At 48.1% G+C, this 144,179-nt stretch overlaps 1 protein-coding gene across 1 annotated transcript; it reads right to left on the bottom strand.

Moving 5' to 3' along the window:
• Nucleotides 1–14,742: 14,742 nt before the first annotated feature.
• Nucleotides 14,743–85,734, bottom strand: LOC137538234 (pancreatic secretory granule membrane major glycoprotein GP2-like). Its single transcript, XM_068260283.1, has 6 exons — nt 85,698–85,734; nt 72,714–72,959; nt 60,462–60,624; nt 28,825–28,882; nt 17,265–17,300; nt 14,743–15,614 (listed from the first exon to the last, which is right to left on the bottom strand). Exons 2-6 carry the CDS (start codon nt 72,908–72,910, stop codon nt 15,553–15,555), a joined length of 516 nt encoding a protein of 171 aa, XP_068116384.1. The 5' UTR covers nt 72,911–72,959; nt 85,698–85,734; the 3' UTR covers nt 14,743–15,552.
• Between the last annotated feature and the right edge of the window lie 58,445 nt (nt 85,735–144,179).

The raw sequence follows: 144,179 nt of genomic DNA on the forward strand, positions 1-144,179 counted from the left end.
CCGCTTTGTGTTGGATCGTAAAGTCGTACCTTTGCAATGACAGGCTCCACCGTAGGAGCTTGCCATTGGTCCCAGCAGTACGGTTTAGCCAACTGAGGGGGTTATGGTCGGTAATGATCGTGAAAGAGCGGCCGTACAGATACGATTGTAGTTTCTGTAGGGCCCACACGATCGCTAGGCACTCCTTTTCAGTGGTGGAGTAGGCTACCTCTCGGGGCAGGAGCTTCCGGCTCAGGTAGAGGATAGGGTGTTCATCTCCCTTTCCATCCACCTGGCTGAGGACTGCGCCGAGACCGTAGTCAGAGGCATCGGTTTGCACAACAAACCGACGACTGAAATCCGGGGCTTGCAGCACAGGGGCACTCGCGAGTGCCTGCTTCAACGCTTGGAAGGCGTTCTCGCAAGCGGGGGTCCAGCTAACAACCTTGGGGTGTTTCTTACTAGTGGCATCGGTCAGGGGCTTCGCCAGGGTACTATAGGCTGGAACAAATTTCCTATAGTAGCTGGCGGTCCCCAGGAACGCCTGGACCTGCTTTTTCGTGATAGGCCGAGGCCATGCCAGGATGGCGTCAACCTTTCCCGTGTCAGGTTTCAGGGTGTTACCCCCCACCCGGTGACCTAAGTACTGCACCTCGGTCATACCAATCTGACACTTACTCGGCTTAACTGTCAGATTGGCTGCGGCCAGCCTCTCTAGTACCTGGGACAGGTGTTTGGGGTGTTCCTCCCAGGTGGGGCTGAACACCGCAATGTCATCCAAGTACGCTACAGCGAACCCTTGCAGTCCCTCCAGCAGGTCGTTTACGGCCCGCTGAAACGTGGCAGGAGCGTTCTTCATCCCAAAGGGCATCATCGTGAACTCGAAGAGGCCAAAAGGGGTGATGAAGGCCGACTTCTGCCTCGCGTCAGGTGCAAGTGGTATCTGCCAGTACCCCCGGCTCAGATCCATGATTGATAGGTACCTGGCGGACGCCAGCGTATCCAACAACTCATCGATGCGAGGCATGGGGTAGGCGTCTGTAGTGGTGATGGCGTTCAACTTCCTGTAGTCCACGCAGAACCGAGTTGTCTGGTCCTTCTTGGGGACCAGGACAACAGGGGCTGCCCAGGCACTACAGGACTTTTGAACCGCCCCTAGCTCCAGCATCTCCCTCACCTCTTTCTGCATGTCCGCTTGCACCTCAGGGGAGATGCGGTAAGCGGATTGCCTGATGGGGGGATGGGTGCCCGTATCTACCCTATGCACTGCCAGACTGGTCCGCCCCGGGACACCGGAGAGGGTGTGCTGGTACGGACCCAGCACCTCCTGCAACTGCTCTTGCTGGGACGAGGAGAGTTGTGAGTTGACGCTTAGGTCGCTGTCCACATCTCGTATGTCAGCCAGCAGGTCTAACAGGGGGTCTGCCTCTCCCTGCTCTAACCGGCTGCACACTGGCAGCACATACTTGGTCCTGTCATGGTGGGCCTTCAGCATGTTGACATGAAAGCTTTTCTGTTTCCTGCCTCCCATGTTCACCAGGTATGTCAGAGGGTTTAACCGTTGCACTATAGTGTAGGGTCCCTCCCAGGCCGCTTGCAGCTTGTTCTGCCTCACTGGAAGAAGGGCATACACTTTGTCACCTACTTCAAATGACCTCTCTCCAGCAGTGCAGTCATACCAGAGTTTTTGTTTGGCCTGAGCCTGGGCCATGTTTTCCGTTACCATTTCTGTGAGGGACTCCATCTTGTCCCTGAACCTGAGAACGTAATCAACTACAGAGACATCTGTGGGGTCCCCCTTGCCCTCCCACGTCTCCCGCATCAATTGTAGGGGTCCTCGGACATTCCTACCATACAGGAGCTCGAACGGGGAGAACCCGGTAGATTCCTGCGGCACCTCCCTGTATGCAAACAACAGATGAGGCAGGTATTGTTCCCAGTCCCCACCTTGCGACTCAACAAACGTGGTCAGCATTTGCTTTAGCGACCCGTTGAACCTTTCACACAGTCCATTGGTCTGCGGGTGGTAGGGACTGGAGACAATGTGCGTCATCTGTATCTTTTTGCACAGGGCCTCCATGAGTCCGGACATAAACTGGGTTCCCTGATCAGAGAGCATCTCCGCAGGGAACCCGACTCGGGAGAAAATGTTAAGTAGCGCGTCGGCTACCTTGTCCGCCCTCAGGGAGGACAGTGCCATGGCCTCAGGATAGCGGGTGGCGTAATCCACCACCGTCAGGATGTACCTTTTGCCACTGCTGCTGGGAGTGGGCAACGGTCCAATTATGTCGACTGCCACTCTGTGAAAGGGCTCACCTATGATTGGCAGTGGACACAAGGGAGCTTTGCGGGGATTCCCAGCCCTTTTTACCTTTTGGCAAATGGTACATGAGCGGCAGTAGTTCGTCACATCTATCCGCATTTGAGGCCAGTAGAAATGTCCCCGGATACGATCAAGTGTCCTGTGGATCCCCAAGTGCCCGGCCAGGGGAATGTCATGTGCGGACTTCAGCACATGCCCCCGGAAGGCACTAGGTACCACAAGCAACTTGGTACCCATCCCCATTTCACCTTCGGTGGGGTGTACAGGCTCACTGTACAACTTCCCACCTTCCCAGTATACCTTGAACGTAGCCTCGTCTGTGAGGGGCTCAGAAGCCTGTTTTCTGAGGGCCTCGAGGTTAGGGTCAGTCTGGAGTGCTTGCACAAATGCAGCACTCTCACTCTCAGCCAGCTGGCCCGTGGCGTATGAGGTTAGGGGCTGAAGGGTACCATCCCTGTGGTCAGAGGAGGGGGAGGAGGCCGGAACCTCCTCTACCTGTTCTGAGCTCAGGTTCTGAGCAGTATGGCTGCGTGTTACCGCTAGCACAGGTATCCCTTCAGAATGGCACATATTGGCATTACCTACATCATTGTCACAAGCATTAATAACAGTAACAGGAACATTTTCATCACAGACAGTTTGTACATCAAACACAGGTACCCGTGAACTGGGCACGTTCAACCCACCTCCCCCCTGTTCTTGCCCCTGGGTGCAAAGTACCTGGGTGTGGGCAGAGAGTCCGTCTCTGTCCTGGCATTCCACAGGGCTTGGTGCAGGTTCATAGTATGACACCAGCGTGCCCAAGTCGGTCCCCAGCAAAACAGGGACCGGCAGTTGGTCCAGGATCCCAACAACCTTCTCGTGGACCCCCACCCCCCAGTCGATGGACACCCGAGCTTGGGGAATGTGAGAAAGAGTGCCCCCCACTCCAGTGAGGGTGAGGTACTGGTCAGGAATGATGGCCTCTGCGGGGACAAGGTGTGCACGCACCAGAGTGACATCTGCTCCGGTGTCACGGAAACCCGTGACAAGCTGGTCATTCACAGTAACCAGCTGGTGATTGCTTGTGATGGGGGAGTTCCCTGCCCCCTTGGCAAACATCAGGTTGGATGCGGCTCCTGGTTGGGGTACACTGGCGGTTGGTGTCTGCCGCGGGCGAGGTGCGGGTGGTCCAGGTGCTGGGGTGGTCTGCCTCCGCTCCGGACAGGTGAACTTCATGTGTCCCGTCTTGTGGCAGTAGTGACAGGTGACCTCTCCAGAGGCTGCAGACCTGGGTGCAGAAGCTGTGCTGGGTGGCCTCTGTGGCTGACGGCTCACAGGGGCAGGGGAGTCTGCCGAGGTATTGGGCTGACCTCCTCTCCAGCTGGATGGGACAGTTCTGCGTGTATCAGCCACCCGGGTAGTTGCAAAAGTCTCAGCAAGGTCTGCAGCGACAGTTGCTGAAGCCGGCCTGCGTTCTAGCACAAACTGGCGTACATCAGCAGGGCAAATGTTCAGAAATTGTTCCAGGACTATCAAGTCCTCCAGGACATGATAAGACCCTTTGGTGAGGCCTAGAGTCCACTGGCGGAGTGTGGTGAGCAAGCTGCTGACCACATCTCGGTACGAATCAGAAGACTTTTTCTGCCAGGCCCTGAACTTTTTCCGATAGGCTTCTGGTGTCAGCTGGTACTTAGTAATGATAGCGTCTTTTATAGCAGCATAATCATTATCCTTCTCCGCAGGCAATTCTGAGAAGGCATCAAGCGCTTTGTAGCGCAGCAAAGGTGTCAGATGTCTGGCCCACTGGTCTTGGGACAGACGATACTGAAGGCACGCTTTTTCAAAAGACCGCAAAAACAAGTCAATGTCTGTGTCTTTATCAATATTAGCAAATTTAAATTTTGCACTTACGGGTGCTGCAGCTCCTTCAGCAGGGAGGCTGGGCGGTGAACTCCGGCTGGCCTGTTGAACCTTTGCCATGTCGAGCTCATGCTGTCGTCTCTCCCGCGCCTCTGCAGATTGGCGCTCCCGTTCTCGCTCAGCGGCATCCCTCTCCGCGTGGCGTTCTGCAGCAGCAGCAGCAGATTGGCGCTCCTCACGCATGTACTGCAGGTACTTGTCCAGGTCCGTCTCCATCAGCTGTCGTAATGCCTGCTGCATTATTGGATCAGTACAAACGGACAGTCCAGTACTGGCCAGTTCCGGGCGAGTACTTTCAGAAACTCTGGGATTGGGGTCCACACTGACATTCTCCTGCGTAACTGTTGATGCAGGGCCCTCAGGATGCACAACCTCTGTACGGTCAGGAGTCTCAGTCTCTGGTTCCCCTTGCCTTGAGTCAGATGGGTCAGCGTCTACCTCAGCAGACACATCCAGCTCCTGCAGTTGCTGGGTATCCCATTGAAACAATTCCGTTACCAGGTCCCCTTGTTTCTTGCGGCCGACATCAATGCCTCTCTCTTGGCAAAGATTTTGCAGGTCCGCCAGGCACATTTTCTTGTAGTTCCCGGACATTTCCACGCCAAATATAATAAAACTTTTGGGGAGGGGTACTGGCTACACAGTCTCTCTGTATATATAAAAAATATATTGCCTTCCAGCTACACCAACGAATTAGTTCGTTTCTTGATAGAGCTAGCGCTATCTTAGATACTTTCAGCACAACACAGGTCCCAACCGCTGCCTAACACTGTCACAGGAGCCCTAGGCACTTAGCCTTCTAAACGGTGCCAGCGCACGGATCGTGCGAACTCTGGTCGCAGTCAATGCGCAGGAACCGTTAAGAATTAGCCGCAGACAACTCAGAAGTGAGCCTGTGAGACATGGGTAATTACAACGTACACACGATTCCACGGTATCTGCCACCACCACTGATATGGGCCAGTGGACCCGATTTACTGACTGACTAGTCCTGCGAATAAAACGGTTAAACACACGGTATTCTGTCTAGCCAACAACAAACAAACAGTAGCGTATCTTCAGAGACCCGGGATCAGTTCTGTGTGTGCTGATAAGCAGGGTAGCGGAACAGTGAATGACTTGGAGGAAGTCTTTTATTCACAGCAATATAAATAATTAATATATACAGACAATTATTAAAATCAACAATTATTAAAACAGTAATAGCCAGTATAAAAAATAAAAGAAGGGAGAAAAATACTTAGTTCCTGGAAAGATGTCCTTTTTGTGGGAAAAATCAGAGTTCTGGGTTTCAATCAAAGTTCAGAGTTCAGACCAGGTGGATGCCAGCATATCCTCAAGCTGGCACCGATGAGTTCAAGATGTTTTCAGGGTGGAGGACTCAAGCCCGCCTGCTGGCTCTGTGCTTTTGATGAAGCTGGTTTGGGGGTGTGGCAATGCCGGCCCCCTCTGAGCTACCAGCAAATGACAGTTCATTCCCTCTGAGAGATTTTAGAGCTAAACTTATGAATTGCTGTAACTCCTGAACCATACACGTTACATTTAGGGGGGTAACAGCTTCATACTTGGAGGAAAATACAGATTAATATGATATCCGACATGGCTAGTGCAGCAGATCAGGGTCCTGGGTAGATTCATACCTGGGTTGTAGGGGCCCCGGGCCCCTCTCGACTGGTATCAAGAGATCCAGCATGACCCTACGGATCCAATGATACCGCTCTCATAACCACCCTATTTATTGTATTCTGTAAATGGGCAAAAGATTATATAGTACATTCATTTTTTCCTGCTAAGGCTGGAGTCAGCCTGACTAGAGTCCAGCTGTGTCTGCTTCTTGAGATCTCCGTCTATGAAAGGCCCTGTTGGCTCCTTCAATTAACATCTGAATGTGAGATCAGCTTAGACAAACTTTGAGTTTACACCTCTGGCTTAATCAGCAGTCACAGGGCCAGTCTTCCTGCCAGCTGCTAACAGGGGAAAAAAAACTTCCTATTTAAAAAAACCCGGAATGTCAATCTCTAAATCGCTGGCCTGACTACCATCCAGGGCGATCGGCGCAATAAACCGATTGCGTTCTAGTTTCTCACGGCTGTTCCGTGACATTGACCAACTCCTTATGGACACAGTAAGAGCCCAAGGGGCATAGACTTTGTCTCTCATAGAGCCACATCAATCTGGCCGCACAGTGATCCTTATATACCGCTTGCATGAACTGTATGCTTGATGTGACTACATGCCATGTCCTCTTGATACAAGCTATACTGCTGATTCATGTGCTGCTTTCTAAGTGCTTGCCTGCTGAGCTATAAAAGTGCTTGTCTGCTGAGCTATATATTGTGCCTTCTGCAACCAAGATAACATGGCTGTCAACCGTACTGAAATTTGACTGCACTCAATTCTGAGCTGCTGCTTCAGCTTTCCTGCTATTATACACTGGCTGTTCACACACATCTTGCTTGCTATGATAAGCTGTGGTGAGTTGCAAGCATAAGGAGACATGAAGACCTTGCTTTGCCTTGTTGGGCTGTTATACTCACATGGACTCCTTTGCATTTCCAAGTTCCTGTTATGTGGAGAACCTACTTGTCTTGCCTAGCCACAAACAGCAAATCTAGTTGAATGTCAGTGGAATTGTTTTAGGCTGACTCTGCTGATTTTAGTAAATTGCGCAAATGCACAACTGCCTTCATCAGAAACAAGAAACAAGATTTTTGAGCTCAGTCAAAGTAACTGCGCAGTTATAGAACCAGTTCATGTGCACATGATACAATCTGAGTAGCTCAACTGGGAATTCTGGGGGTATCCAGGGGGATCCGGGGAAGCGGGTGGGTGTATGTGGACGGGGGCCTTTGGGCGGAAGCTATTTCATGTTGTATGTTTTTATAGATTTTGATAAATAAATAATAAAGTTTTGTATTTTTTGAATTAGATTTGTTTGTACTCAGTCAGGTCACACCCCTTCTTTATTCTATCTCACAGCTAACGAAAATAACAAACGCTAGCTAAACGCGAACACCGCACTCATTCGCAACAGCGAACGCGTTTACGGCACGGTCTCCGCACAATAAGCGCAACAGAGACGTGCACGCCACCCTGACTAACCAATGACAGACAAACACGAAATAGAGAACGTGAACGCTTGCTAAACAGTTACCTCACCAAGCCTACAGCAAGCGTTCGTACAAGACAGACAGACGAACGGGAAACAGGAATAGGGTAGATAGGATCCACCGCTCTTCCGCCAGAGCGAGTGTGAACCAAGTACTGAAACAGAGCTAGCAAGATCCACTGCTCTTTTCCACCAGAGCAAGTGTGATCCAAGTACAGAAACAGAACTAGCAGGATCCACTGCTCTTTCCCACCAGAGCAAGTGTGATCCAAGTGCAGAAACAGAGCTAGCAGGATCCTCTGCTCTTTTCCACCAGAGCAAGTGTGATCCAAGTACAGAAACAGAACTAGCAGGATCCACTGCTCTTTTCCACCAGAGCAAGTGTGATCCGAGTACAAGCAGGAACACAGATCAGAAGGATCCACAGCCGCTACCACTAGAGGCTAGTGCGATCCAAACAAGACAGACAGATGAGGTAGCCAGTAGCAAACGCTACTCTAGCTTACACTCCAAGAATACAGATCAGAAGGATCCACAGCCGCTACCGCTAGAGGCTAGTGCGATCCAAACAAGACAGAGCGATGCGCTATCAACCGCCGCTGGCGATAGCGCAATCACGACAGAAAAACAAGACAGGACTAGGCAATACAGATAAACACAAAACCTGACTGCACTAGTGAGAGTGCAAAATGCACTCTCCAAGAATTAACTACACTAAGATAGCAAAGGCTGACACTCCAGGAGTGTTCTAACAGTAACAAACCATCATGACCAGCAAAGGATTCTGGGAGAACATGGTATTTATACTGTCAGCCTTCAAAGGAGGCAGGTAGGCGATTTGCATAACGAATGTATGCAAATTCCTCAGCAGCAGAACAGGTCTGAAACCTGCAAAGCAAAGACAGGTCTCTTTTCCAGAGACCTGCAGCCCTCAGACTTAAGGAATGATCAAACAGCTGTCTGTCTGTGCAGACAGCTGAGCGGGTCATTACAGTACCCCCCCCCCCCCCCTCTAGGGACGGATTCCAGACGTCTCTCAAAACTGGCGTTTCCAAAAAACTCTAACTGAAGACTCATGAAGGTCAGGACAGCCCGACAAGGCCCAATTCCAGAGTCAGTCCACCCGAAACCGACCTCATCGGAAGCAGAAGCCACCGAAACATGCCCATCAGTACTACAAGTCTCAGCGTAACACCCATCAGGACTGTGAATGCCAGAGAAGAAGCCATTGACACCATCCAGGCAATACCCACCACCTTCCAGGGAGCGTCCAAAAATACCAAACCTGCCACAATACCTGTTCGAAGTGTTCCTTTCAACACAAAAGCCACAGTTGATCCTATCCAGGGTACCAAGCAAAATTTCTCCCAGAATCTCCCAGAACCCTTTGAAGCTCCGCAGAGATCCCAAGAGGCCAGAACGCTCACCAGGCTCACATGGAGAACTACCAAGAACCCCTATGGAACCTATGATTATTCTGGATTCAGAATTACCAGGACACACATTAAGATCAGGACTTTCAGGGACCACTTCTGGGCATGCAAGCAGGCAGGCAATATCAGAACATGTCTCCACTGAGGAAGCATCTGAGCATGCTGGTAACCGAGGCACACTTGGGCTTTCTGGGTCACAGAGCACATCGGGGTACACCAGCACAGGAGAAACCTCAGGACATGTCGGGGAACTGCCAACCTCAGAATCAGACATGACAAGACCAAAACCAGGACCGGGCAGAAAATCATCACGAGTAGAGGTCACAGGTACTGGTCTTTCAAAAGAAGACTCGGACTCAGACTCAGAAGTTTCTGTGACTGTAATATCATCTAACCAAAACTCATCAATTAACTACACATGAGTGGAGCTCCACAAGAGCTGCAAAGGTAGTCAGCACAAGAGCAATGCCCACTGAAGTGGGCAAAACCTCAGACAGATCTGGGGGGCAGAAGGCATCTCCTAGAAGTTCTGCACCCTTTAGAAGGGACTTGGAAACCTCCAAAACATCAAACAAGACCTCAGAAGTGTCATTTTCCAAGTTTTCTGAGAAGGATTCTGAACTATCCATGTTACAGGGCCGAACATCAAATACCTTCTGCGGACAGGGCAGATGTCCCAGGAATGGTTCTACCATATGCAGAGACTGAATTTCATCATCAAGACAAGGATACACAGGAATATCTAGTGAAACTAACTCTGACTCTCTGAGTTTCGTTTCACTGCAGGCAGAATCCTCCATAGCAGTCTAACTAGACTGCAATTCTAAAATAGCAGAGAAACAGGTGAGAATAGTAGCAATACCTAGACGAGCCTCTAGGTTCACTGCAGGAGATTTTATACAAGGCAATATTGACTCATCCAGAGTACAGGGTGGAAAATCATTACTCTCCTCAGTAGAGATGTAGCGAACGGTTCGCCGGCGAACGGTTCCAGGCGAACTTTGGGGGTTCGCGTTCGCCGAACTTTTGCTGAAGTTCGATTCGCCCCATAATGAACTATGAAGGTCAACTTTGACCCTCTGCATCACAGTCAGCAGGCACATTGTAGCTATTCAGGCTACACTAAGCCCTGGAGCCCCACCCCCCTTATAAAGGCAGGCTCCGGCGACCATTAGCCTCACTCGTGTGCCTGCTAGAGACAGAGTAGGGACAGCTGCTGCAGACTTGTTCTTCTAGGGACAGATTAGTTAGGCTCTTGGCTGCTTATCTTGCTCCTGGCTGATTGTTATTGCTTTTATAGCACCCCTCAATAGCTCTTTTCAGAGCTCATCCTGTACTTTTTTTTTTTCTATGTGTCAAACTGACACTTTTGTTGCATGCACAGCCTTGCTAATTGATAGTGTGTGCCACTGCCAGCAGCCCAGCACATTCAGTGACTACCTGTGTGTGTGACAGGGAGCTGCACATTGTACTACCCAGTACTGCATATACTGCAGTACCTGTTGTGTTTACTTAACCCACCTCATCACTGCATATACCTAGCTTGGTGTTGAATGAACTCACCTCACTGCATCTAAGTACCTTTACTGTTCAGTGAGCCCAGTTCACTGCAACCTACTACCTGTCGTGTTGAGTGAACTCACCTCACTGCATCTAAGTACCTTTACTGTTCAGTGAGTCCAGCTCACTGCATCCTACTACCTGTTGTGTTGAGTGAACCCACCTCACTGCATCTAAGTACCTTTACTGTTCAGTGAGCCCAGCTCACTGCATCCTACTACCTGTTGTGTTGAGTGAGAACCCACCTCACTGCAACTAAGTACCTTTACTGTTCAGTGAGCCCAGCTCACTGCATCCTACTACCTGTTGTGTTGAGTGAACCCACCTCACTGCATCCAAGTACCTTTACTGTTCAGTGAACCCAGCTCACTGCATCCTACTACCTGTTGTGTTGAGTGAACCCACCTCACTGCAACTAAGTACCTTTACTGTTCAGTGAGCCCAGCTTACTGCATCCTACTACCTGTTGTGTTGAGTGAACCCACCTCACTGCTTCTAAGTACCTTAGAGCGCTTTTCAAATTTACAGCGATTTGAAAAGCGCTGGGCTAATGTTACCCTATGAGGGTGTTCCCACAGCAGCTTTGTGATTTTTTAAAATTGCAAACATGCTGCAGGTAGCATTTATTGGAGTGATTCTTTCAAAAATCGCTTCACAAAGTTGCATTCGCAAATTGCTAGCGATTGCTATTGTGATTTTGTTGTGCACTAGCCCAGAGAGAGGAGGAGTGGAGTGAGACTGAGAATAGCCGGAGATGGAGCAGAGAGCTGATCTGTATCTGTCAGTCCCACATTACACAGAGGCTAGTTGCTGGTAATAGGACTGCTGTCCCTGCCAGTCTCTCACACAAGTCAGAAAGCAGCCCTCCTGGAGTCTAGGGACTGTCAAAACTTTTCAACCTGTTTAACACCTTATCTACACATGCAGTCAATTTAACAATGGGCAGAGACCAGACAGATTTTCTTCAACCTCTACAGCCACGCAGTTACCAGTAGCAGAGAGAGAGGAACTGAATGAATCAGTGAATCAGTTAAGAGTGAAGAGTCAGGACTCAGGAACTAATGCTGTACTCGGAGCCTTCTCTCACTGACTCATTACTGTGGTTCTTTGAATCATTGAGCTGAAGGAACTGAATGAATCAGTCAGTGAATCAGTTATGAGTCTAGTCAGTAGTCAGGTGCTGCTGTTAGCTGCTGCTGCTGCTGTAAACTGATACCTGAGTGAGCTGAGAAGCATTTCCTCTCTCACTACTCCTGCCTCCTCTTGCCGCTCTAGGCAAGAATTTTTACCTGCCTGGTGGTTGAGACGCCTGTGCGACAGGGGTGCCTCTAGCCATTTTGTCACTCCAGATGAGAAAACCTGTGGCACCCTCCACAAAAAAAAAATCGTAATGCGGCAGCATTTCACTAAAAAAATAATCGTATTGCAGCAGTGTTTCACCCAAAAATAATCGTATTGCAGCAGCGGTTCACCCGAAAATAATCGTAATGCGGCAGTGTTTCACCAGAAAATACACATAGACAGGGCTCCACTTTCATGAGGCACAAAGGGGGACTGAAGGAGGCACAGGGGGACTGAATATGGCACATAGGGTGACATAGGGAGGCACAGGGGGACAGATAGAGGCGTGGGGGTCAGAAGAAGTAACAAAGGAGGACATAAGGAGGCACACGGGGACACAAGGAGGCACATGGGCAACAAAAGGAGGCACAATGGGGGACAAAATGAGACACAAAGAAGGACAGAAGGAGGCACAGGAGGACAGAAGGAGGTACATAGAGGGGCAGCGGGTGGTACAGTGGGACAGAAGAAGGCATGAGGGCCAGAAGGAGGCACAAAAAAAGGACAGAAGGAGGCACAGTGGTAGTGAAGGCGGCACAAAGGGGGACAGATAGAGGCACAATGGGGGACAGATTGAGGCACAATGTGGAGACACAGGAGGAAATAAGGAGGCACAAAAAAGTGTCAGAAGGAGGCACGATAGGGGACAGAAAAAAAACACAAAGGGAGGCACAGGGAGACAGTAGGAGGCACAAAGGGGAACAGAAGGATGCGCAAAGGGGGACAGAAAGAGGCACAAAAGGGTGACAGGAAAAGGCAGAGGGGGATGTATGGGGGCACAGGGAGGCAGAAGAAGGGAAAAGGGGGACAGACAAAGCCACAGGGAGACAGAAGAAGGCACAAATGGGCACAGAAGGAGGCACAAGTGAACAGAGGAAGGTGCAGGAGGCAGAGGTAGCACATGGGGACTAAAGAGGCACATGGAGACAGAATGAGGCACAAAGGGACAAAGGGAGACAGCAGGAGGCAAATGAGGACAGAAGGAAGCAGAGTAGGACTGAAGGAGGAACAGGGGGGCAGAGGTAGCACAGGGGGATAAAGAAAGGTACACGGGGACATAAGGAGGCACAGGGGGACAGAAAGAGGCAGAGGTGGCACAGGGGGGGACTGAAGGAGGCACATGAAGACAGAAGGAGGCACAAAGGGAGACAAAAGGCATAAAGGGAGACAGAAGGACAAACAGGAGGTCAGACATGGCACAAGGGACTGAAGTAGGCACAAGGAGACAGAAGGAGACACAAAAGGGAGGGGGGGGGGTGTACACGGCACAGAAGGACACAGTGGCAGCTGCCTGCAACTTACGCTAAGCAGAACACCCATGGGGCGGGGCTTAGTCAGGGGCGTACCTTCTGTCAGGGGGCATGGCTTATTCCAGCAACATGGCTCCCCCAGGACCAATGGCACTCCAGGCAATGGCCTGTACTACCTATGCTAGAGGCTCCCCTGGTAGACATAGAATAAAGCCACGGAGAGAGAGACACCATATTTGGTGTGGGCAGTATCTGCAGACATAGACTCAAGCCATGGAAAGAGAGAAGTCTTACATGATTTGGCATCGGTAGAGAGAAAATGAAATGGTAGAGGCAGAGAAAATGCGATATTGTTTACAAAAAGTGAAACAAATGAGTGCAGCATGTGTCTGCGATGCATAAAATAGTTTATTGAGGCAAAAAACAGCGACAGAAAACTGAAACAATGACATTGTAGTTTTTTCCCATTTCCCTATTTTTAACAAATTATGATATTGGAATAAAGTTGCATGGAGAAAGAGCGAGACAGGAAAAAAGAAAATGAGGTGGTGGAAAGAGACAGATGCATATGTGACTGACATGGTGTAGATGGAGATGGAGAGAATGAGGTGGAGGAGAAGAGAAACATGATATGTGACTAATGCTGCATAGACAGAAAAGATAAGAGAAAGAGAGAGAGAGAGAGAGAGAGAGAGAGAGAGAGAGAGAGAATGGCAGAGAAAGAATGAGGTGGTGGAGGAGAGAAATATGCATGATATGTGAGAGATGCAGCATAAACAGAAAAAGCCAATGGGAGAGAGAGAATGACGTGCTAGAGAGATAGAAGCCTGATATGCGACAGATGCAGCATAGACAGAGACAGACAATGGAAAATAGAGAATGGGGTGGTGAAGGAAAAATAAGTGATAGAGAGCATGTGGTGGTGGAGAGAGAAAACGAGAATGAGTTGGTAGAGTAGAGAGACATGCATGATATGTAAGAGATGCACCAGAGACAGAAATAGAGACAATGCAGGATAAATAATTAGGTGGTGGAGGAGAGAGACATCCAAGGTATGTAAGAGATGCAACATAGACAGAAATAGAGACAATGTGGGAGAAATAATGAGGTTGCAGAGTAGAGAGACATACATGGTGTATGAGAGATGCAGCAGAGATAGAGACAATGTGGGAGAAATAATGAGGTGGTGGAGGAGAGAGACATGCATGGTTTATGAGAGATGCAGCAGAGGCAGAGATAATGCAGGAGGAATAATGAGGTGGCAGAGGAGAGAGACATGCATGGTGTATGAGAGATGCAGCAGAGATAGAGACAATGTGGGAGGAATAATGAGGTGGTGGAGGAGAGAGACATGCATGGTTTATGAGAGATGCAGCAGAGGCAGAGATAATGCAGGAGGAATAATGAGGTGGTGGAGGAGAGAGACATGCATTGTATGTGAGATATGCAGCCCAGATAGCGATATGGACAATGCAGGACAAACATTATGAGGTGGCGGAGGAGAAAGACAAGCATGATATATGAGAGATGCAGCCCAGACAGAGACAGAGACAGAGACAATGTGGGAGAAATAATGAGGTGGTGGAAGAGAGAGACAAGCATGTTATGTGAGAGATGCAACACAGACAGAAATAGAAACAATGCTGGAAAAATAATGATATGGTACAGGAGAGAGACCAGCATGATAAGTGAAAGATGCTGCACAGACAGAAAAAGAGACAGTGAGTGAGAGAGAGAGAGAGAGAGAGAGAGAGAGAGAGAGAGAGAGAGAGAGAGAGAGAGAGATTGTGTGTGTGTGTGTGTGTGTGTGTGTGTGTGTGTGTGTGTGTGTGTGTGTGTGTGTGTGTGTGTGTGTGTGTGTGTGTGTGTGAGAGAGAGAAAGAGAGAGGGAGAGAGAGAGGCAGTGGAGAGAGAGAGATAATGGTAGAGTGAAGCAGTGGAGAGAGACAATGGGGACAGAGGTGGTGGAGAAAGGCAACAGTAGAGAAAGGCAGCAGAGAGAGATAATGGAGAGAGAAGCAGAGGAGAGAGAACAGGGAAAAGAGGTAGTGGAGAGAGACAATGGGGAGAGAGGAAGTGAAGAGAGAGACAGTGGTAGAGAGAGGAACGAGAGAGAGAGAGAGAGAGAGAGAGAGAGAGAGAGAGAGAGAGAGAATGGAGGAGAGATGATGGGGAGAGAGGCAGTGGAAAGAGACAATGATAGAGAGAAGCAGTGGAGAGAGATAATAGTAGAGAGAGGCGGTGGAGAGAGACAATGGTAGAGAGAAGCAGTGGCGAGAGATACTAGTAGAGAGAGGCAGTGGAGAGAGAATATGGGTGGGAGAGAGAGGCAGTGGAGGGAGACAATGGTAGAGAGAGACAGTGGAAAGATGACAGACACATTGGAGATGTGAAATACAACTATTTGCAGGTAATAAATGCAACAATAGGTACAGTAATCACATAATAATGTGATGAGAGCCTGGACGTCGGCGGTGTTGATGCGGATGTATCATCCAGTGTCTCTCAGGCACTTCCTCATTGGTTGCCACTCACTGAGTTCTTGGGAAAAAAAATACATGTATCAGAGTCCTTTAAAATAATGTCAGAAAAAAAGAGAAATCCTTATCCATCCCAGAATCCTTCACATCGGCAGGTCGGTATGCAGAGCTCTCCTTACAAGACTTTGGCAGAGAGGTAAGCCAATAGCGAACCAGCCAGAACAATCCAACCAGCAGCTGCAAAGAGTAAAACACAAAGTGAAAATGAGTTTTATAACCTGTGAAATGAATAGGAGAGGGCAGACTATCCCAAATAAAAAGCAAGTGTTTGATTAGGGTGCCACCTGCTGGTCAGACTGGTAAACTTTGTAAGGCCCATACAGGACTTGTTCTACAGCTGTGCAGAAAAGGTAAGCAGGCTTCCCTGACTGCAACATTTCTATCATCAGTGATCTGCACAGGAGACTGTTTCCCTGTGAATACTTAATTTCTGCAACAGTGACTCAAGGTGATATCTGTGCACAAAATTTCCCAGTCACACCAGCAGGCAAAGCAAAACAAACACAGGAATGTTTATCTGTAAAATGTTATTAGTGGTTGGTCTGGTGTTGCAACCTCTGCACCCCCCACTGCTATACCACTGGGTGAAACCTTTAATTAGTAACTGTACAAGATTTCCTTGCAAGCTTTTCACATACGTTTCTTCTTCAGGCATGTTTCAGAACTGGATTAGAGCGAGGGACGTAGCAATAGCCATAGCAACCATAGCAACTGCTAGGGGGCCCTGATGGTACTTGATGTGTTTACTGTTCATTTTGCTTTGTTGCTCGAACCTCTGACTGTGTCTCAGGGCTCATGGACTACACACAGTAGTATGTAAATTGACCAATCAACACATATCCATAGGGTAGGGACAGGTAGTATTGCTCAAGAGTGCCTAGATATGATGGCACCACAAAAATGCTGCTATGGGGCCGGATTTACCATAAGGCAGTGTAGGCACATGCCTATGGGCGCCTGATGAAGGAAAGGCAGATCACTCCCGAGTGTAAATGAGAGGTTACTCACCCAGCTCTCGGCGTGCCACTGACGAGATCTCCCTACAGTCAAGGGCACCTCTAGCTAATTAATATTGAGGGTACTTCTGGCTTCCTAATACTAAGGGACACCTGTAGCTACCTATGACGGGCAAGGAAAAAAAGGGAGAAGAGACAGCTGCGTCAGCCAGCACACTTGCGGTGGTTTGTAGGTTTATGGAGGGTGAAGTCTAAGTTGCCAGAACATCTGTCCCTATAGGCTCCTGTGAGGTAAATCCGGGCATAGGAAACGGGGACTATGGGGTCCAGCCCCCTGTACCATACAAACTCATATAGTTTTTGACATTGGAGGCTACTCTTATACAGAGTGGGAGTATTCTCTACTGCTATCACCCTTGTCTAGTGTTAAAGGACCTGACGTGAGAGGGATACGGAGGCTGCCATATTTATTTCCTTTTAAACAATGCAAATTGCCTGGCTGTCCTGCTGATCGTTTGCCTCTAATATATTTAGTCCTAGACATTGAAAACAAGCATGCTGATCAGATGTTTCTGACTGAAGTGTGGCTGGATTCACTGCTCAGACACTTCTGATGCCAGAGAGATAAGCAGGACTGCCATGCAATCTGCATTGCTAAATGGAGATAAATATGGCAGCTTCCATATCCCTCTCACTTCAAATGTCCTTTAATGATGAGAAGCTTCTAGGCAGAGCAGTATGTTTCTATGGAGATGGTTAGAGAGACATCAGAGACAATCACATTGGGTGATAATAATCTAATGTCTGCATGCAGGGTTTGCATGAGATAAAATTGTATTGATCAGACTGGTTCTATCGGATTATTTCTTACCTGTGTGATGTCCGGCGCTGCTGATATCAATGATGTCTGAAAGAGAAAAGCAAAATATTACTGAAATTCTCATTACAAATTTTATATTACAAGCATTACCCGGATGCAGGCGAGACATTGGGTAATAGTACCTGAAGTGACCCGATGAGATAAGCGTGCATGTACAGTCCCAATCCTAAATAGAACTAGTCTGCCTTCATTTGCTCTCATTGTAAGCATTAATAAACCAGTGCTATACATCACAGTTCCACTGGGGAGGGGGAATGCAGCATTGATCTTACTGATAACTAATCTGAGGTCATAAATCTCCTGCATGACCGAGGAGCACACAGCTGAGTACAGGAATCTCATCACAAGGTCAAGATGTGTCTGTAGGGGGGCTGAATTACAATAATGTTTTTATTGTCTCAGGTAGAAGGCTTTGGTATCATTTATATAAATATTCGGCAGGTCCCAGAAGAGAGGTATAATGCTCTGGAATAATTTATATAAATATTCAGCAGGTCACAGAGGGGAGGTACGAGGCTAGGGAACAAGGTGTATAAATATTCAGCCGGTTACAGGGGGGAGGTACGAGGCTCGGGAATAATGTGTATAAATATTCAGCAGGTCACAGAGGGGAGGTACGAGGCTCGGGAATAATTTGTATAAATATTCAGCAGGTCACAGAGGGGAGGTACGAGGCTCAGGAATAATGTGTATAAATATTTAGCAGGACATTGTCATACTCACGCTCGTAGCTCCCGGCAGCGGCGTCCTTCCTGTTTCGCGCGCGCGCGCGTCTCTGACTGCAGTTTGAATACTGTGGCTGGGGGCGTGCGTACGCGTGCGCGTGACCGAACGCGGCTTTACGTACGCATGCGCGGAGCCTTGTGTTCGCGTCTGCGCACGCGTGGCGTGCGTACGTTGGCGCCAATCTGCTGTGGCCACAGTATAAAAGGCCAGCCTTCCCCTGTAACAGGTGCTGTTCGTTCTGACAGCTAGTGTGGTTCCTGGTGACGCTCGGCCTGCTGACCAGCTCTGCCTCTATTTCCGATACTCCTGATCTCGACCCGGCCTGCCTGACTACTCCTGTTCTGCTCCCCTTGATACTTACCTCTTGCCTGATACTGGACTCTGCTTTTGCCTGCCGCCTGCCCTGACTCGGATTGTACACTGGACTCTGCTTTTGCCTGCCGCCTGCCCTGACTCGGATTGTACACTGGACTCTGCTATTGCCTGCCGCCTGCCCTGACTCGGACTGTACACTGGACTCTGCTATTGCCTGCCGCCTGCCCTGACTAGGATTGTACACTGGACTCTGCTATTGCCTGCCGCCTGCCCTGACTCGGATTGTACACTGGACTCTGCTTGTGCCTGCCGCCTGCCCTGACTCGGATTGTACACTGGACCCTGCTATTGCCTGCCACCTGCCCTGACTCGGGTAGTTCGGATTCTGTCTTCTAACAACTCCACAGTGAGGTGTCACCGTTCTCTCAACCACCAGCTGAGATTATCCCAGCAGTGACCTGGTGAACACTAAGCAGCGCAGTCTAGCATTCCCTTCGGGGGGTGTTAGTGAAGACCCGTGGGCGCTTAGACTCCACTGCTGGGCAACATCTCTTCCTTCGGTGGAAGGGTCAACGGTGTCTGAAGATCTAACAGATACGAACAGCCCAAAAGTATGGATACCTCCGGAGTTACCGCTTCGCTACCTGAACCATCTCCTATTGAACAGCTTTGTCAGCAAATTGCTGAACTACGAATTTCAGTGAGGGAAGTGCAACAAGGCTATCACCAGTTACATGGTCAGATCCAGACGGTGGCTAATGCTCCTGTAACTCCTGCTCCTGCTCTTCCTGAAAGTGCAGCTCCTCAACCGAAGATTCCACTTCCTAACCGTTTCTCGGGTGATCGTGGTCAGTTTAGGGTCTTCAAAGGAGCTTGTGAACTCTATTTTTCATTACAGCCACGTACCTACACTTCAGAGGCCATTAAAGTGGGTACGGTCATTTCTCTTCTCCAGGGGGATCCTTTGGCCTGGGCCTTACAGTTGAGGGAACAAAATGATGCAGCCTTATTGTCAGTGGAGACTTTTTTTCAGGCCTTGGCGGAGGTCTACGATGATCCAGGCCGCATTGCTTCAGCGGAAGCGGCACTTTGTTCTCTGCAGCAAGGGAAGCGTCCTGTGGAAGATTATATATCCGAATTCCGAAGGTGGTGCAATGATACTCAGTGGAATGAAGCGGCCCTGAAATACCAATTTAGGCTTGGCTTGAGTGAACAACTCAAAGATGAGTTGGCTCGTGTTGGGGTTCCTGGAACTCTCAAGGACTTAATTAGCACCGCTATTTCCATTGACCGACGTCTTAGGGAAAGGCGTAGAGAACGAGCTGGGGGCCCACGGTCGTATTGGAGTCCACCTCCTCAGGCCTCTATACCAGCTCCCAGTAATCCTGGTACCCCTACTGAGGACACGTCAGAACCCATGCAAATTGGATTAGCCAGATCTTCTCTTTCTTCTGAGGAACGTCAACGTCGCATATCAGCAAATCTCTGCCTTTACTGCGGGGCCTCCGGACACTTCAGACAATCCTGTCCAGTAAGACCTACAAGTAAGGATTCAGAAACTTGTGATCATCTAACTAGTGTTGCATCTGGCTCTTCAGCTCATATTCCTCTGTTTCTTTCCTTACAGGGTCCAGGAGGAGTGACCGAAGTTAAGGCCATTATTGATTCCGGGGCTTGCTCGTGTTTTATTGACTGTCATCTGGCTCAGCAGCTTGGGTTACCCATCCGCAACAAGTCCCGAGTACTCCCTATCCAACTAGCGGATGGATCTAATATCAGCTCAGGCCCAATTACTCAAGAAACATACCCTTTATTGGTAACTACATCATCAGGCCATCAGGAATACTTAAGTTTGGATCTTCTCCCTTCTCCTTTGTTCCCCGTGATCCTTGGTATCCCATGGCTACAGGCACATAATCCACAGATAGATTGGGCAGCTGGCAAAGTATCCTTCTCTTCAAAATATTGCTCTCGCTTCTGTCTTCCTGAAATTGGCAGGATCTTGTGCCTTAGTACATCATCCAAACAGTTTGTACCTCCTCAATATCATGATTTCCTGGATATCTTTGATGAAAGGGCTGCTGACACTTTGCCTCCTCATCGAATATATGACTGCCCAATTGAATTACTTCCGGGAGCAGAGATTCCTTTCGGACGGACTTTCCCTTTGTCTGAACCCGAAACGCAAGCTTTAAAGGAATACATAGATGAAAATCTTCGTAAGGGGTTCATCAAGCCTTCTACTTCACCAGCAGGTGCAGGCATATTTTTCGTAGAAAAGAAAGATGGCTCACTTCGTCCATGTGTAGATTATAGGGCTTTGAATAAGATCACTATCAAGAATCGATATCCCTTACCATTGATTCCTGACCTGTTCCAAAAATTCAGATCGGCCAAGATCTTTACTAAATTGGATCTTCGAGGAGCCTATAACCTGGTTCGCATAAGGAAGGGGGACGAATGGAAGACAGCATTCAGGTCTCGGTTCGGCCATTTCGAATATCTAGTGATGCCCTTTGGCCTCTGTAATGCACCTGCTACTTTCCAGCACCTGGTGAATGATATTTTCAGAGATTTCATGGACTCCTTTCTAATTGTCTATTTAGATGATATTTTGATTTACTCTGAAACCTTGGAGGAACATAGAGTACATGTACAAAAAGTCTTGGGTAGATTAAGGGTTCATGGCCTCTTTGCTAAACCAGAAAAATGTGAATTTGAGAGGACACAGATTCAATTCCTTGGTCTTCGCATCTCTCCAGAAGGGGTCTCCATGGATCCTCAAAAAGTGTCAGCCATTCTGGATTGGCCAGCACCAATGGATAAAAAAGGTGTTCAGCGATTTATTGGTTTCGCCAATTATTACCGCAAATTTATCAAGGGATTCTCCGCTGTGGTGGCTCCCATAACTCAATTGACAAAAGCTCATCAACCATTCCAATGGACTAGTCAGGCACAGGCGGCCTTCGATTCTCTTAAACGGTCCTTTACATCAGCCCCTATCCTGCATCATGCTAACCCTGCACAACCCTTTATTCTGGAAGTTGATGCATCTGCTACGGCTGTGAGGGCAGGATTTTTGTTCCTCAGGAGGTCCGGACAAGAGTGTTTCAGTCCTGTCATGATCATAAAACGGCGGGCCATGGGGGAGTGGTTAAGACTCTAGAACTGGTGCAGAGACATTTTTTCTGGCCTGAAGTCAAGAAGGACTGCACTGCCTATGTGAATGCTTGTCCGGTCTGTGCTCGGATGAAGAGTTCCAGGTTGAAACCTTGGGGTCTACTGTCCCCTACTCCCATTCCCTCCCGCCCCTGGGACATGATTGCGATGGACTTTGTGGTTGAGTTACCGGTTTCATCGGGGTTTACAACTATTTTCGTGGTCGTGGATCGCTTCACTAAAATGGCTCACTTTGTGCCCATGCGAGGTCTGCCGTCTGCAGTTACTACAGCTGAGGTCTTCATTAAGGAAATCGTGAGATTACATGGATTACCTTCTGACATTATATCTGATCGAGGCAGTCAATTCACCTCTAGATTCTGGCAGGAGCTTTGTAAAAAGTGGAATATATCTTCCTCTCTTTCTTCAGGATACCACCCACAGTCCAATGGACAGACAGAGAGGACGAACCAGACATTAGAGCAGTACCTCAGGTGCTTTACATCAGCATCTCAAGATGATTGGTCTTCACTGTTACCTTTTGCGGAGTTTGCATATAATAATGCTGTACACTGTTCCAGTGGTCAGTCTCCATTTTTTGCTAATTTTGGCTTTAATCCAACAGTGTTTCCTGATATTATCCCAGAAAGTTCTCTTCCTGCAGTGCAGGATAGACTTACCTATCTTAGCAATAACTTTTCTCAGCTCCAGGAAAATCTTCGGCAAGCTCAGGCAAGGGCAAAATCTCAGGCGGATAAGAAGAGGAGAGAGAGTCCTATCTTCAGTCCAGGTGACAAGGTCTGGCTATCTACAGTGAACCTAAAACTCAAGTGTCCGTCTAAAAAATTAGGACCTAAATTTATTGGTCCTTTTTCAGTACAGAAGAGAATTAATGACGTGGCATTCAAGCTTGTATTACCTGATTCCCTTCGTATTCACCCAGTATTTCATGTCTCTTGCTTAAAACCATATGTTCCTGATACCTTTCAAGAACGAATAGTGGAAGTCCCTCAGCCAGTGTTGGTAGATGGTAAGGAGGAGTTTGAGGTGGAAAGGATTCTGGATAGCAGGAGGCGGGGCAGAACGGTACAGTATTTGGTTAAGTGGCTTGGGTTCGGTCCAGAGGAGAATTCCTGGGAGCCCGCTAGGAATGTTCATGCACCTAGACTGGTAAAAAATTTTCATAAAAATTTCCCTGAAAAGCCCAAGCCAATAGGCATCCTGAGTCTGCCCTTAAGGGGGGGGCAATGTCATACTCACGCTCGTAGCTCCCGGCAGCGGCGTCCTTCCTGTTTCAGTTTGAATACTGTGGCTGGGGGCGTGCGTACGCGTGCGCGTGACCGAACGCGGCTTTACGTACGCATGCGCGGAGCCTTGTGTTCGCGTCTGCGCACGCGTGGCGTGCGTACGTTGGCGCCAATCTGCTGTGGCCACAGTATAAAAGGCCAGCCTTCCCCTGTAACAGGTGCTGTTCGTTCTGACAGCTAGTGTGGTTCCTGGTGACGCTCGGCCTGCTGACCAGCTCTGCCTCTATTTCCGATACTCCTGATCTCGACCCGGCCTGCCTGACTACTCCTGTTCTGCTCCCCTTGATACTTACCTCTTGCCTGATACTGGACTCTGCTTTTGCCTGCCGCCTTCCCTGACTCGGATTGTACAATGGACTCTGCTTTTGCCTGCCGCCTGCCCTGACTCGGATTGTACACTGGACTCTGCTATTGCCTGCCGCCTGCCCTGACTCGGATTGTACACTGGACTCTGCTATTGCCTGCCGCCTGCCCTGACTAGGATTGTACACTGGACTCTGCTATTGCCTGCCGCCTGCCCTGACTCGGATTGTACACTGGACTCTGCTATTGCCTGCCGCCTGCCCTGACTCGGATTGTACACTGGACCCTGCTATTGCCTGCCACCTGCCCTGACTCGGGTAGTTCCGGATTCTGTCTTCTAACAACTCCACAGTGAGGTGTCACCGTTCTCTCAACCACCAGCTGAGATTATCCCAGCAGTGACCTGGTGAACACTAAGCAGCGCAGTCTAGCATTCCCTTCGGGGGGTGTTAGTGAAGACCCGTGGGCGCTTAGACTCCACTGCTGGGCAACATCTCTTCCTTCGGTGGAAGGGTCAACGGTGTCTGAAGATCTAACAGACATAGAGGGGAGATGCGAGGCTCGGGAATAATGTGTATAAATATTCAGCAGGTCACAGAGGGGAGGTACGAGGCTCAGGAATAATGTGTATAAATATTTAGCAGGACATAGAGGGGAGGTGCGAGGCTCGGGAATAATGTGTATAAATATTCAGCAGGTCACAGAGGGGAGGTACGAGGCTCAGGAATAATGTGTATAAATATTTAGCAGGACATAGAGGGGAGGTGCGAGGCTCGGGAATAATGTGTATAAATATTCAGCAGGTCACAGAGGGGAGGTGCGAGGCTCGGGAATAATGTGTATAAATATTCAGCAGGTCACAGAGGGGAGGTGCGAGGCTCGGGAATAATGTGTATAAATATTCAGCAGGTCACAGAGGGGAGGTACGAGGCTCAGGAATAATGTGTATAAATATTCAGCAGGTTACAGAGAGGAGGTACGAGGCTCGGAAATAATGTGTATAAATATTCAGCAGGTTACAGAGAGGAGGTACGAGGCTCAGGAATAATGTGTATAAATATTCAGCAGGTCACAGAGGGGAGGTACAAGGCTCAGGAATAATGTGTATAAATATTCGGCAGGTCACAGAGAGGAGGTACGAGGATCAGGAATAATGTGTATAAATATTCAGCGGGTCACAGAGGGGAGGTACGAGGATCGGGAATATTGTGTATAAATATTCAGCAGGACACAGAGGGGAGGTACGAGGCTCGGGAATAATGTGTATAAATATTTCTCAGGTTCCAGAGGGGAGGTGCGAGGCTCGGGAATAATGTGTATAAATATTCTGCAGGTCACAGAGGGGAGGTGCGAGGCTCGGGAATAATGTGTATAAATATTCTGCAGGTCACAGAGGGGAGGTGCGAGGCTCGGGAATAATGTGTATAAATATTCAGCAGGTCACAGAGGGGAGGTGCGAGGCTCGGGAATAATGTGTATAAATATTCAGCAGGACACAGAGGGGAGGTGCGAGGCTCGGGAATAATGTGCATAAATATTCAGCAGGACACAGAGGGGAGGTACGAGGCTCGGGAATAATGTGTATAAATATTCAGCAGGACATAGAGGGGAGGTGCGAGGCTCGGGAATAATGTGTATAAATATTCAGCAGGACACAGAGGGGAGGTACGAGGCTCGGGAATAATGTGTATAAATATTCAGCAGGTCACAGAGTGGAGGTACGAGGCTCGGGAATATTGTGTATAAATATTCAGCAGGACACAGAGGGGAGGTGCGAGGCTCGGGAATAATGTGTATAAATATTCAGCAGGACACAGAGGGGAGGTACGAGGCTCGGGAATAATGTGTATAAATATTCAGCAGGTCACAGAGTGGAGGTACGAGGCTCGGGAATAATGTGTATAAATATTCAGCAGGTCACAGAGTGGAGGTACGAGGCTCGGGAATAATGTGTATAAATATTCAGCGGGTCACAGAGGGGAGGTACAAGGCTCGGGAATAATGTGTATAAATATTCGGCAGGTCACAGAGAGGAGGTACGAGGCTCGGGAATAATGTGTATAAATATTCAGCGGGTCACAGAGGGGAGGTACGAGGCTCGGGAATATTGTGTATAAATATTTAGCAGGACACAGAGGGGAGGTACGAGGCTCGGGAATAATGTGTATAAATATTTCTCAGGTCACAGAGGGTAGGTACGAGGCTCGGCAATAATGTGTATAAATATTAAGCGGGTCACAGAGGGGAGGTACGAGGCTCGGGAATAATGTGTATAAATAATTCTCAGGTTCCAGAGGGGAGGTACGAGGCTCGGGAATAATGTGTGTAAATATTTCTCAGGTTCCAGAGGGGAAGTACAAAATCCTCAGAGATCCAAACCTGGTTCAGTTTATTAAGATTCATCCGATCCCAATTGTCAGCAGAAATTGCGTGTGTTGGTCTCAAGCCCCAAAACCTGTGTTGAATGACACACTGTCCCCCAATACTACACGGCACATGTTCATGTAAATAAATATAATAATTACATACTTACCCGTAGTATTATTTTTTATAAAGCATATAAAGCACCGACATCTTCCACAGCGCTGTATAGAGTACATAGTTATATCTCTAACTTTCCTCAGAGGAGCTCACACTCTAATTCCTACCAAAGTCATAGTCTAATGTCCTACCATATTATTATTATGTATTTATACAGCACTGGCATCTTCCACAGCGCTTTACAGAGTACATAGTCATGTCACTGGCCTTCCTTAGAGGAGCTCACAATCTGATCCTATCATAGTCATAGTCTAATGTCCAACTATATCATTATCATTGCTATGCATTTATGTAACACTGACATCTTATGCAGCACATTACAGAGTACATAGTCATGTCACTGACCTTCCTCAGAGGAGCTCACACTCTAATCCCACCATAGTCATAGTCTTATGTCCTACCATATTATTATATATTTATATAGCAATGGCATTTTCTGCAGCACTTTACAGAGTACATAGTCATGTCACTGACCTTCCTCAGAGGAGCTCACACTCTAATCCTGCCATAGTCATAGTCTTATGTCCTACCATATTATTATATATTTATATAGCAATGGCATTTTCTGCAGCACTTTACAGAGTACATAGTCATGTCACTGACCTTCCTTAGAGGAGCTCACAATCTAATCCTGCCATAGTCATAGTCTAATGTCCTACCAAATTGATACTATGGGCTTAATTCACTAAGCTGTGCTGCTAAAGCAGAGCAGCTTAGTTTGAGCAGCGCAAGTTAAAATCCGCAGCGCATGCTACAGCTAACTGACGCATGCTCCCTTGTATGTAGTGGCCGCTCCTGTACTCCCACCCTGAGCCCTGTCTCGTCCTGTAGCTGTTTAGGATGCGATCCCCGCACTTTGATTGGCCCAATAGGCTGTCAGTCACTTGTGAGGCAGCGCAGCTTAGTGAATCAAGCCCTTTGAATTTGTATAGCACTGATCATTTCTGCAGCATCTTACAGAGAACATAAAATGCATCTGGAAAGTATTCACAGCGCATCACTACGTGCACATTTTTTTTATGTTACAGCCTTATTCCAAATTGGATTAACTTCATTTTTTTTCCTCAGAATTCTGAACACAACAACCCATAATGACATGGAAACAAGTTTACTTGAGGTTTAAACAAATGTGTTAAAAGTAAAAAATAAAAATACGATCAGAAAGCACAAGTACATAAGTATTTACAGCCTTTGCCATGAAGCTCAAAATTGAGCTCAGGTGCATTCTGTTTCCCCTGATCATCCTTGATGTTTATGCAGCTTAATTAGAGTCCACCTTTGGTAAATTCAGTTGATTGGGCATGATTTAGAAAGGCACACACCTGTCTACATAAGGTCCCACAGTTGACAGTTCATGTCAGAGCACAAACTAAGCATAAATAAATTGTCTATAGACCTCCAAGACAGTCACAAATCTGAAGTTTACTGAAAAATGTCTGCTGCTTTAAAGGTCCTAATGAGCACAGTGGCCTCCATCATTCGTAAGTGGAAGAAGTATGAAGCCATCAGGATTCTTCACAGAGCTGGCCAGACGTCTAAACTGAGCAATCGGGGAGTAGAGTCTTTGGGAGGTGACCAAGAACCCAAAATGGAGTTCCAGAAGTCCTCCTTGGAGAGAGGAGAACTTTTCAGAAGGACAACCATCTCTGCAGCTGTAATTGTTGCCAAAGGTGCATGGGCAAAGTATTGAGCAAAAGCTGTGGATACTTATGTACATGTGATTTCTCGGTTGTTGTTTTTTTTTTTTTATCTTTAGTATCAAAAGGTTTTATTTGACAAGAAAGTGGTTTACATTGGCTTAAATTCTGTGAGCAGTTTAGACTAGTCTACTGATGGTTTTTAGTCTACTGATGGTTTTTAGTCTACTGATGGTTTGGTCAGTTGCATCAAAGGGAAATTCACTATTACCAAATGCTTTAGACCTGTTTTTAGACCTGGTCTAAACCATTTGGTAATTAGGTGGGTAAAGCAGGGTAAATGATCAAAAGATGCAATTCACAAACAAGAATATATGACTGACATCCTTCTCCTCTGATGAGCTCTCCTCTGCAGACATTTAAACTCCTGCATAATTAATTCAAAAGGTTCCATCCTCGCACCTAAAATACCTCACAGAATTACTTTACCAACAAGAAATCAGCTTTATTTAATCTCTGTCAGAAAAAGTGGGCGTGGTTACTCCTTGTTTGCCTTTGTGAACTGTGTAATTACTGAATGTTAGACCAGGTCTAAAAACAGGTCTAAAACATTACGCCAAACCATCAGTAGACTAAAATTAATCTGTAGACTAGTCTAAAGTGCTTAGTGAATTGAGGCCATTGTAAGCAAAAAAGCATATAACTGCCGCATTGGGACAAGCATGTAAGATAAAAATCAGTCATGTCTTTGATTGTCCTCAGAGGAGCTCACAATCTAATCCCTACCATGGTCTGGTGTCCATCGTAGTCAAAGATCAATTTTAAGGGTAATCCATTTAACCTATCTGTGTTTTTAGCGATATGAAAGGAAACCGAGTGCCCGGAGGAAAGCCACGCAGACACGGGGAGAACAGACAAAACAGACAAACTCCATGCAGATAGTGCCTTGTCTGGGGTTCAAACAATGACGTATTTTACAATAGCACATAGAAGAAGGCACCCCACCGCCACCAGCTTCAAACTTCCCTTTCTTTTATTGAGCAATCACGACACACTCAGCAAGTTTGAAACCTGTGAAGTGCTTACTTCTATTCATTGTCCCAAACATAAAAGCTGTGAAAAATCAGCTGAATAGAAGTTCTGTGCAGTTTCTGGGGTTCTTTTTTGTCCAATAGCAAGGCTTGGGAGGTGGAAGGGGCGGGGCTAGCCCTATGATTGCGGGAATAAATAGCTGGCGCTCAAATTAGTGAAAAGACGAGGTAATTTGGCCGCCGGCAACAGCCAGAGCTCGAACTACATGTCCACCCCCAATCCAGAGTTGCTACAATGCAGTGAGGGATTAATACTTAGCGCGGGCAGGAGTTTGGATAGAGCAGGTTGAGCCATCTTACGACCTCACCCGGCGCCCAAATTTGACGGCGCCATTTTTGAATAAACACACTGATCATTTTACATGAAGCTTTCACTGATAATAATCAACCTGTGAGAATTATATAGAAACAGGAAGAATAAACATGAGTAGATGACTTGAAACCATATTTTCATCATGTGAATTATACTCACTATTGAGTTGGACTGGTATAGACAGTGTTGCTCCCCCATCAGTAGATGCTGCCCTAGCCTGAGGGTGAGAAAATAAACAGCTTTATGAAGCATTTATATGTATAATCATCATAATTCTTACTACTAATAATCCCCTCCTCACAATCCTTCTGTGTGGGTGACAGTTCCCTATAGCACCACTCTGCTGAGAGTAAGAAGTGCTGACTGCACTACCTCTGACAAACTTCTGACATGCTGACCTGAGCATCCAATGGAAGCTGAGTGGGAGGAAGGGACAGGACTTTCAATACAGAAAGCAGGAGCTGATTGTTAAAGGGAACCTAAACTGAGAGGGAAATGTATGTTTCTTTTTAAACAATACCAGTTGCCTGGCAGCCCTGCTGATCTCTGTGGTTGCAGTAGTGGGTGAATCACACACCTGAAACAAGCATGCAGCTAATCCAGTCTGACATCAGTCAGAGCACCTGATCTGCATGCTTGTTCAGGGACTTTGGCTGAAAGTATTAGAGACACAGGATCAGCAGGAGAGTCAGGCAACTGGTATTATTTTAATAGGAAAATCCACATCCTTCTCATTTTAGGTTCCCTTTAAGTAAAACTACAGAAACTGATATTTCCTCATATCTGCTGATGTTAAAGAAAATCTGAGAGGAAATAGGCATAGGTATTTATATGTACCTGGGCTTCCTACAGCCCCCTGTAAGCTATGGGCTCCCTTGAGGTCCTCCTGGGCTGCTCCATTCCCCCCCATCTGCCCTGGCTTCCTCCAGCCCCCCGAAGGCCGAGTGTTCCCTTGCTGTCCTCCTGGGCCGCTCTGTACCTCCGCCGTCTGCCCCAGTAGTCAGGATCATTGTGTAAGAGTGGGTCTGGCAGCACCTGTCCTTGGTCACGCTTTCATAGTCGTGAGAGTTGTGCCTGCGCAGCTAGGGACCAAAATGGAGCACGGACAGGGCTGTGGATGTGCAGTGGACAGACGCGTATCTGGAGGGATGCAGATATGACACGTGCCCCAGGCGACCTCCCTCTTCAATCATCAGGGGGGGCGCAGAGCTGCTGACAGCATTCCTGAGTCTAAGGGAATAACAATCATCCAGCAGCCTGCCCTTCTCAGCCTTTGTCATATATCTACACTACAAGCTATTGAGAGGTAAACACCAAAGTTTTCCCTCACTCCCTAATAAGAGATCATGTCTCAGTCCCCGGAGATAGCAGCAGAAGCTTCTGGTCTGGAGGTTACAAGATCTCACATCCATTCAGCTCTTTTTACTTTTATTTATGACACGCTCTGCACTTTAATCATTACGCTGCTGGCAATCACTGTGGCCAGATTTAACACCCTCTCTCTTGTACAGTGTACCTCAGTTGTTAGAATGCATTATATTTCTAGCTCAGTACCTATCTACTGATATTTAATAGGTTGTCAGACTTTTATTATGTTATAATTGTCACTGCAAATGTTCCATTGCTTTCATTCATATGAGAGTGGTGGCTGCCAAATGTATTTCCTTTTAAACAATACCAGTTGCATGGAAATCCTGCTGATCCTTCTGGTCACTAGGGTCTAAATCACACACCTGAAACATGCATGCAGCTAATCTTTTCAGATGTGTCATAGACATTTGATCTGCATACTAGGGTCTATGGCAGGGATCACACTTGTTTTTCAGTTTTCAACTCATTTTCTGCACACCAAGTGTGTTTCTATGCAGAAAAACTTGTGCTTTTTTTCACAACCGCTAATGTAATTGATACAGAAAACTGACAAAATGTGCAGAATTATCATGCAGAATGTCAGTTTTTTTCTGTGCAAGAAAAACACATTAAGTGTGAACTAGCCCCTTGATTAACATGAATTTTCAGTTTTTCTGTGCAGAAAACGCGTATGAAAACAGTCAAGTATGTTCCCTGCCTTAAAGTATTAGAGGCAGTGGATCAGAAGGATAGCCTCATTTATTTCATGATGGGGTTACCCTGTCCAAAAAGGTTAGACAGGATGCTGTTGATTGTAGGTGTGTGTGTGTGTGTGTGTGTGTGTGGGGGGGGGGGGGGGCCTGGGGGGCGCAATTTTAGTATTTGCCATGGGCGCTGTCTTGCCTAGATACGCCACTGGCAGTGGAGCACAACTGGAGCAGTTGGGGGCTTTACCGGATTGGATAGCAAAGGAATGGAGCGGCATCAGAGGACACCCAGGGAGCCCAGAGCTTATAGGAGGCTGGAGGAACCCAGGGCAGGAAGGAATAAAACTTACATACGGGACCCAGACCATGGAAACCATGATAAAAGTTTGTGCGTGTGTGCTGATCAGCAGCCAATCGAACGTATAAAAGAAGGCGGCACCTTCTTTTATATGTTCAATTGGCCGATGATCAGCACACACGCGCAAACTTTTATCGGAGTTCCTATGGTCTGGGCCCCGTATGTAAGTTGTATTCCTTTTATTCTCCAACGTATGGTTGTTTTTTAAATAAACAGTTACACTTAGAGCTACGATTCTTTTTAAACTGCATACTTTGGTTTGGAACCTTCTGAATGAAGAACTAGACAGCCTCTGGACCTTTACACATGCTGAACTGGGTTTTAGATTGATGAATATGATATATACAACCTTATAATGTGGGTTGTTGGCAGCTGGTAAGCCCCTTTCCGTTTTTTGGTAGCGGTGACCACAAGAATGTAGAACAGCCTAACTACCACCATGGTGAAGCTTTAAAGCGGTATCGTCACCATAAAAATCAAATTTCAACAGCAACTGGTCTGAGTGTATTAAGCGATAAAGATGCTAAGCCTGCATTCAAAACTTTCAAAACTTTTTCTGCTGTTATGATTTGGAGTTATCACATACTTAAGGAACAATGGCCCTTTAGTAGTCCGTGCCAAAGAATTGCCTGCTGGGGGTTCTTTTTTATCTATAATCTATTCCTCCTCTTCCCTTTATTTCCCTGCCAGCTTCTTATCTGAAACCTAATCCCCTACTCACTTGTGTTTACAAGCAAGGCTGAGGCGACTCAGCAATTAGAGGAGACAAGAAAAAAAGTAAAGGGCAGAAATGACATCACGAGTTAGCCTTAACTGTGGGCACAAGACATGGCCCCCACCAGGAACAGAATTCTCATCATTTACTATATAACATTCACTGAAATCAAAACGTGGACAGTATAATACATGTGTTATGTAAGTAGGTCAAGTATTTATCTACTTATATATGTGTTTTTTTTCCCTGGCTTAGTATGGCTGATCCTACTGCTTTAATAGACTGTATTTTGCATGTTCTGGTTTATTGTGATCTGCAATGATGTTTAAATTCATCAAAGCTGTTACTACATGGCAAGCTAAAATTACAGAGCAGTGAGGTAAATTACCGACTTGTGCGGTAAACACCTCAAAAAATGTCAGTAAATGTCCATTCATCAAGGTTGCAGCATGTGGTAAAGTCAAGTTTCATGTTCGATCTTTACTGGCTGCTCTGTGGTGGCGAAAACCAGCTTTGAATGCCTTCAGGGGATATCCCAATGATTGACAGGAGCAGGGAGCCAATCCAAACAACCCTTGTATATTGCAAATCTGAATGATCGCATCTGATAGGTCCCAGCCGCAGGCTTCTCCGGCGGGTCTAGCTTTCCTACCCACCAGGCAGAGCAGAGAGATCATGGAACAAAAGAGCCCCCCCCCCCCTTGCGGCTATTTGGCAGATTAACCTCTTAGGTTCCTGTTTGAAGATGCGGAGGAGCTAGAGGGGAAATCACCTAAGTATGGCATGTGTAATGTCCCCTGGAAGTTCATCTAAGCTGTGACAAATAAAATGTGAAGAAAGACTAATAGACCAATTCAAAGTGAGCAGAGGTAGTATAACAAACATGCACATCTAAAGGGATATGGGGATGCCTCTTACTATTGTAATGTTGTCTCTGCACAAACACCTTGTAACAAGAGAGACAACTCACACTGCTCTGCTGTTACATTGTGAATGGGCTTCGGTAAATTACAGAATTTCTACCACACCTGTGAAAATATTGATGAATTAGCAAAAAAAGGTCTAAAATACTGAATGCAGTATTTTAACAACTACCCGCGCCCCCACCCCACCCAAACAGCCTTTGATGAATTGAGGCCATTCTCTGATATGGACTTCACAAGAATACTGATAAGGAAACCAGAAACAAGATTCCTGTCATAAACCACTGTCAAAGCAACATTCCCCTGTCTTGTCCACAGGAAGATCAACCTGAAGTGTCCTTTAAATCATCTAGACATAAATAATATTCATTTATACTACATTTCCATCCTTTTATAAATAGAATTATAAGGAAGAAGAAAGACTACAGAGGAGAAGGGAGATAAAAGTATAAAGAAGAAGAAAGACTACAGAGGAGAAGGGAGATAAAAGTATAAGGAAGAAGAAAGACTACAGAGGAGAAGGGAGATACAAGTATAAAGAAGAAGAAAGACTACAGAGAAGAATGGAGATAAAAGTATAAGGAAGAAGAAAGACTACAGAGGAGAAGGGAGATACAAGTATAAAGAAGAAGAAAGACTACAGAGGAGAAGGGAGATAAAAGTATAAAGAAGAAGACTACAGAAGAGAGGTGGACATATAAGGAAGAAGAAAGAAGAGTACAGAAGAGATGGGAGATAGAGGTATAAGGAAGAAGGAAGACTATAGAAGAGAAGGTAGATAGAAGTATAAAGAACAGTGCTGCTCAACAGGATACCGGATATCCGAATAGACTCGGATATCCGAACTTTTTAGGCCTATCCGATCGGATCCGGATTCCGGATAGCTGGATGGGAATCCGGATAGCTCTATGCGGATAGTTGGTCTCATAACCCGGATACCCGCGGATACCGGTCGGATATCCGAATCCGGGTGCTGTAACCATGGACATTATGTCCATGACGTCATTCAGCCAATCAGAGCGCTCCCAGCCTAAGCCCAAGCACCCAATCACAGAGGAGAACCTTGGCCAGTCCCTCCTGTATATAAGGAGGGGGCCATGTTAAGAATCTCGTCCTTGCTTTGTGACTGCCACTGTGATAGGTTGTCCAGTGTGTTTGGCTGAAGCAAGTACATTATCCAAGTGATAACCCAGCGTTTTAACACTAAAACACCTTCTGGTTTTACTGTTGTACTGTGTTGTAGTTTGCTTAGCTAGTCTGTGTAATTTGTTAGTGTCAGTCAGTCTTGTCAGTCAGTCTTTCAGCTGCAGCAGCTGCGCTGCCTGTGCCTGCTACTAGGTCCTGTGTCTTTGTGTGTGCTGTGTCTGTGTGCACACACTCCAGGCTCCTTGCTGCTGGCTGGGCTGCTATTACTACTGCTACTGTGGTTTTGTATTGTGTAGTTGCAGACAGTGCTAGTACTACAGATTATTGCTGCTGTGCTGCTGCTGACTGAGTGAGCAGTGTCAGTGTGTTTAGTTGTTGTACTCCTGTCTGTCAATCTGCTGATCATTTCCAAGCCCGCCGCCAATAATAAAAGTGCACCAAGTACCCCACACACATCATCTGTGACGTCGACTCATCAGTGACAGTGAGTCTTGTACAGTACTATGTCTGGCACTGGCAGTGTGAGACGGGGGAGGGGAAAGGCCGGAAGGAGAGTGAGCAACATTACGGCCTCTGGCAGCAGTTCTGCCGCATCAGGCATTCCGCCGCTACCCACTGGCAGTCACGCTGCAGAGACGCAGCACCGTGTTGCGTCCATTTTCAAGCAGGGTCAGCGGCGCAGATTGGAGGAGAAGGACGCCGCGTCTGTGATGCAGCAGATGGCGCATGACGAGGAGCAAGCCAGTGACAGTGAGGCCACCACCACCACCAGCCCTAGCCCTAGAGAAAATATTCTCTGCAAAATTGGCTTTTCAGAAGAGTCTGAGATGCTGACAGTAATTGTTGGGGGGGAGCCCGTCCATGATGTGTCAGCAGAAGAGGAATTTGATGCGGGCTCATCATCCCAGCAGTTTGATGAAGGGGAGTTTGATGATGAGGTGAAGGACCCGGACTACCAGCGACCGGAGGGGCATGTCAGCTCTGACTCTGAGGAGGAGGAGTCAGTGGGTCTGGCACGCAGGTTGAGCATTTCAGGGATTGGCAGGAGCAGCAGTGGGCATGGAATACGTGACCCGCAGGCTGCTGCTCCATCTGTCAGTGGCACGACTACCACCAGCCGCACCACTCAACCCCAGGCCCTAACCACCACCGGCAGAAAATCCACAGCAGCATCCCGTTCTGAGCCACGTAAGGGAAAACACCAATCCCCAATATGGCAGTTTTTCCATCTGCCCTCACTGGATAGCAAGTATGTTACGTGCAAATTATGCCATGTGAAGCTGAGCAGAGGGTCTCACCCCTCCACTTATGGCACCTCCAGCTTCATAAATCATCTGGGCAATAAGCACAAACCTGAGCATCAGGAATTCAAGAGGCTGAAGGAAGCTGGCGCTGGCCCTTGCAGAGGTCAGAGCACTATAACAACCTTTGCCACTCCTGCTGACACTGAGGCCTCTTCAGGCAGCCAGTCCTCCTCAGTGGTCTCCTCTGTTCCCTCCTCAGCTTCCCGTGCAAGCCTAAAACGCCCCCACCACCAGACCCTGCTGAGTGACTCTTTTGTGGTCAGGGCTCAGCCTCCCGGCAGCCGTCGCATACGCCAGCTGAACGGCTTGCTGACACAGGCCATGTCCTCCCAGCTCCTCCCGTACTCGTTTGTGCAGGAGGGGAGCCGGATGCGTGCGCTCCTGCAGTGCGCAGCGCCGGATTGGCCAATCCCCAGCCGGCACTACTTTGCACGCAAGGCCATCCCAGCACTGCACCGCTTTGTAAAGGCCAACGTGGAGCGTGGGCTGGATCATGCGCTTGGTGCGCGCGTCCATGTGACAATGGACTCATGGAGCAGCCGCTTCGGGACAGGCCGCTATTTGTCCTTCACCGCGCACTGGGTCAGTTTGGTGGAAGGGGGTGAAGAGGAGACAGCAGCATCATCACCCCGGTGGGTGGTGCCACCCCGCAGCAGGGTCAGGGGAAGTGCAGCAGCTTCCAGCTCTGATCCGGTTCCATCCGCCGCCAAACAACCCCGCCTCAGCAGCAGCGTGAAGGCCCACCACTGCCAAGCGCTGCTGCAGATGGTCACGGTGGGCAAGAACAAGCTGACGGCAGACCACGTCTTGGCCAAGCTCCGAGAGCAAGAGAGCAGTTGGCTGACCCCCAGAGGCCTCAGAGTCGGAGAGGTGGTGGCCGACAATGGGGCAAACTTGGTTGCCGCCATCCAGCGGGGAAACCTCACCCACATCCCCTGTCTGGCCCACGTCCTGAACCTAGTGGTGCAGAAATTCCTGCACACCTACCAGGGGATGAACACTCTTTTGGGAGCGGCAAGGAAAACGGTGGGTCATTTTCGCCGCTCGGGTGGTGCCACAGCGACCCTTACAGCCGTGCAGCTGGAGCTGAACCTCCCACAGCACCGCCTCATTATAGACGTTCCAACACGCTGGAATTCCACCCTGGCGATGTTGGAACGTCTGGTTGAACAGAGGCGGGCTGTCAACCTGTACCTGGCCAGAGCCACCATGGATGCCAACTTGTTGGGGACCGGCACCACCCACCTCCCAGACATCATCCGCCCTGCTGAGTGGGGAAAAATGCAGCTGGTGTGCTTTGTGCTGGCACCCTTCCTGGAGGCCACCAACATGGTCAGCCGGGACCATGCGTCGCTGTGTGAGTGGGTGACCATTGTGTGCATGCTGGACAAGGCCCTCGATGCTCTGCTGGAAGTGGGAGAGGAAGCCTTGATCCAGCAGGAGCAGCAGCAGCACACTTCACAGTCCACCTCTGTGCAGCAGGAGGAGGATTCGGAGGAGTTGGAGGAGGACTTGGAGGAGTTGGAGGTCCCTGACCTTGAAGAGGAGGGGGCACAGCGGAGTGCAGCTGCAGTAGTGCGGGGGTGGAGAGAGCAAGATGAGGCTCCGGAATCAGAGGAGGACGACAGCACTGTCAGCGGTGCAGAATATCATAGGTCAGCAGAGATGGCAGCCCTCTTCCCTATGGCAGCGCACATGCTGCAGTGCCTGCGCAAAGACCCAAGGGTGAAGGAGATGAGTGCTCGGGAGGACATCTTGATCACCCTGATGCTGGACCCACGGCTGAAGGGGAAGCTGGCTCAGTTCCTGCCTGTAGGAGGAGACCCTGTGCGCCGAATCAGGGACTTGCAGCGGATTCTGGTTCGGCGCTTGGAGGAAGCCTTCCCCCGGACTCCCACCCCCCCTGCTGTCTCAGTCCAGCCAGCACAGCAGCAGGTGCCTGCATCCAGCATCAGCAGGCGCCCAACAAACCTGCTGTCTCTGACAAAGGCGCTCTATGCCACACCAGTACCGCTGCCTACAGAGGAGGTGCCTGCAGCAGCATCCGGCTCTCAAAGCCAGAACCAGCACCTGACCCGGATGGTGGCCGATTATATGGGGTCCTATAGCGGGCTTGACACCGACACCCCTGTGGACCCCTTGGAGTACTGGGTGAAGCACCTGGATATCTGGGGCGAGCTGGCGCAATACGCCCTGGAAGTGCTGTCCTGCCCGCCTTCCAGCGTTATGTCGGAAAGGTGCTTCAGTGCGGCCGGTGGCGTGGTCACTGAGAAGCGCTCTTGTCTGTCAGGCCAGTCTGTGGACAGACTGACTTTTTTAAAGATGAACGAGGCTTGGGCAGTTGGTGAGTTCCTGGCCCCTGTTGTTGGCAAGAGGGGGAAATGAAGTGGCTGAGTGGTAATCACTATGCCTGGCCTGCTTAACCACCCTTTACCACCACAACCTCCTGACTCCATCTTCATGAAGCCAGGTTCTTATTTTTTGAACTGTGCCGTGGTACCTGCCATGGTCAGCTGTGTAATTTTTTTGGAGGTGTCTGTGCTGTGCGAGTTGTGGGGCCCCAACTGCGGCAGTACGACCGACCGCTTCCTGGAACCTCTCCTAATTTTTTACTGTGCCGTGGTACCTACAACAGTGCCATGGTCAACTATGTAAACACAATAGCTGTGTAATTTTTTTTGGAGGTGTCTGCTGTCCGAGTTGTGGGGAGGCCCCAACTGCGTCAGTACGACCGCTTCCTGGAACCTCTCCTAATTTTTTACTGTGCCGTGGTACCTACAACAGTGCCATGGTCAACTATGTAAACACAATAGCTGTGTAATTTTTTTTGGAGGTGTCTGCTGTCCGAGTTGTGGGGAGGCCCCAACTGCGTCAGTACGACCGCTTCCTGGAACCTCTCCTAATTTTTTACTGTGCCGTGGTACCTACAACAGTGCCATGGTCAACTATGTAAACACAATAGCTGTGTAATTTTTTTTGGAGGTGTCTGCTGTCCGAGTTGTGGGGAGGCCCCAACTGCGTCAGTACGACCGCTTCCTGGAACCTCTCCTAATTTTTTACTGTGCCGTGGTACCTACAACAGTGCCGTGGTCAACTATGTAAACACAATAGCTGTGTAATTTTTTTTGGAGGTGTCTGCTGTCCGAGTTGTGGGGAGGCCCCAACTGCGTCAGTACGACTGCTTCCTGATACCACTCTGATGTTGATTGACAGCCATTTTTTTTTGGGGGGGGGGGGATTTTAAGTCCACTCCCCACATCACCAGTGTTTCCCTTTTCACAATTATGATGCTACATGCCTCATATACCCTAAAAAACCTTTTTAAAGCAATTTAAAGGCCACTTCCGGGATTAAACACGGATATCCGAATCCGATCGGATACTAGGGTCGGATATCCGAATCGGATTCGGATCGGAAAATTTTGAATTCGGATATCCGATCCGGATCGGATAGCGGGGTATCCGGATCCGAATCGGATCCGGATTTTGAAAAGGGGTATCCGAGCAGCACTGATAAAGAACAAGAAATAAATTATACAGAAGAAAAGGGAGACAGAAGTATAAGGAAGAAGAAAGAAGACTATAGAAGAGAAGGGATATTGAAGTACATGGAAGAAGAAAGAAGACTACAGAAGAAAAGGGGGATAGAAGTATAAGAAGAAAGAATGCTACAAAAGAGAAAGATGACAGAAATATAATAGTGATGTAGCGGACATCAAATTTTCGGTTCACGAATAGGCGAATCTGGCAAATCTTCAACTGGCAGGTGAATGCTAAAACCTATAGGGACTGTTTCTGGCCACAAAAGTGATTGAACAGTTGTTTAAAGGGGCCTAACACCTGGACCGTGGCATGCTGGAGGGGAATCCATGGCAAGCAACCACAAAGACATTTTAAGATTACGTCAGACGTGCATATCTTTGCTTTTACTAGTTGACACCTCCTGGACATAAATGTTAGTCCTCTCGGCCGCAATCTTTGTGTAGTGGTGTGTAGTGGCCGTCATGCTTGTGAGCACAATCATGGTAGTGCAGGCGATTGCAGTTTTCCAGCCTCTATGGTCAGGCTGAGGTAGTTCAAGGACAGTCAAGTGACCAAAAAAACACTGATTCTGCACTGAGGCCTTATACAGGGGGCAGTAGTGGATACTAGATGCCAGTAGTGGTGGTGAAGGATTATTGGGTTATGGTCAGTGAACTGTTAGGACCAGCAGACCTATCTACAACAGCTAACTTGTGCACTGGCTACAGAAGATCAATACAATAGCAAGAAAAACAATGTACCAGCCCTAAGAAGGACTTAGCTGTTCAGAACAATGTGGTATCAGCAAAAATCTGCACTGAGGACACAGAACATAGGCCTACTGCTCTCCCTGTCAGCAGGACACTCTCCCTAATCTGCCTTGCACAGAAGCCAAACACAGATTGCAAATTGGCTTCTGTGCTGGCGTTCTGGTAGGTCTAAGGGGGGGAGGAGACCAGGTGGGAGGGATAGCTTATTGGCTGCAACATTAGAGATGTCGCAAACATAGGGCCTGATTCACAAAGCGGTGCTAACAGTTAGCACGCTAGTGAAAAGCCCTTTATCACGCCTAAACTCTGTTTAGGCATGATAAGTTTAGGGGCTCGATTCACAAAGCGGTGATAACCCAGTTATCACGCCTAAAAGACTTTAGGCGTGATAACCTTTTCACCACTGAGTTATCACCGCTTTTTCCTGCTCTTCGCGCGAAGTTACCGCGCGTTCGCGCGTACGCGCGTGAGAGCGCGCGCAAAGTCCCATAGGGCTTAATGGGAGCTTCGCGCGAAGCGTCGGGTGCTGCGCGCGCACGTACGCGCGTACGCGCGTACGCGCGGTAACTTCGCGCGAGTTTCTTCTTATCACGCCTAAACTGAGTTTAGGCGTGATAAGGGCCTTTTCACCAGCGTGCAAACACTTTGCACCGCTTTGTGAATCAAGCCCTAGGTGTGATAAGTTTAGGCATGATAAGTTTAGGTGTGATAAGTTTTTAGGCGTGATAAGTTTAAGCATCAACTGGGTTAGCACCGCAGTGCACAGCTGATCTGGTGCACTGTGCATAGAGTTTAATGGCGCTGCTTTGCGTGCGGGACTTTGCGCGCGATATAAACTTATTTAAACTTATCATGCCTAAACTTATCATGCCTAAACTTATCGTGCCTACACTTATCATGCCTAAACTGAGTTTAGGCATGATAAAAATGGTTATCACGCCTAAAGGCCTCGATTCACAAAGCGGTGATAACCCAGTTATCACGCCTAAAAGACTTTAGGCGTGATGACCTTTTCACCACTGAGTTATCACCGATTTTTCCTGCTCTTCGCGCGAAGTTACCGCGCGTACGCGCGTGAGAGCGCGCGCAAAGTCCCATAGGGCTTAATGGGAGCTTCGCGCGAAGCGTCGGGTGTTGCGCGCGCACTTACGCGCGTACGCGCGTACGCGCGTACGCGCGGCAACTTCGCGCGAGTTTCTTCTTATCATGCCTAAAGTGACTTTAGGCGTGATAAGGGCCTTTTCACCATGGTGCTAACACTTTGCACCGCTTTGTGAATCGAGCCCAAAGTCTTTAACTGGGTTATCACCGCTTTGTGAATCGAGCCCATAGAGTTTTCCAGTTGTGAACGGTGAACGCGAACTTCCGAAAAATGCTCACGAACAGGCAAATATGGCGAACAGCCATAGACTTAAATGGGCAGGTGAATTTTAAAACCTACAAAGACTGTTTCTGGCCACAAAAGTGATGCAAAACTTGTTTCAAAGGGTCTAACACCTGGAGGGGGGCATGCCGGAGGGGAATCCATGCCAAAAGTCCCACCAAAAATTACGTAGTTGATGCAGAGTACGGTTTTAATCCCTAAAGGGCAGAAATCACATTATGCACAGCTCTGGGTGTCAGTGGGCTGTGGAGTGTCACACACGAAAAAACCACAGGAGAACAATGTGCTAGCCCACAAAAGGCTGTTTGCTTTTGCAGCTAGTGAGGAACAAGGACACAGGCCTAGCTAATGCTTTCCATACAAATCTGCAGCAAATCTGACCCTGCTCTCAATAACAGTCAGCACAGCTGGCAGCAGAGAATTAATTCTATATAGTCAGCGCAACTGCTTTTTGATAGGGTAGGGGGGGGGGGGCGCGAGGGTCCAGAAAGGGGTGCTAGCTGATTGGCTGCCATGTGTCTGCTCACTGTGAGGTAAGGGGGTCAATCTTTAGCTCAATGATGATGTATAGGGGGTGAATCGAACACGCCAAATGTTCGCTGTTTGCTGCGAATGTGAACAGCCGATGTTCGCAGAATACTGCTCGCCAGCGAACTGTTCGGGCCATCTCTATGCCACATGTCTGCTGGCTCTGGGGTGAGGGGCAAAGTATGGCTCCATTATAATGTATAGGGGGTGGGTCGAACACGCCAAGAGTTTGCATGCTAATGCGAACACCCCTTGTTCGCCGCAAACTATTCGCCGGCAGAACAGTTTGGGCCATCTCTAAAATATAATACCACACAACATTGGTTTTCTTTGCATGAGCACACACTACCTGCTATCGCCGACAGCTCACTCCCAGTTCAAGCTAGATAGGCGCTTCTTGTAAGGCAAGGTCTCTATATGCTGAAGATCAGGTATGAGTCTGAATCAGGATTTAATGTTGGACGTATGAGCCACAAAAAGGCTAGCACATTTGTGACCTGCAAAGCAGCATATACAGCAGGAACGGAATATAATGGCAATGTCCTACCTTGCAGGAAATACCAGTGGAAAGGGGTAAGGAAGAAGAAAGAAATAAGTAGAAAGAAAGCATCAAATGAAAGAAAAAAATGTTTTTATTTTGAATAAAGTTTTTACTGGTGATCCTTTGTTCTAAAGAGGACGTATAAGGGAAGAGAAAGAAAGCGTGAGAATCCACGGAGACGCCGCCACGCGGGGCAGCATGGCGGCGGTCTCCGCTTCCCAGCCACCGAGTTCCGCCTCACATGCGGAACCGCTGGCACGTTTTGGTGGGCACACCGCCGCCGGGGCTAGCAACATGACGGCGGGGCCGGTGATGCAGCCGGCGGATGTTAGTACGCGCTCGCTCGCAGACCCTGGGCCTGGCCTCTCTGGTACACAGAGGCAGAGGGTCTCGCGCGCGCGCACCAGGAGGCAGGATTTGTACCTCCGACGGAGGAGGGTCAGCTGACTCTCCAGTCAGCTGACCTCAGCAGCCCTTTTGATTGGCTGGGCAGCTGGGTGGTGCTGCAGATGCGCTCCCAGCATATAAGGAGCTGATATTCAGTTGCTCCTTGTCTGCTGTCGTGAATACATTTCTGTGTTAGCGCTCAGACCTTAGCTCAGTGCCCTGGTGTTGATACTAAGGATTTCACACCTTAGTTAGGATTGTATTTGATATTGTATCTGTGTTTTGACTCCGGCTATCCTTGACTACTCTCTCTCTACGCTATTGTACCTCTGCCTATCTGATTCTTGTTGCCGACCTCGGGGTCCGTTAAAAATGGCGCCAGTTATTGTAGTTAAAAAACGGCGCCCCATAGAGAACCACTATCGCTAGTTATTTTTCGTTTTTGACAGCTAAAAAATGGCGCCGGCTTTAACCTCTTGCCGACCGCGTCACGCCAGTAGGCGTGGCCGCGGCGGCAGCCCCAGGACCGCCTAACGCCAATTGGCGTAAAGTCCTGGGGCTCTGTTTTGCAGGAGATCGCGCGCAGGCTGTTCATGGTTCATGGTGGCATCTGGGAGTCCCCTTTAAGAAGGGGACCCTCAGATGCCCACCCCCCTCCCAGGAGAAATGAGTATAGGGCTACTTTGTACCCCTTACCCATTTCCACAAACGGTTAAATGAAATAAAAACACAACAACGAGAAAAGTCCTTTAATGTTCTAAATTAACCAGAAATACTTACCTGTACCTTTAAGAAAAAAATCTCACGTCAATTAGGTCCCACGACAGTATCCTCTATCTTGCGACCTTCTGTTACATCTTGATTGAAGATCTCCGCCGCCCCGACGCCACACACGCCGCCTCCGCCGCACTGCTCTCAGCTATACTAAGTATAGCTGAGAGTTGCGTCTATGCGTCTATATAGACGCATTAGCGCTAGCTGCCGCTGCCCTCCCTGCCTCCCCCCACCTGTCACCCTCACCCATGCTGGCACCCAATGCACCCATGGGTGCCAGCATGGGTGAGGGTGACAGGTGGGGGGAGGCAGGGAGGGCAGCGGCAGCTAGCGCTAATGCGTCTATATAGATGCATAGACGCAACTCTCAGCTATACTAAGTATAGCTGAGAACAAAAAGCATCTTTAAATTTTGGCTCCAAGGCTCCCCATTGGTTCCTTATCGACCAATGGGGATCCTTCTGATCCCCATTGGTCTGTTAAGGAACCAATGGGGACCATTAGAGCTAAAATTTAAAGATGCTTTTTGCTCTTAGCTATACTAAGTATAGCTAAGAGCAGTGCGGCGGAGGCGGCGTGTGTGGCGTCGGGGCGGCGGAGATCTTCAATCAAGATGTATCAGAAGATCGCAAGATGGAGGATACTGTCGTGGGACCTGATTGGCGTGGGATTTTTTTCTTAAAGGTACAGGTAAGTATTTGTGGTTAATTTAGAACATTAAAGGACTTTTCTTGTGGTTGTGTTTTTATTTCATTTAACCCTTTGTGGAAATGGGTAAGGGGTACAAAGTAGCCTTATACTCATTTCTCCTGGGAGGGGGGTGGGCATCTGGGGGTCCCCTTCTTAAAGGGGACTCCCAGATGCCACCATGACCCCCCCCCAGGGAGTTGTCACCCCCACCTCCTCCTGGGGCACCGGAGGTGGGAAAGAGCCCCTTGTCCATGGATTGGACAAGGGCTCCGGGGGGGGGGGGGGGTAGGGGAAGGCTTGGCCGCCCCTCCCCCCGAAGCCCCCCCATACCATGGACCATGCGGGCTGGTATAGCTCAGGGTGTGAAGCCCCAGTCGGCCGGGGCTCCGCATTCTGGCTATCCCAGCCTGCATGGGGGACAAGGGGTTACAGAGGCTCGGGAGGGGGGACCCCACGTCGTCTTTTTTTAATTTGGTATCAATTTTTATCTTTTTAATGTTCTGAGTGTGGGAAATAAATTAAAAAAAAAACGACGTGGGGTCCCCCCTCCCGAGCCTCTGTAACCCCTTGTCCCCCATGCAGGCTGGGATAGCCAGAATGCGGAGCCCCGGCCGACTGGGGCTTCGCACCCTGAGCTATACCAGCCCGCATGGTCCATGGTATGGGGGGGCTCTGGGGGGAGGGGCGGCCAAGCCTCCCCCTCCCCCCCAGAGCCCTTGTCCAATCCATGGACAAGGGGCTCTTCCCCACCTCCGGTGCCCCAGGAGGAGGTGGGGGCGACGACTCCCTGGGGGGGGGGGTTCATGGTGGCATCTGGGAGTCCCCTTTAAGAAGGGGACCCCCAGATGCCCACCCCCCTCCCAGGAGAAATGAGTAAAAGTCCTTTAATGTTCTAAATTAACCACAAATACTTACCTGTACCTTTAAAAAAATGTTCCCACGCCAATATATCCTCGGAAATGATCCAATGAATAACAATATCCTCTTATCTTGCGATCTTCAATTAACTTGATTGAAGATCTCCCACGCCAATTAGAATACTATACCTTACAATGCGTCCTGCGTAGGGACGCATAGCACGGCTCCCGCTGTCCTCCCCGCCTCCTCACCTGTCATCCTCACCTAGCCTGGCACCTGGTGCACCCATGGGTGCCACCCTAGGTGAGGGTGACAGGTGCAGGCAGATGGGGAGAGACAGCGGAGCTGGCAGCTATACGCAGGGCCGGATTTCTGCCTAGGCCAACTAGGCCATGGCCTAGGGCGCCAGAATTTTGCACTGTCTTGGGGCGCCTAAGGGGCAGTAAGTGTATGCAGCAATACTGCAGAAAGTGACAACTGACCAGCGTCTATAATGTTACTCAATCATGCCGCCAATGGGCTGTGCAGCCGCCTGCTTCAGTTACACTTCCTCCTGTCATCCCCTCTGCTCTCCTCTGTGGCCTTCTTCCTAAACATATCTTACATGCGCTGAGACCCGCTCCATCTGCGGCCGCCCGCCCTGCATTACGAGCTTGCTGATAGGCATTGCATTGGCTAGCAGGCATTGGGCGGCAGGCTGGACGGGTAGGAGTCTCGCACGCACCTGATAATAGATGCAGGGATCAGTTTCTCCGCTCTCCCCCTCTCCTGGGCTGTTAGCATGAGAGCTGGCAAGGCTGGATTGTGTACATCGCTCAGCAGCCAATCGCGTGGCTCGGGGGGCGTGGCCACGCCCCCGAGCCGCGCGATTGGCTGCTGATCGTAGTATACAATCCATCTTTACCAGCTCATTGGCCGGTGGTCGCATGTGACACATGTGGACAAATTCAACATGTTTCCCGGCTGCTGGGCACTGTGCAAGAGCGGCAAGGCAGCGATCTTGATGGGGCAGGCAGCGAGAAGCAGCAGCCACAGCCAGGCAACTCACATGACATCATGTTGAATGGCTGCAATTCTGCTGCAATGCCCTCCGCCCCAGGCTACCTGTGCTGTGATGAAGATTCAAAAGCACGTGGCTCTGCATTGGAAAAAAAACATCCCCAGTGCGCAGGCACACTGAGAGACAAATGTGGTCCTCAGAGAGAGACATGAAAGTGATGCTGATGCCTGGTGATGGACGGTGAGGGGCTTGGTATTGCAGGACAAGGGACAAAGGGAATTTAATACATAAGGTATGAATAATGCACTGTATGCTGAAATGATAAGGGGATTTTTCACATTGCCACCCCACTATGTCACTAGCTGTTCTTGCAGGAGAATACAATCTAATCCCTGCTACTGCCTGCCACCATGTTGCTAGCTGCAAATAGGGAAGTTTACAATCTAATCCCTGCCACCTGATGTCAATAACTACTCAGAGGCGCTTACAATCGAATCCCTGCTGACGCCATGTTGTTAGCTGTATTCAGAGGAGTTTACAATCTAATCCCTACCGCCATGATATCACTAACTATTCAGAGTATTTTACAATCTAATCCCTGCCGCCATTTCGTTAGCCGTACTCAGAGGAGTTTACAATCTAACCACCATGATGTCACTAACTACTCAGAGAATTTTACAATCTAATTCCTGCTGCCATGTCGTTAGCCGTACTCAGAGGAGTTTACAATCTAACCACCATGATGTCACTAACTACTCAGAGAATTTTACAATCTAATTCCTGTCGCCATGTCGTTAACTGTACTCAGAGGAGCTTGCAATCTAATCCCTGCCACCATGATGTCACTAACTACTCAGAGTTTACAATCTAATCCCTGCTGCCATGTAGTTAGCTGTATTTAGGGGAGTGTACAATCTAATCCCTGCCACCATGTAATTAGCTGTACTTAGGGAAGCTTACAATCTAATCCCTGCCACCATGTCATTAGCTGTACTTAGGGGAGTTTACAATCTAATCCCTGCCACCATGTCATTAGCTGTATTTAGGGGAGTTTACAATCTAATCCCTGCCACCATGTCATTAGCTGTATTTAGGGGAGTTTACAATCTAATCCCTGCCACCATGTCATTAGCTGTATTTAGGGGAGTTTACAATCTAATCCCTGCCACCATGTCATTAGCTGTATTTAGGGGAGTTTGCAATCTAATCCCTGCCACCATGTCTTTAGCTGTATTTAGGGGAGTTTACAATCTAATCCCTGCCACCATGTCATTAGCTGTACTCAGGGGAGTTTACAATCTAATTCCTGCCACCATGTCATTAGCTGTATTTAGGGGAGGTTACAATCTAATCCCTGCCACCATGTCATTAGCTGTATTTAGGGGAGTTTACAATCTAATCCCTGCCACCATGTCATTAGCTGTACTCAGGGGAGTTTACAATCTAATCCCTACCACATGATGCCACTAACTACTCAGAGGAGTTTACAATCTAATCCCTGCTGTCATGAATTTATTTAAATTCAAAAGCTAAGACTGCGTGTTTGCTGGGGGAAAATTGTGTGTATGTTGGGGAGAGGGGGGTTGTTTGCAGTTGTTCATGGGGCGGCTGATGATAGTTGGCCTAGGGCGGTAAAAAGTACAAATCCGGCCCTGGCTATACGTCTGCACAGGACGCATCCTAAGGTATAGTAACCGGCTCTTTAGTAGCCGGTTCTTTTTGTATTGAATCAAATGAATTGATTCATTTGATTCAATACAAAAAGAACCGGCTCATTTATGAGCCAGTTACTATACCTTAGGATGCATCCTGTGCTGAATTATAGCTGCCAGCTCCGCTGTCTCTCCCCGTCTGCCTGCACCTGCATGCCCAGAGGAAGCCGCCATAGCGCTGAGCGGCGAATCGCGATGGCCCCACGGTTGCCAGCCATGACACACTAATCCTGGTTTGCCTGCCACGGTAAGCTCTCGGTGCTCTCTTCATTTTCACTCCTTTGGCACTACTTTGCACTTTGGTTTCTCACTGCCTTAGCACCTGTCACTTTATTATCCGCTTTGGATTCCTCCTTTATCAACTGTGTGTTTTTATATAACTTAATATGTATTTGAACCATGTTTAATGCACCTTAGTTCTGAGCACTGTAGCTGGCTTGGCAGAGCTACCTGCAGGGAACTATCTACTTTGTTTGATTCCCAGCAGATATTTATTTATGTATCCATGTCATTAATTATGGAACAATATTGATTATACATGCCTTTGTCATGGCTATCCACCATTCTTGTTCTTAAGTGTTTTTATCCTGATTTTGAATAAAGTTGAATTGTACATATTGATGTTTTGAGTGGTGCGGTTCTTTGAGGGAACTCCTGTTCTTTGTTCTGTGCTGCATTTGATTCAGTCCCTCTTCTGCACACTCATAGATTACCTATTTGGGTGTTTGGTTGATGGTGCTTGCCCTATCTGTGACATATACGTCTGCCTGCACCTGTCACCCTCACCTAGGGTGGCACCCATGGGTGCACCAGGTGCCAGGCTAGGTGAGGGTGACAGGTGAGGAGGCGGTGAGGACAGCGGGGGCCGTGCTATGCGTCCCTACGCAGGACGCATTGTAAGGTATAGTATTCTAATTGGCGTGGGAGATCTTCAATCAAGTTAATTGAAGATCGCAAGATAAGAGGATATTGTTATTCGTTGGATCATTTCCGAGGATATATTGGCTTGGGGACATTTTTTTAAAGGTACAGGTAAGTATTTGTGGTTAATTTAGAACATTAAAGGACTTTTCTCGTGGTTGTGTTTTTATTTCATTTAACTCTTTGTGGAAATGGGTAAGGGGCACTTTGTACAGATCGCAAGATGGAGGATACTGTCGTGGGACCTGATTGGCGTGGGATTTTTTTCTTAAAGGTACAGGTAAGTATTTGTGGTTAATTTAGAACATTAAAGGACTTTTCTAGTGGTTGTGTTTTTATTTCATTTAACCCTTTGTGGAAATGGGTAAGGGGTACAAAGTAGCCCTATACTCATTTCTCCTGGGAGGGGGGTGGGCATCTGGGGGTCCCCTTCTTAAAGGGGACTCCCAGATGCCACCATGAACCCCCCCCCCCCAGGGAGTTGTCGCCCCCACCTCCTCCTGGGGCAACGGAGGTGGGGAAGAGCCCCTTGTCCATGGATTGGCCGCCCCTCCCACCCGAAGCCCCCCCATACCATGGACCATGCGGGCTGGTATAGCTCAGGGTGCGAAGCCCCAGTCGGCCGGGGCTCCGCATTCTGGCTATCCCAGCCTGCATGGGGGACAAGGGGTTACAGTTACACGTCATTTTTTTCAAAAAATTTCACACTCTGAACATAACTCACAAATTTTAATTTAAAAAAAAAATAAATACAATTTTTAAATTTTTTTTTTAAATATTGTTTCCCAGTATCTTTTTAACATATCCTGCAAATTTGGTGTTGCTAGGGTTTAAGGGGACTTTGCTATTAACTGCTAAAGTCGGCGGAAAAAGTTTCCACGGAAATGTCAGTACGCATTTAAATAGATACATTTCCTCTTTGAAGATTTAACCTCTTGAGGACTGCAGGGCTAAACCCCCCTAGTGACCAGGCAATTTTTAGTTTAAAAGGCCACTGCAGCTTTAAGGCCAAGCTGCAGGGCCGCACAACATAGCACACGAGTGATCCCCCCCCCCCTTTTCTCCCCACCAACAGAGCTCTCTGTTGGTGGGGTCTGATCGCTCCCCCCATGTTTATTTTTTTTTAATCAATATTTATGTTTGTGTTTTTTTAAAAAAAAAACACTGCTCCTTTAAACCCCTTCCCTCCCTCGCTCCCTCCCTCCCCACAGCCGGCCAATTACGGCGATCGGCTGTCATAGGCTTCTGCCTATGAGAGCCGATCGCTCTCTTGTCCCCCAGGGGGACAGCCGTGTCACACGGCTGTCCCCAGTGCAGCGCTGCTGCTGATCGCAGCGCTGCACAGAGTAAATAGACGGCGATCACGCCGTCTAATAGCCGCTCGGAGACTGAAGGCGGGGCGGAGCTCCGCCCCCCAAGCAGGAGATGCGCGCGCAGCCTGCGCGCGATCTCCTGCAAAACAGAGCCCCAGGACTTTACGCCAATTGGCGTTAGGCGGTCCTGGGGCTGCCGCCGCGGCCACGCCTACTGGCGTGACGCGGTCGTCAAGAGGTTAAAATCGATTTTCTCAAAAACTATAAGGTCTTTTTGAACAATTGTTTTTTCTTTGTGTTCCCACTATTCTTCTTAACATTCCCTACATTTGGTGTTTCTGGCATTTAAAGGGGCTTTGCTATTAACCGCTAAAGTCGGCGGGCGTTTAATTTTCCCACGGTCAGAAGAAGAATATTCAAAATCGATTTTCTCAAAAGCTATAAGGTCTTTTTGAAAAAAAAAAATTCCTCTTGTTCACAATTTTCTTCTTAACATTCCCTGCAAATTTGGTGTTTTTAGCTTTTAAGGGGGCTTTGCTATTAAACATTAAAGCCGGCGGGCAGATATTTTCCAAACGGCAGCAAAGCAAGGGTTAAAACGATAAATATCGTTCAGGCAGGACAAAAATAAATAAATTTTAAAACGATAAATTTCGTTCAAATGGTCTGCACTATTTTAACCTTTAAAACGATAAATATCGTTTTAAACATATATCGGGCAGAAGGGGGCGCCATTTTTTTGCCGGCGCCATTTTTAACTAGACGCGCCGACCTCTGCCTGATTACCGATTACTCTCCTGCCTTCCGCTCCTGTACCGATACCGCCATCTCTGTTGCTGAACCCTTGCCTGTCTGACCCTTCTCCCTTCAGTGGCACGTCTCCCACTGGAGGGTTATCTCTGAGGCTTGCCTCTCCGAGACGCCTGCCCCAAGCAGACGATTGCTGCTAGGGGTCGAGATTCCTCACTCTGCCTGGTTAGAGGATCTCACTCACGGGGTTCCCATTCAGAGGTAACCACACCTCTGAGGAATTGCCGTGTGGTGGATATTTCCATACTTCTGTGAGATATTACTGTCTTTATTGTGTTTCTTTGCTGGGTGCCCAGAGGTTAGTAATATATCTGTATTATCGGTATTCTGCAGATCGCCAATAATCAGGTATATATCTGCATTTTTGGCGTTACTGCAGATCGCCAATAATCAGATTCTCTCTGTGTGCTGACACCGATCGTTACAGAACAGCAGACCACTAGTATGGAAGCACTACACAGTCAGATCGAGCCTCTAACCACCTCGCTTAACAACCTCATTGAGGTGGTTAATTCGCAACAGACTTAGATCGACCAACTGGCTGGGTCTGTACGGGTCTTGCAGACGACTGTGGCCACTGTGCAATCCCCTCCGGTCACAGATCTCCGTATGTCAGTGCCCGAAAAGTTTTCAGGGCAAAGATCCGACTTCCAGAACTTTCGCAACCGGGTTTTGTCTTATTTTGAGCTACGACCAACTTTGTCAGGTTCTGAGCAGCAAAGGGTGACCTTTATTAAGACCTTATTGTCCGGGGACTCACAAACCTGGGCATATGGTCTTTCGCCTGAGGATACAGCACTGACGTCAGTTGAGGAGTTCTTTAAAGCAATGACTATAATTTATGATGACCCGGATGCTTCGATCACTGCTGAGAGGAAGCTCAAAACTCTCAAGCAGGGTCGAGATTCGGTTGAAGTTTATGCGGCCAAATTCAAAAGGTGGGCTGTGTCATCTAGGTGGGGGTCCTACGCCTTATTAGACTGCTTCCTCTCAGGCCTATCAGATGCAGTCTCTGAATTAAAGGGAACCAGAGAGGAAGCACCCTTGTGTATTTTACCATGTATATCAGTAAGAACATTAGAGAAAACACTTACCATGCTCTCTGTTTCCTCCTCACTGCTAAAAGTGTCTGTTAACAGCAGTCACAAGAATCCCAGACTGAGCAATTAAATCTGGCTTTGCTGGGAATGATTATTGCTGAGTCATTATAGCAAAGCCACAAGGGGGCAGGCTTGGGCTTGAAATAACACCACAGAAGACAGACTTAGCTATAATCTTTCTGTAGCAAAGCTAGACGGAGCAGCCTGACTTCTCAGTCGGGGATTCTTATCAGACGTGATAACAGTCAGATTACACAGAGAACAATGAAACAAAGGGCAGATTAGGTGTTTACTGTCATGTTCCCACTGATTTATAAGGTAAAATACAAGAGGGTGCTTCATCTCTGGTTCTCTTTAATGTTAGGACACCCAGAACCCAAGTCCGTCGATGACGCCATTTCCTTGGCGATACGTGCGGATTGCAGATTGCGATATCAGCGCCAATCGAGAGGCAGGAAACCGCAGTAATAGCTCTCTCTTATGCGTCCTCATCACCTACCCCTCCTACTGACGAGCTGATGCAAATCGGACATTCTCGGTTGAATCGGGCCGAGAAGGAACGCAGAAGGGCAGAAAATCTCTGTTTATATTACGCAGAGCAGGGTCATATTGCTCAAAATTGCCCCAGGAAATCAAGAAACGCTGCTGTCTAGGTGTAGTTAGAGGTAATACCCTAGACGCACAGAGTTTACCTCTAAGTCAGAATAATCGGTTACTCCTCCCGTGTTCCATTTCCTGGGGGAATTTTACTGTTTGTACGGACGCTTTCGTGGACTCTGGGTCCGCGACCAATTTTATAGATTACGAGTTCGTGAAAGGACTGGGTGTTCCCTTACAGCCCTTAGACCGACAAATAGTCGTCACAGCAGTGGATGATTCTCCCCTACAGTGTAGACAACCTCTCTCTCAGACCCCAAGGTTGTCATGCACGATAGGGGTTCTACATAAGGAGAGTTTACAGTTTCTTGTTTTACGCATGGCAACCTCCACCGTAATTCTCGGTATGCCCTGGTTGCAGCTCCATTCCCCACAGATAGATTGGGCCTCAGGTCAGCTACTCAGCTGGTCACCTTATTGCCACACTCATTGTTTGGGGAGGATTGCCATGTGCGCTGCCAAGGTAGAGGTTAAAGGGGTACCAGCGCAATACGCAGAATTTGCGGATGTGTTCTGTCCTAAGTCCGCTGATAAACTCCCACCACATCGGAGTATCGACTGCCCTATTGACCTAAGATCTGGTTGTATGCCCCCTAGGAGTCATCTCTATATTCTTTCCGGACTGGAGAAACTGGCAATGCGGGAGTACATTACTGAGAACCTGGCAAAGGGGTTCATCCGCCCTTTTCGGTCACCGGCCGGGGCGGGGTTTTTCTTCGTTCAAAAGAAAGATGGTGGTCTTAGACCTTGTATTGACTACCGAGGTCTAAACAAGATCACCATAAAGAATCGCTATCCGTTGCCTCTGATAGACGATCTCTTTGCCCAGATTACTAATGCCAGTATTTTCTCAAAATTGGACCTACGTGGGGCATACAACCTGGTGCGCATTAGGGCTGGTGACGAGTGGAAGATGGCCTTCAATACACCCGACGGGCATTACGAGTATCTAGTTATGCCCTTCGGGTTGTGTAATGCCCCGGCCGTCTTCCAAGAGTTGATTAACGAGGTCTTCAAGGAGGTGTTGGGGAAATTTGTCTTGGTATACTTTGATGACATACTGATTTTTTCTCCAAACCTCGTCGAGCATCGCAAGCATGTCAAATATGTATTGAAGAAGTTGAGACAGAATTTATTGTATGCAAAACTAGAGAAGTGCCTCTTTGAGGTCACCCAAATTCCTTTTCTGGGATACATTATTTCAACGTCATGTCTCTCTATGGACCCAGAGAAGGTTCCGGCTGTCTTAGAGTGGCCGCAACCGGTAGGCTTGAAGGCACTTCAGAGATTCCTTGGTTTTGCTAACTACTACCGGAGATTTATCAAGGGATTCTCTTCAGTAGTAGCCCCTCTGACTAACCTAACCAAGAAAGGGGCAGACCCTTACCATTGGTCATCAGAGACCCAGTCAGTCAGCCTTCAACACCCTTAAAAAATTATTTTGCTCTGCACCAATATTGAGACATGTCGATGTCACCCTTCCCTTCATGGTAGAGGTAGATGCCTCGGAGATTGGGGTGGGGGCAGTCCTGTCTCAGCGTTCAGGTGTGCAGGGCAAGACACATGCCTGTGCCTACTTTTCACGTAGATTCTCTCCTGCTGAGAGAAACTATGATGTAGGCAACAGGGAACTCCTTGCCATCAAACTAGCCTTTCAGGAATGGCGTCATTGGCTTGAGGGTACAGAACATACCATTGTTGTGTATACTGACCATAAGAACCTGGAGTACATTGAGGGCGCCAAGACACTCCCAGACAGGCCCGCTGGTCCTTGTTCTTTACACGCTTCAGATTTGTCATTACGTACACTCCAGGTTCTAAAAATGTCAAGGCAGATGCCCTCTCCAGATGTTTCGAGCCTGAGACAGCCCAGTCAACATCTCCCGAGGGTATTCTGCCTCCCAAGGTGGTGCTAGCTGCAGTTGAGACCTGGGAGGATTGGGCACCCACACTTGCTGATTATCAGTTAGATACCCCGGAAGGGAAGCCGGAAGGGGTTCTCTTCGTGCCACTTCCTTTCCGATTACAAATCATGCAGCTGTTCCATGCCCATAAGAATGCAGGTCACCCTGGGGTCACTCGCACTCTAGACCTGCTCACTAGGTGTGTGTGGTGGCCGTCATTGGCTTCAGATTGCAGAGAATTTGTTAGAGAGTGTATTGTCTGTGCCAGGAACAAACCTTCTCGCCTGGCTCCGGTGGGCACCTTACAACCCTTACCTGTACCAAGTGAACCGTGGACCCATTTGTCCATGGACTTCGTTGGCGAGCTCCCCAGGTCCGAAGGTATGACAGTCATCTGGGTAATTGTAGACAGGTTCAGCAAGATGGCCCATTTTGTTCCACTTAAAGGGTTTCCCTCAGCCCAAGAATTGGCCGGTCTTTTTATACTACACGTCTTCCGGTTACACGGAATCCCGGATTATGTAGTTTCTGATAGGGGAGTCCAATTCCTGGCAAAGTTTTGGAGGGCTTTTTGTCATACATTGGGTATGAACCTGTCCTTTTCTTCAGGCTATCACCCACAGACCAACGGGCAGACCGAAAGGGTTAATAAGGCCCTGGAACAGTTCCTGAGATGCTATTTGGCGGACGCGCAAACCGAATGGGTTAAATTCTTGCCCTTTGCCGAGTTTGCGCACAACAACCTGAAGAGTTTGTCAACAGGGTTGTCCCCTTTTCAGGTTGTGTCAGGAAAACCCCCTAAGTTTTCCCCATTGCCTGTGTGTTCTTCCCCCTTCCCTGCCCTAGAGGATTGGCAGAGGGCTTTGAGGGAGCGTTGGGGACAGGTGAAAAGAAATTTAGGCATAGCCTTTCAGAGACAAAAGAAACAGGCCGATAAGAGACGGTCTGCTGAGTGGCACTTTGCTCCAGGAGACAAGGGGCTCGATTCAGTAAACCGTGCTAAGTGTTAGCACGCTTGTGAAAAGCCCTATATCATGCCTAAAGTTAGTTTAGGCATGATAAATTCACATCTAAAGACTTTAGGCGTGATAACTAGGGTGCTAACTGGGTTAGCACCCTTTACTAAATTCACATCGCGCGCACAGTCCCGCACGCAAAACTTTGCGCTCGCACCGCGAAAACAGCGCACCCAATGCGCCCATAAGGTCGCATTGGGTGCGACCTTAATGTCACACCATGTGACGTTAAAGTCGCACGCAATGAGACCTTATAGGCGCATCAACGCACCGTTTTCGTCGCACCGCGATGCGACATTTCACGCACACCGCACTGTGGGCATGCAAAGTTTTCAGTGTGGGACTTTGCGCGCGATGTAAATTTAGTAAACGGTGCTGACCCAGTCAGCACCCTAGTTATCACGCCTAAAGTCTTTAGGGGCTCGATTCACCAAGCGGTGCTAACCCAGTTATCACGCCTAAAGGACTTTAGGCGTGATGACCTCTTCACCACTGAGTTAGCACCGTTTTTGCCTGCACTTCGCGCGAAGTTATCGCGCGTAAAGTTTTGCGCGCGCACCCGCACAGGCGCGCGCGCAAAGTCCCATAGGGTTTAATGGGCGCATCGCGCGAAGTGCGGGGCGCTTCGCGCGCACGCACGCGGGAGCGCGCGCAAAACTTTACGCGCGGAAACTTCGCGCGAAGCCCTTCTTATCATGCCTAAAGTGACTTTAGGCGTGAAGAGGGCCTTTTCACCACGGTGCTAACACTTTGCACCGCTTAGTAAATCGAGCCCCAGGCGTGCTAACTGGGTTAGCACCGTTTACTGAATCAAGCCCAAGGGGCTCGATTCACAAAGCGGTGCTAACCCAGTTAGAGACTTTAGGCATGATAACCATCGCACCACGCTGGTGAAAAGCCAGTTTAGGCGTGATAAGTTTAGGTGTGATAAGTTTAGGTGTGATAAGTTTAGGCATGATGGGCTCGATTCACAAAGCAGTGCTAACCCAGTTAGAGACTTTAGGCATGATAACCATTGCACCACGCTGGTGAAAAGCCAGTTTAGGTGTGATAAGTTTAGATAAGTTTAGATCGCTTGCAAAGTCCCGCACGCAAAGCAGCGCCATTAAACTTTATGCAAAGTGCACCAGACTTTGCTAGGGCAAAAAACTTTTGATCAGCTGTGGACTGCGGTGCTAACCCAGTTGGCGCTTAAACTTATCACGCCTAAACTTATCACGCCTAAAGTTATCATGCCTAAACTTATCACACCTAAACTTATCATGCCTAAACTGAGTTTAGGCATGATAAAGGGCTTTTCACCAGCGTGCTAACTGTTAGCACTGCTTTGTGAATCAGGCCCAAGGTGTGGGTGTCAACCAAACATTTGGCACTCAGACAACCGTCCACCAAGTTGGGTCCTAGGTTCATAGGGCCTTATCCGGTGGTCAAAAGGATCAATGATGTTTCTTATGTCATTGATCTTCCAGCCAGTATGAGATGTGGGAGATCGTTCCACGTCTCCTTACTGAAACCAGCAGTGTATGTGGATTCCTCCCCCCCCCCCCCAGTCGTGGTAGAGGGCCAGACAGAGTTTGAAGTTGAAAAGATTTTGGATTCTCTTCTAGTGCAGAATTCGCTCCAGTATCTGGTCCACTGGAAGGGGTATGGTGTGGAAGACAGGTCATGGGCTTCAGAGGATCGCATGCATGCTGAGAGATTGAGGAAGAGAGTTCATCAGTTACATCCTGAGAAACCGTGTAGGAGGTGTCCGGAGTCCACTCCTCAAGGGGGGGGGGGGGGTACTGTGAGAATCCACGCTCCGCTTCCCAGCCAGCGAGTTCCTCCTCACATGCGGAACCGCTGGCACGTATTGGTGGGCACACCGCCGCCGCGGCTGGCAACATGGCGGCGGGGCCAGTGATGCAGCCGGCGGATGTTAGTACGCGCTCGCGCGCGGACCCTGGGCCTGGCCTCTCTGGTACACAGAGGCAGAGGGTCTCGCGCGCGCGCACCAGGAGGCAGTCAGCTGACCTCAGCAGCCCTTGTGATTGGCTGGGCGGCTGGGTGGCGCTACAGATGCGCTCCCAGCATATAAGGAGCTGATATTCAGTTGCTCCTTGTCTGCTGTCGTGAATACATTTCTGTGTTAGCGCTCAAACCTTAGCTCAGTGCCCTGGTGTTGATACTAAGGATTTCACACCTTAGTTAGGATTGTATTTGATATTGTATCTGTGTTTTGACTCCGGCTATCCTTGACTACTCTCTCTCTCTCTACGCTATTGTACCTCTGCCTATCTGATTCTTGTTGCCGACCTCTGCCTGATTACCGATTACTCTCCTGCCTTCCACTCCTGTACCGCTACCGCCATCTCTGTTGCTGAACCCTTGCCTGTCTGACCTTCTCCCTTCAGTGGAACGTCTCCCACTGGAGGGTTATCTCTGAGGCTTGCCTCTCCGAGACGCCTGCCCCAAGCAGACGATTGCTGCTAGGGGTCGAGATTCCTCACTCTGCCTGGTTAGAGGATCTCACTCACGGGGTTCCCATTCAGAGGTAACCACACCTCTGAGGAATTGCCGTGTGGTGGATATTTCCACACTTCTGTGATATATTACTGTCTTTATTGTGTTTCTTTGCTGGGTGCCCAGAGGTTAGTAATATATCTGTATTATCGGTGATTCTGCAGATCGCCAATAATCAGGTATATATCTGCATTTTTTGGCGATACTGCAGATCGCCAATAATCAGATTCTCTCTGTGTGCTGACACCGATCGTTACAGAAAGACTACAGGAGAAAAGGAAGATAGAAGTATGAGGAAGAAGAATGACGGCAGAAGAGAAGGGAGAGAGCAGGATGAGGAAGAAAGAACGCTACAGAAGAGACACAAGATAGAAGTATAAGGAAGAAGAAAGATTACAGAAGGGAAGAGAGAAAGAAGTATAAAGAAGCAGAAAGACTATGGAAGAGAAGGGAGATAGAAGTATAAGGAAGAAGAAAGAATAGAGGAGAAGGGAGATAGAATTATAAGGAATAAAAAAGAAGACCACAGGAGAGAAGGAAGATGATAATAATAATAATAACAATAATAATAAGAAGAAGTATTCCAGTATTTGTATAGCGCTTTTCTCCTGTCAGACTCAAAGCGCTTGCAAGGCAGCCACTAGAGCGCACTCAGTGGCAGTTTTAGGGATTCTTGCCCAAGAAATCCTTACTAAAAAATTTTAACCCAGGTCTCCTATGTCTACGGTGACCATACGTCCCGCTTTACCCAGGACGCGTCCCGCCTTCGGGGGGCGCTGTCCCAGGCTGCATGAGGTCCCGGGAAATGTCCCGCTTTTAGCAGCGGGACGTCCCAGCCTCGGGACTCTGGCCACCACCGTACAATGAACTAGCCGCAGCGTCTATGAGACGCTGCGCTAGTTCATTCCCCGCAGCCCCGCTCCAGCAGCCTGCATTGTGTTCCGGGCGGCAGGCAAAGGCAGAGCAGGGCTACGGGAAGATGGCGTCCGGAGGCGGAGCCCTGTACTGTCTCCAGTACAAGGCTTCGCCTCCGGACGCCATCTTGCCGTAGCCCTGCTCTGCCTGTGAGAGCGGGAGATTGAAGGAGGAAGATCGTCCAGGGGGAGCTGCACACACCAGAGGCTGGCTGCGTGAGGGGACGTCTTCTGCCAGGTGAGTAACTATATGCTTTTTTTTCCCAGGTGACATGTTTGCCCGCAGTGCGTTTAGTTTGTGCTGACATGTTTGCCCGCAGTGCGTTTAGTTTGTGCTGACATGTTTGCCCGCAGTGCGTTTAGTTTGTGCTGACATGTTTGCCCGCAGTGCGTTTAGTTTGTGCTGACATGTTTGCCCGCAGTGCGTTTAGTTTGTGCTGACATGTTTGCCCGCAGTGCGTTTAGTTTGTGCTGACATGTTTGCCCGCAGTGCGTTTAGTTTGTGCTGACATGTTTGCCCGCAGTGCGTTTAGTTTGTGCTGACATGTTTGCCCGCAGTGCGTTTAGTTTGTGCTGACATGTTTGCCCGCAGTGCGTTTAGTTTGTGCTGACATGTTTGCCCGCAGTGCGTTTAGTTTGTGCTGACATGTTTGCCCGCAGTGCGTTTAGTTTGTGCTGACATGTTTGCCCGCAGTGCGTTTAATTTGTGCTGACATGTTTGCCCGCAGTGCGTTTATTTTGTACTGACATGTTTGCCCGCATTGTGTTTATTTTCTCCTGACATGTTTGCCCCCATTGCGTTTATTTTGTGCCAACATGTTTGCCCCCATTGCGTTTATTTTGTACTGACATGTTTGCCCCCATTGTGTTTATTTTGTGCTGACATGTTGGCCGCAATGTGTTTATTTTGTGCTGACATGTTGCCCACAATACGTTTATTTTGTGCTGACATGTTGCCCACAATACGTTTATTTTGTGCTGAAATGTTGACCTCAATGCGTTTATTTTGTGCTGACATGTTGCCCATTGCGTTTATTTTGTGGTGTCTGGGGTAACTGTTGCTGCATTTATTATTTAATGGTCATAGTTGGCTATGTTTGCTGCTTTGGGGTTATGGTATACTATTAAATAGCATCACACAGTTTCTGCACACCCATGATGCGAATCCTCGTTTGACCACATCACGGCGTAAACACTGCTTTCTTATGCCTCGCTGTTGCATCATTTGGTTAGCTCCGCCCATAGAATGTCATGGCCACATCCATTTTTTCACGCGCGCCACAGACACCACATTTTTCGACACGCCGCCCCCCCCCCCCCCCCCCCTGCCGCCCTGTCCCAGGTTGAGCCTACAAAAATCTGGTCACTCTACCTATGTCAGAGGCAGAGCCCTTAACCATTACTACCCGGCCACTACTAGACAGAAGATAGATAGAATAAGGAAAAAGAAAAACCTCCGCAATATGTTACTACATAGACAAGCTACTTTGACTCTGTCCCTCATACTGTGGCTCCGCCTCCACCCACACAATCTGCCTATCACTTCCTGCCTGCTACTATAATCTACCTATCAGACTGTGGTTTGGCGTGAGGGGAACCCTATAGGTTTGCCAAGTATGGGACCCTCAAAATTCTGATGGCGGCCCTAAATGTCCTAACTACTTAATTACTAGGCAATTCCTGGTGGTGTTGATCTAGGGATTTATCTGACTACCACCTGGAGTCGCAAAGGATTTTTTTTTTTTTTTTTTTTTTTTTTTAGGGGTAATTGGACCATGCCTTGTAAGGAATTTTTGCCTTCCTCTAGATGAACTGAGATATGTAAGGGTACAGGCCAGTGTTGTATCTAATGTTCAAGTTGAACCTCTATGGACTGCTAGGGTTAGGGTTTTTTATCAACCCGAATAACTGTTTAACAATTCTGTTGTGTATAAATGATAGATGAAGATACAAATACATCAGCTCAGTGGATCTGGGTTAGGGTCACTTACCTGGCTGCAGCCCTCAGTTGCGCTGCACAGACGCACAGAACAGGAGATATACAGCGAGTCTGGATTGCTTGAAAATGCAAAGGAACTAAAATCAAAACGGACCTCAGTAGAAATTCCGTTCTGTGTGACGTCAATCTGCACATCACTACCGGTGACAGCGTTTCTGCAAACAGAAATAATATGACTGTAATAAACCTGCTTGTATCATTTATCCACACCTATTAAAGAAAAGAGAGACACATACAGCAAAATTCCAGCAATAACAAGCCCATTAAAAAATTATTCCTCGCCCTTATTCACATTCTTAATTTATCAGTTTATAACTGGTGGTGAGTGACACCTTTACTGCTGGCAGGTGCAACACTGTGCAATGCTTTTTAAATCCTCTCTTAACCACTTCAGCCTTCAGGGTTGTTTCACCTTATGCATCTGAGCAACTTTCACCTCCCATTCATTCGCCAATAACTTTATCACTACTCATCACAATGAAATGATCTATATCTTGTTTTTTTCCGCCACCATTTAGGCTTTCTTTGGGTGGTACATTTTGCTAAGAATTATTTTATTATAAATCTATTTTAACAGGAAGATTAAAAAAAATGGAAAAAAAAATCATTATTTCTTAGATTTCGGCCATAACAGTTTTACAATAATACATGCTACTGTAATTAAAACCCGTGTATTTTATTTGCCCATTTGTCCCGGATATTACACCATTTAAATTATGTCCCTATCACAATGTATGGCGCCGAGATTTTATTTGGAAATAAAGGTGCATTTCTTTTAGTTTTGCATCCATCACTTATTACAAGCCCATAATTTAAAAAATAACAGTAATATACTTTACTACATACATATTAAAAAAAAGTTCAGTCCCTAAGGTAACTATTTATGTAATTTTTTTTATTTTATATATTTTTTTTTTTTTACAAAAAAAAAAAAAAATGTGTACCTATCGTTAAGTGTGGGAGGTAAGGGGCTAATTTTAAAAGTTAAAAAAAATGTCATTATCTGGAAATTTTTATTTCCAGATGTAATTTTACTATTTGGCAACAAGAAGCCCTTGCAGTTCACTTCTGTATGTGGAAAGTTCCTCCGCAAAGCAGAAGTAATGAGTGAATGGGGCAGAAGGGGATTTGTGAAAGACGGAGCCGTCTCGTTGACGGTGTCGGTCTTTCATACGGAGACTTGGATCAATGAATGGGAACTTTGTTCACATTCATTTATCTCCTGGCTAATGGAAGGTGGCGGGAGCGTGTGCGCGATCATGCGCACCAGGCAGCGGCAGCACTGTAGCCTATCTACACGGATATATTCATCCAGATAGGATTAAGTGGCTAAAGAACCAGTGTTGCAAAAAGGGTAAAAAGTAAAACATGTATGTGAAAAGGTACATTTAATCCAGAATAAAATGCACTTTGAATGTATTTTCTCCTAGGTCGCTGTCACTTACAGTAGGTAGCTAAAATCTAACAGATCTGAGAGGTTTCAGGCTAGTCCATCTCCTCATGGAGGAATCTCAGGATTTTCTTTATTTTCAAAAGCACTTACTGAATGGCATTTGCTCGGCCCAACTGCCAAAACAGTGTGACAATTACAGGGAGTGCTTTTGAAGTTATTACTGAAAATCCCATGGGAGGAGATGGACTAGCCCAAATCCTGTCAGATCTGTCAGATTTTACTGCTTACTGTATGTGACAGCAGCACAGGAAATAGGTAATTTATAGTGAATTTTACTCAGGGAAAAGTGTAGTTCTTATATGTAAGTGAGCAGGAAGGAAAGTTGAACTCCCAGAGTGGGAAGGGGACTGTGTGACATCATAGCCAAGGCAAAATGTCACTGGGAGGGTGGGGCTATGTACCAATATATAAACATAGTCAGGGCCGTTTCAGGCCTTTTGTCTTCCCAGGCAAGAAAACCTTTGTCACCCCCCCCCCCCCACACCCACACACACTCACACTCACACACTCACAGACACGCATTACTCTCTGCAGCCTCTGCAGCCTACAGTATCCATCCTGTTCCCAATTTTACCATCTTTTATCATCCAGCTGCAAGGCTGTCAGAAATGTTATCCTGGAAGAACTTGCTCCTGTAAAGAAGCGGTTATGAACATCAGTGATGCTCATCTCAACCTCGTAATTACCGCTACCACGTAATCACGGGCCGGCCGATTTCAGCAATTACTGCATTGGAATTGTCATGAGTGGTCTGCCACGATTACGGATGGTGATCCCAAATGCATCTGTAATTGCATCCGCATTCGACCTGTAAATCTGGCTTCCATCCCGTAATTATGACCGCCATTATATATATATATAATTAGCGGTTAATAGCAAAGCCCCTGTATGTGCTAGAGACACCAGATTTGTAGGCATATTGAGGAGGACAGTGAAAAGAAGAAGAAAAAACATTTTCAAAAAGACCTTCTAGTTTTTGATAAAATTAACGTTAAAGTTAGAGGAAAAAAGTAGCAAAGTTACTGCGGTAAAATGACAGATAATGTATTAACATGTATATAAATGTGCTTCGCACCATGAGCTGTACAAGCCTGCTTGGTCCAATTCCCCCTCATTTGTGTCTAATCCCAAATTGTAATCTGATCCCCCCCACCCCGTGTTACATGACTACCGATGGCAGATAAGCAGATAAGCCCATTTAAAAGCACAGGCTGTAAACAAAATGTCTGCTTTCATGAATTAGGACATAGAAACTGTGCAAATGTATTTTAGGATTTGTATCAGCTGTAACAAATACATGTTTTTTGTTTAAAGGTTATTATGCTGTTAGAGCAGAGAGGCGTTCTGAGTTCAGGTCCACTTTAAGAATTGTAGGCCACAAATTCTTGAATAAAAATGTACTGCTTTTAGACCTATAAATCCAGACAGAAATGCACCGCCAGGGAGGTTAAAAAAAAAGTTCCCACGCCAGTATCCTCGGAAATTATCCCACACCAATATCCTCTATTTTGTGACCTTGATTTAAGATCTCTGCTGCTCCACTCACCGCCTCCACACACCGCTGCTCCTCGCTGCACAGCTCTAGCTAGTATAGCTTGAGCAAAGAGCATCTTTAAATTTTAGCTCCAGGGCGTGGGAACTTTTTTTTTTAAGGTAAGTATTCATGGTTAATTAACAATATTAAAAAAAAAATTGTGGTTGTGTTTTTATTTCTTTTTAACCCTTTGTGGAAATGGCTAAGGGGTACTATGTACCCCTACATTCATTTCTCCTGGGGAGGGGGCTGGAATCTGGGGATCCCATTCTTAAAGGGGACTCACAGATGCCACCATGAACCCTCCTCAGGGTGTCATCACCCCCACCTCCACCTGGGGCTCCAGAAGTGGGGAAGAGCCCCTTGTCCATGAATTGGACAAGGGTTCTGGGGGGATGGGGAGGCTTGGCCACACCTCTCCTCCAGAGCCCCCTCCATCCCATGGACCATGCAGGCTAGTATACTTCACGGTGTGAAACCTCAAGTGGCCGTGCTTCCACATTTTGGCTATCTTGGCCTGCATGGGGCAAGGGGTTAAAGAGACTTGGGAGGGGGTACCCCGCATCATTTTTTTTATATTTCCCACACTCTAAACATATATAAAATAAAAATAAGTACATGTATATAGATGTTAATACATTATCTCTCATTTTACCGCAGTAACTTTGCTACTTTTTTCACCTTATTTTAACGTCGATTTTCTCAAAAACTACAAGGTCTTTTTGAAAAATGTTTTCCTTCTTGCTTCCACTCATGCCCGTGTCTAGGGCCGTGCGGCCCGTGCCGCCGCCCTGAGCACCTCTAGCCTGGACTAGCTGCTGCCTGCGGCGGGAGGCAGTCTCCTCTCTCCTGTCTGCAGCCGGCGATGGCGCCTGAATGCCTGGCACATCACGCTAGTTTTTGACAGACGGGGCGGAGTTAGAGGTGGCGCCCGAATGCCTGGCGTGTCACACTAGTTTTTGACAGACGGGGCGTGAGTTAGAGGTAGCGTCCGAATGCCTGGCGCATCACACTACTTTTTGACAGACGGGGCGGAGTTAGAGATGGCGCCCGAATGCCTGACGCGTCACACTACTTTTTGATAGACGGGGCGGAGTTAGAGGTGGCGCCGCATGAGGTACACAAAGTACCCGTGCGGCTGTTCGCTATGAAAGGGATAGGAGAGGGAGTGGTCCGGCAAGTGGCACTGCATGCATAGAGGCACGGCAGCCTGGACTAGCTGCTGCCTGCGGCAGGAGGCAGTTTCCTCTCTCCTGTCTGCAGCCGGCGATGGTGCCCGAATGCCGGGCATGTCACGCTAGTTTTTGACAGACGGGGCGGAGTTAGAGATGGCGCCCGAATGCCTGGCGCGTCACACTACTTTTTGACAGACGGGGCGGATTTAGAGGTGGCGCCGCATGAGGTAAACAAAGTACCCGTATGACTGTTCGCTGTGAAAGGGATAGAAGAGGGGGTGGTCCGGCAAGTGGCACTGCATGCATAGAGGCACGGCAGCCTGGACTAGCTGCTGACAGACGGGGCGGAGTTAGAGGTGGCGCCCGAATGCCTGGCATGTCACACTAGTTTTTGACAGACGGGGCGGAGTTAGAGGTAGCGTCCGAATGCCTGGCGCGTCACACTAGTTTTTGACAGACGGGGTGGAGTTAGAGGTGGCACCGCATGAGGTAAACAAAGTACCCGTACGGCTGTTCGCTGTGAAAGGGATAGGAGAGGGGGCGGTTTGGCAAGCGGCACTGCATGCATAGAGGCACGGCAGCCGGCGGAGCACATGGACACGAAAAACGAGCAGACAGTAGTGGCAGCTGCGGTGAGTGGTCCCCCCACGTTGCGCTCTTCCTCCCCCCGGCGCTCCAGGCGACCATCTGTTCTTGCCTGGTGGTTGAAATGCCGCTGAGGACAGTGTAAGGAGGGTGGTGTAATCGTGGCAGTGTAATGGCGGCACAGTAACAGGGTCAGTGTAATGAGGGCAGTGTAATGGGCCAGTATAATGGGGACAGTGTAATGGGCCAGTGTAATGAGAGCAGTGTAATGGTGGCAGAGTACTGAGAGCAGTGTAAAGGGAAAGATGTAATGGGTCAGTGTAATAAGTGCAGTGTGATAGGGCAGTGTGATGTGAGCAATGTAATGGGGGTAGTGTATTGAAGGCAGTGTGATGGGGAAGTGGAATGGGGAAGTGTTATGGTGGCAGTGTGATGAGGGCAGTGTAATAAGGGCAGTGTGATGGGGAAAGTGTGATGCTGGCAGTGTAATAAGGACAGTGTAATGGGCAGGGGCGTAAAAATAGACCCTACAAGAAATGCAGCAGCAGGCGGAAGAAGTTTATTTTTCCTGTCCTAAAAGACTGACAACTAAGGGCACAGAAAGAAAAAGCTTTCTGCTCTCTGCACAATTGTTCTAATGACTGCATCTTCTGAGCCACTGATAAGGAATCATACAAAGTTTTGCAGGCAAATATTTGTAGACAGTCCCTATTCAGTGTTCAGCAGGGTCTTGTGTACAGCGCCCTGCCCCAACCTCTCTACCCCTCCCCAAGTGCTCTGTACTATAGTGATGCTGGAGAAGTCTGAAGAACCAGTTCTACCCCCAGCATCTCCACTCCCTTCCCAAGGGGAGGGGGGGGGGGGGGGGGCATCCAATCATGGCCGGCCTTTGACCTGAGCGATGCGCGTGATGTGCATTCAACTGGCCCTGGCTGCGGCTGCGAGCTCCGGGTCAGTCTGTGGCAGCTGCGAGTGGTAGCTCCGCCCCTGGTGCCGCTGGGGATGATGGGGGCGAAGACTCCAGGAACCTGATGCTGCCTTTTGCTGAGACTGTGTGAGCCGTGCATGCCAGTAGTGCCGCCCCTCGCTCACAGGCGATGTCTGCGCTGTGCACTAATCAGAGAGAGAGACCTGCTTGTTGTCACTCCTGACTCCTGGCCAGCTTCTCCCCAGCTACAAGCAGAAAAGAAAGATTCCCCAACTGCCTCCCGGTTGGGGAAGTTTGTATGTGTGTGTGGGGGGGTGCCTACATATGCTAAAGGGGATCTGCTTGTATACTATACACTATGTATCTGCCTAGCTACAGTATGTACACTGAAAGTGGGATCTGTTTATATATACTAGATGGGGGGGATCTGCCTATATACACTAACAGGGGATCTGCCTATATACACTAAAGGGGGGGGGGGGGTCTGCCTTTATACACTAAGCGGGGGGGGGTCTGCCTTTATACACTAAGGGGGGAATCTGACTATATACACTAAAGGGGGGATCTGCCTATATACACTAAGGGGGGGATCTGCCTATATACACCAAAGGGGGATCTGCCTATATACACTAAAGGGGTGATATGCCTATATACACTAAAGGGGGGGATCTGCCCATATACACTAAAGGGGGATCTGCCTATATACACTAAATGGGAACGTGCACATGGGTGTGTGTGGGGGGGGTGAATGGGGGGGGGGCACCAAAATGTGGTTATGCTCAGGGCGCTGTGAAACCTAAGGCTGGCCCTGCATCCAATCTTTTGCAGGGGGGGGGGGCAGTGTAATGAGGGTAGTGTAATGAGGGTGGGGCAATGAGGGTGGTGTAATGAGGGCAGTGTGATTGGAGTAGTGTGATGGGGGTGGTGTGTAATGGTGCTGTGTGATAGGGCAGTGTAATGAGGGTGGTGTAATGAGGGCAGTGTGATTGGAGTAGTGTGATGGGGTGGTGTAATAGGGTAGTGTAATGAGAGCAGTGTGGTGGGGCAGTGTAATGAGGGTGGTGTAATGAGGGCAGTGTGATTGGAGTATTGTGATGGGGTAGTGTGATGGGGAAGTGTAATGAGAGCAGTGTGGTGGGGCCGTGTGATAGGGGCAGTGTAATGAGGGCAGTGTGATTGGAGTATTGTGATGGGGTAGTGTGATGGTGAAGTGTAATGAGAGCAGTGTGGTGGGGCCGTGTGATAGGGGCAGTGTAATGAGGGCAGTGTGATTGGAGTAGTGTGATGGGGTGGTGTAATGGGGAAGTTTAATGAGGGCAGTGTGGTGGGGAAGTGTAATGAGGGTAGTGTGATGGGGTGGTGTAATGGGGTAGTGTAATGAGGGCAGTGTATGAGGGCAGTATGATTGGAGTAGTGTGATGGAGTGGTTTAATGGGGAAGTGTAATGAGGGCAGTGTGGTGGGGCAGTGTAATGAGGGTAGTGTGATGGGGTGGTGTAATGGGGTAGTGTAATGAGGGCAGTGTGATGGGGGTAGTGTAATGAGGGCAGAGTGATTGGAGTAGTGTGATGGGGTGTTGTAATGGGGTAGTGTAATGAGGGTAGTGTAATGAGGGCTGTGTGATGGTGCTGTGTGATAGGAGCAGTGTAATGAGGGGAGTGTAATTGGAGTAGTGTGATGGGGTGATGTAATGGGGTAGTGTAATGAGGGCAGTGTGGTGGGGCAGTGTAATGAGGGTAGTGTAATGAGGGCAGTGTGATGGGAGCAGTGTAATGAGGGCAGTGTGATTGGAGTAGTGTTATGGGGGGGGGTGCAATGGGGTAGTGTAATGAGGGCAGTGTGGTGGGGAAGTGTAATGAGGGCAGTGTGATTGGAGTAGTGTGATGGGGTGGTGTAATGGGGTAGTGTAATGAGGGCAGTGTGATGGGAGCAGTGTAATGAGGGCAGTGTGATTGGAGTAGTGTGATGGGGTGGTGTAATGGGGTAGTGTAATAAGGGCAGTGTGGTGGGGCAGTGTAATGAGGGTAGTGTGATTGGAGTAGTGTGATGGGGTGGTGTAATGGGGTAGTGTAATGAGGGCAGTGTGGTGGGGAAGTGTAATGAGGGTAGTGCAATGAGGGCAGTGTGATGGGGGCAATGTAATGAGGGCAGTGTGGTGGGGCAGTGTAATGAGGGTAGTATAATGAGGGCAGTGTGATGGGGGCAGTGTGATTGGAGTAGTGTGATGGGGTGGTGTAATGGGGAAGTGTAATGAGGGCAGTGCGGTGAGGCAGTGTAATGAGGGTAGTGTAATGAGGGCAGTGTGATGGGGCAGTGTAATGAGGGCAGTGTGATTGGAGTAGTGTGATGGGGTGGTGTAATGGGGTAGTGTAATGAGGGCAGTGTGGTGGGGCAGTGTAATGAGGGCAGTGTGATGGGGCAGGGTAATGAGGGCAGTGTGATTGGACTAGTGTGATGGGGTGGTGTAATGGGGTAGTGTAATGAGGGCAGTGTGATGGGGCAGTGTAATGAGGGCAGTGTGATTGGAGTAGTGTGATGGGGTGGTGTAATGGGGTAGTGTAATGAGGGCAGTGTGATGGGGGCAGTGTAATGAGGGTAGTGTGATTGGAGTAGTGTGATGGGGTGGTGTAATGGGGTAGTGTAATGAGGGCAGTGTGGTGGGGCAGTGTAATGAGGGTAGTGTAATGAGGGCAGTGTGATGGGGCAGTGTAATGAGGGCAGTGTGATTGGAGTAGTGTGATGGGGTGGTGTAATGGGGTAGTGTAATGAGGGCAGTGTGGTGGGGCAGTGTAATGAGGGTAGTGTAATGAGGGCAGTGTGATGGGGCAGTGTAATGAGGGCAGTGTGATTGGACTAGTGTGATGGGGTGGTGTAATGGGGTAGTGTAATGAGGGCAGTGTGATGGGGCAGTGTAATGAGGGCAGTGTGATTGGAGTAGTGTGATGGGGTGGTGTAATGGGGTGGTGTAATGGGGGCAGTGTGATGGGGGCAGTGTAATGAGGGTAGTGTGATTGGAGTAGTGTGATGGGGTGGTGTAATAGGGAAGTGTAATGAGGGCAGTGCGGTGGGGCAGTGTAATGAGGGTAGTGTAATGAGGGCAGTGTGATGGGGCAGTGTAATGAGGGCAGTGTGATTGGAGTAGTGTGATGGGGTGGTGTAATGGGGTAGTGTAATGAGGGCAGTGTGGTGGGGCAGTGTAATGAGGGCAGTGTGATGGGGCAGGGTAATGAGGGCAGTGTGATTGGACTAGTGTGATGGGGTGGTGTAATGGGGTAGTGGAATGAGGGCAGTGTGATGGGGCAGTGTAATGAGGGCAGTGTGATTGGAGTAGTGTGATGGGGTGGTGTAATGGGGTAGTGTAATGAGGGCAGTGTGATGGGGGCAGTGTAATGAGGGTAGTGTGATTGGAGTAGTGTGATGGGGTGGTGTAATGGGGTAGTGTAATGAGGGCAGTGTGGTGGGGCAGTGTAATGAGGGTAGTGTAATGAGGGCAGTGTGATGGGGCAGTGTAATGAGGGCAGTGTGATTGGAGTAGTGTGATGGGGTGGTGTAATGGGGTAGTGTAATGAGGGCAGTGTGGTGGGGCAGTGTAATGAGGGTAGTGTAATGAGGGCAGTGTGATGGGGCAGTGTAATGAGGGCAGTGTGATTGGACTAGTGTGATGGGGTGGTGTAATGGGGTAGTGTAATGAGGGCAGTGTGATGGGGCAGTGTAATGAGGGCAGTGTGATTGGAGTAGTGTGATGGGGTGGTGTAATGGGGTGGTGTAATGGGGGCAGTGTGATGGGGGCAGTGTAATGAGGGTAGTGTGATTGGAGTAGTGTGATGGGGTGGTGTAATGGGGTAGTGTAATGAGGGCAGTGTGATGGGGTGGTGTAATGGGGTAGTGTAAGGAGGGCAGTGTGATTTGGGCAGTGTAATGAGGGTAGTGTGGTTGGAGTGGTGTAATTACATTTTAATGTTAGAATTAAAAAAATAAGAATCTGTCATGCCCGATAACAAAGATCAGAAGCTCTTCACTTTCTGTGTAAATAAGCAAAATGGCAATTAGAGAAGACCAGGGAAGTTACGCGAAATTCTGAGTTTATGGGGAATTTCGTAATTACGATCGTTTACGTAACACAAACAAATCAGAATTTTGGAAATGTGTCCGTTCTCAAAATTGTGTTCCAGTCCAGAGGGTCCTAATACATTTAAAGCGACAGCACTTGCAGGTACCTTTGCAATATCAGATATTTCAAGGCCCAAAACCAAGTGCCTCAGCATGTGTGACCACTAAGTGCACCTTGACAAAGAGCACCTGTCTTAGAAGTGGCTGCAGGTAAAGCCTCCTGATGCATTTAAAGTGACAGCACGTGCAGGGACCTTTGCATTATCAGATATTGCAAGGCCCAAAACCAAGTGTCTCAACATGACCGCTAAGTGCACCTTGACAAAGAGCACCTGTCTTAGAAGTGGCTGCAGATAGAGCCTCCAGATGCATTTAGGCCTTGTTCACATTGCGTTCCGTTCGCGTGTCCGTCCGCGTTGGGCGGTTTTTGACAAGTTATTTTTTTTTACGATTCCCGGTGCTTGGGTGGGCAATTCGTTTTTGTGCTTACCAGTTTTCTAAACGTTTTTTCTGAGAAGTTTTGTAATTCACTCCCTGTCAGGAAGTGAACTAAAAACGTGAGCGCAATCGCCTTATTGCGCGTTTTGTATGCGTTTTCTGAATTTCCTATACCTTCCATTGAGGCGGAATCAAGCCGAAAATGGTACACGCACCACTTGGCTAGCCGCATCGCACTGATTATTATTATTATTATTATTATTGATTTATATGGCGCCAGCATCTTCCGCAGCGCTGTACAATAGCATACAGGGTGTAACAAAACAAAGTATACAATACAAACAGTCGATACAAGACAAGAGGGTATAACAGCTAAAGCAGTGAACCAATTAACAACATATGTTACACAGTGGTGGGAGGTATGTACACCCATTGCACAGCATTACACAGAGGTGGGAGGTATGTACACCCATTACACAGCATTACACAGAGGTGGGAGGTATGTACACCCATTACACAGCATTACACAGAGGTGGGAGGTATGTACACCCATTACACAGCATTGTGAGACAAAAGGGAAGAGGGCCCTGGCCAAAAGGCCTTACAGTCTAAACATTTAAGGTATAGGACAGTAGGTAAAGGGAAGCTGTGTATGGGGTGGTAATGGTGGTTAGTGGGCAGTGTCATAGGTAGGACAGTATGCTTGCCTGAAGAGGTGAGTTTTCAGATTGCGCCTAAAAATAGTAAAGGTGGGTACACACGACAGATAAAAGTCTTTGGAAAATGAAGGATCACAGACCAATTTTACCCCCTTCCATGTAGTATGAGAGCCATACTCTACACAGTCTATTCTATGGAGCTGCAATCCCCATCAGATAGAAATCTTTGCAAGATGCTGCACACAAAGATGCTGTACACATGCAACAGATCAGTATCTGCATAAGATCAGTTCCTGCAAAAGATCCGTTCCTGCAAATTGCATTCATAGTCTATGATATCTGCAGATCCTCATACACACCTTGTTTAACAGACAATTATCTGCAGATCAGAACCACCAGGATGGATCTTCAGATTGGCAGATCATTGTCTGATCTGCAGATGAATGTCCGTTAAACAAGGTGTGTATGAGATCTGCAGATCTCATAGACTATGAATGCAATTTGGAGGAACGGATCTTTGGCAGGAACAGATCTTTTGCAGATACTGATCTGTTGTATGTGTACGGGCATCTTTGTGTGCAGCATCTTGCAAAGATTTCTGTCTGATGGGGAGTTCAGCTCCATAGAATAGACTGTGTAGGTATGGCTCTTATACTACAGGAAGGGTGGTAAAATTGGTCTGTGATCTTTCATTTTCCAAAGAGTTTTATCTGATGTGTGTACCCACCTTAAGTTTGGGTGAGTGGCGGATGTGTTAAGGGAGAGTGTTCCAGAGGAGGAGAGAGGATATGAACCTTCTCATAGACATTTATTGTCCACGCGGTCGGGGGATGTTTTTAAACACCGCATGCGGGCAAAAAAAAAGCTAAAAAAACGCCTGCAGTGTGAACAAACCCTGAAAGCGGCAGCATGTGCGGGGACCTTTGCATTATCAGTAATTGCAATCAATGAGTGACTTTCCTAAGTTCAGTCATTACCTAAATGTGCATAATTACTATTAGTAACGAAATTATGTCCATTTTCGTAACAAAAATAACTTTGTTTCTATAGAAAACATGAAAGTACGAAATTACGCATTAAACACGAATTAGCGCCAAAACGCAAAATTATGAAACCGAAATTTTGCTTATGGAATTCCAAATTACGGTATGTATAGCAATTAGGATATTACGAATTCGTGCCGTAGCGGCAAAATTTGCGTCCGTAATTAAGGAAACACAAAATTACGAAAATTTTGTCTCAACACTACAGGGAAGAGCAGAGCATTGTACAGAGGAGCTGAAGTGTGGAGAGAGGAGAGAGATAAGGAGAGGAGGATAATGAAGGGAAGGAGGTGAGAGCGTAAAGGAGAGAAGACACTTACCCTCCTTCCAGCAATAGGGCTGTGTTCCCTGCAGTTATTTCCCTGGTGGGAGAGGCTGTACAGCTATCTGCATGCAAGTGAAATGTGTTTCCATCTACGTTGGTTGTGAATATTCCGATATACACAAGGTCTCCAATATTAACTTTGTCCTCTTCCTGTATTGGAACGGTATAGGTAGCGTCCGTATAAGCAGCCATAGTGACACCGAAGGTTCCATTTCCTGATGGGCCGGTGATGTTGATTAGGCTGCAATACACAAGACATTATTATCAATAAGTCATCTGTGAAAGTGAAAAAAAAATTATAATAATGCAGATTAACTAGAAACTCGATACAGACACAACAGGCAAGTGCCTCGTTATATTATCTGTATTCTTACAGGTTGTATTATCTACACTGAAGGCTACTGTCCCCTAACTGAAATGTGTATGCTTTGCAGCTCACTGCTCATTGCCTTACTGAGATACCATACCACTTCCTGTTCCTCACCCCTCCCCCAGCAGTGCAACCTGGAAGCACCTCCCCTTCCACCCAGCAGTGCAGCCTAGAAGCACCTGCCTTCCACCCATCATTACAGCCTGGAATCACCTCCCCAGCAGTGCAGCTGGTAAGCACCTCCCCTCACTCCAGCAGAACAGCTTGTAAGCACCTCCCCTCACCCCAGCAGTGCAGCCTAGGTGCACCGCTACTCACGCCACCAGTGCAGCACTTGAGCACCTCCCAGTCTGCTGTGCAGTCTGGTAGCACCCAGTGCAGTCTGGTGGCACCTCCCCTTATCCCCCAGCAGGAAAAACTCACAATGTGCTTGCCAAAGGAAAAGTATCCCCCTCCCCCAGCAGTGCAACCTAGATGCAGGGGCATAGCAATAGGGGTTGCAGAGGTTGCAACTGCATCGGGGCCCTTGGGCCAGAGGAGCCCCAAAGGGCCCTCCCTCAACAGCAGTATTAGCTCTCTATTCATCCTGTGCTCATAATAATGATTAGAGATGTCACGAACCGCCGATTTTTGGTTCGCGAACCGGGTTCGCGAACTTCCGCGGAAGGTTCGGTTCGCGGAAAAGTTCGCGAACCGCAATAGACTTCAATGGGGAGGCGAACTTTGAAAAATAGAAAAAATTATGCTGGCCACAAAAGTGAAGGAAAAGATGTTTCAAGGGGTCTGACACCTGGAGGGGGGCATGGCGGAGTGGGATACACGCCCAAAGTCCCGGAGAAAAATCTGGATGTGACGCAAAGCAGCGTTTTAAGGGCAGAAATCACATTGAATGCTAAATTGCAGGCCTAACGTGCTTTCAAACATCTTGCATGTGTATACATCAAACAGGGAGTGTAATTAGAGTACTGCTTCACACTGACACACCAAACTCACTGTGTAACGCACCGCAAACAGCTGTTTGTGTAGTGACGGCCATGCTGGACTACTGCGCAACATGGCGTGATTGCTCTTCCTCACTCAGTGATGTCAGGTAATGTGTGACTTCCTTCTCAACTTTCCATGGCATTGTTAAAAAGCTTACATTTTGTTTTTAAATTACATTTTCTACTTGCTGTGTACTTGTTCAGTACCGCTACAATGAGAATCCTGTGGAGGCGGGCAAGTCTGCCATTGTGACCCCGGGTAATGGCCGGGGAATGAGGGGTTTGAATCCGGTGTGGAGCCTGAGCAACGGCTACCACTACACATCCAAGGAGGGCAGCAGGCAGGCATGCACGCCCACCTGCCCCGAGGTAGTGACCAAAAATAACAATACAGGAGGAGGACTTTCGAGGCTCTGCTGTGTATTTGAAATGAATGTACTTTAAATCCTTTAACGAGAACCAGTTATGGCAGGCAAAGATGACACCACATTCCTTTCACGAGAATCATATGGAGGCGGGCAAGTGTGCCATTTGTGACCCCGGGTAATGGCCGGGGAATGAGGGGTTTAAATCCGGTGTGGAGCCTGAGCAACGGCTACCATCCAGGCAAGGATGGCAGCAGGCAGGCAGGCATGCATGCCCGCCCTGAGGTAGTGACCAAAAATAACAATACAGGACTCAGGAGGACCTTTTGCGTCCCTAATTGTCATGAATCAACTTTAAATCCTTTAACGGGAATCCGTTATGCGGGCAAAGATGACACCACATTCCTTTCATGAGAATCATATGGAGGCAGGCAAGTCTGCCATTTGTGAGTGACCACGGGTAATGGCCAGGGATGAGGGATGGAATCCGGTGTGGAGCCTGAGCAACGGCTACCACTGCACATCCAAGGAGGGCAGCAGGCAGGCATGCAATACAGGACTTTGAGGCCCTAATTGTAATGAATCAACTTTAAATCCTTTTAACGGGAATCCGTTATGGAGGGCAAGTCTGCCATTGTCACCGCGGGTAATGAAGGTTGGATTCCGGCCCAAAGTGGGAGCCTGCTGAGACCCATGCTGTAGCTGCCCTGACCGTGCTTTGCAGACCAGGCATCTGTGGTCAGATGGACCCTTGACCCAGCGGAAGACAAACCAAGTCGAAAGCATTTGTCAAGAATGTTTTACGGAGGGCAAGTTTTTTTGCCCTTTTTTTAAATTGTTTGAAAATGATAGATGGTTGTATTTTTAAATTGTTTGAAAGTTTAGATGGTTGTATTTTTAAATTGTTTGAAAGTGTAGATGGTTGTATTGCGTTCCGGAGTTGAAGCCTGATCAACGGCTACCACCACACATCCAGGCAAGGAGGGAGGCAGGCAGGCATGCACGCCCGCCCCGAGGTAGTGACCAAAAATAACAATACAGGACTCAGGAGGACCTTTGGCCTTCCTCTGGGTCTGCCTCTAGCTCTTCCTCTACCTGGTTTGTCCATTTTGTCCATCTCGGGGGGATGCTAGGTATATGCAGTGAGCTGGGTTCACTGAACAGTAAAGGTACTTGGATGCAGTGAGGTGGGTTCACTCAACACAACAGGTAGTAGGATGCAGTGAGCTGGGTTCACTCAACACAACAGGTAGTAGGATGCAGTGAGCTGGGTTCACTGAACAGTAAAGGTACTAGGATGCAGTGAGCTGGGTTCACTGAACAGTAAAGGTACTAGGATGCAGTGAGGTGGGTTCACTCAACACAACAGGTAGTAGGATGCAGTGAGCTGGGTTCACTCAACACAACAGGTAGTAGGTATATGCAGTGAGCTGGGTTCATTCAACACAACAGGTAATAGGTATATGCAGTGAGCTGGGTTCACTCAACACAACAGGTAGTAGGTATATGCAGTGAGCTGGGTTCACTTAACACAACAGGTAGTTATGTGCAGTGATGAGGTGGGTTAAGTAAACACAAAAGGTAGTAGGTATATGCAGTGAGCTGGGTTCACTCAACACAACAGGTAGTAGGTATATGCATTGAGCTGGGTTCACTTAACACAACAGGTAGTTATGTGCAGTGATGAGGTGGGTTAAGTAAACACAACAGGTAGTAGGTATATGCAGTGAGCTGGGTTCACTCAACACAACAGGTAGTAGGTATATGCAGTGAGCTGGGTTCACTCAACACAACAGGTAGTAGGTATATGCAGTGAGCTGGGTTCACTCAACACAACAGGTAGTTATGTGCAGTGATGAGGTGGGTTAAGTAAACACAACAGGTAGTAGGTATATGCAGTGAGCTGGGTTCACTTAACACAACAGGTAGTTATGTGCAGTGATGAGGTGGGTTAAGTAAACACAAAAGGTAGTAGGTATATGCAGTGAGCTGGGTTCACTCAACACAACAGGTAGTAGGTATATGCATTGAGCTAGGTTCACTTAACACAACAGGTAGTTATGTGCAGTGATGAGGTGGGTTAAGTAAACACAACAGTGAGTAGGTATATGCAGTGAGCTGGGTTCATTCAACACAACAGGTAGTAGGTATATGCAGTGAGCTGGGTTCACTCAACACAACAGGTAGTAGGTATATGCAGTGAGCTGGGTTCACTCAACACAACAGGTAGTTATGTGCAGTGATGAGGTGGGTTAAGTAAACACAACAGGTAGTAGTAGGATGCAGTGAGCTGGGTTCACTCAACACAAAGCTAGGTATATGCAGTGATGAGGTAGGTTAAGTAAACACAACAGGTACTGGGTATATGCAGTACTGGGTAGTACAATGTGCAGCTTCCTGTCACACACACAGGTAGTCACTGAATGTGCTGGGCTGCTGGCAGTGGCACACACACTATGAATTAGCAAGGCTGTGCATGCAACAAAAGTGTCAGTTTGACACACAGTAAAAAAAATAAAGTACAGGATGAGCTCTGAAAAGAGCTAGGGTGCTATAAAAGCAATAACAATCAGCCATGAGTAAACTAAGCAGCCAAGAACCTAACTAATCTGTCCCTAGAAGAACAAGTCTGCAGCAGCTCGCCCTAGTCTGTCTAATAGCAGGCACACGAGTGAGTGTAATGGCCGCTAGTGTTGTCCGGATCATGAACGATTCGGATCTTTGATCCGAATCTATTTTATGAGTCGATCATCCGAATCATCAAAATGGGTGATTCAGATCGCAAAAGGGGCGGGGCCAGGAGCGACATGCCCCCTCTCAGCGGGCAGCGGGGTCCTGGAAGCAGAGCTGAGATGGATCGCTCTGTTGGATGGGAGGCAGCCTTGCAGGGAGACAGGTAGATGAGAGAGAGGGGACATGGGTGCCACTGCCAGATATGTGTAGAGCACACATACTGGCTATAATGTGCTGCTCATTACAGGCTGTCTGTTCCGTAGTGCTGCACAGTGATCACATTGGAAACTTTTGGCTCAGCACAGCTCAGTAACTTTGCAGACAGTGTGATTGAAAGGCAATATAATCCTCCTGCACTCAGCACTAAACAGCTGCACTTATCTTCTGGGAATGCTTTCTTTCACTGTGCGACCTTTTCTTTCAAAGTGTACAGATGAACATATAGGTGAAATATATGTAAAGCATGTGATTTGCAGCATGTGGGTATTACGTGCAAACATTTCTGCTCTCTGCTCGTCCCTCCTCCCTTCTCTGTCCACTCCCTGCCCTCTGTCCATCTTCTCCCCTTCTCTGTGTGTCCACTCCCTCCCCGTCTCCTGTCCACAGACCTGTCCTGCTGTTCATTTCACCCCCGAATGCTTCCGGTAGTAAAATGATCCGAGATTCGGATCAAAGATCCGGATCTCTTCAATGATCCGATTCGAATCATCCGGATCATTGAAAAGATCCGAACTTCCCATCTCTAATGGCCGCCGGACCCTGCCTTATATAAGGGGGGGTGGGGCTCCAGGGCTTACTGTAGACTGAATGGCTACAATGTGCCTGCTGACTGTGATGCAGAGGGTCAAAGTTGACCCTCATAGTGCATTATGGGGCGAATCGAACTTCCGCAAAGGTTCGCCTGGCGCAGGCGAACGCGAACCCCCAATGTTCGCCTGGAACCGTTCGCCGGCGAACCGTTCGATACATCTCTAATAATGACTTCTATAGATAATTTAAATAGTGGTAATCATTAACAAACTGTTCCCCATCCCCTTCTTGCACCTCTGAAACTGTAGTTGCCACTGGCAGGTTTTGCTGCATTATATCAATTGTTATGTATAGAGTGTTTGGGGGGCCCCAATGTAAAACTTGCATCGGGGCCCACAGCTCCTTAGCTAGCTACTCCACTGCCTAGAAGCATCTTCCCTTCCCCCAGCCAGGGCTGGATTTACAGCTCAGGAGTCTATAGGCACATAAGCTCTGGCACACTAAACGCCCCTTAAAGAGAACCTGAACTGAAAATAAAAAGTCAAAATAAGCATACACAGGTCACTCATACTTACATCCTGTGTAGTCTACTCCTCAATTTCTTTCTCCTCTCTTGCGTCCCATTGTCCACTGCGATCAATGGAATTCTCCATCCTCCATTTTAAAAATGGCCATTACCCCATAGTTTCCTGGTCAGCACACTGTTAAACTGTAATATCACCCACTTGAGCCATAGGGAAACATGGGCATTACCTTGCACATTCAGTTGTAACTGACAGCTGATGATATATAACTGACAGCAACTGGTATATTTCAGTTCTGACAAAATATTGTCAGAACTGGAAAGGATCACTGTAAGAAGAAAATGGTGAGCTTCAGAGAAGAACTGACGGTGAAGTTAGTATGTAATATTCATATGCAGATACATCATGTGTTTATTTTAAATAATTTTACTCACTTCAGGTTTAGAGATGACTCTATCCTCCGAACTTCCGCAAAAGTTTGTGAACCGGCGAACTCCGCGAATTGCAAAAGACTTCAATGGGCAGGCGAATTTGAAAAACTACAAACACTGTTTCTGGCTAGAGATGTCCTGAACGGTTCGCCGGCGAACGGTTCCAGGCGAACTTCGGGTGGTTTGCGTTCGCCTGCGAAGGCGAACTTTCCCGAAAGTTCTATTCACCCCATAATGCTCTATGAGGGTCAACTTTTACCCTCTACATCACAGTCAGCAGGCACATTGTAGCCAATCCGGCTACACTCAGCCCTGGAGCCCCACCCCCCCTTATATAAGGCAGGGTCCGGCGGCCATTAGGCTCACTCGTCGTGTGCCTGCTGCTAGTCAGAATAGGGTGAGCTGCTGCAGACTTGTTCTCCTAGGGACAGATTAGTCAGGCTCTTGGCTTGTTAAAACAAAATATAGGTAGAAGGCTGCGCATCCCTGACCCAATACTGTACAATTGAATGGTTAATCGCTGTGGCGCACACCGCCCCCCCCTGGACTGAAATGTACGCCCGCATCCAAACAATGCAATACTGGTCTATGGAGAAATTTTAGCTTCCATCATAGTTTTGCATGCAAAAATATAATATACTGGACATCTGCACCAACGTTGAGGTAAATCTCCAGAGCAGATGTCCTAACACTAAACTGACCTAAGTTAAAAGCAAATGTCTTTACCCTGGCAGCAGCTACGCTAAAATGTGTAACTTACATTCAATACAGACAGCAGAAAACAAAGCAAGCGCTCACCAACATGGGCCGCAACTGAATGACTCATCACCTCATATGCACCGCTTAAATAGCTCAAATGCACACTCAGCAATCAGACAGATGCAAAACATATGCAAAACTAAATACTTACCATGCAAAACAGGATAGCACAATGGGTGCTGCTAGCCTGGTAGTTACAGAACTGTGAAAACAAAATATAGGTAGAAGGCTGCGCATCCCTGACCCAATACTGTACAATTGAATGGTTAATCGCTGTGGCGCACACCGCTCCCCCCTGGACTAAAATGTACGCCCGCTATGATGGAAGCTAAAATTTCTCCATAGACCAGTATTGCATTGTTTGGATGCGGGCGTACATTTTAGTCCAGGGGGGGCGGTGTGCGCCACAGCAATTAACCATTCAATTGTACAGTATTGGGTCAGGGATGCGCAGCCTTCTACCTATATTTTGTTTTCACAGTTCTGTAACTACCAGGCTAGCAGCACCCATTGTGCTATCCTGTTTTGCATGGTAAGTATTTAGTTTTGCATATGTTTTGCATCTGTCTGATTGCTGAGTGTGCATTTGAGCTATTTAAGCGGTGCATATGAGGTGATGAGTCATTCAGTTGCGGCCCATGTTGGTGAGCGCTTGCTTTGTTTTCTGCTGTCTGTATTGAATGTAAGTTACACATTTTAGCGTAGCTGCTGCCAGGGTAAAGACATGTGCTTTTAACTTAGGTCAGTTTAGTGTTAGGACATCTGCTCTGGAGATTTACCTCAACGTTGGTGCAGATGTCCAGTATATTATATTTTTGCATGCAAAACTATGATGGAAGCTAAAATTTCTCCATAGACCAGTATTGCATTGTTTGGATGCGGGCGTACATTTTAGTCCAGGGGGGGCGGTGTGCGCCACAGCGATTAACCATTCAATTGTACAGTATTGGGTCAGGGATGCGCAGCCTTCTACCTATATTTTGTTTTCACAGTTCTGTAACTACCAGGCTAGCAGCACCCATTGTGCTATCCTGTTTTGCATGGTAAGTATTTAGTTTTGCATATGTTTTGCATCTGTCTGATTGCTGAGTGTGCATTTGAGCTATTTAAGCGGTGCATATGAGGTGATGAGTCATTCAGTTGCGGCCCATGTTGGTGAGCGCTTGCTTTGTTTTCTGCTGTCTTGGCTTGTTAACTTGCTCCTGGCTGAATCTTATTGCTTTAATAGCACCCCTCATTCAACAGCTCTTTTCAGAGCTAATCCTGTTGTTGTGATCATTTTTTTTCTGTGTGTCAAACTGACACTTGTGTTGTTGCATAGACAGCATCGCTAATTCATACAGTGTGTGCCACTGCCAGCAGCCCAGCAGCACATTCAGTGACTACCTGTGTGTGTGACAGGGAGCTGCACATTGTACTACACAGTACTGCATATACCTACTAGTACCTGTTGAGTTTAGTTAACCCACCTCATCACCACATATACCTACCTTTGTGTTGAGTGAACTCACTTCACTGCGTATAACTACCTTTTGTGTTCAGTAAACCCACCTCACTGCATATAGCTGTTGTGTTGAGTGAACTCAGCTCACTGCATATAGCTACCCTTTGTGTTCAGTGAACCCACCTCACTGCATATAACTACCTTTTGTGTTGAGTGAACTCACCTCACTGCATATAACTACCTTTGTGTTGAGTGAACTCACCTCACTGCATATAACTACCTTTTGTGTTCAGTGAACCCACCTCACTGCATATAACTAGCTGTTGTGTTGAGTGAACTCACCTCACTGCCATGCCTGCTGCCTTCCTTACCTGGATGTGTGGTGGTAGCCATTGCTTAGGCTCCAACTCCGGAACGGAATAGAAACCGGATTCCCCGGCCATTACCTGTGGTCAGTCACCATGGTACTGAGAAACTAGTACCATCGAAAGTTTCACACACTTGAAAAAATGGCAGACTTGCCCTCCATAAAAAATTCTTGGCAAATGCTTTCAACTTAGTTTGTCTTCCGCTGGGTCAAGGGTCCAACTGACCACAGATGCCTGGTCTGCAAAGCACGGTCAGGGCAGGTACAGCATGGGTCTCAGCAGGCTCCCACTTTGGACCGGAATAGAACCTTGATTCCCCGGCAGGGCCGGATTACCGACCAGGCAACAAAAGCAGTCGCTTGGGGCCCCATTCAGAGTCAAAGGGGCCCCATTAGCACATAAACCAGCCCTTGCCATCCTGTCAGCGGTGGCTGGATGGTATAATGGTTAAAGGGACTCTGAGCAGTGCAGTAACTATGGAAAGATGCATATCATTTTAAAGCTCTTTTTCTCCCCTTTCCAATGATATCCAAACGGCTGCTCTATGCCTTTTAGTTTTCGATATTTTCGCGATTGAAATCGCCGCCACAGGTTGACTTTTCTCCAAAGTCAGCGGTGGCTGGATGGTATAATGGTAAAGGGACTCTGAGCAGTGCAGTAGCTATGGAAAGATTCATATCATTTTAAAGCTCTCTTTCTCCTCTTTCCAATGATATATAAACAGCTGCTCTATGCCTTTTAGTTTTCGATATTTTCGCGATCGAAATCGCGGCCACAGGACGACTTTTCTCCAAAGTCAGAGGTGGCTGGATGGTATAATGGTTAAAGGGACTCTGAGCAGTGCAGTAACTATGGAAATATGCATATCATTTTAAAGCTCTCTTTCTCCTCTTTCCAATGATATCTAAACGGCTGCTCTATGCCTTTTAGTTTTTGATATTTTCGCGATTGAAATAGCGGCCACAGGATGACTTTTCTCCAAAGTCAGCGGTGGCTGGATGGTATAATGGTTAAAGGGACTCTGAGCAGTGCAGTAACTATAGAAAGATTCATATCATTTTAAAGCTCTCTTTCTCCTCTTTCCAATGATATATAAACAGCTGCTCTATGCCTTTTAGTTTTCGATATTTTCGCGATCGAAATCGCGGCCACAGGACGACTTTTCTCCAAAGTCAGCGGTGGCTGGATGGTATAATGGTTAAAGGGACTCTAAGCAGTGCAGTAACTATGGAAAGATGCATATCATTTTAAAGCTCTTTTTCTCCTCTTTCCAATGATATATAAACAGCTGCTCTATGCCTTTTAGTTTTTGATATTTTCACGATCTAAATCACGGCCACAGGACGACTTTTCTCCAAAGTTGGCAGCTCGATTCAGCACAATGCAATGAAATATAAGGAACCCAGGGGGATATAATTACAAACATCATGCTGGTAGGTGTGAGGATGTAATGAATTAGTTGTGGGTATGCTTAAAGGCATATCCACAGGCACTGCTTGGAGTCCCTTTAAGGGCTCTGCCGCTGACACAGGAGACCAGGGTTCAAATCTCAGCTCTGCCTGTTCAGTAAGCCAGCACCTATTCAGTAGGAGACCGTAGGCAAGTCTCTCTAACACTGCTACTGCCTATAGGGCGCGTCCTAGTGGCTGCAGCTCTGGCGCTTTGAGTCCACCAGGAGAAAAGCGCGATATAAATGTTATTTGTCTTGTCTTGTCAAATGATGCCGTGCGCTGCTGATTGTCTTCAGAGCCAGGCTCTCCTCCTAGGTCCCCCTCCTGCTACTGTGCGCTCTGCCGCTGCCCACTCCACCCTCCCTTCCCACAGAGAACCACAGCTGCAGCAAGAATGATAGCAGCAGATGGCAAACGCTCACTTACCTATCCATGATCCAAGCAATAGAGATCCCGTCATCTGAAACCCATCTGTCTCTTCTACAGTGCAGCTGCTCGCTCTGAACTTCCTGATTCTCAGATCAGACATGAAGTAGGAAGTAGTAATAGTAGTAGTAACAGAGCGGCAGCACTCTAGAGGAGACAGATGGGCTCCGGATGACGGGACCTCTATTGCTTGGATCGCAATAGGTGAATGTGATTCATCTGGTGCTGTCATTCTCCCCCACTGCGGCTGCCTTCTCTGCTGGAGTATCGTATTCACTGGGATGGAGGCTGCATGGTGGCTGTCTAGTTTGGGAGGAAATTGGTTGTTCGGTGGTGGGGGTGGTTATGTAATTCTGTCTGGGGAACGGCTTCCGGTTTGGCGGTGTCCAGAGCTTTCTGCTATTGCCAGGCTGGAGATGCAGGGGGAAAGTGCTGCTGCTGTGATATCTGGCGCCCTCTTCACAGGGGTGCCCCAGCCCCTGAGTGCAAATGTCCCAGCCATTCATCTCTCACTCTGCATTTTGCCGCTGCTATTCCCTGCATTGTGCACCCACAGAGGAAAGCGTGCTGTTGCCCATAGCAACCAGTAGCTCGGCTGCCCGGTGTGTGCGACATATTGCTGTGCAGCTGCATCTTCTGATTCTATTACGACATGATGGGGGGGCCCAAATCAGTTACTTTGCTTAGGGCCCCATTTAGCCTTAATCCGGCTCTGTTCCCCGGCCATTACCCGTGGTGACAATGGCAGACTTGCCCTCCATAACAGATTCTCGTTAAAGGATTTAAAGTGAATTCATTTAAAAAACAGTTCCGTATTGTTATTTTTGGTCACTACCTCGGGGCGGGCATGCCTGCTGCCCTCCTTGCAATGGATTTGTGGTGGTAGCCATTTGTTAGGCTACAACTCCAGTCCGGAATCACACCAGGGATTGTTCCCCCGCCATTATATTTGGTCACAATGGCAGACTTGCCCTCCATAATAGATTCTCGTTGCAGGTACTGAACAGCAAGTAGAAAATGTAATGTAAAAAAAGTAGATGTAAGCTTTAACAATGATAGAGAAAGAACCATCGAAAGTTGATAAGGCAGACAGACATTACCTAACCAGACATCACTGAGTGAGGAAGAGCAATCTCGCCATGGTGCACACTGCGCAGTAGTCCACCACAGCCGTCACAACACAGACAGCTGTTTGTGGTGCATTACACAGTGGGTTTGGTGTGTCAGTGTGAAGCAGTATACTAATTACACTCCCTGATTGATGTATACACATGCAAGATGTTTGAAAGCACTTTAGGCCTCCAAGTTAGCATTCAATGTGATTTCTGCCCTTAAAAAGCTGCTTTGCGTCAAATCCAGATTTTTCCCAGGGACTTTTGGCATGTATCCCACTCCGCCACCTGGGGGTCCAGGTGTTAGACCCCTTGAAACATGTTTTCCATCACTTTTCTGGCCAGCATAAGTGTTTCTAGTTTTCCAAGTTCGCCTCTCCCATGAAGTCTATTGCGGTTTGCAAACTTATTCGCGAACCGAACCTTCAGCGGAGGTTCGCGAACATGGTTCGCGAACCGAAAATCGGAGGTTCGCGACATCTCTATTTCTGGCCCCAAAAGTAATGGAAAAGATGTTTAAGGGGTCTAACACCTGGAGGTGAGCATGGCGGAGTGGGATACACGCCAACGTCCTGGGTAAAATTACGGATTTGACGCACAGCAGGGTTAAAATCCCTAAAGGGCAGAAATCACATTGCATTCCTAAATTGGAGGCATGAAGTGCTTTAAAACATCTTGAGAAAATCGATGTTAAAGTTGGGCAGAATTTCCGCGATTTCCGGCGGAAATTTCCACGATTTCCGGCGGAAATCCGCCTAACACACTTGCATTACCGATTTCTGCATTCCGATGCGGAAATGCAAATTCTGATCGGAATTTCGGAAATTGCATTCCTGCGGAATCCGAATGAGCATCCCTACCTTTGTAGCCAAATTTGGCATATAGGCTACACCGAGCGCCCTTTGTAGCCAAATTTGACATTTTGCCTACACCAGGCACCCTTTGTAGCCGAATTTGGCATATGGGCTACACCAGGCACTCTTTGTAGCTGAATCTGGCTTTTTTCATCTATATCAGGAGCCCTTTTCAAATGTACGCATCAGATGTGCCCTCATCAACCCTTATAGATAATCAGTGCCCCAGTTAGCCCTTATAGATAATCAAATGTGCTCACATTATCCACCATAGTGCTCCCATTCTCCACCAATCCCCCATTATTCCCTATAGATACTCAGATGTGCCCCCATCTGTGGAACAATATAAACATTCCCTACCTCCCTCCCTGCAGAGTGCGAGCGAAGCGTTATGCATCAGAAGACTCACCGCGTCCGACATGCCAGCAATGACTGCTTCTCTCCCCTGCAACGTGCCCAGTGTCATCTCCTAGGTAACCACGGTGTCTCCTTATTATGATGCACTGCCGCCAGTACATGCAGACGTGTAACAGTAAGGAGATGCCGCTTTTAACTAGGGGATGATGAGGAGAGAAGCAGTCATTGCTGGCATGTTGGACGATGAGTCTTCTGATGCTTAACCCCCACTTGCCCTCTGCAGGGAGGGAGGGAGGGAAGGAAAGGACAGGACACTTTGGCGGCTAGCATGCCGCCTCTCATTCACGAGCCCATTTGTAGGCACGTGCCTGCAGTGCCTATGGGTAAATCTGGCCTTGGTCCCAACCCCTAATTCCAAACTTTTAAATCACTCACTCAAGCTGGAATAAAGCTCTTAATGCTTGCCCCTTTTTCTTTTATGTTCAGTTGCTTGTAATGTTACTATCTAATTGTAGATTTTCTTATGGTTGTAAATGCTATTTGTCTGTCATTTGTGCCATTGCCATGTGAACCACAAACAATTCTGAGTATGTCATGAGCAGGGTTGGATTTAAGCCAAGGCCACATAGGTCATGGCCTAGGGCATCACAGGATCAAGGGCAGGTGAGCAGCAGGCTATACAAGGAGGAAGGGAAGGGTCACCTGGCTACCTATACTGGAGGGAGGGGCATCATCAGGCTAGCTTTATGGAGGGGGTAAGAGGGTCATTTGGCTTCTTATACTAGAGAGAAGGGGGAGGGGTCAACAAGACACATATACTGGTGGGAAGGGAGGGGCATCAAGCTGGAGGTGGGTATTGAAAGTATCGATGTGGGTGAGAATAACAGCTTGCTATATGGCATATGCATTCATCCTAACGATGGCTATTTAAAGAGAACCAGAGATGAAGCAACCTCATGTATTTTACCTTATAAATCAGTGGGAACATGACAGTAAACACCTAATCTGCTCTTTGTTACATTGTTCTCTGTTTAATTTGCCTGTTATCACCTCTAAGATAAGAATCCCGACTAAGCAGTCGGTCTGGCTTTGCTACAGAATAATTATAGCTGAGCCTGTGTTCTTTGCTGTCTTCAAGTCCAAGCCTGCCCCCTGCTGGCTTTGCTCAGGAATCATTATAGCTGAGTCATTATAGCAAAGCCAGAATCAATGCTCAGTCCGGGATTCTTATCTCAGCTAGATAACAGACACTTTTAGCAGTGAGGATGGAACAGAGAGCATGGTAAATGTTTTCTCTAATGTTCCCACTGATTTCTATGGTAAAATACACAAGGGTGCTTCGTCTCTGGTTCACTTTAAGTTGCTGACTTCCCCCGCTCTCTCTTTATGGGTTATTGTGTCAGCTTGCGCTGCTTATTCGTATTCTGAGAACTGCTATAGCACGATATGATTGTAGCTCATAGACTTTTGCATGGAATGTGCCTTCAAACCGCAACTTCTGTTCTATAGCTGAGAAATACCGGAGTATATTGGACTTTGTTGTACCCCATTTTTATAGGGTTTGCTCTATGCCAGCTTTAGTGTGGATGTGAGTACAGCGTGGTCTGTGTGTTTACAGTGGGCACTGTATGTTATCTATGGCAGCAGATTACTATGTTAAGCAGCGCTGATAGGCTGGGGCTTAACTGCTTTGATTTTATAGTTTTGCACTCATTTTTGCATGCTGAGAATTTTTGTGTATCCTCACGTGTGAGTTTCTAACTTTTCTATAATAAAGCTATTGACAATGTTTGTGCTTTATACCATGTTTCTCAAATGTATGCTAACTTTGGTGGTTTTGCAAATTTAGGTGTTTTGAGTTAAAGGCCGGCAGACGTTTGGTGTGTCTGCACTTGAAGTGCAGTTTCACGCAGTGCAGTCGACACTCTTTCTTGCCATTTGAGGACCCATTGAAGAGTTGTATGAAATCGTAACTGAACCAAGTAGGTGGAATGCGTTACTGGATTTGGTCATTTCAAATAGACCAGATAATGTATCAAATGTGCAGGTTCAAGAACATTTGGGAAATAGTGATCACAACATAACGTTTGATCTGGTGACTGATAGGTCGTGGAGCAGTGGAACAACTAAAAGTATGAATTTTAGAAAAGCAAAGTTCAATCAACTCAGGCAGGCACTAAGTTTGGTGGACTGAGATAATGTACTACAAGGGGGGGACACTGAAGGGAAATGGCAAGCTTTTAAAATTATTCTCAATCAATATTGTAGTAAATATTTCCCATATGGAAACAAAACATCTAGGAATAAAAAAAGGCCTCTATGGATGAATAGAAAGGTTAGAAATAAAATAAAGAGGAAAAAGAATGTCTATAAGGTCCTAAAACAGGAGGGGACCGAGGCTGCATTAAGCAATTATACGGAGTGCAATAAAAGTTGTAAAAAGAAATTAGGCTGGCAACAATTGAAGCTGAGAATCAAATCGCTAGGGATATCAAATCTAACCCAAAAAACTTTTACAAGTACATCAACTCTAAAAAAAGAAAGGTAGATTGTATTGGACTCCTAAAGGATGAGGGCGGACACTCAATGGTGGATGACCAAGGTAAGGCAGAGTTATTAAATGCTTTCTTTGCTTCTGTCTCCTCAAGGGAAACATCACTGTTGCAAATTACAGATGCGGAAGGGTCTCAATCTTCCAATTGTAATATTAAATGCTTAAAGTGAACCAGAGCTCTTGAACATAGAAAGTGTTATACATACCTGGGGCTTCCTCCAGTCCCATCCGCTCGGATTGCCCCCACGCTGACTTTATAGCAGAAAATAATCTTATTTCTCAGCATCAGCATGGGTTTACTAAGGACAGATCCTGTTTAACTAACATGCTTAGCTTTTATGAGGTAGTGAACGCTAATGTGGATATTGTGAATACTGTAGATGTGATTTACTTGGACTCTGCAAAGGTCTTCAACACAGTTCCCCACAACAGTCTGGTACAAAAGTTGAGGATACAAGGACTGGGGAAGAGTCTGTGTGCATAGATAAAGAACTCGCCAATGGACAGGAAACAGAGTTTTGGTCATTGGATCATATTAAAACTGGGTGACTGTTAGCAGTGGGGTCCCACAGGGGTCAGTACTGGGTCCAGTACTCTTCAATATGTTTATTAATGACCTAGTAGATGAGCAAGCAATGTTGCTATTTTTGAAGATGATACAAAATCGTGCAGAATCATCAACTCTCAGGAGGCTAGTAGTGACATATTGCAATGGGATCTGAATAAGATGGCTACATGGGCACATAAATGGCAGATGAAATTCAATGTTGAAAGATGTAAAGTAATGCATTTTGATTGTAACAATGGTCTCACTTACTAGGAAAGGTTAGATAAACGGGGCTTATTTAGTCTGGAGAAAAGACACCTTAGAGGAGATCCTTAGAGGAGATTAAATTAACATGTATAAATACAGAGGGCAATATGAAAGCTTGGCGGATGAGCATTTTGTCCCTATGCACAATAAGGAAAAGAGGCGCCCTGATTTGAATAAAAGCTTTTAAAACCAGTTTAAAAACGAAAAAGAAAAATGAGGTATCTTACCTCAATGACGAAATCTCTGTAAACTTACAAAAGATTTTTATTTGAGCACAGGCAACGCGTTTCGCGGGTCTGAGCCCGCTTCCTCAGGCCAATACAGTGCCAAATGACAGAAATCATGTAGCATAGGGAGCCTAGGCTTTTAAAAGGAGTAGAGGACATGATCTGCGCATGGAGGAAAAATGTTTTAGCCATTTGTTTAGGAAAGGATTCTGTAAAGTAAGAGTGTGGAATGTGGAATGTATTGCCATAGGAAATAGTTATGGCAAATCCTATATCTGCGTTTAAGGGGGGATTCGATGTTTTTCTTGGGTTCAACTTGAAATACATTATTGGCTATAATTACTAGGCAATTTCTGGTGGTGTTGATGCAGGGAGCAGGGAGTTTATCTGATTGCTACCTGGATAGTGTTGTACTTTATTATCTGGTTGAACTTGATGGACAAATGTGCTTTTTCGACCCAAATGAACAAAAAAATATGTGTACGTATATATATATATATATATATATATATATATATATATATATATATATATATGTATATGTATATATGTATATGTGTGTGTGTGTGTGTGTATATGTATATGTATGTATGTATATATATATATATATATATATATGTGTGTGTGTGTGTATGTATATATGTATATATATATATATATATATATATATATATATATATATATATATGTGTGTGTATATATATATATATATATATATATATATATATGTGTATATATATGTGAGAATCTGCTCAGCTGCCTGTGCAGACAGGCAGCGTTTTGACCACTGTTCACGTCTGCCTTCTGCAGGTCTCTTTAAGAGAGACTTTCTGTCAGTTCTGCAGCTTGTGTTGCTGAGGAATTTGCATACATTAGTTATGCAAATCCGTTACCTGCCTTCTTTTGATGACTAGCACTATAAAAGCATTCTGCTCCCAGAATGCTTTGCTGGACATTTCCCTTCCATGGTCTGTTCCTGATGGACACTGCTGGAGTGTCAGCCATTCTCGTTTGTTGAAGTTATCTTAGTGTAATTCGTGGGGATGCACTAGGCAGTTCCCTAGTGCAGTTAGGATTGCATTATCTGTTTTGCCTGTTCCGTCTGTCTTGTGTTTGGATCGCACAAGCCCTAGCGTTAGCGGCTGTGGATCCTTCTGATTGAGTCTGGAGTGTAGGTTGGAACAGCGGTTGTTTCTGCCTACCTCATCTGTTCTGTCTGCCATGTGTTGGGATCCTTCTGTTCTGCTACTCTGTACCTGGATCGCGCTAGCCACTTTTCGCTAGTGCTGTGAATCCTATCTCTCGCTTGTCGCTGTTTTCGTGTGTCTGTCTTGTCTGATTCGAAACGCTTGCTGTAGGCTCGGTGAGGTAACCGTTAAGCAAGCGCTCGCGTTCTCTGTTTCGTGTTTGTCTGTCTTTGGTTAGTTAGGCGTGCTTGTCTCTGTTGTGCGTAACACGCGGAGACCGCGCACGAACGCGTGCACTGTTGCGAATGAGTGCGGTGTTCGCGTTCAGCTAGCATTTGTTATTTTCTTTATCTTTCTCTTTGTATGATTTGCTGTGCCTTTGCTACCCTTGTGCTCTGTCCTGCTCAGTCTTGTGTCGCTATTGGCAATCGCCATTCTTGCGATTGCGTTTCCTACTTCGTTTCCGCCGTTGTGTGTTCGCCGTCGCTGGGTGGCGACTAATTTGGTGGGCACACATTGGTTCTGTCCTTTTGCTCTGTTCCCTGTGGGCTATCCAGCCCTGCCTGATTGTACCTTGTCCCGGATCTGTACAATTCCCATTTGGCATCTGTGGCTGTGCAGCGGCTGTGTTCGCCTGCACTCCACAGCGCCATCTGCCGGTGGGAATTGCCCTCTGCGGGTGCATAGCACCTAGCCTGGGTGTCCGCAATAATACGCTTGTGGAGGAAATCCGCCACGTCAGCGCACGTCTGGTGCGCTGACCACGGAGACGATTCCACAATCGTTACAGAATGTCCAGCCAAACCAAAATTCCCAGGGCAGAGGGAACCTTCGATTTTGTTCAGATGTCATTGCCTGAGGCAAAGGCATATGTGGATCCTATTATAGGTAGGATCGCACACTACATTAAAGCAGTTAAAAAGTCTGTCCTCGTTCCTGACCCCAACCCATATGGAGATTACCTAGATACTGGGTTGTTTGAACCGCCATTTGCCTCATGGGAGATTGGGGCCTTGTTGGAAGAGTTTGATTTCGATTGGAAAGCCTTTTGCGATTTTTATATCGCAAAGAGCGCGGATGACCTGAATGATTGTCTCGACTCTATGTACCTTTTGATAGATGCTGATGAGTGTGATGTGGATCTGGTGATTTATGTGTGGCAGGCTATTTTGGACGAATTGCACACACACCAACCAATTATTTCCAATAAAGAGACACCATTGTCACATGATTATTCCTGTCTTTCTGGGGTAAAGCAAGTGAGTTTGGACATTGTGCGACCTGAAATGAATGGGTGTGCCTTGACTGTGGACACCTGCGTGAATTCTGATGGAGTTTCTCCCGTTTGTTTAGAGGTTAAATCTGTGCGATCTGATGCCGGTTTCTCAGATGTTCCTGTCGATTGTGATCGGCGTGAGTGTGTCAGCTTTGTCAATGATTTGTGGGATCCCTTGTCATGTAAAAACAGATCTTCTCTCAGTACTACTTTAAGATCCTCCATCTATGATCTCGCTATGGGGAAAATTCCCAAACGATGCAGTTTCAAGAGTAAAATTAATATGATTCCTCATGTTGTTGTCACAACTTCCCCTAACATTGTTCAGTATGAATGCTCAGACCTAGTCAGGTGTGAATGGGAGCCCCCGTTCCAGAAAAAACAGCTAGAAGCGTTGGTGTATGAATTGGAGAACGATTCAGAGTCGTTTTGTGAGTACTACATTGCCAGAAGTGAATCTGTCTTGAGAGCATGTATAAGTTATGCTTCCGCCTTAAGAGAAAAAAAGGGGTGTGAATTTGACTTCGTGAGTCCGCTGATTTGTATGTGGAAAATGATTCTGAATGAATTACGTGTACGTCATTCAGGTGACGTTTGTAAAGATACATTGTCAGCTGGCGTTTCTGAGATCCAGCAATCCAGCCTGGAGACCTCAGAATCCCTGTCTTTGGAGTGTTCGGTTTCGCAACCTAAAGCGATTGTGGATTCGCAAATTTTGCGTTCTGTCTCCTCGGATTCGACATCGTTAGCCGAGTCTAAGAGTGAGACAGCACTTTGGTTTTGTAAACCTGATACTGAAGCACCTTTGCTCTGTCCAGAGAAGATGTCTCTGAGCCTGCCCTGTATCATGAATAAAGACATTATGTCCACTCGCATGGACATTTGCGAGTCTGATTCTGAAGTAAGTACTGACTCTCCACCCAGTAATCTGGATGAGTCAATATTACCTTGTTTAAAATGTCCTGCAGTGTCCCTAGAGGCTCGTCTAGGTATTGCAACCATTGTTACCTGTTTCTCTGCTATTTTGGAATTGCAGTCTGGTTTGACTGCTATGGAGGAATTTCCCTGCAGTGAAACGAAACTCAGAAAGCCAGAGTTAGTTTCACTAGATATTTCTGTGTATCCCTGTCCTGATGATGAAATTCAGTCTCAGTTTATGGTGGAACCTTCCCTGGGACATCTGCCCGGTTCACAAAATAAAGTTCAAGCCTTGCCCTGTAACATGGATAGTTCAGAATCCTTCTTAGGAAACTTGAAAAAGGATGTTCCTGAGGTCCTGTCTGACCTCCTGGAGATCTCCGAGTTCCTCCCAAAGGGTGCAGAACTTGTAGGAGACGTCTCCTGCCCCCCAAGTCCTTCTGTGGTGTTGCCCACTTCAGTAGGCATTGCTGCCTTGCTGGCTACCTTTTCAGCTCTGATGGAGCTTCACGCCTGTGTAGTCAATGATGATATTATTGTCACAGAAATTTCTGAATTTGTATCCGAGTCTTCTTTTGAAAGTCCAGTACCTGTGACCTCCACTCATGATGATTCTCTGCCCGGTACTGGTTTTGGTCTTGACGTGCCGGACTCTGAGGTTGGCAGTTCCCCGACATGTCCTGAGGTTTCTCCTGTGCTGGTGTACCCCAGTGTGCTCTGTGACCCAGAAAGCCCAAGTGTGCCTCGGTTACCAGCGTACTCAGATGCTTCCTCGGTGGAGACATGCTCTGATATGGCCTGCCTGCTTGCATGCCCAGAAGTGGTCCCTGAAAGTCTTGATCTTGATGGGTGTCCTCGTAATTCTGAATCCGGAATTGTCATTGGTTCCATGGGGGTTCTTGGTAATTCTCCATGTGAGCCTGGTGATTGTTCTACCCTCTTGGGATCTCTGTGGAGCTTCAAAAGGTTCTGGGAGATTCCGGGAGAGATTTTGCTTGGTACCCTGGATAAGATCAACGGTGGCTTTTGTGTTGTAAGGGACACTTCGAACAGGTATTGTGGCAGGTTTGGTATTTTCGGACGCTCCTTGGAAGGTGGTGGGTATTGTCTGGAGGGTGTCGATGGCTTCTTCTCTGGCGTTCACAGTCCTGATGGGTGTTATACTGAGACTGGTAGTACTGATGGGCATGTTTCGGTGGCTTCTGTTTCCGATGAGGTCGGTTTCGGGTGGACTGACTCTGGAATTGGACCTTGTCGGGCTGCCCTGACCTTCATGAGTCTTCTGTTAGAATGGTTTGGAGATATCAGTTTTGAGGGTCGTCTGGAATTCGACCCTAGAAGGGGGGGTACTGTGAGAATCTGCTCAGCTGCCTGTGCAGACAGGCAGCGTTTTGACCACTGTTCACGTCTGCCTTCTGCAGGTCTCTTTAAGAGAGACTTTCTGTCAGTTCTGCAGCTTGTGTTGCTGAGGAATTTGCATACATTAGTTATGCAAATCCGTTACCTGCCTTCTTTTGATGACTAGCACTATAAAAGCATTCTGCTCCCAGAATGCTTTGCTGGACATTTCCCTTCCATGGTCTGTTCCTGATGGACACTGCTGGAGTGTCAGCCATTCTCGTTTGTTGAAGTTATCTTAGTGTAATTCGTGGGGATGCACTAGGCAGTTCCCTAGTGCAGTTAGGATTGCATTATCTGTTTTGCCTGTTCCGTCTGTCTTGTGTTTGGATCGCACAAGCCCTAGCGTTAGCGGCTGTGGATCCTTCTGATTGAGTCTGGAGTGTAGGTTGGAACAGCGGTTGTTTCTGCCTACCTCATCTGTTCTGTCTGCCGTGTGTTGGGATCCTTCTGTTCTGCTACTCTGTACCTGGATCGCGCTAGCCACTTTTCGCTAGTGCTGTGAATCCTATCTCTCGCTTGTCCCTGTTTTCGTGTGTCTGTCTTGTCTGATTCGAAACGCTTGCTGTAGGCTCGGTGAGGTAACCGTTAAGCAAGCGCTCGCGTTCTCTGTTTCGTGTTTGTCTGTCTTTGGTTAGTTAGGCGTGCTTGTCTCTGTTGTGCGTAACACGCGGAGACCGCGCACGAACGCGTGCACTGTTGCGAATGAGTGCGGTGTTCGCGTTCAGCTAGCATTTGTTATTTTCTTTATCTTTCTCTTTGTATGATTTGCTGTGCCTTTGCTACCCTTGTGCTCTGTCCTGCTCAGTCTTGTGTCGCTATTGGCAATCGCCATTCTTGCGATTGCGTTTCCTACTTCGTTTCCGCCGTTGTGTGTTCGCCGTCGCTGGGTGGCGACTAATTTGGTGGGCACACATTGGTTCTGTCCTTTTGCTCTGTTCCCTGTGGGCTATCCAGCCCTGCCTGATTGTACCTTGTCCCGGATCTGTACAATTCCCATTTGGCATCTGTGGCTGTGCAGCGGCTGTGTTCGCCTGCACTCCACAGCGCCATCTGCCGGTGGGAATTGCCCTCTGCGGGTGCATAGCACCTAGCCTGGGTGTCCGCAATAATACGCTTGTGGAGGAAATCCGCCACGTCAGCGCACGTCTGGTGCGCTGACCACGGAGACGATTCCACAATCGTTACAATATATATATATATGTATATATGTATATAATCTATCATCCTTGTGCAATTTTCTGGTTTCTCTTTAGTTATAACATAGTGCTCTAATGGCCAGTTGCACAGGATGATATGTGACATGCTTTATAATTATAATTTTGCTTGATTTATAGGTTCATATGGGAGTGCTGACCTAGCTGCATAATTTTGTCGGTTGCTTGACCATTCCTTCTCCAATCCTTAAAAGGGGGGAAATGTGATGCATTCACCATTCTTATATTGAATATGTTATATCTCATTACCAGTGTCACAGCAGCGATGGTTGGCAAAGAGTTAAACTATCCGACGCAGAACACAGAGTTAATTAGTTCTTAGCAGCATCAACAAAAATCATTCCTGAGCTGAGTGTCCAGGCTCCCTGCTTACTAGCAAGCCATTCATCCAGAACTGGCTATGACAGAAGGTGTAAACTGGGCCTCATCCTAAGAATACAGTCTCTAAACCTCCATACATGAAACACCACTGCAGGTAGTAAACTTCACACCAGAGCTTCAAAGGAGGGAAGCTCTGCTCCATACAATCAGGCATGCTTCCCCATACAGCTGCTTCTACAAGCCTGACAGCTAAGCTTAGAGTAACACCGAAACCCATATTTTACATAATTCATGGTTTTCTGGGCACAGCGAGCCTGCTAACTGAACCATTTTGTCAGGAATTAGTAGGCCAGTCCAGGCACACTCTCTAAAGGTGGTCATACATCAGGCGCCTTGGTGGCCAGTCAACCATCTGATTCTATTATTATATTTGAATAGGATGAAAATCGGTGCCACCAAGTGCATGCCCAACCAACAATGCGACCAATTTCGGGATGAAAGTTGTTCGCGTTGTCGATCATGCATGCTGCAAGATGTAGGGCTGACTTGCTCGATCAGGTGCGCGGCGGGAACGGCGTGCAATTTTGCAATGATCGATGCACCACGTGGTTTCCTAGTAAGCGTGCATGTGACATCAGATGTCACACACGTACACCCTTACAAGAAAACCATGTGGGGCGCTCGTGAATACCGAACGGAGCCAGCTGCGGACAAGTGCAGGCCGCGGACAAGTAATGTATACCTTACATTGGGCACCCGGGGAACATTTTTCATTGGGGGGGGGGTAAGTGGCGAGGAGGAAGATGCGGCGCACAAGGCCAATTCCGTATCGATTTCAGCATGAAATTGATCGGAATCCACCATTGGTGTATGGGCAGCTGACAGATCTCTCTCTAATCAGATTTGATTAGAGAAAGATTTGTCTATTTGTCAAATCTCCCCCAACATTGCTAGATGTATGGCTGCCTTAAGAGGTTTCCAGGTGAATTGCACATACAGCCACTGAGAAATAAAATTATCAGTAATACTTTACGGTTTAATACTTATGTGTTACATGGTTATGGCGCTTTGAGTCCGTCAGGAGAAAAGCGCGATATAAATGTTATTTGTCTTGTCTTGTCTTGTCTTGAATTCATAAATGCAATACATTGGATTATTCTGAACATCTTCTATAGTGCCCATTGAACTTTTCAGACAATGGGCCTGATTCACTAATCGATGCTAACTTGGTTAGCACGTCTTAAGGCTTTGGGCATGCTAACTAGGGTGCTAAGTAGTTAGCACACACAAACCTTCAACAGATTGCGCACAAAACTTTGCACACGCAAAGCTTAGCGCTGCGTGGTGCACGTGAAATGTCGCACCCGGTGCGCTGGAAACGTTGCACTCGGTTAGTGTTGGGCGAACATCTAGATGTTCGGGTTCGGGCCGAACAGGCCGAACATGGCCGCGATGTTCGGGTGTTCGACCCGAACTCCGAACATAATGGAAGTCAATGGGGACCCGAACTTTTGTGGTTTGTAAAGCCTCCTTACATGCTACATACCCCAAATTTGCAGGGTATGTGCACCTTGGGAGTGGGTACAAGAGGAAAAAAAAATTAGCAAAAAGAGCTTATAGTTTTTGAGAAAATCGATTTTAAAGTTTCAAAGGGAAAACTGTCTTTTAAATGCGGGAAATGTCTGTTTTCTTTGCACAGGTAACATGTTTTTTGTCGGCATGCAGTCATAAATGTAATACATATAAGAGGTTCCAGGAAAAGGGACCGGTAACGCTAACCCAGCAGCAGCACACGTGATGGAACAGGAGGAGGGTGGCGCAGGAGGAGAAGAAGGCCACGCTTTGTGAGACACAACAACCCCGGCCTTGCATGAGGGCAAGAAGCGTGCGGATAGCAGGCTTTGTACCGCCATGCAGTCATAAATGTAATAAAGATAAGTGGTTCAATAAACAGGGACCACGCGGCAACGCTAACCCAGCAGCAGCAGACGTGATGGAACAGGAGCAGGCGCAGGAGGAGAAGGCCACGCTTTGTGAGACACAACAACCCAGGCCTTGCATGAGGGCAAGAAGCGTGCGGATAGCAGGCTTTGTACGGCCATGCAGTCATAAATGTAATAAAGATAAGTGGTTCAATAAACAGGGACCACGCGGCAACGCTAACCCAGCAGCAGCAGACGTGATGGAACAGGAGGAGGCGCAGGAGGAGAAGGCCACGCTTTGTGAGACACAACAACCCAGGCCTTGCATGAGGGCAAGAAGCGTGCGGATAGCATGCTTTGTACCGCCATGCAGTCATAAATGTAATAAAGATAAGTGGTTCAATAAACAGGGACCACGCGGCAACGCTAACCCAGCAGCAGCAGACGTGATGGAACAGGAGCAGGCGCAGGAGGAGAAGGCCACGCTTTGTGAGACACAACAACCCAGGCCTTGCATGTGGACAAAAAGCGTGCGGATATAGCAGCAATGCTTTTTGCCGCCATGCAGTCATAAATGTAATACAGATGAGAGGTTCAATAAACAGGGCCCGGAAACGCAACACCATCCCAGATGTTCATTGGTCATGTTACTTGGTTGGGGTCCTGGAGTGTTGCGTAGTCATTTCCAATCCAGGATTGATTCATTTTAATTTGAGTCAGACGGTCTGCATTGTCTGTAGAGAGGCGGATACGCCGATCTGTGACGATGCCTCCGGCAGCACTGAAACAGCGTTCCGACATAACGCTGGCTGCCGGGCAAGCCAGCACCTCTATTGCGTACATTGCCAGTTCGTGCCAGGTGTCTAGCTTCGATACCCAATAGTTGAAGGGTGCAGATGGATGGTTCGACACAGCTACGCCATCTGACATGTAGTCCTTGACCATCTTCTCCAGGCGATCGGTGTTGGAGGTGGATCTGCACGCTTGCTGTTCAGTGGGCTGCGGCTGCATGGGTGTCAGAAAATTTTCCCACTCCAAGGACACTGCCGATACCATTCCCTTTTGGGTACTAGCTGCGGCTTGCGTTGTTTGCTGCCCTCCTGGTCGTCCTGGGTTTGCGGAAGTCAGTCTGTCTGCGTACAACTGGCTAGAGGAGGGGGAGGATGTCAATCTCCTCTCTAAAGTCTCCACAAGGGCCTGCTGGTATTCTTCCATTTTGACCTGTCTGACTCTTTCTTCAAGCAGTTTTGGAACATTGTGTTTGTACCGTGGATCCAGAAGGGTATAAACCCAGTAATTGGTGTTGTCCAGAATGCGCACAATGCGTGGGTCACGTTCAATGCAGTCTAGCATGAATTGAGCCATGTGTGCCAGAGTCCTACCAGAATCCTCATCATCCTCTTGTGAGCGTTGTGATAGTTGTTGTGATGCATCATAGTCGTCACCTTCCTCCTGGTCTGCTTCTGCTGACCATTCGCGTTGAATTGTGGAAGTCCAACGTGCACCGCTCTGGCCCTCGTCAGTGGTGGCATGAAATTCCTGCTCCAACTCCAGCTGTTCCTCCTCCTCTTCTTCGTCATAGCTGCTGGGGCCAGCGTTCCCTGAGGCGGATGGCCTGATGTTGGTACCATCACGCTGATCGTTTTCTCCTTCAGATTCCCCCAGTTGCATCATGACAGCTGTTTCCTTGATTTTTAACATCGACCTCTTCAGTAAACACAGCAGTGGTATGGTAATGCTGACTGAAGAGTTGTCACTGCTCACAAGCAACGTGGATTGCTCAAAATTTTGGAGGACTTGGCAGAGGTCCAACATGTTGGCCCAATCGGATCCACAGAAGCTTGGCAGCTGGCCGGATGCGCCTCGGTACTGCGCCGTCATGTACTGGACCACTGCACTCTTCTGCTCGCAAAAGCGGGCTAGCATGTGCAGCGTAGAATTCCAGCGCGTAGGGACATCACACAGCAAGCGATGGTGGGGGAGATTGAAGCGCTCCTGCATCTTGGCGAGTGCCCCCGAAGCAGTACTGGAATTTCTACAATGTTTGGACACTCGACGCACCTTCAACAGCAGATCGGGCACGCCTGGGTATGTCCTCAGGAACCGCTGAACTACTAGGTTCATCACGTGCGCCAGGCAAGGGATGTGTGTCAGCTTAGCCAACCTTAAAGCGCGAATGAGATTACTCCCATTATCACACACAACCATGCCCGGTTTCAGGTCCAGCGGTGCCAGCCACAAATCCGTCTGTTCCTTTATTCCCCTCCAAATTTCCTCCCCTGTGTGCTGCTTATCCCCAAGGCAGATTAGCTTCAGCAACGCTTGCTGACGCATGCCAACAGCTGTGCTGCACTGCTTCCACGATCCTACTGCTGCTGGGTTAGCGTTTCCGGATGAGGTACAGCTTTGAGATGCGTTGGAGGAGAAGGAGTCAGAGAGGTAGGTGCTGCTGTTATCCAGTGGGAGGGACGGCGGTGCAGCTGTTTGTGGCGTGGGCAACACCCGTGCCGTAGCAGGTGAGGAATCGCTGCCAGGCTCCACAAGGTTCACCCAGTGCGCGGTAAGGGAGATGTATCTACCCTGGCCGAACGCACTCGTCCAGGTGTCAGTGGTGAGGTGAACCTTGCAGGCAACGGCATTCTTCAAGCTTCGGGTTATTTTGCTGACCACGTGCTCATGCAACTCAGGCACTGCAGAGCGTGCAAAGTGGTAGCGGCTGGGAACCACGTAACGTGGGATGGCCACTGACATCATGCCCTTGAAGCTGTTTGTCTCCACCAATCGATATGGCAGCATTTCGCAGGCCAGAAGCTTGGCTATGCTGGCTGTTACTGCCACGGCCCGGGGGTCATTTGCTGGCAATTTCCTCTTGCGCTCAAACATCTCCGACACAGACAACTGAACCGTAGCGCTGCACACGGAAGGGCTGTTGGTTGTTGTGTTTGATGAACACTGGGAGACCTCAAGAGCACTACTCCGGAAAGTGACAGTGTCAGCGTCGTCTGATGTTTGTGAATGTTGTGAACCACGCAATGGCTGGGCTACTGCTGCTGCTGAGGCGGGTCTGGTGAACCCAAGGGAGGCAGTGTTGTTTCTGGTACCCTGTCCTGACGCGTTTGCCCAAAGAGTGGGATGTTTGGATAGCATGTGACGGCTCATGCTGGTGGTGGAGAGGTTGTTAATATTTTTCCCCCTGCTCAGGCGGGTCTTGCACACCTTGCAAATCGCCATGGTAACATCCTCAGTGCAGTCTTCAAAGAAAGCCCAGACTTTGGAGCACCTGCCTCCTTGCTGGCGATTTCTGTTTGCTCCTCTTTTGCCTCTCACTTGAACTTCCACGCTTGTGGTGCCTGAAATTGCGCGCCGCCTACCTTGTGGCACAAGGCGAACTCGTGCAGCAGTGTGTTCTTCAACAGACTCATCTGTGCTGCTGCTACGACGGCGATGTTCTCGTTCACAAACAAAATCTGGGTCTCTGTCCACATTGTCCATACCCTCCTCTTCCATCTCCTCAAACTCGTCATATGTCATTGTGGGCCACCGCCGTGGAGTAGAGCTCCCCACAACAACCTCTGCGCAGCACACTCCAACGTCGTCTTCCAGATCTTGTCGGCCGACCTCCTGCAATTGCAACCCCTCCTGCCCAAATTGCTCTGGGATTTGGGTTTCCGAGTCCTCTTCGGACTCGCCTCGTATTTCAGTGCGCGGTACATTTCCCACAGTTAACGGTTGTGAATCCAGGCACAACATTTCTGGCTGTTCCTCCATTGACCTTTGAAAGGTGGAAGTTTGTTGGGCTGGGAATAGCTCCTGCGAATACCCCATTGTGTCCTGAGGTAATTCATCGGACTGGTTATCTGGCAGTTGTGTGCGTGGTGTCGCTGCCGGTTGTGTCAGCTTTGTGCCCACTGGCTCCTTGTAACTGGCTGAGGACTCGGACCTCGTGCGTGATGTGCTGGTGCTGCTTAACCCACTGCTGGACGCTTGAGAGGTCATCCAAGTAATTATCTGGTCCTGTTCTTTTGGATTTGTGAGGGTTGTTGTCCTGGACAACATGGGTGGTATTGAGTGGGTTTTCTTGGGTGCTCCCCTGTGGCCTGTACGTGAACCGTCAGGGGAAACACCTCTTCCCTTGCCCCTCCCTCTTTCACCGGATTTCTTCCTCATTTCACTTATCCTTACAGTACACGCTGACTGGCAGCAGTACAGTGGCAGTACAGAAATGCTATACAGTACCACTATTCCCAGCAGCGACACAGAGCACAATGCTATACAGTGACGGGTGAGCGGTGTACCACTATTCCCAGCAGACACAGAACAGTGAACAGAATGCTATATAGTGTGGCTGAGCGAGCGGTGTACCACTATTCCCAGCAGACACAGAACAGTGAACAGAATGCTATATAGTGTGGCTGAACGAGCGGTGTACTACTGTTCCCAGCAGACACAGAACAGTACACAGAATGCTATATAGTGTGGCTGAGCGAGCGGTGTACCACTATTCCCAGCAGACACAGAACAGTGAACAGAATGCTATATAGTGTGGCTGAACGAGCGGTGTACTACTGTTCCCAGCAGACACAGAACAGTACACAGAATGCTATATAGTGTGGCTGAACGAGCGGTGTACTACTGTTCCCAGCAGACACAGAACAGTGAACAGAATGCTATATAGTGTGGCTGAGCGAGCGGTGTACCACTATTCCCAGCAGACACAGAACAGTGAACAGAATGCTATATAGTGTGGCTGAACGAGCGGTGTACTACTGTTCCCAGCAGACACAGAACAGTACACAGAATGCTATATAGTGTGGCTGAACGAGCGGTGTACTACTGTTCCCAGCAGACACAGAACAGTACACAGAATGCTATATAGTGTGGCTGAACGAGCGGTGTACCACTGTTCCCAGCAGACACAGAACAGTGAACAGAATGCTATATAGTGTGGCTGAGCGAGCGGTGTACCACTATTCCCAGCAGACACAGAACAGTGAACAGAATGCTATATAGTGTGGCTGAGCGAGCGGTGTACCACTATTCCCAGCAGACACAGAACAGTGAACAGAATGCTATATAGTGTGGATGAGCGAGCGGTGTACCACTATTCCCAGCAGACACAGAACAGTAAACAGAATGCTATATAGTGTGGCTGAGCGAGCGGTGTACCACTATTCCCAGCAGACACAGAACAGTGAACAGAATGCTATATAGTGTGGCTGAGCGAGCGGTGTACCACTATTCCCAGCAGACACAGAACAGTGAACAGAATGCTATATAGTGTGGCTGAGCGAGCGGTGTACCACTATTCCCAGCAGACACAGAACAGTGAACAGAATGCTATATAGTGTGGCTGAGCGAGCGGTGTACCACTATTCCCAGCAGACACAGAACAGTGAACAGAATGCTATATAGTGTGGCTGAGCGAGCGGTGTACCACTATTCCCAGCAGACACAGAACAGTGAACAGAATGCTATATAGTGTGGATGAGCGAGCGGTGTACCACTATTCCCAGCAGACACAGAACAGTAAACAGAATGCTATATAGTGTGGCTGAGCGAGCGGTGTACCACTATTCCCAGCAGACACAGAACAGTGAACAGAATGCTATATAGTGTGGCTGAGCGAGCGGTGTACCACTATTCCCAGCAGACACAGAACAGTGAACAGAATGCTATATAGTGTGGCTGAGCGAGCGGTGTACTACTGTTCCCAGCAGACACAGAACAGTACACAGAATGCTATATAGTGTGGCTGAACGAGCGGTGTACTACTGTTCCCAGCAGACACAGAACAGTACACAGAATGCTATATAGTGTGGCTGAACGAGCGGTGTACCACTATTCCAAGCAGACACAGAACAGTGAACAGAATGCTATATAGTGTGGCTGAGCGAGCGGTGTACCACTATTCCCAGCAGACACAGAGTGGCAGTAAACAGAATGCTATATAGTGTGGCTGAGCGAGGTACACAGAGTGGCAGTAAACAGAATGCTATATAGTGTGGCTGTGCAAGCGGTGTACTACTATTCCCAGCAGACACAGAGTGGCAGTAAACAGAATGCTATATAGTGTGGCTGAGCGAGGTACACAGAGTGGCAGTAAACAGAATGCTGAGCGAGCGGTGTACTACTATTCCCAGCAGCGACACACAATGACTGGGGGGGACCCTGGCTAGCGTGGCTGGAGCGCGAACTACCCTGCCTGCCTACCCAAAGCTAAACCCACAGACAAATGGCGGAGATATGACGTGGTTCGGGTATTTATTTACCCGAACCACGTGACAGTTCGGCCAATCAGAGCGCGTTCGGGTCCGAACCACGTGACCCGTTCGGCCAATCACAGCGCTAGCCGAACGTTCGGGGAACGTTCGGCCATGCGCTCTTAGTTCGGCCATATGGCCGAACGGTTTGGCCGAGCACCGTCAGGTGTTCGGCCGAACTCGAACATCACCCGAACAGGGTGATGTTCTGCAGAACCCGAACAGTGGCGAACACTGTTCGCCCAACACTACACTCGGTGCGCCCGAAACGGTGCATTGGGTGCGCCCTGAACGACGCACTGATGCAACGTTTTGGGCGCACCGGGTGTGACATTTCACACGCACCGCTAAGCTTTGCACATGAAGTCAATGATTTGTGCACACACAACTTTGCGCGTACCATTTCGCGCGAACAGCCGCTTAGCGCACGAAAATCCGCTTAGCACTGCGGTGCTAACACTTAGCACCGTTTAGTGTATCAAGCCCAATCAGTTTCTCTTTTCCGCTTATTTTTATCCAACTACTGTAATCCTCTGTTTAGCTACTAAATATAGTTTTTGTCATTTTTCTGTGTATAGACTTTTTGTGTATACAGGTAGTCCCCGACTTACGAACGCTGACTTACGAAAGACCCGCCGATACAAATGGCATGGATTCTGTGTTTCCATGAGAACAAGTAAAAAAAAAAATTTCAAATTGGACTTGTACTTTTTGAGAAAATCGATTTTAGCAAAAATGGCTTTTAAATGTGGATAAGCAGGTTCAGAGGGCAGAGGTGACACAGAAGGGGACACTGGAGGCACAGGGGGGAACAAAGGAGGTACAGGAGACCGAGATGGCACACAGGCACAATGTTCCGACTTAAGAACAGATTCAGGTTAAGAACGAACCTACAGTCCCTATCTCGTTTGTTAACCGGGGACTACCTGTTCTTTTTTTTTTTTAATATTTTTATTTTTTTAATAAATCTAGTTTTGCCCTGGTTATCTGTAGTGATGTCGCGAACCTCCGATTTTCGCGGAAGGTTCAGTTCGTGGAAAAGTTTGCGAACAGCAATAGACTTCAATGGGGATGCGTACTTTGAAAAATAGAAAAAATTATGCTGGCCACAAAAGTGATTTCAAGGGGTCTAACACCTGGAGGGGGGCATGGCGGAGTGGGATACATGCCCAAAGTCCTGGGGAAAAATCTGGATGTGACGTAAAGCAGCGTTTTAAGGGCAGAAATCTCATTGAATGCTAAATTGGAGGCCTAAAGTGCTTTAAAACATCTTTCATGTGTATACATCAATCAGGGAGTGTAATTAGAGTACTGCTTCACACTGACACACCAAACTCACTGTGTAACGCACTGCAAACAGCTGTTTGCGTAGTGACAGCTGGACTGGTGCGCAACATGGCCAGAGTGTAGGCCGTGGCGGGTTTCAAGCCAAAATGGTCGCCGGGCTGAGGTAGCTCAATGACAGAACAACAGTGACTGTCCAGCTGATCAAATTTGGTCTGACCACAATGAAGCAACGACCTTATTATCTTTTGTGTCCCAACCCCACCCGAGACACCCAAATAGCCGGCGGTCATTGCTTCATTGTGATACACACAAGCCCTTTCACCGCGGCAGGTAATGATCACGAAGGAGGATGGACACATGTACATGCCTTTTGTTTTTTTGTTGCAGCCGCCCGCAGTGCAGCCAGAAAAATTAGGCAGGCATGTACACGCACCAGAAAAATTAGTGTAGCGGCCGCTGCCAGCAGCGGCCTTAAAAATTCAGGAGTCCGCCTAGAGTCCTGGACCCTGTTGGTGGTGGCGGAGAAGGCAAGTCGCCTGCAGGCAGAGATGCTGTGTGTGGGGACTGACTAAGTCTTCGGTCATGCAGTAGCCCTCCGTGATCCATTCAGAATCAGAATCAGAATCAGTTTTATTTCGCCAAATACAGCAGAGCTGTAGTCGGAATTATTTGTGGTACACATGGCATAGGTGACGTAGGCAGACATACAACACATACAGTTATAAAAATGCAGTAGACAGTTATAAAAATGCAGTAGACAGATAAAATAAAATAAAATAAAATAAAATGCTGTTTAAGGGCCCCGAGTCCATATTCGGATAGGAACAAGGCAGGCAGCGTCCGGGGCCGGCTAACCCGGCAGTTAGAACAGCAGGCCGGGCCGGGGGAGGTTGGAGTTCAGTGACCGTACAGCTTGGGGGAAGAAGGTATTCTTCCGCCTGGTGGTTTTGGATGGAATAGTCCTATAGCGACGTCCCAGTGGGAGGAGCTTGAAGTAGTGGCTGCCAGGGTGGGAGGGGTCACGGGAGATCATGGAGGCCCTCTTCCTCAACCTAGCGAAGTGGAGGAGATCAAGAGGCGGAAGCGGAAACCCGATGATTCTCTCTGCATCAGTTATGACTCTCTGCAGTTTCTGTTTGTCGCTGGCCGTTGCGCCCCCGTACCAGACAATGACTGAGGAGCAGAGGATGGATTCTATAGTGGCAGTATAGAAGCTGGTCAGCAGTTCCTTGGGCATGCCGAATCTCTTCAGTTGGCGCAGGAAGAACATCCTCTGCTGGGATTTCTTCTGAATTTTGGTGGTGTTGTGCTCCCATTTCAGGTTGTTAGTGAGAGTCGTGCCCAGGAACCGGACCGATGACACAGTAGAGACTTCCGTTCCTCCAATGATGACCGGACGGAGGGGGGGGGATTCCTCCTGAAATCTACCACCAGTTCAACAGTCTTTGCTGTGTTGAGAACTAGGTTGTTGTCTCTACACCAGTTGTCTATTCTCTCGACCTCGCTACGATATTCCTGCTCCCCGTTGCTTCCAATTAGGCCAATGATAGTGGTGTCGTCTGCGAATTTTATGACCTTCACAGAGTCAGCGTATGAGATGCAGTTGTTGGTGTACAGGGAGAACAGTAGAGGTGACAGAACACAGCCTTGTGGAGCCCCGGTGTTGGTGGTACGTACGCTGGAGTAGTAGTTGCCAAGCTTCACCTGTTGCATTCTATTTGTCAGGAAGTCCTTGATCCATGCTCGGAGAGTAGGATCAACTCCAAGTTGCATCAGGTTGGTGATCAGGATGTCTGGGCATATCGTATTGAACGCCGAGCTGAAGTCTAGGAACAGGATCCTGGCGTAGGAGGCCGGGCTGTCCAGGTGCTCAGTGATGTATGCCATGCTGACATTGATGGCATCCTCCACGGATCTGTTTGCCCTATATGCAAATTGGAGCAGGTCTAGAAGGGCGTCCGTGGACCCCTTCAGGTGGGCAAGGACCAACCGCTCGAGAAGCTTCATGATGTTAGAGGTTAGGGCCACTGGTCGGAAGTTATTGTGCTCAGTACTGCCTGTTTTTTTTGGAACTGGTACAATTATAGACCTCTTTAGGCAGGAGGGGACTGTACCGTCAGATAGTGACTGCCTGAACAGGGAGGTGAGCACAGGGGCTAGCTGATCGGCGCAGGTTCGCAGGCAAGTAGACGACACACCGTCCGGGCCGGAAGATTTCCTGGGGTTCAGCTTCCGGAGGTGCCGGAGTACAACCGATTCCAGAACAACGCTAGGAGCCAGGGCGCCGAGTTCGCCAGAGGGAGGGGTCGATGCTGGATGACCCGCGGGCTGGTTGTGGTGTTGCTCAAACCTACAGTAGAACTCATTGAGCTCCTTCGCCAGTCGTTGGCTAGGGGTCGCCGATTGGGATGCTGGTTTGAAATTCGTGGCTGCTCTCAGGCCTTTCCATCCCTCCCGTGTGTTGGTAGACTGGAGGCAGAGCCCCAGCTTCTCGGCATAGGCCCTCTTTGCCGCTCGCAATCCTTTTTTCAGAGTGAGCCTAGCTTCTCTGAATTCCTCTGGGGAGCCAGACCTGTGCGCTTCCTCTTTGCGTTTCCGAAGTCGGCGAAGCTTGTCGTTGAACCACGGCTTGTTGTTGGGGTAGACTCTGAAGGACTTGGATGGAATACATGCATCTTCACAGAAGCTAATGTAGGAGGTGATATTCTCAGCCCATTCATCAAGGGTGGGTGCCTCCAGAGTTCCCCAGTCGGTGGTTTCAAAGCAAGCTTGGAGCTCCAGTTTGGCATCTGCTGTCCACTTTTTAATAGTTTTGGTGACGGGCTTTGATCTCTCCAGGAGCCTCCTGTAGGTGGGGATCAGGTGTATTGTGTTGTGGTCAGAGTTCCCCAGGGGGGCTCCTTGGATGGCCTTATAAGCGTTCTTGTGGACCGTGTAACAGTGGTCCAGGGTGTTACAGTTCCTGGTAGGGCAGGTGATGTGCTGCTTGTAGAGGGGCCTCACGTACCGAAGGTTTGCCTTATTGAAGTCGCCCAAGATGATGAAAAGGGCCTCAGGGAGGGCTGTTTCCCACTGTTTCCTCATGTTTCCTCATTAATTTTGATAAAGGTCAGGTACTGAACACTGTCGTGACTTAGGCGACTTCTCTTCTCAGTACAGCTGCACTGAAGGTCCTTTCTGACAGGACGCTTGCGGCAGGGCAAGAGAGAAGTTGGATGGCAAATTTGGACAGCTCTGGCCACAGGTCAAGCCTGCGCAACCAGTAGTCCAAGGGTTCATCGTCGGTGTTCGCAGTGTCTACATCCACACTCAAGGCCAGGTAGTCAGTTACCTGCCGGTCCAGGCGTTGGTGTAGGGTGGATCCGGAAGGACTATGGCGAGGAGTTAGACTAAAGAATGTCCGCATGTCCGACATCACCCTGAGATTGCTGGAGTGTCCTGTCCTTGCCTGCGTGGACTTGGGAGGAGGAGGGTTACTGGCAGTGGTACCTTGATTGCGTTGTGCAGCCACATCACCCTTAAACGCATTGTAAAGCATCATTGACAGCTTGTTCTGCAAGTGCTGCATCCTTTCCGCCTTGTGTTGAGTTGGTAACAGGTCCGCCACTTTGTGCCTGTACCGAGGGTCTAGTAGCGTGGCCACCCAGTACAGGTCATTCGCCTTGAGTTTTTTGATACTGGGGTCCCTCAACAGGCTGGACAACATGAAAGATGCCATCTGCACAAATCTGGATGCAGACGTACTCTCCATCTCCTCTTGCTCTTCCTCAGTGACGGGACGCAACTCCTCTTCCTCCCCCAGCCACGAACAATACCACGGGAACGTGGAGCAGCAGAAGCCCCCTGTGACGGCTGCCGCGGTTGTTCTTCTTCCGTCGCCTCTTCCTCCTCCACAGAAACACCTTCCTCATCATCATCATCAGAGTCTGACTCCTCTCCTTCCCCACACGACTCCTCTTCTTCCTCCTCCTCCCTCTGTGCTGCCGCAGGTGTTGTGGAAACATCTGGTTCAGATGTAAATCGCTCCCACGACTCCTGCTGCTGTAACTGTTCTCGTTCACGCTCCTCCACAGCTGTATCCACTACTCTACGCACGGCACGCTCCAGGAAGTAAGCGTAGGGGATCAAGTCGCTGATGGTGCCCTCAATGCGACTCACCAGTTTGGACACCTCCTCAAAGGGCTCCATGACCCTGCATGCATTTCGCATCAGTGTCCAGTTGTTGGGCCATAACATCCCCATCTTACCAGATTGTGTCCTTGTACTGTAATGATACAGGTACTGGGTGACGGCTTTCTCCTGGTCTAGCAGGCGAGAGAACATCAGCAGGGTGGAATTCCAGCGAGTCAGGCTACCGAAAATCAGGCGTCTCACCGGCAAGTTGTTTCTACGCTGAATGTCCGCAAAGCGTGCCATGGCCGTGTAAGACCGCCTGAAATGCTCACACAACTTCCTGGCCTGCTTCAGGACGTCCTCTAAGCCTGGGTACTTGGACACAAATCTTTGCACGACGAGATTCAGCACATGTGCCATGCAGGGTACATGTGTCAGCTTTCCCAATTTCAATGCAGAAATGAGATTGCTGCCGTTGTCACACACCACGTTGCCGATCTCAAGCTTGTGCGGGGTCAGCCATTGCTCCACCTGTTTGTTAAGAGCAGCCAGGAGAGCTGCTCCAGTTTGACTCTCCGCTTTCAGGCAAGACATGTCTAACACTGCATGACACCGTCGTACCTGGCATGTAGCATAGACCCTGGGGTGCGGGGGCTGTGTAGCTGGAGAGGAGATCACGCCACCAGCCAAGGAGGAGGATGACGACAGCAAAGAGGATGTAGCAGGCGGAGAGGAGGTGGCTGGAGGCCTGCCTGCAAGCCGTGGAGGCGTGACAAGTCGGTCTGCTGCGCAGCCACGTACTCCCTGCTTGCTGCCATCGGTCACCAGGTTGACCCAATGGGCTGTGTACGTTATGTAGCGGCCCTGCCTGTGCTTGGCAAACCAGGCATCCATGGTCAGGTGGACCCTTGACCCAACGCTCTTCGCAATAGATTACACCACTTGCCTCTCAACTGCACGGTACAGTTTGGGTATGGCCTTTTGTGAAAAATAATTGCGGCCTGGTATCTTCCACTGCGGTATACCAATGGCCACAAACTTACGGAAAGCCTCTGACTCCACCAGCTTGTATGGTAATTGCTGGCGAGCTAATAGTTCCGCCACGCCAGCTGTCAGACGCCGGGCAAGAGGGTGACTGGCAGACATTTGCTTCTTACTCTCAAATACTTCCTTTACGGACAACTGGGTACTGCTGTGGGCAGAGGAGAAGGAACCGCTCAAGGGAAGAGGCAGTGTGGAAGAGGGTGGCTGTGAAGGTGCAAGGGAGAAAGCGGATGAAGACGATGCACCTGAAGGAGTAAGAGGAGAAGGAGGGTGGCTTGTCTTTTGGGTGCTGCTTTTCCTCAGGTGTTCTTGCCATAGCTGTTTGTGCCTTTTCTACAGGTGCCTTCATAAGGCACTTGTCCCTACGTGAGAGTTGGCCTTTCCACGGCTCAATTTTTGCTGGCAGAGAGAACAGATGGCTTTGCTCCGATCTGAGACACACATGTTAAAAAAATTCAAAACCGCTGAGCCCCCCTGGGGTGATGGCGCTATGGTGGCATCAGCAGCTGACGTTGAAGGGCATGCTGGCTGGCTGTCCATAGCTGGCGATGCATGGCGCCAGACAATGCCCCCAGCTGTTTCTGAGGACGAGCTCCCTCTGCTTCTATCATGGAGTTGTCTCCTCCTACTCCTCTCTGACTCCCCATCTGAACTGTCCCCCTGGTCATCTCCTCTACTGGGAACATACGTGGCATCCTTATAATCGTCATCATAATCCTCCTGGCCAGCTTCGCTTTCCTCAGACACCTCCTCAACTGCACCAACTTCAGGTGGTTCATCATCCCTATCCTCACACGTTACGTCCATACTATCGCCACCTGACTCAGACGTATGAGGTGGTGTACCTGCGCCTTCTTCTTGTTGTTGCAGTAGTGGCTGTGAATCAGTGATTTCACCACCACCAAATAACTTCTGCGAAGTGTCAAATGCAGCGGATGCGGTGCTTGTTGTAGCGTTGGTGGCTGCGGGAGATGAGGTGTTCTGTGTTAAATACTCAAGCATGTCCTCACAGTTTTGGGAAGTGATGACACGTGCCTTCTTCTGAGCACTGTATTTTGGGCCAGGTCCACACAAAATCACAGCAACACCACCTCGCACAGACCTGCCGGTGCCTGGTGGCCTTCCTCTGGGTCTGCCTCTACCTCTTCCTCTACCTGGTTTGTCCATTTTGTCCATCTCGGGGGGATGCTAGGTATATGCAGTGAGCTGGGTTCACTCAACACAACAGGTAGTTAGATGCAGTGAGGTGGGTTCACTGAACAGTAAAGGTAGTTAGATGCAGTGAGCTGGGTTCACTGAACACAACAGGTAGTTATATGCAGTGAGGTGGGTTCACTGAACAATAAAGGTAGTTAGATGCAGTGAGCTGGGTTCACTCAACACAACAGGTAGTTAGATGCAGTGAGCTGGGTTCACTCGACACAACAGGTAGTTAGATGCAGTGAGCTGGGTTCACTCAATACAACAGGTAGTTAGATGCAGTGAGCTGGGTTCACTCAACACAAAGCTAGGTATATGTTGGCGCTTTATAAATACAACAAATAAATAAATAAATATGCAGTGATGAGGTGGGTTAAGTAAACGCAACAGGTACTGGGTATATGCAGTACTGGGTAGTACAATGTGCAGCTCCCTGTCACACACACAGGTAGTCACTGAATGTGCTGGGCTGCTGGCAGTGGCACACACACTATGAATTAGCAAGGCTGTGCATGCAACAAAAGTGTCAGTTTGACACACAGAAAAAAAAAAAAGTACAGGATGAGCTCTGAAAAGAGCTGTTGAGGGGTGCTATAAAAGCAAAAATAATCAGCTAGTTGCAAGCTAAGCAGCCAAGAACCTAACTAATCTGTCCCTAGGAGAACAATCTGCAGCAGCTCTCCCTAGTCTGTCTAATAGCAGGCAGACGAGTGACTGTAATGGCCACCGGAGGCTGCCTTATATAAAGGGGGGGGGGGGGCTCCAGGGCTTAGTGTAGCCTGAATGGCTACAATGTGCCTGCTGACTGTGATACAGAGGGTCAAAGTTGACCCTCATAGTGCATTATGGGGCGAATCGAACTTCCGGAAAAGTTCGCCTGGTGCAGGCGAACGCGAACCACCAAAGCTCGCCTGGAACCGTTCGCCGGCGAACCGTTCGCTACATCTCTAGTTATCTGATTATTTCTGATCCATGCTAGAAATCTGTTCTCAGAAGAGGTACATTATGGCATTGCTTATCTTTATAAACTGTTTGATTTGCTAGTTAGGTTGCAAATAACCTTTTTCTTCCTGTTAGTAATAGTTAGTTCTGGTTCTTCCCACCTCATTTTAACCTGGAGAGCACAATATACCCCATTTCCAGCACAAAATCGATAATCTTTACAAATTTCACAAAAATGGAGATTGAATCATGTATGGGCATATCATCCAATTTTAAACATGTACTTTGCTCACAGTGTATTTGCCTTCAGAAGCCCCTAGTGAGACCTGAATGGCAACTGTGGCATAGTAAGATAGGGTTGGCAGGTGGCGTCACAGACTCGGTGGAAGATCAGTACTGTATTCTCCTGGACAAGCCTGGGAGCCAAAGATGGAGGATCCCCCCACTCCAATATCCAAGAGAAGGCAAGAAATGTGGCCACTCAACCAGCGTATGTCCAATAATTCACAGCTTTATTACTAGTGACTACAAGCACCCCATATGATAAAATGCTTCTGGCCTGAAACACTGTGCCAATTCAGCTCTGCCATGCCTTGAAGTCACTAGCAATAAAGAATTATTGGGCTGGCTGTCCTTGTCCTTGCATTCTATTGGATACAAGAGTTGATTTTTTTTTTAAAGATTATTTTATATTTCATAGTCAGGTGATAACAGTAGACTATAACATACTCAACAAGGATGAATTAAACCCATAGCAATGAAGTCTACACCATATAACAGAGTTTTAGCCATTAACAATATAATCCACAGATAATTGTCTTATATATACAACATATGCACAGCAATCCAGCACTGCACAGCCGTATACTGGGATATCATATAAATATACGTCCTTATAGAGTCCATGGGGAGATTCATCTATGCTATCAGGTGTTTACCCAACATGTCCAGGTTGGGCCAGAAGTAATTAGTAGTAGTAGTAGTAGTAGTAAGTCCTTTCCACCTGAAATATTTTTTTAACCCATAAAATCCTGCAAGAATAAATAAGAATCTGCATAAATACTCTACCTAAGCTTTATAGAACCTTGTATCGGGCCTGCTGCACCTCTAAATTTGAGTTACATGTTGAACTAATGATTATACAAACAGTTTGATAGAGTGCTGAGAGTGCTTCTTAGTCTTCTAGAAATGTCCACAGTAATGGTTCAACAATCATTTTCTTCTGGTTCACCCTCTTTTGCACTTTATCCAGGGAGAACCTCAAAAAACATAAAAATAAACATGATATAGTCTGTTTAGCACAACAATTTCAGAGTCCGTCTCCAGGACACAACACAGCTCCCTTCCATGGTAAGTGTAGTGGTTTAAGCTAAACAGACTATGCTATGTCTGTTGTTTACGTTGTTTATGTTATGTGAGGTTTTATCTGAATAAAGTGCAAGCAAAGGGTGAAACAGAAGAAAAGGATTGTTGAAACATTACTGTGGACATTCCTATAGGACTGGAAAGCACTCTCTATCAAACTGTTGTAAAAATCTGACTGTTCAGTCTATCCAGTGCAGAGCTACAGATATCTCCAATACCACCTCTCCGGTGGAGCCAGGTATAGGTGCCTGCAGCATAGGTTAGTCAGGTATAGGTGCCTGCAGTATAGGTAGTCAGGTATAACCCCCCCCCCCCAGTATAGGTAGCTAGGCATAGGTGGATGCACCCAGTAAAGTCAGGCATAGCAATTAACAACTCACCTTCTGGGATTCAGGCTGCCTCAATCTTCTTACACTCAGTGCGGTCACCCAGTCTACCCCGCCCTAGAAACAGCCCTGCCTCACAGCAGCTGCTGCAGAACTCACAGACATGCACAGCTTCCTCCCGTCACTTTTACCAGTTACAACATAAAAAGTTTAAGGATTTTTCTTCTGTTGGATAAAGTTTGGGTAGAAAACAATGTAGACAAATTTTGAGTATTATAACTGCACCGCAGTTACCGCCTAGGTGTGGTTACTTCTTGTTACCTGATAACTGGATGCAGAGCGAATGCCAGACTGGTCTGCATATTCAGTTCGTACCCACAGGTGAAGTTATACAGGATGGGATTCTTAGTGATCAGAGGACCAATTAGTGGATAGATGTGCAGAGTGTTTGTAAAGTAGATGTTTGCAGAATCGTTCTGTATAAGAAAAGAAACACAGTTTGAACAAACTGAGAACACATTTATTTATCCATATACACTGTGTTTCCCCAAAAATAAGGTTTTAAAATTAATTTTTATTCCAAAAGATGCGTTAGGCATACCTCCCAACTTTTTGAGATCAGAAAGAGGGACACTTAAGCCACACCCCTAGTCAAACATAATATAATGGTTTCATAAGAAAAATATTTTGTTTTATAACTCAAACCACACTGGTCCTTTCTGTCCTGGTCCATTATCCTTCATAGTAACATTTACAAATAAGAAGTATATCAATTTAAAGTGACACTGAATGGAAAAAAAAGTTATGATATAATGAATTAGTTGTGTAGTGCAGATAATAGAACATTAGTAGCAAAGAAAATAGTCTCATGTTATTATTTTCAGTTATATAGGGTTTCTTTTATAACGTTGAATCATTCTTTAATATTTGCAGTTTACACATTACACTCAGCATTTTAAATGATGAACAGAGCAGAGCTAATGACCCTTTGAACCTTCCTCTGCAGAAAAACCTTAAACAAACAATATACAGTGAGAGACAGTTGATATAAGTGGGTGGAACCAGGAAGGGGAGGGTCAGGGCTGTTCAAGACATTATTTAAGCTGCAGACATGGTGTCTGCATACACTGCACTTGTCTTGGAGTGTCTGGTCCTTGAAAATGCCACCAGGTGTGGCGAAACATGTTGGTTGATTGCTGACACGCTAAACTACCATCCTGGCACCTGGCACCTACGTCCACATCCTGCTGCACACCCAGCCTCCATGGGAATATCCAACAGACCTGGGGAGTGGTAACTATTACTCCATTTGCTTTGATTTGAACTGCACTCAATCTCAGCAAGCCTTTGCCTACATCTGACATGCTGATTTGCACCTTTTTCCATTGATCTGCGACTGGGATCACCTTCCATCTTTCCTTGTGGTGTTGGCTGTTACAAACTAACTGTGTGTCTCATTTCAATCATGGCTGCCTTACAAACCATACACGTGGAATAGTACTGTGCAACTGCTGTTAAATCTTGTGCTCATGTAATCTGAGATTGGGATCCTCTTTATATTTAGCTACATCATGTTGTGCTTCTCCTTGCTACAATCTACCATCCTTTACTGTGGTTATTAGAAGGTTTTGTCCTATGTGATGAACTGTTACACAAGTTTACTTGCAAATTTATCTGGAGCATTTCTGGCTACATGAGGGCCTATCAAAGGTTACCACTCCATGCCATTGGGGACATATCCCTTGACCATGTCCACTGTGGCCCTGCCCCTGGTCGCTATGGTGCACTGCCCACCCTCTGACTTCTTTGTTTCTCTGCCTCGTTCAAGCTCAAATCAGAATCAGAATTGTTTTTTATTCTGCCAGAATTGGATTTGGCAGAGGGAAAGGCAGCCCCGGGGAGAGTAAGGGAGGGAGAAATCAGGCCGCCCTCCCAGCGATTAAGTCCCAGTGAGGCCACTGCTCCCCACTCCATCATCCATGGGGGACACCAACCTATCTAACATATACTGGGGGCTCCTACCTAACCTATACTGCAGGCACCTACCTATCTAACCATCTAACCTATACTGTGGGCTCCTACCTATCTAGGCTATACTGGGGGCACCTACCTATCATATAATGTAGGCATCTACCTAACATATAATGCACACCTACCTATTTAACCTATACTGTGGTCACTTGCCTAGCTAACCTATACTGGGGGCGCCTACCTATCTAACCTATACTGGTGGCACCTACCTATCTAACTTATACTGTCGGCACCTACCTAGCTAACTTATACTGTGGGCACCTAACTATCTAACATACAATGCGGTCACCTACCTATCTAACCTATACTACAGTCACCTACCTATCTAACCTATACTGGGGGCTCCTACCTAACATATACTGGTGGCTCCTACTTATCTAGCCTATACTGGGGGCACCTGCCTAGCTAACCTATACTGGGGGCGCCTACCTATCTAACCTATACTGATGGAACCTACCTATCTAACTTATACTGTCGGCACCTACCTAGCTAACTTATACTGTGGGCACCTAACTATCTAACATACAATGCAGGCACCTATCTATCTAACCTATACTACAGTCACCTACCTATCTAACCTATACTGGGGGCTCCTACCTAACATATACTGGTGGCTCCTACTTATCTAGCCTATACTGGGGGCACTTGCCTAGCTAACCTATACTGGGGGCGCCTACCTATCTAACCTATACTGGTGGAACCTACCTATCTAACTTATACTGTCGGCACCTACCTAGCTAACTTATACTGTGGGCACCTAAATATCTAACATACAATGCAGGCACCTATCTATCTAACCTATACTACAGTCACCTACCTATCTAACCTATACTGGTGGCTCCTACTTATCTAGCCTATACTGGGGGCACCTGCCTAGCTAACCTATACTGGGGGCGCCTACCTATCTAACCTATACTGGTGGAACCTACCTATCTAACTTATACTGTCGGCACCTACATAGCTAACTTATACTGTGGGCACCTAACTATCTAACATACAATGCAGGCACCTATCTATCTAACCTATACTACAGTCACCTACCTATCTAACCTATACTGGGGGCTCCTACTTAACATATACTGGTGGCTCCTACTTATCTAGCCTATACTGGGGGCACTTGCCTAGCTAACCTATACTGGGGGCGCCTACCTATCTAACCTATACTGGTGGAACCTACCTATCTAACTTATACTGTCGGCACCTACCTAGCTAACTTATACTGTGGGCACCTAACTATCTAACATACAATGCAGGCACCTACCTATCTAACCTATACTACAGTCACCTACCTATCTAACCTATACTGGGGGCTCCTACCTAACATATACTGGTGGCTCCTACTTATCTAGCCTATACTGGGGGCACCAACCTATCTAACATATACTTGGGGCTCCTACCTAACCTATACTGCAGGCACTTACCTATCTAGCCTATACTGGGGTAACCTACCTATCTAACCTATACTGTGGGCTCCTACCTATCTAGGCTATACTGGGGGCACCTACCTATCATATAATGTAGGCATCTACCTAACATATAATGTGCACCTACCTATTTAACCTATACTGTGGGCACATGCCTAGCTAACCTATACTGGGGGCACCTACCAATCTAACCTATACTGGTGGCACCTACCTATCTAACTTATACTGTTGGCACCTACCTAGCTAACTTATACTGTGGGCACCTAACTATCTAACATACAATGCGGTCACCTATCTATCTAACCTATACTACAGTCACCTACCTATCTAACCTATACTGGGGGCTCCTACCTAACATATACTGGTGGCTCCTACTTATCTAGCCTATACTGGGGGCCCCTGCCTATCTAACATATACAGGGGGCGCCTACCTATCTAACCTATGATGGTGGCAACTATACTGGCTACCTATATTGGAGGCACCCACCTAGATAACCTGTACTGTGGGCACCAACCTATCTAACCTATGCTGCGGGCATCTGCCTATCTAACTTATACTGGGGGCAATTATACTGGCTATCTATATTGGAGGCACCTACCTGGCTAACCTATACTGGGGCAATTATACTGGCTACCTATACTGGGGTCACTGATGCTTGGCTACCTTTACTGGGGGGACCTATAGCTGGCTACCTATACTGGGTGCAACTAGTTCTGGCTAACATACAGTATACATACTGCAGGCAGCTATACCTGGCTCCACGGGAAGGAGGGGGGAGGGGATTTTTACACCCTCACCCTGGGTGCAATTTAGCTTAGAAACTGCCCTGATTGCACACAAATAATAATAGCAAATTCACAATCCCCAAAGAATATGGAACACAGTAATACCAGACATGCATAGTGTGTAGTGTTGGGCGAACACCTAGATGTTCGGGTTCGCGAATGTTCGCCGAACATCGCCGCGATGTTCTGGTGTTCGCGCCGAAAGTCAATGGGGACCCGAACTTTCGTGCTTTGTAAAGCTTCCTTACATGCTACATTCCCCAAATTTGCAGGGTATGTGCACCTTGGGAGTGGGTACAAGAGGAAAAAAAATATTTGAAAAAGAGCTTATAGTTTTTGAGAAAATTGATTGTAAAGTTTCAAAGGTAAAACTGTCTTTTAAATGTGGAAAATGTCATGTTTCTTTGCACAGGTAACATGCTTTTTGTCGCCATGCAGTCATAAATGTAATACAGAGAAGAGGTTCCAGGAAAAGGGACCGGTAACGCTAACCCAGCACAAGCAGCAGAACACGTGATGGAACAGGAGGAGGCGCAGGAGGAGAAGGCCACGCTTTTTGAGACACAACATCCCAGGCCTTGCATGAGGACAAATAGCGTGCGGATATAGCAATGCTTTTTGCCGCCATGCAGTCATAAATGTAATAAAGATGAGAGATTCAATAAACAGGGACCGGCAACGCTAACCCAGCAGCAGCAGCAGCAGCACAGGTGATGGAACAGGAGGAGGCGCAGGAGGAGAAGGCCACGCTTTTTGAGACGCAACCCCGGCCTTGCATGAGGACAAAAAGCGTGCGGATATAGCAATGCTTTTTGCCGCCATGCAGTCATAAATGTAATACAGATGAGAGGTTCAATAAACAGGGACCGGAAACGTTAACCCAGGCCAGCAGCAGCAGCAGCACACGTGATGGAACAGGAGGAGGCGCAGGAGGAGAAGGCCACGCTTTTTGAGACACAACATCCCAGGCCTTGCATGAGGACAAATAGCGTGCGGATATAGCAATGCTTTTTGCCGCCATGCAGTCATAAATGTAATACAGATGAGAGGTTCAATAAACAGGAACCGGAAACTCTAACCCAGGCCAGCAGCAGCAGCAGCACACGTAATGGAACAGGAGGAGGCGCAGGAGGAGAAGGCCACGCTTTTTGAGACACAACATCCCAGGCCTTGCATGAGGACAAATAGCGTGCGGATATAGCAATGCTTTTTGCCGCCATGCAGTCATAAATGTAATACAGATGAGAGGTTCAATAAACAGGGACCGGAAACGCTAACCCAGGCCAGCAGCAGCAGCAGCACACGTGATGGAACAGGAGGAGGCGCAGGAGGAGAAGGCCACGCTTTTTGAGACACAACATCCCAGGCCTTGCATGAGGACAAATAGCGTGCGGATATAGCAATGCTTTTTGCCGCCATGCAGTCATAAATGTAATACAGATGAGAGGTTCAATAAACAAGGACCGGAAACGCTAACCCATGCCAGCAGCAGCAGCAGCAGCAGCAGCAGCACACGTGATGGAACAGGAGGAGGTGCAGGAGGAGAAGGCCACGCTTTTTGAGACACAACATCCCAGGCCTTGCATGAGGACAAATAGCGTGCGGATATAGCAATGCTTTTTGCCGCCATGCAGTCATAAATGTAATACAGATGAGAGGTTCAATAAACAGGGACCGGAAACGCTAACCCAGGCCAGCAGCAGCAGCAGCACACGTGATGGAACAGGAGCAGGCGCAGGAGGAGAAGGCCACGCTTTTTGAGACACAACATCCCAGGCCTTGCATGAGGACAAATAGTGTGCGGATATAGCAATGCTTTTTGCCGCCATGCAGTCATAAATGTAATAAAGATGAGAGGTTCAATAAACAGGGACCGGCAACGCTAACCCATCACAGATGGTCATTGTTCATGTTACTTGGTTGGGGTCCAGGAGTGTTGCATAGTCGTTTCCAATCCAGGATTGATTCATTTTAATTTGAGTCAGACGGTCTGCATTTTCTGTGGAGAGGCGGATACGCCGACCTGTGACGATGCCTCCGGCAGCACTGAAACAGCGTTCTGACATAACGCTGGCTGCCGGGCAAGCCAGCACCTCTATTGCGTACATTGCCAGTTCGTGCCAGGTGTCTAGCTTCGATACCCAATAGTTGAAGGGTGCAGATGGATTGTTCAACACAGCTACGCCATCTGACATGTAGTCCTTGACCATCTTCTCCAGGTGATCGGTGTTGGAGGTGGATCTGCACGCTTGCTGTTCTGTGGGCTGCTGCTGCATGGGTGTCATAAAATTTTCCCACTCCAAGGACACTGCCGATACCATTCCCTTTTGGGCACTAGCTGCGGCTTGTGTTGTTTGCTGCCCTCCTGGTCGTCCTGGGTTTGCGGAAGTCAGTCTGTCGGCGTACAACTGGCTAGAGGAGGGGGAGGATGTCAATCTCCTCTATAAAGTCTTCACAAGGGCCTGCTGGTATTCTTCCATTTTGACCTGTCTGACTCTTTCTTCAAGCAGTTTTGGAACATTGTGTTTGTACCGTGGATCCAGAAGGGTATAAACCCAGTAATTGGTGTTGTCCAGAATGCGCACAATGCGTGGGTCGCGTTCAATGCAGTCTAGCATGAATTGAGCCATGCGTGCCAGAGTCCTGCCAGAATCCTCATCATCCTCTTGTGAGCGTTGTGATAGTTGTTGTGATGCATCATAGTCGTCACCTTCTTCCTGGTCTGCTTCTGCTGACCATTCGCGCTGAATTGTGGAAGTCCAACGTGCACTGCTCTGGCCCTCGTCAGTGGTGGCATGAAATTCCTGCTCCAACTCCAGCTGTTCCTCCTCCTCTTCTTCGTCATAGCTGCTGGGGCCAGCGTTTCCTGAGGCGGATGGCCTGATGTTGGTACCATCACGCTGATCGTTTTCTGCTTCAGATTCCCCCAGTTGCATCATGACAGCTGTTTCCTTGATTTTCAACATTGACCTCTTCAGTAAACACAGCAGTGGTATGGTAATGCTGACTGAAGAGTTGTCACTGCTCACAAGCAACGTGGATTGCTCAAAATTTTGGAGGACTTGGCAGAGTTCCAACATGTTGGCCCAATCGGATCCACAGAAGCTTGGCAGCTGTCTGGATGCGCCTCGGTACTGCGCCGTCATGTACTGGACCACTGCACTCTTCTGCTCGCAAAAGCAGGCTAGCATGTGCAGCATAGAATTCCAGCGCGTAGGGACATCACACAGCAAGCGATGGTGGGGGAGATTGAAGCGCTCCTGCATCTTGGTGAGTGCCCCCAAAGCAGTACTGGAATTATACAATGTTTGGCCACTCGTCGCACCTTCAACAGAAGATCGGCCACGCCTGGGTATGTCCTCAGGAACCGCTGAACTACTAGGGTCATCACGTGCGCCAGGCAAGGGATGTGTGTCAGCTTAGCCAACCTTAAAGCGCGAATGAGATTACTCCCATTATCACACACAACCATGCCCGGTTTCAGGTCCAGCGGTGCCAGACACAAATCCGTCTGTTCTTTTATTCCCCTCCAAATTTCCTCCCCTGTGTGCTGCTTATCCCCAAGGCAGATCAGCTTCAGCAACGCTTGCTGACGCATGCCAACAGCTGTGCTGCACTGCTTCCACGATCCTACTGCTGCTGGGTTAGCGTTTCCGGATGAGGTACAGCTTTGAGATGCGTTGGAGGAGAAGGAGTCAGAGAGGTAGGTGCTGCTGTTGTTATCCAGTGGGAGGGACAGCGGTGCAGCTGTTTGCGGCGTGGGCAACACCCGCGCCGTAGCAGGTGAGGAATCGCTGCCAGGCTCCACAAGGTTCACCCAGTGCGCGGTAAGGGAGATGTATCGACCCTGGCCGAACGCACTCGTCCAGGTGTCAGTGGTGAGGTGAACCTTGCAGGCAACGGCATTCTTCAAGCTTCGGGTTATTTTGCTGACCACGTGCTCATGCAACTCAGGCACTGCAGAGCGCGCAAAGTGGTAGCGGCTGGGAACCACGTAATGTGGGATGGCCACTGACATCATGCCCTTGAAGCTGTTTGTCTCCACCACTTAATATGGCAGCATTTCGCAGGCCAGAAGCTTGGCTATGCTGGCTGTTACTGCCACGGCCCGGGGGTCATTTGCTGGCAATTTCCTCGGGGAACGTTCGGCCATGCGCTCTTAGTTCGGCCATGTGGCCGAACGGTTTGGCCGAACACCATCAGGTGTTCGGCCGAACTCGAACATCACCCGAACAGGGTGATGTTCTGCAGAACCCGAACAGTGGCGAACACTGTTCGCCCAACACTAATAGGGCCTGATTCACAAAGCGGTGCTAACAGTTAGCACCCTGGTGAAAAGCCCTTTTTCACGCCTAAACTCTGTTTAGGCATGATAAGTTTAGGTGTGATAAGTTTAGGTGTGATAAGTTTAGGCATGATAAGTTTAGGTGTGATAAGTTTAGGCATGATAAGTTTAGGTGTGATAAGTTTTTAGGCGTGATAAGTTTAAGCACCAACTGGGTTAGCACCGCAGTGCACAGCTGATCAAAAGTTTTGCGCTAGCAAAGTCTGGTGCACTTTGCATAGAGTTTAATGGCGCTGCTTTGCGTGCGGGACTTTGCATGCGATCTAAACTTATCTAAACTTATCATACCTAAACTTATCATGCCTAAACTTATCATGCCTAAACTTATCAATTATCATGCCTAAACTGAGTTTAGGCATGAGAAAAATGGTTATCACGCCTAAAGCAGTGGTGCTCAGCAGAGCTCGAATATTCGAGTAGCTCGAATATTCGAGCTCTTTTTCAGCTATTCGAGCTCGGTATTCGAGCTCCGAATAGCTGTAGCTATTCGAATGGGCTATTCGAGTACACTCGAATAGCCCATTCACTATTCGAGCTATTCGAGCAAACCGGCGCTATTCGAGCTCGGTACCGAGCTCGAATAGCGTCATAGCCCAGATTGATGTCCTTAGAGCCAATCAGAGGGCTCCCAGGCCCTCTGACGGCAGCCAATCACAGAGGGGGACCCTGGCCAGCCCCTACCCTATAAATAGCGGCCGCCATGTTAGGTTTCTCCGTGCTTGCCTGAGACTTGTACAGAGAGAGAGTTGCTCCTTTGTGCTTTGGCTTAGCAAGAGCTCTATTGTGGTCATTTACCTAGCGTTTTTGCTCACATACACCTCCTATACACACCTATATTGTTGTTAGTTAGTTAGACATTGTATTTTAGTTAGTAGCTTTTGTGTTACATAGAGAGAGACTCAGACAGCTGCTGCACGCTTACAGCTTTAGGCCTCAGGGCCTGCCTGTGTGGGCAGCTGTTCTCTCCTGTCCTCTGTTTATTTCTCTCATCTATACCAGTATTTCTGCTGTCCTTTACTACTGATTGTATTAGTATTGTAGTTATATACTGTAACTGTACTAGGACACTCACTGTCACTGTTCATAGGCTACTAGCTGCTCCTGCGTGTGTGCACTCACTGTCTGTGTAGTGTGTACACACTACACACACTCTATTTCCTTCTGATAACTGATTGCTTATTGTAATTAGTTAGTTGTACTTACTGTTACTACTTACTGTACTAGGAGTCTAGGACACTCAGTCACTGTTCATAGGCTACTAGCTCCTGCGTGTGTGCACTCACTGTCTGTGTAGTGTGTACACACACTACACACACTCTATTTCCTTCTGATAACTGATTGCTTATTGTAATTAGTTAGTTGTACTTACTGTTACTACTTACTCTTACTGTACTAGGAGTCTAGGACACTCAGTCACTGTTCATAGGCTACTAGCTCCTGCGTGTGTGCACTCACTGTCTGTGTACACACACTACACACACCCTATTTCCTTCTGATAACTGATTGATTATTGTAATTAGTTAGTTGTACTTACTGTTACTACTTACTCTTACTGTACTAGGAGTCTAGGACACTCAGTCACTGTTCATAGGCTACTAGCTCCTGCGTGTGTGCACTCACTGTCTGTGTACACACACTACACACACTCTATTTCCTTCTTATAACTGATTGATTATTGTAATTAGTTAGTTGTACTTACTGTTACTACTTACTCTTACTGTACTAGGAGTCTAGGACACTCAGTCACTGTTCATAGGCTACTAGCTCCTGCGTGTGTGCACTCACTGTCTGTGTACACACACTACACACACTCTATTTCCTTCTGATAACTGATTGATTATTGTAATTAGTTAGTTGTACTTACTGTTACTACTTACTCTTACTGTACTAGGAGTCTAGGACACTCAGTCACTGTTCATAGGCTACTAGCTCCTGCGTGTGTGCACTCACTGTCTGTGTACACACACTACAGACACTCTATTTCCTTCTGATAACTGATTGATTATTGTAATTAGTTAGTTGTACTTACTGTTACTACTTACTCTTACTGTACTAGGAGTCTAGGACACTCAGTCACTGTTCATAGGCTACTAGCTCCTGCGTGTGTGCACTCACTGTCTGTGTACACACACTACACACACTCTATTTCCTTCTGATAACTGATTGATTATTGTAATTAGTTAGTTGTACTTACTGTTACTACTTACTCTTACTGTACTAGGAGTCTAGGACACTCAGTCACTGTTCATAGGCTACTAGCTCCTGCGTGTGTGCACTCACTGTCTGTGTACACACACTACACACACTCTATTTCCTTCTGATAACTGATTGATTATTGTAATTAGTTAGTTGTACTTACTGTTACTACTTACTCTTACTGTACTAGGAGTCTAGGACACTCAGTCACTGTTCATAGGCTACTAGCTCCTGCGTGTGTGCACTCACTGTCTGTGTACACACACTACACACACTCTATTTCCTTCTGATAACTGATTGATTATTGTAATTAGTTAGTTGTACTTCCTGACTGTTACTACTTACTTACTGTACTAGGGACACTCACTCAGTCACCTCACCCACCAACCCACTCCATTAAAGTACCCCACTTTTCACCCGCCCTTTTAAAAAACTTTTGTCTATACGCCCAAAACATCGAAGATGTCTGGAAGTGGCAGCCAGCACGGTTTGGGCAAGGGCAAGGGCAGCAAGGGAATCAGGAGGAGAGGGAGCAGCATTGTGGCAGGCCGCGGCCGCGCCACCATGCACAGTTCCGCAGCAGCAGCGTCAGTGGCTAACATTCCTCCCATAGCCACTGGCCGTGGACGCCTTGGGCGCCGCCCAGCAGGAGCATCTGCAACTCACGCTGCAGAGACACAGCAGCAGCAGCGTGTAGCACCTGCTCCGATTTTCCTCCAGCCGGGTCGGAAACGTCCCATTGAGGAAAAGCATGCAGACACTGTGGTGCAACTGATGACGGAGGATGAGCAGCCCGCCATCAGCTCTGCATCCGAGGCCTCCACCCTCACCACCACCACCACCACCACCACCACCCCTGTTCGCAGCAGCCGCCCAGCAGGGCCTGGGGAGGAGGCCAGTTCACCGTCAGTCGCCGACCTGTCACTCAGCAGTCTTTTTACCCCAGGCACCATCAGGGTATTGTCTGCTGTTGTTGGCGATTTTGAGGAGGAGATGCTGATGGGCACTTTGGGGGATGAGGGATTGGACAGCAAGACTGTGGCGACAGTCAAGCAGCCCATCCATGCATCAGGAGAGGAGTTTGGGGGGTCATCATCCCAGCAGGACATGTTTCAGGAGGGGGAGGATGATGATGACCCGGTGACAGACAGAGACTGGGTGCCACCACCTCCAGGGGATGTCGTCCTCAGCAGCTCTGAGGAGGAGGAGGAGGATGCTCTTGTGGGCCTTGCAAGGAGGCGCATCATTGCAAGCATTGGCAGCAGTAGGCAGGTCCCACAGCCTGCTGGTGTCTCAGGCTCAGCAGCAGCAGCAGCAGCATCTGCCAGTACCACCACCAGCCGCACCCAAGCCCCCCCCCCCCCCAACCACCACAGGGAGACAGGCAGCAGCGCTTCCATGCCGTAGGGGGATGTTTCTGTCACCAATCTGGCGATATTTCACCATGCCCACTGTGTACAGCAAGTACGCCACTTGCAACCACTGTCAGCGGAAGTTGAGCAGAGGTGCAGACCCCTTAAAGTTCAGCACCAGCTCGCTCATCAACCACCTTGCTGCGAAACATTTCCACCAGCATGAGGAGTTCCAGAGGCTGAAGGCATCTGGTGCTGGCAGTGGCACCACACCCATCACTGCACAGCCTTCAGCAGCAGCAGCAGCAGCAACAGCAGCCACCCGCCCTCCTGCTCCTCCAGCAGCACCAGCAGGAGTGCGGAAACGCACTGCTCCTCCCCCCTCTGCAACTCCTCCCGCCGACACTGAGGCCTGTTCTGGCAGCCAGTCCTCAGTGGCCTCCTCCGCTGTGTCTGCTGATTCCCGTGCCAGCAAAAGGCCACGCCAGAGCCTTTTGAGCGAGTCCTTCCAGGGGGTGGTTAGGGCTCTGCCTCCCAGCAGCCGTCGCGTGCGGCAGCTGAACGGCTTGCTGGCACGGGCCATGTGCTCCCAACTCCTGCCGTACACGCTCGTGCAGGAGGGGAGCGACATTCGTGCGCTGCTTGCTTGCGCAGCCCCAGACTGGCAGCTCCCCAGCAGACACTTTTTCTCCCGCAAGGCCATTCCTGCACTGCACCGCTTTGTGATGGCCAATGTGGAGCGAGGGCTGGAGCACGCGGTTGGTGTAAGGGTCCACGTCACCATGGACTCCTGGAGCAGCCGCTTCGGGACAGGCCGCTACCTGTCCTTCACTGTCCACTGGGTCAGCTTGGTGGAAGGGGGTGAGGATGGGAGAGCAGCAGCGGGCACAGCAGCAGCAGCAACACAGTGGGTGGTGCCACTCCGCAGGGTCAGGGGAACTGCAGCAGGTTCCTCTGATCCTCTGCCATCCTCCGGCACACCTGGCCAAACCCCCCGCCTCAGCAGCAGCGTGAAGGCCCGCCACTGCCAAGCGCTGCTGCACTTGGTCAGCCTTGGGAAGACCAAGCTGACGGCAACCCATGTGTTGGCCAAACTCCAGGAGCAGGAGAGGATTTGGCTGACCCCCAGAGGCCTCAGAGTCGGAGAGGTGGTGGCCGACAATGGGGCCAATCTGGTTGCCGCAATAGACAGGGGAAACCTGACCCACATCCCCTGTCTTGCCCACGTGCTGAACCTGGTGGTGCAAAAGTTCTTGCGCACCTACCAGGGGATGGGCGAACTGCTGGAAACGGCAAGGAACGTTGTGCGTCACTTCCAGCGCTCGGCTGCAGCCTGTGCGAGCCTGGAAGACGTGCAAAAGGAGCTGGAGCTGCCACGCCATCGGCTGATCCTTGACGTTCCGACTCGCTGGAACTCCACCCTGGCGATGTTGGAGCGTCTGGTTGAACAGAAGCACGCTGTCAACCAGTACCTTGCCCTGGCCACTGTTTCCGCCGCTCAGAGAAGGGACAAGACCAGCAACATCCCGTCCATCGTCCCCGATGATGACTGGAGGCACATGCAGCAGGTGTGCTTAGTGCTGGCTCCCTTTCTGCAGGCCACTAACATGGTGAGCAGGGACCATGCTATGGTCTGCGAGTGGGTGCCCCTGGTTTGTCTGCTGAACAGGGCCCTCGATGCTTTGCTGGAACAGGGAGCGGCAGCCTTGGACCAGCAGGAGCGGCAAGCAGCTGCACAGTCCACCTCTGAGGGGGAGGAGGAGGAGGACTTGGTGGAGGTCCCTGACCTTGCTGCTGATGAGGGGGAGCAGCACAGTGCAGCTGAGTTGGTGCGGGGGTGGAGAGAGGATGAGGCTGACGAGGCAGAGGAGGAGGAGGAGGATGAGGACAGCAGCACTGCCGTCGATGTGCCAGCAGACGTGGCCCGCCTCTTCCCAATGGCAGGGCACATGCTGAGGTGCCTGCGCAGGGACCCCAGGGTGATCCAGATGAAGCAGAGGGAGGACATCTGGATCAGCATGATGTTGGACCCACGCCTCAAGGGGAAGTTGAGCCAGTTCCTGCCGCCTGCAGGAGGAGACCCAGCGCAACAAATAAGGAGCTTGCAGCAGGCCCTTGTTGAGTGCTTGGAGGAAGCCTTCCCCCAGCCTTCCACCCCCACTGTCCAGCAGCCAGCACAGAGGCAGCAGCAGGTGCCTGCATCCAGCAGCAAGCGCCCCACAGACCTGCTGTCTCTCAGCCACGAGCTCTACAGGACTGTAGAGGCTCCAGCAGCAGTGACTAGAGAGGAGGTGCATGCAGCAGCATCCTCCTCCGGTCACAGCCAGCGCCTGACCCGCATGGTGGCTGACTACATGGGGTCCTACAGCGGGCTTGACAGCGATGCCCCTGTTGATCCCATGGAGTATTGGGTCAAGCGCCTGGAGATCTGGAGCGAGCTGGCGCAGTACGCCCTGGAAGTGCTGTCCTGCCCCCCTTCCAGCGTGCTGTCCGAGCGCTGCTTCAGTGCAGCTGGTGGCGTGGTCACCGAGAAACGCTCACGTCTGTCTCACAAGTCTGTGGACAGACTGACGTTTCTCAAGATGAACCAGGCGTGGGTGGAAGGCGAGTTCCTGGCCCCTGTTGTCGGCGAGAGGGGGACATGAACTGGCTGCCGGAACTTAGAACCATCGTTAATGTGCCTTACCACCCTTTACCACCTCCTGGCTCCTGCTCACTAAGCCAGCCTGGTTCACTTTGACTATTACGTCGCCTGCAGCCACACATTTTACACCTACAGTGGGCAGCTGTGTACTGCCCTTCTGCTGTCTGTCTGTGTTTCCCACTGCCAGGGTACACAGAATTACCTTCTGCTGCCACTCTGCCACCAGCTATTACGTCAAACAATAGCTATCAGTGGTGCTCAGCAGAGCTCGAATATTCGAGTAGCTCGAATATTCGAGCTCTTTTTCAGCTATTCGAGCTCGGTATTCAAGCTCCGAATAGCTGGAGCTATTCGAATGGGCTATCCGAGTACACTCGAATAGCCCATTCACTATTCGAGCTATTCGAGCAACCCGGCGCTATTCGAGCTCGGTACCGAGCTCGAATAGCGTCATAGCCCAGATTGATGTCCTTAGAGCCAATCAGAGGGCTCCCAGGCCCTCTGACGGCAGCCAATCACAGAGGGGGACCCTGGCCAGCCCCTACCCTATAAATAGCGGCCGCCATGTTCCGTTTCTCCATGCTTGCCTGAGACTTGTACAGAGAGAGAGTTGTTCCTTTGTGCTTTGGCTTAGCAAGTGCTCTATTGTGATCATTTACCTAGCGTTTTTGCTCACCTACACCTGCCATATACACCTATATTGTTGTTAGTTAGATAGACATTGTATTTTAGTTAGTAGCTTGTGTGTTACATTAGAGACAGGCAGCTGCTGCAAGCTTACAGGTTTAGGCCTCAGGGGGGCCTTGCCTCTGTGGGCAGCTGTCCTCTGTTTATTTCTCTCATTTATACCAGTATTTCTGCTGTCCTTTACTAATAGTATTGTAGTTATACTGTACTAGGAGTAGGACACTCACTGACTGTCACTGTTTATAGGCTACTAGCTAGCTCCTGCGTGTGTGCACTCACTCACTGTCTGTGTGTACACACACTCTATTTCCTTCTGATTACTGATAGATTATTGTTAGTTAGTTGTACTTACTTACTACTTACTCTTACTGTACCCGTAGGGACACTCACTGTCACTGTTCATATAGGCTACTAGCTCCTGCGTGTGCGCACTGCACTCACTGTCTGAGTGTACACACACAACACACACTCTATTTCCTTCTGATCGCTGATAGATTATCGTAATTAGTTAGTTCTACTTACTGTTACTACTTACTCTTACTGTACTAGGAGTCTAGGACACTCAGTCACTGTGTTCATAGGCTACTAGCTCCTGCGTGCGTGCACTCACTGTCTGAGTGTACACACACCCACACTCCATTTCCTTCTGATCGCTGATTGATTATCGTAATTAGTTAGTTGTACTTACTGTTACTACTTACTCTTACTGTACTAGGAGTCTAGGACACTCAGTCACTGTCCATAGGCTACTAGCTCCTGCGTGCGGTCACTCACTGTCTGAGTGTACACACACCACCCACACTCTATTTCCTTCTGATCGCTGATTGATTATTGTAATTAGTTAGTTCTACTTACTGTTACTACTTACTCTTACTGTACTAGGAGTCTAGGACACTCAGTCACTGTCCATAGGCTACTAGCTCCTGCGTGCGGTCACTCACTGTCTGAGTGTACACACACCACCCACACTCTATTTCCTTCTGATCGCTGATTGATTATTGTAATTAGTTAGTTCTACTTACTGTTACTACTTACTCTTACTGTACTAGGAGTCTAGGACACTCAGTCACTGTGTTCATAGGCTTCTAGCTCCTGCGTGCGTGCACTCACTGTCTGAGTGTACACACACCCACACTCCATTTCCTTCTGATCGCTGATTGATTATTGTAATTAGTTAGTTCTACTTACTGTTACTACTTACTCTTACTGTACTAGGAGTCTAGGACACTCAGTCACTGTGTTCATAGGCTACTAGCTCCTGCGTGCGTGCACTCACTGTCTGAGTGTACACACACCCACACTCCATTTCCTTCTGATCGCTGATTGATTATTGTAATTAGTTAGTTCTACTTACTGTTACTACTTACTCTTACTGTACTAGGAGTCTAGGACACTCAGTCACTGTGTTCATAGGCTACTAGCTCCTGCGTGCGGTCACTCACTGTCTGAGTGTACACACACCACCCACACTCTATTTCCTTCTGATCGCTGATTGATTATTGTAATTAGTTAGTTCTACTTACTGTTACTACTTACTCTTACTGTACTAGGAGTCTAGGACACTCAGTCACTGTGTTCATAGGCTACTAGCTCCTGCGTGCGTGCACTCACTGTCTGAGTGTACACACACCCACACTCCATTTCCTTCTGATCGCTGATTGATTATTGTAATTAGTTAGTTCTACTTACTGTTACTACTTACTCTTACTGTACTAGGAGTCTAGGACACTCAGTCACTGTCCATAGGCTACTAGCTCCTGCGTGCGGTCACTCACTGTCTGAGTGTACACACACCACCCACACTCTATTTCCTTCTGATCGCTGATTGATTATTGTAATTAGTTAGTTCTACTTACTGTTACTACTTACTCTTACTGTACTAGGAGTCTAGGACACTCAGTCACTGTGTTCATAGGCTTCTAGCTCCTGCGTGCGTGCACTCACTGTCTGAGTGTACACACACCCACACTCCATTTCCTTCTGATCGCTGATTGATTATTGTAATTAGTTAGTTCTACTTACTGTTACTACTTACTCTTACTGTACTAGGAGTCTAGGACACTCAGTCACTGTGTTCATAGGCTACTAGCTCCTGCGTGCGTGCACTCACTGTCTGAGTGTACACACACCCACACTCCATTTCCTTCTGATCGCTGATTGATTATTGTAATTAGTTAGTTCTACTTACTGTTACTACTTACTCTTACTGTACTAGGAGTCTAGGACACTCAGTCACTGTGTTCATAGGCTACTAGCTCCTGCGTGCGTGCACTCACTGTCTGAGTGTACACACACCCACACTCCATTTCCTTCTGATCGCTGATTGATTATTGTAATTAGTTAGTTCTACTTACTGTTACTACTTACTCTTACTGTACTAGGAGTCTAGGACACTCAGTCACTGTGTTCATAGGCTACTAGCTCCTGCGTGCGTGCACTCACTGTCTGAGTGTACACACACAACACACACTCTATTTCCTTCTGATCGCTGATTGATTATCGTAATTAGTTAGTTCTACTTACTGTTACTACTTACTCTTACTGTACTAGGAGTCTAGGACACTCAGTCACTGTCCATAGGCTACTAGCTCCTGCGTGCGTGCACTCACTGTCTGAGTGTACACACACTAAATTTACTTGTGATTACTACTGATTATTGTAACTGCTAGTTGTACTTCCTGACTGTTACTACTTACTTACTGTACTAGGGGACATTCACTCAGTCACCTCACCAACCAACCCACTCCATTAAAGTACCCCACTTTTCAGCCGCCCTTTTACAAAACTTTTGTCTATACGCCCAAAACATTTAAGATGTCTGGAAGTGGCAGCCAGCGCGGTTTGGGCAAGGGGAAGGGCAGCAAGGGAATCAGGAGGAGAGGGAGCAGCATTGTGGCAAGCCGCGGCCGCGGGCGCGCCACCATGCACAGTTCCGCAGCAGCAACAGCAGCGTCAGTGGCTAACATTCCTCCCATAGCCACTGGCCGTGGACGCCTTGGGCGCCGCCCAGCAGGAGCATCTGCAACTCACGCTGCAGAGACACAGCAGCAGCAGCGTGTAGCACCTGCTCCCATTTTCCTCCAGCCGGGTCGGAAACGTCCCATTGAGGAAAAGGATGCAGACACTGTGGTGCAACTCATGACGGAGGATGAGCAGCCCGCCATCAGCTCTGCATCCGAGGCCTCCACCCTCACCACCACCACCACCACCACCCCTGTTCGCAGCAGCCGCCCAGCAGGGCCTGGGGAGGAGGCCAGTTCACCGTCAGTTGGCGACCTGTCATTCAGCAGTCTTTTGACCCCAGGCATCATGAGTCAATTGTCTGCTGTTGTTGGCGATTTTGAGGAGGAGATGCTGATGGGCACTTTGGGGGATGAGGGATTGGACAGCAAGACTGTGGCGACAGTCAAGCAGCCCATCCATGCATCAGGAGAGGAGTTTGGGGGGTCCTCATCCCAGCAGGACATGTTTCAGGAGGGGGAGGATGATGATGACCCGGTGACAGACAGAGACTGGGTGCCACCACCTCCAGGGGATGTCGTCCTCAGCAGCTCTGAGGAGGAGGAGGATGCTCTTGTGGGCCTTGCAAGGAGGCGCATCATTGCAAGCATTGGCAGCAGCAGTAGGCAGGTCCCACAGCCTGCTGGTGTCTCAGGCTCAGCAGCAGCAGCAGCAGCATCTGCCAGTACCACCACCAGCCGCACCCAAGCCCCCCCCCCCCAACCACCACAGGGAGACAGGCAGCAGCGCTTCCATGCCGTAGGGGGATGTTTAAGTCACCAATCTGGCGATATTTCACCATGCCCACTGTGTACAGCAAGTACGCCACTTGCAACCACTGTCAGCGGAAGTTGAGCAGAGGTGCAGACCCCTTAAAGTTCTGCACCAGCTCACTCATCAACCACCTTGCGGCTAAACATTTCCACCAGCATGAGGAGTTCCAGAGGCTGAAGGCATCTGGTGCTGGCAGTGGCACCACACCCATCACTGCACAGCCTTCAGCAGCAGCAGCAGCAACAGCAGCCACCCGCCCTCCTGCTCCTCCAGCAGCACCAGCAGGAGTGCGGAAACGCACTGCTCCTCCCCCCTCTGCAACTCCTGCCGCCGACACTGAGGCCTGTTCTGGCAGCCAGTCCTCAGTGGCCTCCTCTGCTGTGTCTGCTGATTCCCGTGTCAGCAAAAGGCCACGCCAGAGCCTTTTGAGCGAGTCCTTCCAGGGGGTGGTTAGGGCTCTGCCTCCCAGCAGCCGTCGCGTGCGGCAGCTGAACGGCTTGCTGGCACGGGCCATGTGCTCCCAACTCCTGCCGTACACGCTCGTGCAGGAGGGGAGCGACATTCGTGCGCTGCTTGCTTGCGCAGCCCCAGACTGGCAGCTCCCCAGCAGACACTTCTTTGCCCGCAAGGCCATTCCTGCACTGCACCGCTTTGTGATGGCCAATGTGGAGCGAGGGCTGGAGCACGCGGTTGGTGAAAGGGTCCACGTCACCATGGACTCCTGGAGCAGCCGCTTCGGGACAGGCCGCTACCTGTCCTTCACTGTCCACTGGGTCAGCTTGGTGGAAGGGGGTGAGGATGGGAGAGCAGCAGCGGGCACAGCAGCAGCAGCAACACAGTGGGTGGTGCCACCCCGCAGGGTCGGGGGAACTGCAGCAGGTTCCTCCGATCCTCTGCCATCCTCCGGCACACCTGGCCAAACCCCCCGCCTCAGCAGCAGCGTGAAGGCCCGCCACTGCCAAGCGCTGCTGCACTTGGTCAGCCTTGGGAAGACCAAGCTGACGGCAACCCATGTGTTGGCCAAACTCCAGGAGCAGGAGAGGATTTGGCTGACCCCCAGAGGCCTCAGAGTCGGAGAGGTGGTGGCCGACAATGGGGCCAATCTGGTTGCCGCAATAGACAGGGGAAACCTGACCCACATCCCCTGTCTTGCCCACGTGCTGAACCTGGTGGTGCAGAAGTTCCTGCGCACCTACCAGGGGATGGGCGAACTGCTGGAAACGGCAAGGAATGTTGTGCGTCACTTCCGGCGCTCGGCTGCAGCCTGTGCGAGCCTGGAAGACATGCAAAAGGAGCTGGATCTGCCACGCCATCGGCTGATCCTTGACGTTCCGACTCGCTGGAACTCCACCCTGGCGATGTTGGAGCGTCTGGTTGAACAGAGGCACGCTGTCAAACAGTACCTTGCCCTGGCCACTGTTTCCGCAGCTCAGAGAAGGGACAAGACCAGCAACATCCCGTCCATCGTCCCCGATGATGACTGGAGGCACATGCAGCAGGTGTGCTTTGTGCTGGCTCCCTTCCTGCAGGCCACAAACATGGTGAGCAGGGACCATGCTATGGTCTGCGAGTTGGTGCCCCTGGTTTCTCTGCTGAACAGGGCCCTCGATGCTTTGCTGGAACAGGGAGCGGCAGCCTTGGACCAGCAGGAGCGGCAACCAGCTGCGCAGTCCACCTCTGAGGGGGAGGAGGAGGAGGACTTGGTGGAGGTCCCTGACCTGGCTGCTGATGAGGGGGATCAGCACAGCGCAGCTGAGTTGGTGCGGGGGTGGAGAGAGGATGAGGCGGCAGAGGAGGAGGATGAGGACAGCACTGACGTCGATGTGCCAGCAGACGTGGCCCGCCTCTTCCCAATGGCAGCGCACATGCTGACGTGCCTGCGCAGGGACCCCAGGGTGATCCAGATGAAGCAGAGGGAGGACATCTGGATCAGCATGATGTTGGACCCACGCCTCAAGGGGAAGTTGAGCCAGTTCCTGCCGCCTGCAGGAGGAGACCCAGCGCAACAAATAAGGAGCTTGCAGCAGGCCCTTGTTGAGCGCTTGGAGGAAGCCTTCCCCCAGCCTTCCACCCCCACTGTCCAGCAGCCAGCACAGAGGCAGCAGCAGGTGCCTGCATCCAGCAGCAGCAAGCGCCCCACAGACCTGCTGTCTCTCAGCCACGAGCTCTACAGGACTGTAGAGGCTCCGGCAGCAGTGACTAGAGAGGAGATGCATGCAGCAGCATCCTCCTCCGGTCACAGCCAGCGCCTGACCCGCATGGTGGCTGACTACATGGGGTCGTACAGCGGGCTTGACAGCGATGCCCCTGTTGATCCCATGGAGTATTGGGTCAAGCGCATGGAGATCTGGAGCGAGCTGGCGCAGTACGCCCTGGAAGTGCTGTCCTGCCCCCCTTCCAGCGTGCTGTCCGAGCGCTGCTTCAGTGCAGCTGGTGGCGTGGTCACCGAGAAACGCTCACGTCTGTCTCACAAGTCTGTGGACAGACTGACGTTTCTCAAGATGAACCAGGCGTGGGTGGAAGGCGAGTTCCTGGCCCCTGTTGTCGGCGAGAGGGGGACATGAACTGGCTGCCGGAACCATCGTTAATGTGCCTTACCACCCTTTACCACCTCCTGGCTCCTGCTCACTAAGCCAGCCTGGTTCACTTTGACTATTACGTCGCCTGCAGCCACACATTTTACACCTACAGTGGGCTGCTGTGTACTGCCCTTCTGCTGTCTGTCTGTGTTTCCCACTGCCAGGGTACACAGAATTACCTTCTTCTGCTGCCACTCTGCCACCAGCTATTACGTCAAACAATAGCTATATTGGTTGTAAAACCAAAAACCAAAAAACCATTAAAAAAAAAAAAAGGTTTAATTTTTCTGAGGTGCCCGGGTTGAAAACTGTGTTGTCCCAGTTGTGTATTGGACACAATGTGGGCTGCACGACCGCTGTCTGGGACCTCCTGTTGTGTTTATTTACAGCCCTGGTATCACCGCTAGGTACCAGGGCTATTATGTCACGCTGCCTACCTGCTGCCACACTCACACTGCTCCTCCATACCTCCTCCTGCTGCTGCTGCTGCTGTCTGTCTGTGTTTCCCACTGCCAGGGTACACAGATGATTTACCTTCTGCTGCCACTCTGCCACCAGCTATTACGTCAAACAATAGCTGCTCGCCTACTCCTCCATTCCTCCTCCTGCTGCTGCTGTCTGTCTGTGTTTCCCACTGCCAGGGTACACAGAATTACCTTCTTCTGCTGCCACTCTGCCACCAGCTATTACGTCAAACAATAGCTATATTGGTTGTAAAACCAAAAACCAAAAAACCATTAAAAAAAAAAAAAGGTTTAATTTTTCTGAGGTGCCCGGGTTGAAAACTGTGTTGTCCCAGTTGTGTATTGGACACAATGTGGGCTGCACGACCGCTGTCTGGGACCTCCTGTTGTGTTTATTTACAGCCCTGGTATCACCGCTAGGTACCAGGGCTATTATGTCACGCTGCCTACCTGCTGCCACACTCACACTGCTCCTCCATACCTCCTCCTGCTGCTGCTGCTGCTGTCTGTCTGTGTTTCCCACTGCCAGGGTACACAGATGATTTACCTTCTGCTGCCACTCTGCCACCAGCTATTACGTCAAACAATAGCTGCTCGCCTACTCCTCCATTCCTCCTCCTGCTGCTGCTGTCTGTCTGTGTTTCCCACTGCCAGGGTACACAGAATTACCTTCTTTTGCTGCCACTCTGCCACCAGCTATTACGTCAAACAATAGCTATATTGGTTGTAAAACCAAAAACCAAAAAACCATTAAAAAAAAAAAAAAAAGGTTTAATTTTTCTGAGGTGCCCGGGTTGAAAACTGTGTTGTCCCAGTTGTGTATTGGACACAATGTGGGCTGCACGACCGCTGTCTGGGACCTCCTGTTGTGTTTATTTACAGCCCTGGTATCACCGCTAGGTACCAGGGCTATTATGTCACGCTGCCTACCTGCTGCCACACTCACACTGCTCCTCCATACCTCCTCCTGCTGCTGCTGCTGCTGTCTGTCTGTGTTTCCCACTGCCAGGGTACACAGATGATTTACCTTCTGCTGCCACTCTGCCACCAGCTATTACGTCAAACAATAGCTGCTCACATTACTCCTCCATTCCTCCTGCTGCTGTTGCTGTCTGTCTGTGTTTCCCACTGCCAGGGTACACAGAATTACCTTCTGCTGCCACTCTGCCACCAGCTATTACGTCAAACAATAGCTATATTGGTTGCAAAACCAAAACCAAACAAACCATTAAAAAAAAAAAAAAAAGGTTTAATTTTTCTGAGGTGCCCGGGTTGAAAACTGTGTTGTCCCAGTTGTGTATTGGACACGATGTGGGCTGCACGACCGCTGTCTGGGACCTCCTGTTGTGTTTATTTACAGCCCTGGTATCACCGCTAGATACCAGGGCTATTATGTCACGCTGCCTACCTGCTGCCACACTCACACTGCTCCTCCTCCATTCCTCCTCCTGCTGCTGCTACTGTCTGTCTGTGTTTCCCACTGCCAGGGTACACAGAATTACCTTCTGCTGCCACTATGCCACCAGCTATTACGTCAAACAATAGCTATATTGGTTGTAAAACCAAAACTAAAAAAACCATTAAAAAAAAAAAGGTTTAATTTTTCTGAGGTGCCCGGGTTGAAAACTGTGTTGTCCCAGTTGTGTATTGGACACAATGTGGGCTGCACGACCGCTGTCTGGGACCTCCTGTTGTGTTTATTTACAGCCCTGGTATCACCGCTAGGTACCAGGGCTATTATGTCACGCTGCCTACCTGCTGCCACACTCACACTGCTCCTCCTCCATTCCTCCTCCTGCTGCTGCTACTGTCTGTCTGTGTTTCCCACTGCCAGGGTACACAGAATTACCTTCTGCTGCCACTATGCCACCAGCTATTACGTCAAACAATAGCTGCTCACATAATTACTCCTCCATTCCTCCTGCTGCTGCTGCTGTCTGTCTGTGTTTCCCACTGCCAGGGTACACAGAATTACCTTCTGCTGCCACTCTGCCACCAGCTATTACGTCAAATAATAGCTATATCTGTGTAATTGGTTGTAAAACCAAAACCAAAAAACCATTAAAAAAAAAAGGTTTAATTTTTCTGAGGTGCCCGGGTTGAAAACTGTGTTGTCCCAGTTGTGTATTGGACATGATGTGGGCTGCACGACCGCTGTCTGGGACCTCCTGTTGTGTTTATTTACAGCCCTGGTATCACCGCTAGGTACCAGGGCTATTATGTCACGCTGCCTACCTGCTGCCACACTCACACTGCTCCTCCTCCATTCCTCCTCCTGCTGCTGCTGCTGTCTGTCTGTGTTTCCCACTGCCAGGGTACACAGAATTACCTTCTGCTGCCACTATGCCACCAGCTATTACGTCAAACAATAGCTGCTCACATAATTACTCCTCCATTCCTCCTGCTGCTGCTGCTGTCTGTCTGTGTTTCCCACTGCCAGGGTACACAGAATTACCTTCTGCTGCCACTCTGCCACCAGCTATTACGTCAAATAATAGCTATATCTGTGTAATTGGTTGTAAAACCAAAACCAAAAAACCATTAAAAAAAAAGGTTTAATTTTTCTGAGGTGCCCGGGTTGAAAACTGTGTTGTCCCAGTTGTGTATTGGACACGATGTGGGCTGCACGACCGCTGTCTGGGACCTCCTGTTGTGTTTATTTACAGCTCTGGTATCACCGCTAGGTACCAGGGCTATTATGTCACGCTGCCTGCCTCATTGACTGCCTGCTGCCACACACTCATCCTCCTTCTCCTGCTGCTGAATTTACCTCCTGCTGTCTGTGTGTTTCCACTGCCAGGGAGCACATACAATGGCGCTTCCAACATGCGTGCGCCCACCAGCTATTTGTTACGCTCAAAAATAGCTGCATTTCTTTAAAAAAAAATGGAAAGAGAAATAAGTGAAGAAGAAGAAGACGATATAGAAAAAGGAGAAGGAGAAGAAGAAGAAGAAGATGAAGAAGATGAAGAAGATGAAGAAGAAGATGAAGAAGAAGATGAAGATGAAGATGAAGAAGAAGATGAAGAAGAAGATGAAGAAGAAGATGAAGAAGAAGATGAAGAAGAAAAAGCAGATGAAGAAGAAGATCAAGAAGAAGATGAAGAAGAAGAAGATGATGAAGAAGAAGAAGAAGATGAAGAAGATGATGAAGAAGAAGAAGAAGATGAAGAAGATGAAGAAGAAGAAGATGAAGAAGATGAAGAAGAAGAAGATGAAGAAGATGAAGAAGATGAAGAAGATGAAGAAGAAGAAGATGAAGAAGATGAAGAAGAAGAAGATGAAGAAGAAGATGAAGAAGAAGAAGAAGAAGAAGAAGAAGAAGATGAAGAAGAAGAAGAAGAAGAAGATGAAGAAGATGAAGAAGAAGAAGAAGAAGAAGATGAAGAAGATGAAGAAGAAGATGAAGAAGATGAAGAAGAAGAAGAAGATGAAGATTAGAAGATGAAGAAGAAGAAGATGAAGAAGAAGAAAAAGAAGAAGACAATATAGAAGAAGAAGAAGAAGAAGATATAGAAGAAGATATAGAAGAAGAAGATATAGAAGATAAAGAAGAAGAAGAAGAAGAAGAAGAAGAAGAAGTATATACAGTACTGAACAAAATTCTGGACACAACTTCTCTTTCCACCTTTTTTTTTTTTAAAGGAACATCCCCACATAATCACTTGCTGTTGTTACTTGGAAAAAAAGACGTTTCTTGCATCATTCACCCTCAAAACAAGTGTTGGAATCTATTTAAGGCCAATTCAAATAGTCAGCTCGAATAATGAGGTCGAATACTGACTCGAATAGTCAGCTCGAAGTCCGAGGTCGAATCGAATAGTAAAAATTATTCGACTCGAATATTCGACTGACCTCGAATAATTTACTATTCGAATTCGACCAAACTCGAATTTTAAAAAGGGGTATTTGAGAACTGGGTTAGCACCGCTTTGTGAATCGAGCCCTTAGATACATTTATGTAAGCAAAATGTATCTATTTCAGCTTCGGATGCATCTGCAGAAATCTCCAGGAACTTTAAAGCCCTGTGTAACCCTTCCAATGCTGGTCTAGTAAAAAAAAAAAAAATGCTGGTTGCATATAATATGCTGTAAATAATGTTTTAGAGCAAAGTTAAAATGCAGGGTTATATTCCGCTTTAAGGGCCTTTTTCCACTAGCCTGCGATTTGCGATTTGCTTCTGATCGCAAATCGCAAGGTACATTAAACTAATGGAAACTGCAGCAGCAATTTCCATTAGTGCGATCCGATTGCGATGCGATTTTGGTCAAATCGCAATCGTTGTCCTGCCGCGTTTTGTATGCGATTGAGCTGGACTTTAATGAGTATAGTAGCTCAATCGCAATCGCATGGTGGAAATTGAAACGCGATTGCGATCGCGATCGCATTTCATAGTGGAAAAGAGCCCTAAGGCCTTTTTTTACTAGTCTGCGATTTGCTTCTGATTGCAAATCACAAGGTACATTAAACTAATGGAAACTGCAGCAGCAATTTCCATTAGCGCGATCCGATTGCGATGCGATTTTGGTCAAAGCGCAATCGCCGTCCTGCCGCGTTTTGTATGCGATTGAGCTGGACTTTAATGAGTTTAGTAGCTCAATCGCAATCGCATGGTGGAAATTGAAACGCGATTGCTATCGTGATCGCGATCGCATTTCATAGTGGAAAAGAGCCCTTAGGTGTGAGGTGTCTGCTGAAAGAAGATTCTTTTGTTCCTGGTAATTAAAGAAAAACATTGTAATCCCAGAAGAGTAGCTGTATCCAGCTGGAATAGACCTGACCCCCAGGTTTTGCCTTCTGCTGTTCCTAAACATGCAATTAGGATTGTACTGTGAATCACAATCAGAAAACCAATTGATTGCGCTTCTTCACGGTTCCTCCGTGACAGAAGAAATAAGATTTAAGTGTTGATTGAAACCGCTAAACTAGTAACTCTTTTCAAATACGTCCCTTCCCTTTTCCTAGACCCTAACTGCTACTACTAATGTATGAAATTCCTGTTTCTAAACTACCACTGACTATACTCTATCACTCTTCACTACACTATTTCACTACACTAGTGCAGTAAGCTAACTCTCTAACTGAATCACAAAGCTTACAATCACAGAAATAATGAGACTCAATTTAGCACAAATCAATTGTAAATTGCAAATACACAGCATTGCTCTCTCCAACACAACCCAAAAAGGGAGTTAACCCAAAATGCAATCGGCTTCATCATTCTTATGTGAAAGGCTTCTAGGACTGGTTAGCATACATTTTATGTTATTACCACCACACTTTACTTTTTTATAGCACATACTGAAGCAAACCCTCAGCTTTGTGGATTTGTCTTTATCTTATACTAGCTGATGACCTGGCATTGCCCAGGTATGTAGTTGATTGGTGTTGGCTCCACCCACTATTTCTAACCATAACACACAAACACTCAATGACCAAGTTTGTGAGCTTTGCGGTCTTTGGCATCAATCATTTGTATATTCCCATAGAAATTAAACAAATCAGATTGGCTGTTTGTGACTCCACCCCTCTGCAGCATTTGCATCCCAGTCACCCAATGACCAGCAGGTTTAAGGTGTCTGCTATTAACAGTGTAATAATGGCACCAATTTAAATATTGCCCTTGAAAATCAACAGGTGAATTTTGATTGGCTATTATAGGCTCCACCCACTTCCCTTAAAAGTAATTTCAGTTACCCAGTGACTAGCTGGGCAAAGTTTAAGAACCCTGCCATTACCAGTGTAATGGCTGCAGCTTATATTTTCCAAGTGAAATTTGTTTTTGGCTCTGCCCACTTTTTGTAACCTGGACACACAGTCACTCAATGACCAAGTTTGTGAGGTTTCGAGTCCTTGGCATCATTGATTTGTATTTTCCCAGTGAAATGAAACAAATCTGATTGACTGTTTGTGCCTCCACCCCCTTTAGTGAATTTGAATCCCAGTGACCCAATGACCAACTGTATCAGGTTTGAGGCTTGTGCCATTAACAGTGTAAGAATGGCAGCAATTTTAATATTCCATTTGAAAATCAACAGGTGAATTTTGATTTGCTGTTATAAGCTCCACCCACTTTTCTGAATATTAATCCCAGTCACCCATTAACCAACTGTGCAAAGTTAGAGAACCCTGCCATTAACAATGAAGAAGGGCTGCAGTTTACATTTTTCCAGGGAAATCTGTTTTTGACTCCACCCAGTTTTTGTAACCTTGACACACAGTCATTCAAATTTGTGAGCTTTTGGGTTCCTGGCATCAAAATTGTGTGAATGGAAGCAGGTTATCCAGCAAATAAATCTGATTGGCTGTTTGTGGCTCCGCCCCTTTAGTGAATTTGAACCCTAGTCTCTTAATGACCGACTGTAGCAGGTTGGAGGCCTCTGCCATTAACAGTGTAAGAATGGCAGCAGTTTTTAATATTCCCCTTTAAAATCAATAGGTAAATTTTGATTGGCTGTTGTAAACTCCACCTCTTTTTCTGAATATGAATCCCAGTCACCCAGGGACCAACTGTGTCAAGTTTAAGAACCCTGCCATTAACAGTGTAAGAATGGCTGCAGTTTATATTTTTTCATGTAAAACGTTAGTGATTTGTGGCTCCGCCCTTGTTTTTAACCTTGACATACAGTCACTCAATGACCAAGTTTATGAGCTTTGGTGTCCTTGGCATCAATAAGTTGCATCTTCCCATTGAAATTAAACAATTCTTATTGGCTGTTTGTAGCCCGTCCCCTTTTCAGAATTTAAACCCCAGTATCCGAGTGACTGACTGTGCCAGATTTGAGGCATCTGCCCTTAAGAGTGTAAGAATGGTAGCAATGTAAATATTTGCCTTGAAAATCAATAGGTGAATTGTGATTGGCTGTTGTAGGCTCCACCCACTTTCTGAATATTAATCCCACTCAACCAGTGGCCAACTGTGTCAAGTTTGGGAACCCTTTAACAGTGTAAGAATGGTTGCAGTTTATATTTGCCCATGTAAAAATTGTAGTTGTTGGTGCCACCCACTTTTCCTAACCTTGACATCAGTGGTGCTCAAATACCCCTTTTTAAAATTCGAGTTTGGTCGAATTCGAATAGTAAATTATTCGAGGTCAGTCGAATATTCGAGTCGAATAATTTTTACTATTCGATTCGACCTCGGACTTCGAGCTCACTATTCGAGTCGGTATTCGAGCTCATTATTCGAGCTGACTATTCGAATTGGCCTCAAATAGCTTCCAACACTTGTTTTGAGGGTGAATGATGCAAGAAACATCTTTTTTTCCAAGTAACAACAGCAAGTGATTATGTGGGGATGTTCCTTTAAAAAAAAAAGGTGAAAAGAGAAGTACTGTATATACTTCTTCTTCTTCTTCTTCTTCTTCTTCTTCTTTATCTTCTATCTTCTTCTTCTTCTATATCTTCTTCTTCTATATCTTCTTCTTCTATATCTTCTTCTATATCTTCTTCTTCTTCTTCTTCTTCTTCTTCTTCTTCTTCATCTTCTTCTTCTTCATCTTCTTCTTCTTCTTCTTCTTCTTCATCTTCTTCTTCTTCATCTTCTTCATCTTCTTCATCTTCTTCTTCATCTTCTTCTTCATCTTCTTCTCCTTCTTCTTCTTCTTCTTCTTCATCTTCTTCTTCATCTTCTTCTTCATCTTCTTCTTCTTCATCTTCTTCATCTTCTTCTTCTCCTTCTTCTTCTTCTTCTTCTTCATCTTCTTCTTCTTCATCTTCTTCTTCTTCATCTTCTTCATCCTCTTCTATATCGTCTTCTTCTTCACTTATTTCTCTTTTCAACTTTTTTTTACAGAAATGCAGCTATTTTTGAGCGTAACAAATAGCTGGTGGCGCACGCATGTTGGAAGCGCCATTGTATGTGCTCCCTGGCAGTGGAA

This window comes from Hyperolius riggenbachi, chromosome 11 (genome assembly GCF_040937935.1).
Source record: "Hyperolius riggenbachi isolate aHypRig1 chromosome 11, aHypRig1.pri, whole genome shotgun sequence".
NCBI lineage: Eukaryota > Metazoa > Chordata > Amphibia > Anura > Hyperoliidae > Hyperolius > Hyperolius riggenbachi.

Excerpts from the sequence above, each read along its gene's own strand:
- LOC137538234 (XM_068260283.1), bottom strand. The coding sequence starts at position 72,910 with ATGGCTGCTTATACGGACGCTACCTATACCGTTCCAATACAGGAAGAG. Across the intron at positions 28,883-60,461 it reads CAACTGAGGGCTGCAGCCAG|GCTAGGGCAGCATCTACTGA; the intron begins GTAAGTGACCCT and ends TCTCACCCTCAG. Across the intron at positions 17,301-28,824 it reads TATACCAGTCCAACTCAATA|ACATCATTGATATCAGCAGC; the intron begins GTGAGTATAATT and ends TTTCTCTTTCAG.